Here is a 101,572-nt window from a genome sequence, read left to right as displayed (position 1 = left end):
TTTGATAGACCCTGCATGAAGCATGCCTGCACATCCTCCGTGAGTTCAGTTTGGCAGTTTGGAGGAGACCTGGAGAAGTTGGAAGCAAATGTTATCCATGCAAACCAGAAGATTATAATAATGCGGTTCTGCTGCATTGCACTGGTGACAAAGCATTTGAGCAGTGCCAGCCCGTGAAGCCGTTGCCTCAGGACTGCAGGCTCCAGATAACTGGGAGAGGTGGCAGATCCATCTGCTGCACATGTCAGCCACCTCCTCCTCTGCACACGCACCCTTATCTGCACACCCACCACTGCTTCCTCCCTTGAGTATCCATTGCAGTTGGCAGGTGGTTGTGGTGGCTGGTGCACAGCAAAGGAGGAGGTGGCGGCTGTGAGGGGGCACATTTTCCTCCAGCAGCAACAGCTTGTCCTGTATTCCAATCTTACAAGCATCGCTGGCAAAATACTGTTCCAGAAGATGGTGCCATTGCTCCTACTATGAAAAATAGAATTTCATCTCACTGAGGGAATTCCCTTCCTCAGTGACAACTCTGCATGGAGACGCTCCCTCACATGGCTTTCTATGTCTTTTACTTTGCCGTATATTGTTGGGCAGGCATGGAGGAGGAGCCTGGGTACTGTGGGACTCAAGGACCCCAAATTTGTTAGGCCACTCCATCCCCTGTGCCAATCTAATTAAGAGCCAAACAAATGCAAGTTGTGGGATACTGCTGGTTACTCCTGGGGTCTCTTAAAGATATCGCTCCACTTTTCAGAGAATGCAAGTAGCCATAAAGCAACAGAGTCTGTGTGGAGTTGGGTCTCTGCATTACTGCTTCTCTCCCACTCGAGTACAGTCGTTTAAAATATATTCCTTATCTGCGATGGTGCTTGCATGGAAGAATGGGGCAATAATCAATCACTTGGGATTGACTTCGTTCTCCGACTGTTTCAGCTAAGTACATAGCAACCACTCTGTTAGCTGTGCAATATAGAACCACAACCCATTACTCAATCTTGCTTTGTGGCTGGGGCTGGAAGGAATACTCCTAAGTATTCAGGGTCATTTGAACATGTTTTAAAAACGAGGCAGGTAATATATAGAGTGCATATGTTAAGTGACTGTGCAGCTTAAGTGACTTTTCATACATTCACCAATCTATCCATTTGTCTGTCTGGCTCCAGGCGAGTTTAGTCTATAATCTGAGGTGACATTTGCAAGCTTCTCTTTGCAACCAGCAGGAAGAAAACCCTGTTAAAAAGTCCTTTAGAGACATACAGGATTTCAGAAGCACTTGAGACTGGGACAGTTCAAGGCTGCCAACCTAGCCTGCTTAATTGTCTCTGAATATCTTTGGCCTTTCATTCTTGTCTGACGATCATAGGGCGTAAGCATTGTGGTGTTTTTCCAGGAGCTAGTGCTGTAAACTGATCCTTGCAATTTGGTTTTACAGTGACTGTTCACATAAAAGTAAGTGCTTCCTCTCAATTGTCCAGGCAACTGGGTCATGTGAAGCAGACAAGGCAGTTTCATTAGGCAGCAGCAGATGGCCAGCTGGAAATGTTTAAGGGTAAGCCAGCCTCCTTGATATCTATGAATTGCCTTTCTAATAATGGCTTTGTGTGTGCATGCATTTTAATAGATTTATATTTTGGTTTTTAAAACCACACAAGTGGGGGACAGTGATCACATTTGATTTCTGGCATGTTTGTGAAGATTAAATACGCACTGTTTCAGAAATTAAAGCAAAGATTCCCCTTCTTTCTATTGTTTTGTTGAGTACAGTTAGGGAGACTGGAAATACAAGCAACTGTCATCTCAGTGACATTTGACTTTAAACACCCACCTAGTTTAAGGGAAGTTTATTTCAACAAAAGCTGCATGGCCGGAAAGATCTGCGGCACTAACACACTAACACCACAGTCATTGAACAGCGCCACTTGCTTCTGTACTGTAAAAGGAAGGAAGTTCCACTTCTCAGGCCTGTAATATCACGAAAGGAAGGGGCGGAGGTGAGTCTAAAATAATTCATGTCAGGAAGTTTAATACAGTACACAGCAAGAGATCAGCCCTGCAGGCATTCCAAAACAAGATGCTGACAAGCCCTTTCCAGGTAAGTTACAATTTCATTCAAGAGAAGCAACAAGGACTCATGTGGCACATTAAAGACCAACAGATCTACTATGGCATAAATTTTGTAAACTGCAGCCCAATTCCTCAGAGTCATGAAATGTTCTGCTAGGTTCCAGGAGACTAACACAGCTTCCCCCTGGAAACGATTCAACAAAAGGGGATGCAACACAGAAATAAGACTCAACATGCACCTACATCACTTTTGGGGGGTTTTTTGAAACCAGTTAAGGTATTTGCCAGGTTACAAAGCAGCACCAGCTGTCACAAGAAGTCTGTTTTTTTGCAACATAGATCAAATGCCACACACACACACAAAGAGAACAAAAAACCTTTAAACCCTGTCTCCGAATCTCTGGCTAGGAAATACATTTTTTATGTCAGTAGGGTTTTTTTTTCCTGCTAAGTGTATTCTCAGTCATTTAAACTTTTTCAAGGCATATTTCCTGTATTTTTATTGTTGCTGTGTGTGTGTGTGTGTGTGTGTGTGTGTGTGTGTGTAAAATATATAATTGTGTTGTGCTTTTAAGTAGTTGTTAATTGCCCCAAGTGGTGCATAGACACCAGAAGGGTGGCACAGAGCTCTTAAACAATATATACAATAATTAAAAAGGTGTGGCAGGCATTGCTGGTTTGCAAAAAGCTGGTTTGTTCTGTGGCTCTGAATTATGAAGGATGCCTGATTCTGTCAGGAAGATGATGAAGTAGATTCTTTATTCATCCTGATACCTCCAAACTCCAGTGTGAAAGAGAAGAGTTTAAGCCCAACTGGGTCAATGTTGCTGGTGAGCACGCAGTGTGCACATGGGACTCAAGCAGGATTTTGCATGATGTGGTGTTGATTTGTCACTGGGCTGCACTTCCTTGATTGTCAAGACGTTTTTAAAAAACAAGCACATTTGATATCATTTGCTCTTATGCTGCCCCTCGTTCTGACTGTTGTTCTTGCCAGTCTCTACATTATGTTCATGATTTAGTGATGAAAATCGCCTCACTTCTTACCTCCGCTGTGCTTGACTTGACAGCTGCCTCCTTTGAAACAAACTTCCCCACCCATGCTTTGTACCTAATTCAGTTTACTGAAGGTGCACTCAGTGATATAACCGATAAGAGGGTGCAAATGCGTATTTGCAGAAAAGATTTTCCAGGTCTCTGACGCAAATTCACAGCAACCCGTGTGCAGTTTTTGCCATGGCTTGTCAAACAATCCTGAGCCTTCTTTCAATTTTAACAAATGCTACATTACTCTATGCTATAGACTTGATCTGGTTAGAGATATTCCGCTGAATAACTGAGCACAGGACATAATGGCTTCCTCAACCGCATCAGATGGCTGGATGAACACAATGCGCGGGGGGGGGGGGTGTTGTCAGGCCTCTCAGCTCCCCTAGGCAGAATTTGGTGAAGGGTTGGGGTGGAGCTAGTGAGCAGAGTTGTTTCTGAAGGCGCATAAAAAGTAAAGGCAGCAGTGTTGGTCCATGTGGGGGGGAGCGGAACCATGCATGTAGCCAAGGGGGGCAGGAGGGCAGCTGCCTCCCATCAAGTAAAACAATAGAAATACTTAACTGACCAATCACTTCTGTTCTGCCCCCCAACAAAAGTCCTGCCCCCCCAAAAAAACTTGGCTATGCTCATGAGGGGAACCCTCCAAAATCCACAGCTGAGCAGTACCTTTATTAAAGCAAACTGTCATGAAATAGTGGTATGTGGAGATGAGGACAAAGGAAAGAAGGAAGGAGTGCTTTTCCAAAAAAAACCAAAAACAACCCACCTCAAATTTCCTGCTTTGTGCATGACTTTGCTTGCTGTTCTGGAGAACTTGAAGACATGTCACCATTTGAGGCATTTTGGTTGGTCCTTATAAAGGTCCTTGCCTATTTGTAGATTTTACAGCTCCTTTTGGTGGGTCTGAGGGCACAGCCCAATGAGTTTTGGTGAGCCTTGGAGGAGCATATTTGGGCAGCACTTTGAAGAATCCAGCACAAAAGGTGCATATTTACCATAAATGTACATCTGTTTTTAAACACTGCTATAAAGCGGGGTGGGGAGGGGGACAGCCTTGTCCCCTCCTTTCCTAACAAATGGCCTCAAGCTGGTTGACAGGAGCTGGGGGGGCGGAGGGGGGGAAGAGCACAAAATACTTACTGTGCCAGTTCTTTGTGGTTGCTTGGCAACTAATTCAGACGTTTGTTTTTCTGTTATATTGCTCACCTTTTGGATTATGTACGTAGGTAATTGGATCTCTTCACCACCATCTCCTCATTTATAACTTGACCTTGCTGGTTTTGCTGACATGACTCACAGGAAAGTCAATTTATGAATAGGCAGCGTTGAGGAAACTTTGAACTACAAGGTTACCCCATGTAGAACCAAGAGCCACCAAGCTGGAACAGGTACCTGGGACATTACTCAGACCTACCCTAATCCTGTAGCAATGTCAAAGAGACAGTGCCAGAAGCTCTGCAGGAAGAGAGAAATAGAATTTTTAAAACCGCTTTCTTGGATTTCCTCACCACCACCTAAGCTTCATACTGTGGCACACCTCCTCCATCTCTGAGTAGTGCAAGATTTCAGGGGTTCCAGACTCAAGGTTTGTGTTGCCTTTTGGGAGGCACAGCAGAAACTGGGGTGTCTTTATGAAACATGGTTTATTTACACATTTCTCCCATAGCCACAGCCTTGGACTCTAGCAGAAATCAGCTGTGGCTTGCTCTCTGCCTTTCCAGCCTGCAGCTTTTTCTTCGAGGTCACATCACAGGGAAACTCTGTGCTCCAGCCCTGGCTTTGTCCTTCTAACTATCTAAGAGCTGAAAGGGAGCTCCCACCCATTTGCAGTCTGGCACAGAACCCACCCTCCTTTGTTGTCTTAATGGCTCGTCACCCAGGCAATTACATCAACACAGGAGGCTAGCCTATTTGAAGAGTGGTCTGGCATCTCTGAACTCATAACAATAGATATAGATGCCTGACTGGCTTTAGCTAGAAACTGGACATTGCAAAGACTTGGCAAGAATCCTTCAGGTACCCCTTAAATGCCTTTTTATGCCGATGGGCCTAGAGCTGGTTAATCTTTCTTGATGAGCCAGTCATTTTAATCATTATTTTGTACTATTTCCATGGCACATTATGATTTATTGCACATGTATATATTGTTGTGTACCAGCTTGGTATTTTATGAGTTGGCACTGTATAATAATTTTTGTAAATACATGTAAATACATAAATAGAAAAGGCTAGAATGACTACCCAGACCCAAACTTCTGGTTCCCAATTGAATGCTGTCTGTTACAAGGTGAAGAGGATAAAAAAATTAACTGCCCTAGGTCCTTAGAGGACACTTTGAGCCTGATAGGTATGTGAGGATTTCCTGCAGTCAGAGAGTAAAGACAGGCACAACCAAGGCAAAGTTTAAAGCAAAGTAGTGGAGACACCTGGCCTTTATTTGCAAAAAAAAACCAAGCAAAACTGCTATAGCAGGGGGGCAAGACCCTGAACAAAAGGAGCCCCCAACTTTTATTAGTTCAAGTTTTACATATTCACACCTCTAAGGTTACATCATTAAAGGTAAAGGGACCCCTGACCATTAGGTCCAGTCGTGGCCGACTCTGGGGTTGCTGCGCTCATCTCGCTTTATTGGCCAAGGGAGCCGGCGTACAGCTTCCAGGTCATGTGGCCAGCATGACTAAGCTGCTTCTGGCGAACTAGAGCAGTGCACGGAAACACCGTTTACCTTCCCGCTGGAGCAGTACCTATTTATCTACTTGCACTTTGACGTGCTTTTGAACTGCTAGGTTGGCAGGAGCAGGGGCCGAGCAATGGGAGTTCTCCCCGTCGGGGGGATTCGAACTGCCGACCTTCTGATCGGCAATTCCTAGACTCTGTGGTTTAGACCACAGAGTACCACAGACCATTGTGAACAAGCAAAATCTCTTTGCCCTAGGCTAGCCTTGTGTGCTGCTTTACAGAGGACAACCTTCAGTTCTGTAGGGCTGTCAGACAACAGTCATCTACTGGAAGGGCTGCCTAGTGACTCCAATGCTAAACAAAGATAAGAGCAGGAGTCTTGAAACTGTTTATCAATGGTTAACACCTAATGAGCAGACTGAGAAACCATGGGCAAGTCACTTGTTCACAGACTTGCAAACCTGCCACTTTTCATTTGTGATACTGTATATAGTGTGCATACTCTCTTCTTCTGTGGTCTTTCTAGTCTGGCCTGGCCCTGGTACCATCTGCAAACCTAGCTGTGCCGTGCCACTGAGCTGCAGCCTTTCCCCAAAGCATTGTAAAAGAAAAAAGAGTAGTGAGCTATAAAACTAGTCCACGAGAATGGGTTTGATCTAGAAAGCTTTGTTACCTCTGTCCCAAAACACATTCTGGTGGAAAGTTGTGCAGCCCTTGGAGTTACAAAGAATGCTTGTCAGCCGGAATAGAAATCTCAACCCAGAACAAGAATCTGCTTTAGAGCAGATTCCCAGCGTAAGCAGATTGAGAGAATAAATAGAGTTTACTCATTATGCTACAGGGCTCTACTACCGCTCATGACATTTCTGATTCCCTCGCTTTCACTCATTCATCTCAAGAATGGAAGTTGTGACTCACATTCTCAACCAGCCCACATTTGCTTTCCATGCTGCCGCTTCTTCTTTCCGGTGAGATAACAAGAACTGTATTTGTTCCCAAACATTTTGTAAAGGAATCTCTGGAGGCGGGTAGGGAGCGATCCTTCCCTGGAAATGCACCTTGGATAACCATGAAATTGCACAGAGCATATGAGAAAAGAGCTGCCTTTGGTGCTCAGGAGAGGTGTCAGATCAGAATGCAAGAGGCAGTCGGAGTGCTATGGCTTTGTGGCAGAGGCCCAGGGGCCTCACTCCGCAGAATGCGTAGGAGGGTCCTCAAAACAAGGTACACAGCAGACTGGCTCATCACACTTGGAAGAAAGTTATGTAATACACATTACCATGGGGGGGGGGAGACCGTTTAAGAAAAACAAAACACATTAGCATCTAAAGAGTCTCCTCCTATTACGTCCAGAGTCTACACACACCGCTGATTTAAAGCGCCCCCAAAGAATCCTGGGAATTGTAGTTAAGGATGTTGGGAATTGTAGATCTGTGAGTGGTGTACTAAAGTTCCCAGGATTCTCTGGGGTGGGGCCTTAAATACATACCATATATCTAAAGTTCATTTACAGCAGACTCTGTCCCTGACCCCCATTGGCCTAGCCTGAACCCCCCAGCTTGCATAAATCAGAGTGGCAGCTGTCCACATGGAAGAGAATTAGGCAACCCATTGGAGTAATTTTATAGGAGGGGATCTAGGAGTGATTTGGAGTTTTAAAATGATTTATTCCTTGCACAATGTTAGTGTTTCTATGCTAAATTTCATATACACATATATGCTGTTTTTTTAAACAATATACGCAGTATTAATTTTGGAAATGCAAGTGTGGGGAGAAGCAGTTTCTTCTTGCTTTAGACCAGCTTATCATTTGTCTCTTGGTGAAGGATCTCCTTCCCCATATTTTTTGTGGTCTTGAGGGCAGGCCAGGAAAGTAGCAACGGCGGTCTCTTTAAATCTTTGCTTTCGGATGTGCTCCCCCACCTTTTCAACCCTGCTGTGAGCAAAAGGGCTTCCTCCCAGCACACACAGAGCATGGCTGCCTCCACAGAGGAGGGTGGTAGCAGGAGTCCTGGGGACAGCGCAGGCAGGCAGCCAGTGGGTGGCTCAGGCTGGGCTAATCACTCAGGAAGGAGTGGAGTCTGGAGGAAACAGAAACAGATGCTTGACTGAACAAAAATGGCGAGAGAGGGAGATGGATAAATAAGAGAAAGAGTAAACAAGTGCTGGACAGGTGAACTGAGTCCTATTCACCCATGCACCTGCCACTATATAAATATTACAAAAAGTGGCCAGCTCCCTTTGTGGTGGTTCCGGTCCTGCTTAGATTGCCATTTCCAGAGGGGGATTCTCTTCAGCCCTGTGGAGCTTTCCGCGTGGGGTTCCTCAGGGTTTGATTTTATCCCTCATGCTGTTTAACATCAGCATGAAACCACAGAGTGAGATTATCCAGAGTTTTGGAGTATCTGGTCAGCAATATGCTGATGACACACAGCTCTACTTCTCCTTTACATCTGCAAGTGTGGCTAGTGGATGTGCTGGACTGTTGTCTTGCCTCAGTAACGGACTGGATGAGAGCCAACAAACTGAAGCTCAGATGATGATGATGATTTATATACCACCCTATACCCAGAGGTCTCAGGGAGGTTCACCTAAAAGGATCACAGTATATAAAATTAAAATAAAAGCAATAACCCAATAATACCCCCCCCAAAAAAGAGCCACATTTAAAAGGGTATGGGATGTTGATCAGGTCAACCAAAGGCCTGGTTAAAAAGGAACGTTATTGCCTGGGGCCAAAAGGTGTATAGTGAAGGCACCAGGTGAACTTCTCTGGGGAGAGCATTCCACAGACAGGGAGTCACTGCAGAGAAGGCCCGTTCTTGTGTTGCCACCTTCTGGACCTCTTGAGGAGACGGCACATGAAGGAGTGCCTCAGAAGATGATATCAGGATCCAGGTAGGTTCATATGGAAAGAGGTGGTCCTTGAGGTATTGTGGTCCTGAGCCATTTAAGGCTTTATAGGTCAAAACCAGCAATTTGAATTGGGCCTGGAAACTAAGCCAGTGCAGTTGGACCAGGATCAGTGTAATATGCTCAAACCGTCTTGCTCCAGTGAGCAACCTGGCTGCTGAATTCTGCACCAGCTGAAGTTTTTGAACCATCTTTAGAGGCAGCCCTACATATAACGCATCACAGTTATCTAACTTTGAGGTTTCCAGATAAGACAGAGGCTCTGTTAGTGGGTGGTTCCCTAGACCACATGGCTGGGAGGCTGCCTGCTCTTGATGGGGTTACACTCCCTCTGAAGGAGTAGCATGGAGGTGCCACTGGATCCATTGCTGTCACTTGAGGTTCTGAGGCATCTGATCAAGACCTGTATTTTAAAATGAGCTTAAAAGATATATTTGCAGATGCTTGTGTGTTTCATGCCAGGCATAAAGCAGCTGGCTGGGTGTTTTGGCAGTTGTTTGTCTTCCTGCTCAGAGGCCCCTCTGATTTATAGCAGTAGCAGGAGACACGTTTCTCAAAGTTGTAAAAGGAAATTACAGGCTGGGAGCAAAGGTCATACTGACCATACAAATTACAGAATACAATCAAGCTGCAAAAACACAATTAAGAGTTGGTAAATAGCGAGATTTATTGTATAACAGAAAATAATACTAGGTGCCTCCCATTAGACTTGAGCCATATTTTCATAAGGTTAAAGGGCAAGAGCTAATGGGAACAGCAGCTGGCTGGGGAAAGGGAGTTGTAAATTGAAGAGGTTTGAAGCTGTTTTGAAACTGTTTTTACTTTGCAAAGGCCTTTTCTTCTAAAAAGCTATATATGTTAATGTATGAAATTTATTGGCTAAATGTAATTATGCAAAGGATTTAGAAAGTAAGAAATGTTAGATTCATATGTTAGATTCTTATTTCATTGATGGTGTGTGAGAAGGTGAACCCAAGATCTCTGTTATCATGAGCCATCTGTTTTAGCCATCTGTGTTGGAGTGAAGGGGTAATAGGGCAATAGGGCAAAAGGTGAAATGTTAATTAAGGTGCCTTGTTGAGGCAAATGTAAGATATATGGCTACTTGTCTGTCATTTATGGATAGAAGGAAATATAGCTCTTTGTCTCCCATAAAAGGTAATAGGAAATGGGTGTATCTTTTATGATTGGTTCTAGCAAACAGCCAATAGGAATTTCAACCAGGCTGATTGGACAGAGGTAGCCAAAGGAGGAGCAAGGGGGCTGGGCTGAGGAAATATAAGTGCTGGCCATCAGGGCTGGAGTGGGCAGAGCTTTTGGTAACCATATACCACTGTGCCTATCATTTATTTGTCTGACAAATAAATTATTATTTTAATTTCACTATTGCTGCATTGAACATTTCATTCCAGCTAAGCGTTAACCAGAAGCAGGGTGCTACAGTTCAAGTAGCTTTGCTGGCATGGAGTGCCTTCCATCAGCTTCAGCTAGTGGTCCAGCTGTGCCCCCATCTGGACAGGGATAGCCTGTTGTCGACACTCTTGTAACCTCCGTGTTAGATTATTGCAATGTGTTTTACTTGGGGCTACCTCTGAAGTTGGTTCAGAACATGGGCGTAGCCAGGATTTATGGGGAGGGGGCAAAACCAAGCTATCTGCAACTCTATTGGTCAGTTAGTAAAGTATTTATTGATTGATTTGATTTTAGAAGGAAGCTTCCTCCTCCCCCCCCCACCTACGCCCATGGTTCAAAAACTTCACCTGGTGCAGAATTCAGTGGCCAGCTTGCTCACTAGGGCAAGAGAATCCTGGTGTGACTGCACTGGCTGCTAATCAGTCTCCCAGCCCAATTCAAAGTGCTGATTTTGGCCTAGTAAAGGTAAAGGTAAAGGTACCCCTGACAGTTAAGTCCAGTCGCGAATGACTCTGGGGTTGCGGCACTCATCTCGCTTTACAGGCCGAGGGAGCCGGCATTTGTGGCATGTGGCCAGCATGACTGACCTATGAAGCTTTAAATGGCTCAGGACTGCAATATCTCAAGGATTGCCTCTCCCCGTATGAATTTTTCTTTATCCACTTTCTTCATGTCACGCATAATTTTATAATATTATATCCTGTCATCTCTTTCTCACCTTTTATATAAAGGTCCCAAATGCTGCAACCTTTTCTCCACTTTGGGATTTTTTTCTATTGGAAATTGGGGGCACAGGTGATCAGTGTCTTTTCATCATCTTTTCCCTGGAAGAATCTGTCAGTGATCCAAAAAATATGCCTTGAGGGCTATCTGTGTACATTTAAAGCACACACACCCTTCCTGGGAATCCTAGGAAATGTGGCTTACCCATCACAAAGTTACAAGTCCCAGCATCCTTAACAAGCTTCCTGGGAATCCTAGGAAATGTAGCTTAGCCCTCACAAAGTTACAAGTCCCAGCATCCTTAACACACCCAATAACAAGAATTATTGGGTGTGTGCACACTTTAAATGTATGGTGTGTACACAGACCTAGTTTGTAACCCATGTTCCTCAATACCTGCTGAATAGGTATGGACAACGCACCTAACAAAACTCCCAGAGATCTGATCGCTCAGCTCAGATCTCACTACCTCATTGCCTTTGGAGTTTTGATAGCTCTTTAAGTGACCTGCAAGCTGCATGTTGCAGAAGGGACCATCTCTCCATTCCTGTTGCAATAATTCACCCACAAGGCAAACCATTCCCATCCTACACTTATGTCTTCCAAATGTCGGTTTTGTCCATGTTTATGGAGGATGGAATTTTATGCCCACTCACCTGGGAGTAAGGACACTTTCAGACAGTTGCTATTTTCTGTTGGGATTCAACTGCAAATTCGCGTTGCACAATTGATGTTGATTTGGTGTTCTTACACAACAAGCCTGCTTTCCCCACCCACCCAGAATCAGACTTTTTGCAAACAGGGAAGCAATGCACAGCAAAATGTAGGACAGCACTTGCTTGCCACAACTTGCTTGTTTAATATCCCTGCAAATGAATCAGAATGAGTGCTCAATAAGCTGGATTGGCCAGAATCTCACACAATTCGGTGGGGATTACTTCTTCTGAGTAGGTATGCGTAAGATCATGTTCTTCTAAATACACAAGTGCAGGCTGCAGATGTTTATCCTGCTCTGGGTTTCAGTGTCTTGAGAGTTGCTTCCTCCAATTCTTTCTGTATTTGCTTTCCTTTCTTCAATGTACAACAAAGGCCTTATTGACTGGCTCTGCCTTGGGCCAATGGGGAGGCTTCTGACCACACATCTATTCACTGATTTGTCATGGATAGTCTCTGCTGAAACTGCCGGGAAGTGGTTAAGCAATAAAAGCTAAGTGGAAAGAGCATTAGCTGTGCTGACTCCGTAGTATAAATAATATATGGAGAGAGCTCTATAGGTGTATAATGTTTCTGAGACAAACATTCGCTTTCTCCGCAGGCATTTCCCCTCGTATTATCTGCCTAAGACTGGGGCAAAGAGCCACCTGATGTGGAGAAGAGAGCAAATGATGAGAGAATCTTGAAAATACCTGGGTCCTTGCCAGCTGCCAGTGGAAAGGATGGTTGTGGAAGTCTGGTTGCATCACTCGGCTCTTGGAAGACCATTCTGAATCCTGTGCTTTGCTTGGCTAGGATGGTGCCTTTCTCTTTAGCCAACCTATCTGGGAGACTTTGAAGACTGGGGTCCTTCACAATACATCACTTCTCAATGGAGCATGACTTTCAGGTTCCTTCTTTTGCTGCTGTCACTTCCAGCCACACCCATGAAAGGAACCCACTGGATGAAGACATAGAGAGGTGCACTCTGCCCTGCTGGGACGGGACAAAGGTCTGTGAAAAGGTAGGCTTAGCAGTGCTTGGGCGATGCTAGTTTGCATCTCATTTTGGTGCTAAATGGAAACACTAACGTCTGATTGCCAAATGGACTGAGCAGGAAGTGGTTAGGTAAGAGCAGCACTGATTTTGCTTTTGGGCTGGGAGATCATATTAAAGAAAGGAGAGCTTGCCTTGTGTGGCTGTTGGCTGCACAGGGAATAGTATTGTGGGCAGATGTGCAGCCCAGTCCTGTGCTTTTTCTACTTTGAAGCAGAGTCATTGAATTCAGTGGGACTTCCTCCCGACTTGAAAGGTGGTGTAGAGTTACAATTTTAAACCTCTCTAGCATCACTTTAAAAGGTGAGGTGCAGATATTAGGCCAATCAGAATTAATTGATATTTTTGGGTGTTTTATGGCTGCTTTATTAGTATTTTGTTGACATTATCCAGATATTTTGTACTCTGCCTTGTTACATATTTATAAATGTGCAGATTATCAATTTATAGAAAAAATAAAATGAAAATATTCTACCACATACTTCGTTTGTAGTCTAACCTATTTTGCTTTCATTCCCTTCTGTTTATTTTCTTTACAGGGGGTTTCCCAGTGTCAGCCACATACTAGTTCAGGTAGATATTTATAAAGAGAGTTGGGTAAAAGAACCTTAAACTTACATTGTTTCAGGGTTACTATATATGGCAATGTGAAATTCTGCATTTTATCTGATCCATCCACTGCAGTTATTATGTTTGCAGATGATATAACCATAATGGGTCTAATTACAGGTGGAGATGAATCAGCGTATAGGGAAGAGGTTCAAAAAGTCTCCACATGTTGCCTAGAGAACAACTTGCACCTAAATATCAGCAAGACAAAAGAGATGGTGTTGGACTTTTGGAGGAAGAAAGAGGAACTAGCCCGTTGTATATCAGGGCTGTGTGTGTGGAGAGAGTCTCTTCCTTTAAATTCCTGGGAGTTTACCTTAGTGAAGACCTCACTTGGAAAATCAATACAACCCAGGTGGTTAGGAAGGCCCAACAGAGACTCCATTTCTTCAGGGTCTTGCAAAAGAACAATGTCAAACAAAAAATGATGATCTCCTTCTACCGGGCCACAATAGAAAGTGTCCTTTCATACTGTATAACAGTGTGGTATGCTGGTTTGACAGCCATGGACAGGAAGTCCCTACGGAGGGTGGTCCTCAGAGTTCGCTAGATGACATCGTGGGAGACCGCTGCCTCAGGAGAGCGAGGAAAATTCTTAGAGACGACTCACACCCTGGCCAGCACTTCTTTAATCTCCTACCTTTGGGCAGGAGATACAGACGTATAGTCAGCCGCACCAACAGGTTAAAGAACAATTTGGGCTGTTGGGCTGCTGAATGGAAATAATAATAATAATAATAATAATAATAATAATAATAATAATAATAATAATAATTAATAAATAATAAATGATTTTAATTTATACCCCGCCCTCCCCAGCCAAGACCGGGTTCAGGGCAGCTAACAACCAATAATAAAAACAAGCTGATTAAAATACAATTTAAAAAAGATTTTTTTTAAAAAAAAAATTAAATTAAAATAGTGGTGTAATTGACTTCCAACAAGCAGACAGAGCATGAACAACACTGAGTGTATGGGGGGGGGGGCTTGTTTAATTTCACTGCACACAGATGGTGTAGTGACAATAAAGGTCTATTCTTATTCTTCTTCTTATTATTATTATTAATTAGAAGAAAAGAACACAGATCTCAGCCTTTCTACTCAGATCTTCATTACCGCCCCCCAGGTAACAGCGTGAGGACCCAGGGCCTGTGGAGTTGCCAGCCTCTGGGAAGGAGCCCTCATATCCAGGGTTCCAGTTGCCATGCGGTTCTTCTTAAGGCGTTCACTTGCTGCAGCTATTTCCCTGCTGGTGTTCCTGCTCCTCGTAAGTCTGTCTCCTTGGACCCAAGAGGACTCTGAGACGGTGAGTATAGCATAAACCACATGTTCTGGGCAGAATAAAAGGAAACTGATACCCAACAGGCCTTGCTACTCCCATCCTGTTGTTCTGCGGTTTGGCTAGAAGCCAGGGATTCTGTCGAGACATTTCTGCAAATGTCTATCCCTGCCTCCGGGTCTGGTCTTGACCGGAAGGATACTGGAATCAGCAAGGGATACCCACATGACCTGAAGGTGCTGCTGTGCAATGCCAGGTCAATGATCCATAAAACCATTGTGATCCATGACTTGATCGTGGATGGAGGACTTGACCTGGCATGTGTAACAGAGACTTGGTTGGATGAAGCAGATGGGCCTGTCCTAGCTGCTGCTTGTCCTTCAGGTTTCTCTTACACACAGCAACCCAGGCCTAGCGGGCGGGGTGGGGGGGTTGCAGTGATTTTTAGGAAGTCATTAGTTTGCACCAGGTGTCCTATTGGGAAGATCCAGTTCTCTGAGTGCATGTTCTGGAGGTTGGGCAATAGGGGCAGTACAGGATTCCTTTTGGTATACCAACCTCCCTGCTGCACCAAGGATTCCCTGTCTGAGCTGCTTCAGGTCATGGTGGATGTTCTCCTGGAGATACCTAGTTTGGTTGTCCTAGGAGATTTTAACATCCACGCTGACATGACCTTACAAGAGGCTGCTAGGGACTTCGTGGAAAGCGTGGCCTCCATGGGGCTGTCCCTGAATAAGTCTGGCCCAACGCATAGCCGCGGACATGCCTTAGACCAGGCGTTCACCTCTATGGATGTTGGTGATCTGACATGAAGTAAAAGCGAAACTAAAGAAATGCCATGGTCAGATCACTTCCTGGTGCAACTGGACTTCCTCTCTGCAGGGAGGTGGGACTGATTCGGATGGTCTGCCCCCGCCACTTAATGGATCCAAACGGTTTCCAAAGAGTAGTAGGGGATGTTTTATCCCATGCTGATGGCCTTTCAGCTGATTCCCTGGTGGCTCGCTGGAATGTGGAGTTAACCAGGGCTATTGACTGTTTGGCTCCGAAGCGCCCTCTCCGATTGCATGGAGCCTGGACAGCTCCATGGTTTGCCACGAATCTGAGGGCAATGAAACAATCACTGAGATGGCTAGAGCACCAGTGGCTGATAACTCATTCTGAATCTGACTGGACACGGGTTAGAGCTCAATGTGGAGCCTACCAAGTGGCGATAGCGACGGTGAAGAAGACCTTATTGCATCTACGGATACCCAGCTCTACCTCTCTTTCAAATCAGAACCAGTGAAGGCGGTGAAGGTCCTGTGTGTCTGGAGGCAGTTGGACGATGGATGGCAGCTAACAGATTGAGGTTGAATCCTGACAAGATAGAAATACTGTTTTGGGGGGACAGGAGGCAGGCAGGTGTGGAGGACTCCCTGGTCCTAAATGGGGTAACTGTGCCCCTGAAGGACCAGGTGCACAGCTGTCCATGGAGGCGCAGGTCAATTCTGTGACCAGGGCAGCTGTTTACCAGCTCCATCTGATACGCACGCTGAAACCCTATCTGCCCACGGACTGTCTCACCAGAGTGGTGCATGCTCTGGTTATCTCTCGCTTGGACTACTGCAATGTGCTCTATGTGGGGCTACCTTTGAAGGTGACCCGGAAATTACAATTAATCCAGAATGTGGCTGCTGAGACTACATAACTCCAGTCTTGAAAAACCTGTATTGGCTCCCAGTACATTTCCAAGCACAAATCAAAGTGTTGGTGCTGACCTTTAAAGCCCTAAATGGCCTTAGTCCAGTATCTGAAGGAGCATCTCCACCTCCATCGTTCTACCTGGACGATCCAGCGCCGAGGGCCTTCTGGCGGTTCCCTCACTGCAAGAAGCCAAGTTACAGGGAACCAGGCAGAGGGCCTTCTCGGTAGTGACACCTGCCCTGTGGAACGCCCTCCCACCAGATGTCAAAGAGAACAACAATCAGACTTTTAGAAGACATCTGAAGGCAGCCCTGTTTAGGGAAGCTTAATATTTTGTTGGAAGCCACCAAGAGTGGCTGGAGAAGCCCAGCCAGAAGGGCAGGGTATAAATAAATTATTACTACTACTACTACTACTACTACTACTACTACTACTATTACTAGCCATCCCCTTTCTGCTTCCAAACTGATAGGCACTCACCTACCCGCTATTTTGAGCAGTGATTGTGGTAACATTGGGAGTTGCCAAGAACCTACCTTGCTTGTTGTCCCCATATCTAGAGATGCAGAGCCCATTGTGTTGGCCCACAGATGTGCTCTGGAACATATACTTTATTCTAAGTGTTGTTGTCCTGTTTTTTCACAGAGGGAAGTACGACAGTGGGCCCAGGATGTGGGGCTACAGCAATTGCACACTGACTGGAACCAACGTAGCCTCCAAAAGCTAGGGAATGCCACCAACTTCCCGAACATCTCTTATCGCTATCTTGCTGGCATCCCCCCACCCCAGAAAAGTGAGTACGGCACACCTCCCAAAAGGCAGATCAAAACTTCAGAGGTGCACAGCAGGCAATGGGTCCATTTTAGAAGTCCATGTTTGCATAGAATAAATTTGCATTTCAGGCTGTCGCAAGAGAATGTGGACTGTGCACACACAGATCTGTCACATCAGCACCATGCCTTTTATGTATTCTTGTACCACTTTAACAGTCATGGCTCTCACCCAAAGAATCCTGGGAACTGCAGGCCTTTGTGGTCAGTGCCCTTAACAGACTACAGCTCCCAGGAGTCTTTGGAGGAAGTCATGACAGCTAAAATGCTATAAGAGTGCTTTAAATTTACGGTGCGGGTGTGATCAGAGAGAACTGGGAATGTGGGATGCCTTTGTGGGCTCACTACTAGGATCTCATCTTTTGCTAAACGCAGACTTCTGCAGTAGAACCATGTTTCTGCCTTTAATTCTAGGGCAAGGGTCAGCAAACTTTTTCAGCAGGGGGCTGGCCCACTGTCCCTCAGACCTTGTGGGGGGCCAGACTATATTTTGGAAAAAAAATATGAATGAATTCCTATGCCCCACAAATAACCCAGAGATGCATTTTAAATAAAAGTACACATTCTACTCACGTAAAAACACACTGATTCCCGGACCGTCTGCAGGCCGGATTTAGAAGGTGATTGGGCCTTAGTTTGCCTTTGTTGCTGTTTAGTCATTTAGTCATGTCCGACTCTTCGTGACCCCATGGACCAGAGCATGCCAGGCACTCCTGTCTTCCACTGCCTCCTGCAGTTTGGTCAGACTCATGTTCTTAGCTTCGATAACACTGCCCAACCATCTCGTCCTCTGCCGTCCCCTTCTCCTTGTGCCCTCCGTCTTTCCCAACATCAGGGTCTTTTCCAGGGAGTCTTCTCTTCTCATGAGGTGGCCAAAGTATTGGAGCCTCAGCTTCAGGATCTGTCCTTCCAGTGAGCACTCAGGGCTGATCTCCTTCAGAATGGATAAGTTTGATCTTCTTGCAGTCCATGGGATTCTCTAGAGTCTCCTCCAGCGCCATAATTCAAAAGCATCAATTCTCCAGTGATCAGCCTTCTTTATGGTCCAGCTCTCACTTCCATACATCACTACTGGGAAAACCATAGCTTGAACTATACGGATCTTTGTCAGCAAGGTGATGTAAAAGTTGGGTTTTCTGTCCATTTCTGGCCTTACACTGCCACCCAGTGGGGAAATAGAGCTGGAAGCTTACAGTGTACAGGAACGCATAGCTTTCCTCCACTATTGTGCTTGCTATCAGGGAAAGAAGGAAAGGGGCAACTGCCCCTTCTGTCCATTTGCTCATTATCTGTACCTCCAAGGCAACAGGTGAGTATGTGGTTGATGCATCTCATAAGAACAGAAGGCAAGCCTCATGGATCAGGCCTGTTCCCATCTAGAACATCATCCTGTTCTCACAGTGGCTGACCTGTGGGAAACCTGTAAATTGAACCTGGGTGTATCAGCACTCTGCCCACCTGCAATTCACAGCAACTGGTATTCAGAGGCATAGTGGCTCAGACAATGGAAAATCTTCCTTTCCATCCAAAAAACATGTTTTGCTCACTTGCCTTCCTTGTCCACTGTACCCAGGAGGCCACTGGGTTCCTATAGTACCACAGATGTGGGGAAGGAAAAGGAGGGAGAGGCAGTGGAAAGGAGTATGAGGCACTGCAGCTATATCCTCTCCCACTGCCTCAGTGTGGGAGGATCTCTGGCTTCCAATGCACCAAAAATAGGTGTGCATGGGCCCAAACAACAACACCTTCATGTCCTCTTTGTGTGCACGCACATTCAGGGCAACCTATGCCCTGCATAGATGCATGATGGTCCCTCACCTCCCTTCTCAGAAAATGGAAATGCTCACCTGTGCTTTTGCTGTCACTTCATTTGGGGGTGATTTTTCCTATGTTTTCTGATTTGATGCTGGGACAGGTACAGAAACATTCGTGCTGCTGTACCACAGGTAATATTCACAGGGGTGTTTATTTTTTTAAGAGAGCAAAGGAGCATATATGTCACATTCTTTTCACTTTTGCTCAGATTGGCCAGATCTTCCAGGCAACCTGGTTTCAAAACTTGTAATTGTCATGTTTCCTAAAACATTCAGATTTTTTAAATCCCATTGGCACTCAACAATGTTGTTGTGAACCCAAGCCACAGACCCCGAGCTAGAGGAAAGCCTATTGGGGTTCGTGAAAAGCAGGAGTTCCAAGAAGAGTCTTAACCACCAGAGTGCAGAGTTCTGATGCTTTATTGAAGATAGGTATAGGCTTACAGCAAAGCAGCCTGCCTGTTCCCCTTGCCCTGGCTCAAAGCCTTCTGTGGGACGGACTCTACAGCAAGGAGACAGCTTGTCCGCACCCAAGCAAAGATATATACAGTATTTATACAGCAGGGCAGTCTGTGTCAGCCACCTGACCAAGTTGCAGGTATCCAATACCCAAAACATGATAGGTAGTTCTTCTTCTGGGCTCTGAGCCCAACATCCCAGTTCCCACTGATAAGGGTACCATCAAAGCAAACCAATTAGGATATCAAATCAGGCATGTGTAAACATATATGAGCTCATAGCCATAGCAACTACCAATTAATTGTAGGCCTATCTTGAGTGCCAAGATGATGCAAGCACAGCTTCCAGAGCCATTCACCTTTGGTACAACACAACCATTTTATGGGTCAAAAGTGCACACTATCACTTTCTTGCTGCTGGTGAATAGGACTTGTGCAACAAACTTGTCTATGTTAGCCAGGACCTATCTAAATTTGAAATTTAGGATTTCAGAACATTCTGAAATTAACAGAAGAATCTATCTCCAGGCAAGTTACATAAAAGCCAGCTGAAGATGTAGAGCACAAAGGTTTTGATCTGGGCCGATCCTTTCATACACAAAGATGGTCATTTGTTGGCCTGATCCAGACGCATGTTGAGTAGGCAGAGTTTGAAATCCAAACTCATAAAGCTAACAGGGTGGGAGAAATTATCCCCACAGACATGCAACCCTTTAATGGTTGAGTTTATTTTTAATATACTAAACTGACCTAGAATTCTTCATATATTCCAAGTCCGTTTTGTCAACTTAGCAAAAAATTATGGTCAGAAATGTCCTGAGATGACATTTTAGCAGAAATTGAATAACTCTGCATCAAACAGTAACAACACTGTGCCTTGCCTTTTCTGTTCTGCAACTCTAAACAACAGTTTTGCTAAATGTTGGTCTGACATTAGCTAGAGATTTTTCCAGAATAAAATCCTGGATTCACAAATGCATGCTAAAGCACTTTCATTTGTCTGTCTTGAATTTACTGCCAGCCTCTTTGATTTAGCGATGTTCTTGCGGATTTGTGTAGATGCAAGGAACTGCTTTTCCCATTGATTGGAAACAATATGCCTGTTATACTCTGCTGCCAGCCTGCCTTGCATTCATGAGGTGTCTCCCCTTTGGCTCCTGATTTCAGAGTTTCTGACTGTGGGGCTGTGTTCTGTCAAGCGGAAACGAGAGAACTACCTTCTGGAAACCCTGCAGTCTATCTTTCAACAATCAACGCGTGAAGAGCTGAGAGAGGTGGTGGTGGTGGTCCACTTAGCTGATTCAGACCAGGAGTGGAATTCTCAAGCACTGGAGAAAATTGCCAAGAGGTTTGCTCCGCAAGTCTTGCTGGGCCGCCTGCTGGTCATCCATGCTCCTTCTGAATACTACCCTCCCTTGGAAGGCCTGAAACGGAATTTCAATGATGCCGAAGACCGTGTGCGATTCAGATCGAAGCAGAATGTGGATTACGCCTACCTCATGAACTTTGCAGCCAACCTCTCCACCTACTTTCTCATGATTGAGGATGACGTCCGTTGTTCCAAGTCCTTCTCCACGGCCATCAGGAAGTCTGTGGCATCTCGGGAAGGCTCCCCCTGGGTCACCCTCGAGTTCTCCAAGCTTGGCTACATTGGCAAGCTTTACCACTCCAGCGACCTGCCCCGTCTCGCTCAGTTCCTTCTGCTTTTTTACCAAGAGATGCCCTGTGACTGGCTTTTTGTGCATTTCCGCCTCCTTCTTACTCAGAAGGACGCGATCCGTTTCAAGCCATCCCTATTCCAGCACATTGGCCACTACTCTTCCTTCCAGGGCACAGTAAACAAGCTGAAGGATGAAGACTTTGAAGAGGACCTCTCCACACACCCTGACAACCCCCCTGCAGATATGATTACAGATATTAAGACGTTTGAGAATTACCTTCCCAGCAAGGCTTACAGCAACATGGAAGACTACTTCTGGGGCAAGGACCCCTCTGCTGGGAATTCATTCACAATTGTTTTTAAGCAAGCTACCCAAATCTTCCGCATCCAGATCCTCACAGGCTCCAAACAGCGCCCAGGAGACTATCTCCGGGCGGGGATTGTGGAGTTGGGCACCCAGAAGGGCCGGGGTGGCTTGCGCTGTACTAGCTACACCCCAATTGGACACTTTGAGCATGGAAGCTTTGACAAGCAAGGCCTGGAGGGCAGGACTGCCTCTGCCCCCGACTGTGTGCGCATAACAGTGACTACGACTCAGAGTGAATGGCTGATCATAAGCAGCATTAGCATCTGGACGAAGGCTGGTCCCTGAACTGGATGACAATTTTAGTTCAAGCGCTCTCATGACAATCTTGTGATACTAAGGGTGGTAGACTGGTGGGGTTTTAATTTAGCCGAAGCCAGTAATTAAACATCCTACACCAAATCTGTAATTCAACAGAGGGAAGGTTAGCCTCCAAGCACAAAGAAGCACTTGGAACACAGGATGGAACAGAGATTTTTTTTGCCTTAGGAACTTAGATGTTCAGGTGGCTATCAACCTGATGGACAGTACTAGAGCTAGAGAACTGGTGGACAGTGTCCATCCTCCACTCTTTTGCCTCCCTAATGCACAGATGTGATTGCAAAATCACAGCTCACTTCCTTCCCAGGGAGAGCAGCTATGGGTGGCAGTAAGCCAAGAAAAGTCCTGTGAAGTGGTTTCTCTATTTCATCCTCCAGTTATGTTAACATTTCTATGTGCGGCTACACACTTTTTAAAAAATGGAATGTCAATGGGATCATGAATATGAACATGGACACAAGCTAGGCCAATCTGGTGACACAGAGAACTTAAGGAGAGAATAGCACTGTTTGGGTGCAGTTGAAAATACTGTATTATTGGTGAATGCAAAGATTTGTAACTACCATAGCAGCTTATTATGACCAAGAATGCAAACTCTGATGATGATGATGATAATAATAATAATAGTAATAGTAATAATTTATTACTTATACCCCACCCATCTGACTGGGTTGCTGCAGCCATGCTGGGTGGCTTCCAATAGAATATAAAAAACATAATGAAACATCAAGCATCAAAAACTTCCTGAAACAGATGTTACCTTCAGATGTCTTCTGAAAGTCATGTAGTTGTTTATCTCTTTGACATCTGATGGGAGGGCGTTCCACAGGGTGGATGTCACTACCGAGAAAGCCCTCTGCCTGGTTCCCTGTAACCTCACTTCTCTCAGTGAGTGGGAAAACGCTTATGGAGATGGCAGTATTGAGTCAGTAGCTCATGTGCTTCTAGCTTGCACTCTTCACGAAGATTTTAGGAGTGAGGTTCCTACTATCCATACCAGGTCGCTCAACCATTGCTACTGTGTCCGTCCTTCTAGCAGATCAAGACAATCAGGTGACAGCAAAAACTGCCAGGTTTTTACTAGGGGCAATCAGAATAAGATCTATTATTTGATTATTAACGTAAACTTCCAGAATGTATTTTGTATAGTTAAGTTTGTCTTTTACTTTATTTCTACGGCTACTGGCTGATGCAAATAAAGATTATTCTGATTCTGATTCTGGCATCTGATACAATGTACTAGGGTAAAAAATGTAGCACAGCAACCCCATAAATGACAGTGCAACAAGACAGTAGCAGTGAGTGGTATCGTACTTCTCATCAAAATGACTTGAAGCACATTTTTGCAAAAATTTTGTCTCTAAAGATTTTCCCCCTAAACAGCCATGTTTGTTCACCTGCGTTATCCTTGCTGCATTTGAGATTTCCCATTATTTAGCCAGATAGGCTCTATTGTTCAGCGGGGTAACTAGATTTAACTTTTTTACTTTTATCATATTGTCTGCCTTTTAATTCATCTACTCAACTAGTGCTCAAAATGCAGTCCTGAACTAAGCCACTACCAGTTTTGATCAACATGGAATAGTATGTCAATGTACCTTAAATCTATGTCATTGTACTGTAAATCTGAGAAACCCCTTCCCACAAAGGACATGTGGCACTTCAGTCTCATATATCTAAAAAAACTCTTGGTGATCAGGAGACTTTCCTTTGGAGGAACATATGTTAATGGCACAGAAAGACTGCTACATTTTTAGAATGCATGGGACCTGAAACAAAAAGTTCAAGTATGGCGTGTTCCTGCTCAATGCCAACCAGCCAATCCTGCCCTATTCTAGGGAGCTCCATTCCATCCCCCCTTCCAGATTTCCATTCCCATTCCCCTCAAACATCACTCAGCATTGTGTGGCCTTTGGGCACCATTTTGGAACTCCCTGTACACAAAGTTGTTTGTACTTCTGCACACCCAAAACCTCCTGCTACCTCTCTTGGGCACGAATGGAACCACACCCAGTGATCTTTGCTATTTGTATCTATGAGGGTTGAGCAGATATCAACTCTGGAATGCAAAAGCCCCATCCCTGGGCTAATGGAAGGTCTTTCTGTGTGAAGTAACAAACAGTTTCACAGAATCATAAAATTGTAGAGTTGGAAGGGACCAGGAGGGTCATCTGATTCAACCCCTGCAAGGCAGGAATCTTTTGCCCAATGTGGGGCATGAACCCACAACTCTGACATTAAGAGAATCATGCTCAACCAACTGAGCAAAACAAGGAGGCAGAGAATTAGCAAAGAACCTAAGAGTATTTTGGGGTGCAGTGTGCCTCTCTCTGAGGATCCGATGTAGGACAGTGGACTATGAATGCAGTGGTGCTTGTATCCATCTATGTTCTACTACGTCAATGTTTTTGTGAATAAACCAAATATTCAAAAATGCTGTAAGTATCCAGTGTTCCTTCAGGAGCTTACTCTCACTTAGGGAAGTTGTAATTGGGAGGTATAGTCCAATAATGTATTGAGGACATTAGTGCTCTATGCCAAACTCGTGCCACCTACTTCCATATCAGCCATTTTCTGTGGATTAGCCACACTTTGTTCACTCACTTCTATGAGGCATTAGCATGACATTGTGCTCAAAAACATCCCTCTCCCTTGTTTTCCCTGTTCAGTTTTCTCCAGAGCTCATAAAAGCCAACATTTTCAACACTACGGAACAACTGCAGGATTTTCTCAGGTGCAGGCAATCCATTGCATAGCTATTCTGTAGGTTGGGGGCTAGTTATGGGCCTATATGGATTGCTCTTGCCTGATCTGTGTCATCTCTTTAGAAATCCGCTCTTACCATTTTTACCATTCCCTTTCCAAAGACTAGTTTATCTGAAAGGTATGAAGACTTATCTGGGACTAGAGTATGACAATATTGCTTGCCCCTCTTGCCATGCCAAAGGGCAGGCTGGTGAGTGAGATCCACACAAGGTTTCCTCCCAATGCTGGAGCCACAAAGTGTGTGTGGGGGTGTGTGATGCCAATTCCCTCCCCAGCCCCCAAATTTGTATCTCTGCACTTGCTGAGAGCCAAAACAAACCTCTAATTGACTTGGCTTCTGAAGCCTTTCACCTTATACATTCAAGTTCTTCATTCACATAATTAGGTCAAAGACAAATGACATTTATAAATAACCACATTTAATGGAAAAGCACGGTCAGTAACGAGGAACACTGAACAATGCTGAATGTCTGGAATAGCAGGAGTATTTCAGCTTGTTCAATTCTCCACATTTATAGACACCTGCAAACAGATTTTAATTTAGGCAAAAGTAATCATCATTGATCCAGTTAAGAAGACTGTGGATGTAATATATTATCAATTCATATCTGGATGCGGAAAGTCCATTCAAAGTGTTAAAGAGATATTCAGGCTGTGCAAGTGTTGAATACGTTTTGGGGGTAATAGATTTACTCTGAATACTTCTCTTGTTTGAGAAGTAGACCCTACAACGTGCAAATTACACCATAAAATGATCAACATTCCACTCTTACATTAATATGTGAATTACATACAAGATCTAACTGTAAAGGATGCAAAATGGCCACTCAAACTTGAGTGTCCTGTAGCCCAGGACAACTCTGGAGAAAGCAAACTGAAGTCCTTAGGTACTCTGCAAAGAAATGGTAGAGTTTTTATGAACTATCTTCAGTAGTTCTGCTATGAATATATCCCTTTGAGTGCTTATGTTGGACCACTGTATTAAGAAAAATAATTACCACCTCTCACACCTGTCTGTGCATTAAAGATAGTAAGGAGGAGGAAGAAAATAAATACTCCCTATTCACTTCTGTCCCTAATTCCAATTGTATAGTATAAAACTGAAAGCAGACAGCAGACAGCCTCATTTGCCCTGATACTAGTCCACTCTTGTGGAAGACATCAGATCTTGGGCTAGGCAGCTCTGTTGCATTATGACTGTTCTTTTCCTTAAAATTGGCACCAGTGTGATAAATGCTACACTGTAAAGGCCACAGATTCCTTTCTTTCTGTAATACATTGCTTGATCCTCTTACCACAAGGCTTAATTAGAGAGTTTTTCAAGCACCTCATATCCACTTTGCAATAATAGAATCCTACTATTCATAATTATCTTTTAAATATTGTGAAAAGTACAGAAAACCAAGGTGCACACATCCAACGAAAAGTCTTCAAATAACGTTGCAATTTGCTCATTCATAAAGGATGACAATTTGTTGAACCGCACAAAACAGGAGGATACACAAAATCATTGATACTGCCTATAGTCCCCAAATGGAGAGGGCTGCAACTGAGATGGGTCTTCTGTAAACTGAGGGCCTGCATTTGAAACACAAAACAAACATTAAGTATTCAATGCTCTGCAGCATGTTAACAGTGGGTATGTCTTCAGATCAAGCATTTATAATTTACTCTACAATTGTTTTAAGTACCTACTAGTAGACCAAACATAAACTGCAAACACAGACTGAGATTAATCTGTTTCATACCCAGTGCTGTGCGATAGGAGATTTTGAGTATGAAAAGGGGCATGGATTAGCTCCTCAGCACTGTAAAATAACACTGGAGCTGACGGAAAGGAAGCCAGGCCATAGAGCCCACAAGGTATCTAGAGGATCTACGGCACAGGCTCTATGGCTGGAAACAGGAAGAGGGAAGATCAGACAGGGGCAGCAGGATCAAATATGAGTTTAGTGCAGCAATGAAGCAGAGGAAAACGACCCCTAAAACTTCTGAGTGGGAGGGTAAGCAAGCAGAAGATATTTTATGTTGAGCTTGGCTGCTGCACCAGCAGCAGCACGTATGGCAGTAATGGTAGCAATGGGGAACTGGCAGGCCACACAGCAGGAGGGGTACATGCAACTTACTGGTTGCTCACATATGCCCTATCAGCTAATAGTAAGGACCCTGAAGGTGGGAATTCCGGTCAGGAGGATATAGTGCAGGAGGTTAGTGGAGAAATAGGGCACTTTCAGCTACAAGCTGTATATTCCAGTGGGAAGTTAAATGCACATGGACATTTGCAAGTCGCCAAGGAAACATTCACAGTCCTGATGAAGCAGGTAAGACTCAATGAAATCAACTGGACTACTCCTGGGTAAATCTGCATACTTGGGCAATTTAGGCTATTCGTCATACATATCTTTCCAAAGCATCTTTGCTGCTTTGGCTAAACAGATCCCATAGGCACTACACATGGCATTGAGGGCATCTTCCCGTCAATTGTAAGCACAACCACTTATCCCACTGTATCCTCGTGAAAGCCTAGGATAAAACCTGAAAAGTGTTTCTTTCTGACAATTTCTGTTGATAATACAAGCTTTAGTGTAAATCATTAAAAGTTTAATGGTGTGAAATGCTGCATAAAGGCAACCACCTCACTGAGAATTAATCCATATATGGTTCAAGAACTATTCTTAATAGTTGGTTTATATCAGTTTGCATTTCCCAATTCTGTGAAGATATCAAAATATTAATCTTATGGATTAATCCATAAGCCATAAGAAAGCTCATCTTGTCACACTCCTACTCTCCCAGATTCCTCAATATTATACCATCTTAATTTCCCTAACAAACCATTTGGTTTAAAGATCTTTATGTACTTTAGAATACCCTTCCCTCAGATAAACAGAAGTCAAATGGCTAAAAAGCGTAAAGTCTCAAGGAATCATGACTAACATCTTGTGTTGCATCCCAAGCTGTGATAGGCATCTTACCATTTGGAAACTGTGTAGACGCAAACCTCGTTAATAGGATACCAGCTCCTTCAATTAAAGCCAGAAGAATTCCTCCCATAGCTGCAGACCCAACCATGGCAACTGGCCCATCTGAAAAGAGGTAGAATATGAAAAAGGTTGCTTTTAAAAATATTTTATTATGGTACAGCAGATTATTTCACAAACACTATTGGAAATGTCAGCTATGTGTTATGTGCGCATCTTTGCTAGGAGAATAATTGAGCTAATACAGGAAAGAAATAGCAGTACGGATTGTTTACCAAATAAAAGGCATTCAATGATTCTATTCTTGAGTGAATTTACAACTCAATTTTTTCCCCTCTCAATGCTAAAATTGTCGAAGTTCCTATCCTAGCAATATTGATGCAATCATGTGTTCATTATAAATTCTTACTTTTATAAACAATACAACCCTTACCGCGGAAAGAATGGTCAAGCACATATGTGCACATAAGACTGTCTAACATTTTTTTAAAGTGACATTAAAATATTTTCAATGAAATATTTCCAATAAACATTCACTCCAAACTGGTGTTCTTACTTCTTGCAGCTAATATAGCTCCGGTTAAGGCACCACTAGTGATGGAATTCCAAGGATCCTCTTTTCCTCTTGCTTTCACCATACTGCAGTCAATCATGGAGAAGAGACCACCCCACACAGCAAAGCTACCTATTTGAAGGGGAAAGATACCTGGGTTCAGAACTGGCGAAAACAGTACTTAACAACAGTTTCCTTATTTGGGTTTCTGGATATTAGTTTCATGTTCCCAGCAAAGGAAATGGTTACTGTAGATATTCCGCTTCAAGCCCACAACAGAAGCAAAGGCAAATTCATGACAAAATCTGCCAATAATTATTCAGGAAGCTGACAATACACAAATGTCTTCATAAGTATAATTCCTAAAAAGGTAAAGGACCCCTGACTGGGGTTGCGGCACTCATCTCGCTTTACTGGCTGAGGGAGCCAACGTTTGTCCATAGACATATAGCCAGCATGACTAAGCTGCTTCTGGCGAAACCAGAGCAGAATACAGAAACACCGTTTACCTTCCCGTTGGAGTGGTAGCTATTTATCTACTTGCACTTTGATGTGCTTTCGAACTGCTAGGTTGGCAGGAGCAGGGACCAAACAACAGGAGCTCACCCCGTTGCGCGGATTCGAACTGCCAACCTTCTGACCGGCAAGCCCAAGGCTCAGTGGTTTACACCACAGCGCCACCCGCGTCCCATAATTTCTATCATGTTAACTAAAAATCCCGAAATAACAATAAAGTCTCTCACTATCCAGATTCTCCTTTCCTAACAGACTCTATTCACTGCACTCTACAGTTGAATCTACTGGCCGCCACCAGTCGTTTCTCATCAACAGTTCAAAGCTCTGGAGCACTATATTCTGTGCAAGTCCTCAATCCGCTTAGCAATATTAATAAAACACAATTAGTATCTTAAAAACCAGGCACTTCAAAACGAAATCAGTTGAAACAAGACAACTGTTTTATTTGGCTGCCTGCCCAGTGGCAGGAGAACAGGAGCAAATGCCTGATGTTGGCTGTGCTTGCACATTGCGCTAAACCACAGTTTAGAGTGACATTCATGAGTTACACTGAGAAGTTGATTTTTAAAAACAAACAAACATAAGAAAAGGCACCCTGCTCATTTTCAGAAAAGCACCAAGTAGATATTTTGGTCAGGGCCACAATCCCACACAGATCCCTAAAATGTGTGCAGGTGCCACTGATTTCCATAGATTCTACGTACACTTACCAGTGCACATTAGATTCTTTCATTTTAAAATATGGAAGCATAACCCTGAACAAGTCTCATCTGCACTTTTCCAGACCGTGCAACAGTACATATTACTAAGTACCTCATAAAGTTGGAGAGAAAGCTATGTAAAGCCCAAGATAGGCTTACAGAGCTAAAACTGGTATTGGATATGGGTTGTGTTAAAAAAAGGGGGGGGGGAAATGTTAAGAGGTAGCAGTGAGGGGAAACATAGAAAGCAGAAAACAACATAGTCCATAAGAAACCAGTTGTATAATTCAACACACGTGTTCTTGGAATAGAAATGTTTCATCATCCCATTCATTTAAGAACATTTATGTACTGAAGGGAAGGGAAGTGAAAACTGTTACCAATATCCCTTTAAAAACAGAACAGAAAAAGAGATTGTGTAAATAGTGCAACTACCTCCCAACTGTGGTGCTCTGGTTTTAATAGCTGTCACACTACCACGCAACCGATAATTTACACCCTGAAACAGATAAAAGAAAGAAATTGGAACAATTTCAATAGTTGAAGCTCTTCACATGCTGAATTTAGGATGCATTTAGCCTGAAAACAACACACTTCATATTTTGTTTGCTGCAAGTTGCATGTTTTGTCAGTTATCTTGTTTCTGTATAGCACCTCACAGAAAAAAGGGATTAAAAAAAAACAAAAAACATAAAGAACTGTTTTTATTTGCACATTGGTTTCATCTTCTGAGCTAAGCTCAAGAGGTTCTAAGCATCTAATTTTCTTTCTCATTGAAGGCCCTTCTATGCCTGATTCTGCCACGTCCTGAAATAGACCTTGATAGAGTTGTCTCCATTTAAAAAAAATATGTGCATTAATTTTCACTGTCACTAAAAAAAATATCATCATAAACCTTACCCACAAGAAATCATTTCAACTCACCACTGGGGAATTTCTGAATCCTTTGACAGCTTGAAAGATGCCACCGCCGATGGCTCCCATTGTGAAAGCACCACCGCAGTCGTCCACTATTCTCCAAGGGCTAAATGAAAGAACACATACATTCATGTGCTCAGTCTCGCAAACATCACATCATAGTAAAACAAACAAATGGATCACTTTATTATTTTATAACCTTATTCACTAAACCTAAAAAGATTATCTACCTAAAAGATTGTCTCACCTCTTACATATTCAAGAGATCACTGCGCTCTGCAGGAGAGGGCCTACTGCAGATTACATCTCATCAAGGCATCTGTTCTGTATAATGTCATAATTGGCCATTTCGTGTGGCAGCACCCACCATTTACAATACTTTCCCATTACATATCAGGCAGGCGCTGTCTCTATTGTCTTTTTGGCACCTACTGAAGACTCTTCTTTTTCCACAATCCTTTTAAGTGGAGATCCCCGCCCCCCTCGAGGGTCTGGTATCTGTTTTAAACGTTGATGTTATTATTGCTAATTGCTTTATGTTTCATAGGAAGTTATTCATAAATGGAAATAAATGAAGGACATACGGCATTGTAAAAGTATAACAACCATTTCCCATTAACTATATACTCAAAATCTCTCCTCCGTTTTTTGCCATTGCAGAAAATTATTGGGTCTGGAACACTTAAGCTTTAAACTATACTTCAGAGGTCATCAACCAGCTTGGACTCATCTGTAAACTAGAGAAGCTGCTGTGGGCACCACACACAACGAAGCAGACACATGTATTATATTGGCTATAATTTCAACCCCAAGGTGGTTGTCACCAATGGAGGCAAAAGCTCAAAAAAGGCTCAATATGGAGGCCAAGTGGCCAAAATATTGGGAGATTCTAGAGCAAGGAGGAGACAAATTGAAATTGCAGAGTTTTGAGAAATTAAAAGATAGAGTGCGAGATTGGCTTCATTATTACCAAATAAGAGAGGTATATAATTTAGATAAAAAAATTGGCTTCCAGGTGGAAAAATCAAAGTTGGAAACAGAATTGTTAGAACCCAATACTAAGATACTTTCAAGAATGTATAACTTGCTGTTAAAATGGTATACTCAGGATGAAACGGCAAGATCTGCTATGATTAAATGGGCACAAGATGTTGGACATAACATTATGTTTGCTGACTGGGAACAGTTATGGACCACAGGTATGAAATTTACGGCATGTAATGCCTTAAGAGAGAATATTATGAAAATGATATACAGGTGGTACATGACCCCAGTCAAGCTTGCAAAAATTTATCATTTGCCCGACAATAAATACTGGAAATGTAAAGAAACAGAAGGTACATTCTTTCACCTTTGGTGGACGTGTCCAAGGATTAAGGCGTTCTGGGAGATGATATATAATGAAATGAAAAAGGTATTTAAATATACCTTCCTGAAGAAACCAGAGGCCTTTCTCCTGAGCATGGTCGGCCAATTGGTGCCAAAGAAGGATAGAACTTTCTTTATGTATGCAACAACAGCAGCAAGACTACTCATCGCGAAGTATTGGAAGACCCAGGAGCTACCCACACTGGAAGAATGGCAGATGAAAGTGATGGACTACATGGAATTGGCAGAAATGACTGGCAGAATCCGTGACCAGGGAGAAGAGTCGGTGGAAGAAGACTGGAAGAAATTTAAAGACTACCTGCAGAAGCACTGTAAAATTAAGGAATGTTAAAATGACGTTTGATTGGAAAGAAGGGGTATTGGTAAAAAGACTTTTAAGAAAATGTAAGTGGGGATTGATAAAGGATAAATGCTAGAGGGTAAGGATTTGCTGAATTTAATATTTGAACTGGAATACAAAATGGGAGGTGTGAGGAGGTCAAGAAACTAGTGAATGAAGTATAAGAGATGAAAATATTAATTTATTCTTTGTTCTGTTTTTTTGTTTTTCTTTTCTCTTCTTTTTTTTCTTTCTTTCTCTTGCTAATGGTTTGTTACTGTGTACTTTTTATATGTTTTGTTTTTGTATGCTTTTACTTTTGAAATTTTTCTTATGTTCAAATTTTGAATTTTTTTATTGTTTATGAAACTTTAATAAATATTATTATTATAATATATATATATATATATATATGCTTTCGTAGATTTTCACGGGTACAGGAATGTAGGTTTTGGTGTCTTCGGGTGTCTTCCCGTGTAAGAGTTGGGGTGTCTAGGCGACGTTTCGACGAGGTCTCACTCGTCATCTTCATGAAGATGACGAGTGAGACCTCGTCGAAACGTCGCCTAGACACCCCAACTCTTACACGGGAAGACACCCGAAGACACCAAAACCTACATTCCTGTACCCGTGAAAATCTACGAAAGCAAATATCTCACCTCTACGGGGAGGAAACCTTCCTGAAGATGACGAGTGAGACCTCGTCGAAACGTCGCCTAGACACCCCAACTCTTACACGGGAAGACACCCGAAGACACCAAAACATATATATATATATATATATGCATGCTATAATTTCAGGACTATTTTTCCCCAAGAGGGGGGAAACCTGTGGATGCCAGGGAAGGTCTTTGAAGGTGATGTCTGTCTGCGCACCCTGTGTCTCTCCAATTCTCCATCCACTATGGTCCCGCCCCCCATTCATTAACACAGGTCAAAACTGATGACTTGCAGAGGTTTCCCTTCTTACATTGCTCCAAGCACTTCAATTGTCCCCCTTCCACTCTCCCCTCCAATACTAGGCCAAAGGCTGCATGCGCCTCTTGAATGATTTACAAATGCAAGCCATCTTCCCACCCCAACCCATGTACAATGAATCTAGCAACCTCATCCATAAAGTGCTGGCAAGGTGTTCACTGATCCCACTGTTCTGCAGCATTATATTTTTTGTTTGCATAGTCCTACAATGTTTTTAATCTTAGAAAGCAAAAGTGTACACTCAGCATCTCTTAAACCAACCCGCTTTTAAGTGTAACCTGAGCATGTGCCATGTTGCTGAAGAATACACATCATGCACTGGTGGTATCAGTCCAGCAATTTCCTACAAAGCCTCAGCAAATTGGAAGCAATATGGGTGAAGGACGCACGAGAAACTGGCCAGTATTGTCCCCATGGAGCTGCAGAGCACCTTCTCTTATAGCCAGTTATAGCCATGTAAATCCAAGTTGCCACATGGGAGATTAAAAGGGCACTCCGAGGAGCTTCCAGTTTAGCAAAAAGACGCCCTCCTTTCTGCAATTGCGTTCCGCCAAAGGACAAAATGGACCTGCCCATTTTGCCTAGGCACAGGGAGCTTCAGCCCATCCCGCGTCTCTGGGATCCTTTGGGATCGGGTACTTCATCCACCCGCAAAGGAGCTGGCCAACGCAGAAGCAAGGCGCTCCCCGCCGCCCCGGCCAAGAGAGGCTTCCCCAGCCCCTGCAAACGGTCAGGCGGCGGCGGCGGCGGCTGACCCACTCGCGGCTCCCCAAGGTCACTTGCCCGCCGCCGGTCCCGAAGAAAAGGAGGCTAAGCGGGTCTGCCAGTCCTGCCTGCTAAGGACCAACCCCGCCGCCCCTCCGTCCCGCTCTTCGTCTCTCCCGGGAGAAGCGGGAGGCGGAAATGCGGCTCCTCACCAAGGCTCGCGCGCGTACTCCTCCATCTTGGCTCCCGGCTTCCGTACCTATCTCGCTCGCTCAGCCGGCTGCCGGCATGCGAGTCACGTGGGGCCCCGCGCCTCCGCTTCCCCGCGAGACTCCTCTGAGCACGGCCATTGGTTGTCCGGCTTCCAGGAGCCGCGCCAATAGGAATGAGGAGAAGGGAGGAAAGAGAGCGACGCACTGTAGAATGATACGTACTGTTAATATTTGGTGAAGGACGCCGGCGGGGGGGGGGGGGGACGGTCATGATTCTGGCAAGTGTGATGTCGCTCACGTTTGTGGTACACCAAGAGAGGAACTTTCTGTACTTTGCAGAGTGGGATACTAGTTCGGTTTGAGAGCAAGAGTGCCAATTATATCTGCGAAAGAGCGTGACTCTACATTTATATCTCTATGTTTACAAACGAGGAGCGCCTCCTGCAGAGACGGCAAACACGGAGGCTATTTTGAAATTTCGCCATAGAACTAGAAATAGGATAGATGTGTTCTTCCTTGGTTTCCAACTCGCTTTTCCAAAGCAAAAGACAGACGGTAGAGATGCTGCGGCAGAACAACTCTGAGTCAATGTCGGCAGTTTTTTATGGGGAGTTCATTTCAAAAATATTCAAAAAGCAGCAAATGATGTTTTGGCATCGGAAAGGCTAACGCATTTATTATGGCATCAACCTTCCTGGATTACAGCCCATTTCATCAGATGCAGGAAGAGTTATGCTGAGTATCTGGCGCCCAAATAAATGGGGGCGGGTTAGTGTAGAAAGTGAGGTGGTGCGGGAGGAGGGAGCGAAGGAAGAACAGCACAAACAGGAGTAATTACGTGGCAATTCACGAAACAGTTGAGTGAAAAAGCAGTGTTAAAACAAAGCAAAACGAAAACAAAAATACTTTTAGATCCAAACCAGGTATCCTCAAATGATCATAAAAAGCTGTGGTTGGAGTCCAGTGGGTTTCTGTTTTTCAGACGAAAAAATAAAATAACAATAATAGAAACAAAAATAACAAAAGCCGCCAGCAGATGGGGCACATAGTTTGTAATGCTTCTGGGCTTGTCCACACAGGAATTTAATGAGTGTTTGCAGCTGTTTGCTTTTCCGTTTAATTTGTGTAGCCTACATGACATTACCTCAAGCAACACCAGTGTTGATGCTTTGCTCCGAAAAATTCAGGATTACTCAAAACAGGGATAATCTGATAAGGAGGGGGAAATCAGGCTCTAAACTGTTCTACTATGGATTGCAGGCTATTTGTTTTGGTGTTTTGAGTTGGTGGTTTAGTTGTCACTTTCTGCTACTCCCCTTTCTGTGCCCACTCAATCCTTTCATTTATTTTCCTGCTTTGTTCATAACTATCTCCAGTATGCTCCTGAATGGAGGATTTTTATTTTTTATTCCTCTGATTTGCACAAAACCAGAAAACTGCACAAGCAAATCACAAAGTTCTACACCAAAAATATTGAGCAGCAATCTGAAAGTGAGTGCTGAGAATTTACAGTTAATTTCTTTTTCACTGGTCAGGAGCTTAGCTTTTTGATGCCTAAGATTTGCAGTAAAACTGGAAAACTGCAAAAGCAAATTTACCAGAAGGGAGAAGTAAGCAGAACTCCATGAGCACTGGATGGGAGAGGCTGAACCAAGAGTTCAGGAACCATAGCTGGCTGCTGGTTTGGACCCAAGCTTGCTGAAACTATGAGAGGAGCAAGGAGAGACACTCTTGTGGTGTAATTTTGTGTGCCTGCTCCATTGAAGGCTTCAGGTGTAAATATGAGTAAAATAACCATATTTCTTAAAAACACTAGTCTTGGTGCCTCATTCCAAATGAACACAAGCCCTGGTTAAGTGCCAAGACCCCTGGAATTTTGGCAGAGATTGGGATGGACTGTAACAATATTTTCCCATTCCTGAAAGGGGACTTTTTCCTTCACTAGAGGTTTTTAAACAGGGGACCTTTACCTGTGATTCTTGCACTGCAGGGCCTTGAGCTAGATGACCCCTGGGGTCTCTTCTCGCTCTACAGTTCTATGATTTTATAATTTCTTTGTAAATCTAAATAACAAATGTAATGAGCCAGATTCAACTACCAGGTCCCAAGAGCCTCAGAATGCAGAAACAGATTGGATGGATGATCTGCAGTTGTGATTGGTGTAGGAGGACAGTGGCATTAACCTAACCTCCCATCTCCTGCATCACTGAAGCTTACTGGTGGCGAAAGGGGCCAAGCAGTGCAAGGTCAGTACAGTAAAAACACACCAGTGGTTCCAGACTGATTCTACTGGTGTGTCAGCACCACACCAGTCTTGTCACTGTCTTGCCCCTCTTCCTACTGGTATCCTGCACCGATGCCTGTGACAGGAGGTCTGGTAAGTGCCACCGCCCCACTCCCTTGACCACTACTGCAGATCATCCAAACCATTTCTGTGTTCTGAGGCAGTAGGAGAAGATGCAACTGTCACACCTTCATTGTCCACCCTCTCCTCTTGCTTGCTGTAGTAGCAAAGTAGGACTCAAGTTTTGTGCCACAGCAGAAGGCAATACAAGAAGACAGGCAAAGGAAACTCTGGGGAAATGGGTCAGGAAGGGGACCTTTTGCTTTTAAATGGGGTATGAGGAACCTGTGGCCATCCAGATGTTGTTGGACTCCAAATTCTATCAACCCCACCCAGCATGGCCAAAGGTCAGAGATGATGGGACCTGCAGTCTTAACAAGATCAGGAGGGCCACAAGTTCCCCATCCCTGATTTAAAGGCATAGGCACCTTAGGTTAGTTTAAGACCCGGCAACCTGCAGGGTAGGAGAGATGCACCATTTAATTTGCTCTTCATCTCACCAGATCAGAAAACCATATCAAAATACGTTTGACAATGTGAATTAAACCATGTTCAAAGGAAGACTGAATGATCTGATTTGTATTTTCACATGCACATAGTGACAATGAGCTAGAAATGTGTAATCTAATATTACACCCCTAATCTGCATGCTTGGGTGGAGTATGTGTCTGCTTTGCAGTGCTTTGAAAGTGTGCCATACCATACATAGCACAGAAATGGCTGTCATTTTCTACAGAGGAAACTGCCTTATACTGTATCCATCAGTCCTCCTAACTTAGCATCCATGGACAGGCAGCAGCTCTCCAGGATTTTAGACCTACTGGTAGGTCCCACCCAGCCCTACCTGGAGATGCCAGATTGAAGGAGGAAATGCTTGCATGCAAAGCAGAGGCTCTTCTACCGACCTATGGCCCTCCCCCAATTGTTTGTTTGGTTCATAGAAGCACATTGTGTTGCATAACATTCCAAAGAAAGACCCAGATGCTCATATACTATAAAGAGCAGAGCATGTGTCATTCTTTTTAAAATGGAAACATTTAGTGAAAATGAAAGCCACAAGCATGTCCTGGATCTCCTACATTCTCTTGCAAATTGACTTAATTAAAAGGATGCTAAGTGCCAACAATGCTTTGTGAATAAATGTGATGTTGAAGTAGAGGGTGTCCTGCAAAGAGTTCTGATACTTTTCATGCAGCGTTTGTTTAATCTCTTGTTTGGGGGTGGGGATTTTTTCTTCTTCTTTTTCTTTTTTACATGTTTTCTTTCCCATTTAAAAAGCTAAATGTGCAGGACTAAATTTGGTCATGCAGCACTTGAAGATTCCCTGGAATGTCCTCAGGTTTCAAACTCCTCTGATAGACACCAGCTCCGCCTCCTGCCATGTCTGATTGGCCTATCTGAACCAGGCCGCACCGCTTTGACTCTCATTGGCCAGCTGTTCTTCAACTGCATATCCATTATACTCAAGGCTGTGGGGAAGTCACAGCTGCTTTCATGTAACATCTCAACACCTCCAAAGTAAGAGAAAGAAGAACCTGGCTTCACTGGACTGTTTCCCCTGAAAGCCTATTAATTTGGCACTTTTCAATATATAGACATACTGCGCTTCATCTGCAAGCTACCAAAATGTCTAGGGTAGCAAGATTCCGAAGTCAAGTCAGTGAGGATCCAGATATTGACAACTTATTGTCTACGCTCTCTGCTGAGGAGGTGGAAGAGCTAGAAAAAGAGCTGGATGCCTCTGATACAGATGCAAACATTCCTGTGGGGTTGCGGCAGAGAGACCAAACTGACAAGCAACCAAGTGGCAAATACAATCGAGAGGCAATGCTCAATTATTGTGAGAAGGAGAGCAAGAAAATTCTTCAGAGGGAACAATCAATGGATGTAAGTTGTTGCTCTTACTGAGTGTTGGGAAAAGGAGTATTTGTGCAATTTGGGGGGTGGGGAGGCAGGAACAGGACTTATGTGTTATGAAAACCACTTAAGGGTCACTAGCAAATCTATGAGTCAATAGCTGAGGACTGTCCCTCCTAGAGAATAGTAATGAGCATGGCAAGATGCAGCAGAATTAATACAATTTTAAGTGTTAGCTCTTCCAAAAGGGGATAATCAAGACACCCAGCAGGGAACATCAAGGTGTCAGTGTTTTACTGCTAACTGCTACCTCTATTATTAATATTATTTCATTGTATTAGTTTGTGCCTCACACATAAAGAGTCTCCAAGTGGCTTCAGAATTTTTAAAGCATAACATAAACTCAGCAAGGAAAGAACAATGCATCACAATAAAAGGCATACAATAAGCTATAAAACAAATCCAATAGAACAGCAGCAAAACATTCAGAAACATACACATGCCGTCAATAGATAGCAATAATCCATCTAATGCCTGGGAGAAGGGGTGAGTTTTAACTTGGTGCCAAAAGGATGCTTATGATTGTGTCGGGAATCTTGTTGCCTTCCACTCTCGCAAATATGTCCCCAAGAGTTATGAAATATAAGTCACTGTCACAATACAGTATCTTTGTTTCTGCCATTTGGACTCTGCCGCTCTGTGTCCTCCAGCCCAGCAGGGGGCAGGAACTTATAAGGGTCAGGAGGCCATTCTGTCTCAGGCCTGACTGGGGTTCCTTACCAAAGGCTGTGATACTGACCTTGGGAACCTAGCCTTTCTTCCTCAATAGTTGTACCAGCTGTGCCTGAGAGCAGAAACTGAGGCAATGGCACACGAGTACTTTCTGGGGTGGAGCATGTTATGGTCAGGATGACACAAGCCCCAAGTTGGCGGAGGTGGCAGGTTCTCATGCATCTGTGCCCAGCACTGCTACCCTCCATCCCTACCACTGCTGTGCCTCATCCTGGTCCTGGCAAATGACAGCATCAACACAGCAGGGTGGGGGCAGTGCAGTTGCAGCGACACTCAATTTCATACACACTAAAATGGTAAATAAATGGGATAAAACAGCAAAATGAGAAGGGAAAGCAAGGCCATGGAGGAGTTTGACAGCAAGAGGAAGAAATCTGAGAACAGACAGGAAGCCAGGGTAGGAATAAAAACTGGTGTAAAATAAATGATCTACCTTCATTATTCTTGATGTATTTTATAAAATTAGATAATATTGTGTGCATAGCAGTAGCCTTTGCAAGCTGCCCAGTTCTATATTCTGATAGGATGCCTCCTGCTGCTGCTGCTGCTGCTGCTTTGATGCTGGAATTTGACTTGGGGCAGCATAGGCCACTGAGCAAGAAAAGCTGGAGAAAGGAGATGTGTTTATTATCAGTGGTGATTTGCTTCACAAAATCAGAGCCACAGTAATGTTGACTTCACACAACTAAAAAGTTGCAATATTTTGTCTTGGAGGGGTTGCTACCAGTCTGTGCAGGGGTTGTCCGTGTGTTTTTTTTTAAAAAATAATTGCATAGCAGGCAGAAATTCAACAGGTTAAGTAATTCCCATAATTGAACCTCCATGCTTAGAGAAGCGGGACCTGTTCTATTTCTGTCTGCCATGGAGCTGGAAAAAAGTGGCTTGATCTCTCCCCACTGCACACACACTGATCACTTTTGCAGAACTAAGTGTTCACTACACAAGGGTGTGGTTGTGGGGACTCAAAAGAATTCAGTTACTCGCAAGGGAAGGGGGGAATTGTAAGAGCTTTCAGGAGCATAGGCTTATCTTTAACATTAACATCAGCAGTCCTGCGAAATTCTGTTTGTAATTTGGGACACAATACTGCGTTGAAACATGCTTTTTCTGTTTAAAAGCAACAACAGAAAAACTTGCGAAATGTAACAGACAGCTTAGAGGGGATTAATAAAAAAACCATGTTCAGTCACTTGGTCTCTGTTGAATTTGTTTTAAGACAACAGGGAGCAATCCTCCCCGCAGATCTTCAGTGCCCATGAGGGATAGGTATTATAGCTTGAATTAATCAACTGACTGGCAGTGACTGTACAGGCAGGAGTCTTTCCCAGCCCTTCCTGGAGAACCCAGGCATTGGTTGGCATCCATCTGTCTCGGAAGACAATAGAGGAGTGTGCTTTCGGAGGTGAAGTAAAACTGTTTGAAGGTTGCAGCGCCTGCTGTGGCTGTAGAGACTGATGGGGGAAAGACTTGCTTTGTTGCAGCTGGGGCAGAAGAAGGCATTTGGTTGTGCTGTTGCAGATGCACCATGGCATTTCTTCTCTCTGCGCTCCATGCAGCAGTCATTCCTCCTAGGCTGGGCTTTTGCATGCAAAGAATGGATGTCCTCTTCCACTGAACTTGGACCCTGTGTTCGTGCATGCCAATAAAGTTGGCAATAGTTAATTGATTTTGAGTGTCGAAATATATAAAATGTGTTTTTCTTTGCATTGGCTGTTCTGTTTGGAAACTAAAACATGTAATGTGTATGAAACTAGCACCAAGAAAAATGTGGCTTTTAAAGTGCAGGTTCTGTATTTGTTTGTATTTAGACTGCTAGGCTATTTGGTCCAGCCTAGGGGCTTGGAGCATGTAACTGGGAATGCATGCCTGTTTTTCTGCTCCAGGATGAGCTGAACAAAGGCCAGAACAACAACAACAAAACTGTGGTTTTTCAACGAACAGTCATTCTTGACAGTTCATTTTTCAGTCTCGCCCTAGATCAACAGGAAGTATTCTGAACTGCAAAGCTGATGAAAACCAGTGAGACAAATAGAAAACATAGCAGCTTGTGGATGGGGCCTTGCATGGCTTGTGACCCACCAGACTCAATCTAGCCCACCAGCCATCCTTGTCAGCCAGGTGCTTGATAAATCCCCTGTGTGTTTTCAGTCCCAGGAAGCAGCAACAAGTTCATTGAGCCACTGGGACTGTGGGCTGATTGGCTGTCTTTTGGTGAGTCACAGGCTCTTTCATGCATGCATAGTTCATGCCTCCTTTATAGCTCCAGTCCTGCAAATAATTATGCAGTGTTTCTCTTTATTTCTTTGGTTTCCCACTAGATAAAGTTAAGCACACTATGTATGCAGCACGATTCTTTGTAAGCATCCAGTTTAAGGGAATCTGCATAAACAATGAGTTTAACTAGAGCATGCAGGATGATTTAAAAAAAACCTCCATAATAGGAAGTAGAAAGTTGAAGACACTGTTAACCCTTATTATTATTTGTGGCTCAGGGTTGACTTGAATGCTATGGAGAAAATACATCTCTCCTAGAGAGTGTTTCTTTAGCAGAGGAGCTTCATGAACACTGTACTGCCAAGTTGTGTGCTGCGAAGAGTGCACAAGCAGTTCAATCCTATTTAAAGCTCCCATCATTGTAGCCAAACATTTCCTTCCACCCAGTTGCTAAAGCAGCTGTGCCATCCTTTGCCAGGCAAACAGGGCAGGTGGACAGCTCTGTCCCACTTGCCTCTCCTTAAAACTACGCATGACATTAGGAGATTTGTGATGGTAAGGAACTAGGAGGAGCCTGTTGGAGGAGGCAAGTAACCCATTTAGTCCAGCATCACTATTCCCACACTGGCCACCCAGACACCTGTGGGAAACCCATGAGCAGAACCAGGCACAGTCAGAACCAGTCTCCCCCACTCTTCCATGGGTTCCAGTATCTGGTATTCAGAAGCATTACTACCTCTGACGATGAAGGCAGAGCACAGTAATCATTTATCAATAATTATACATTAAGGAGGCCTTAACCTCCACAACTTGTCCAATCTACTTTTAAAGTATCCAAGTTGGTGGCCATCAGTTCTTCCTGTGGTTGTGAGTTCCACAGTTGATGCACTGAGTAATGAAGTACTTTCCTTTATCTGCCCTGAATTCTCCAGCGTTCAGCTCCATGGAAATTATCAATCTCATGTTTCTTTGTTTGTAGTGAAATTCATCATTCAGATTGGGGTGTGTGTGTGGAAATTTGATCACAGCCACAGCACTAACAATGTCTTGAAAGAACTCTGGAAGGGACTCCCTCGGAAGGTGGTGGACTCCCCTTCCTTGGAGATTTTTAAGCAGAGATCGGATAGCTTTAATTGAGATCCCTGCATTGCAGCGGATTGGAGTAGATGATCCTCAGGGTCCTTTCCAACTCTACAATTCTATAATTTTCCTACAGGCCATTTTTGTGATCACTATCATACACATACACCCAGCTGGTTTCCCATTGGTCAGTGTCTCTCTGTGTGTACATGCACACACACACAAACACACACACACACTTGTGCACAGGGAACTTCCTTACTAGCACCAACTTGGGTTGGTGCCAAGATTGTGAGGATGCTATCAGCTCTCATGAGTGCGTTCAAAATGTTTCTTATTCTACCTGCCCACGACCTGGTCAAAAATCAAACACACATAGGACAGAAGAGCCTTTTTAGATCAGATCAAATGTCTATCTGATCCAATATCCTGTTTCTCACAGTGACTAGTCCAGAGATGGAGAACCTGTGGCCCTCCAGATGTTGCTGAACTAACTTCCATGCTGGCTGAGCCTGACGGAAGTCTCAACAACATCTGGAGGACCACAGGTTCCCCATACTTAGTCAGCTTAGATGCTTCTAGGAACATCAATGCAATAGCCTTCCCCTCGTGTTTTCCTATCTGAATGCTGAGGTTCCATTTAACTTTTATTGCTAATGGCTATTGACAAGACTACCATGAATTTGCCTCCATGCCTTTTTAAAGCTCCTGAACCACAGAGACGTCCCCCTAGGATCAATGCTGTAGTGTCAATGGTTGGTGCTACCCCAGTGTTACTTTATCATATGTGCACCATGATGCCATCATGGGAAGTCATAAGCTTTGCTCTGTGATTGTCTGTTGCTGTGAAGCAAGAACATAGGATTGGTTTCAACATTGTTCTGGACTTAAGAGCCAGCTGTAGAGAATCAGTTAATGTAAAGCAACCAAAGTCCAAGGAATAAATACTTACAATATAGTGAAAGTAACAAGGGAGTTAGAAGAGCCAGCGGAAAGGCATTAAAAAGTGCCAATTGTAGCTACTCTTTGTTTAGCGGATTTTTGTTACTTCAGGTGATCAACCTCCCTGCCTGTTTATTGCTCCATGGTTTGTCTTTGATGAAATCAGTTTCATGTGTAGCCCTACAAAAAGTACAGTGGTACCTCGGGTTACATATGCTTCAGGTTACATATGCTTCAGGTTACAGACTCCACTAACCCAGAAATAGTGCTTCAGGTTAAGAACTTTGCTTCAGGATGAGAACAGAAATCGTGCTCTGGCGGCACAGCAGCAGCTGGAGGCCCCATTAGCTAAAGTGGTGCTTCAGGTTAAGAACAGATTCAGGTTAAGTACGGACCTCTGGAACGAATTAAGTTCTTAACCCGAGGTACCACTGTACTTATTATTTCATTGAGGTTTTGTTCATAGTAATAATACTGATTAAAATAAGCTGCTCAGGGGGTTAGGTAATACAGTATAAGAAGGGCTCCTTTCAAAACTTCAACTATTCAGCAAGTTATTTAAGGTATGACAGCTAAATTTTGCTGAAGCTTAACCAGGTAAGTGTAAAATGTAAAGCTTTTGAAGTAAGAGAGAAATTGGGGGTTGCATCCAATGTCAATGCTACTCAAAGCAGACCCATTATACAACTAACTTTGTTCCATTAAATTCACTGGATCTACTCTGAGTGGGACAATCAGTACACATTAAAAAAAAAAAAAATCTGGCTCAAGGGCGCTCCCACCTCTGGTGTTTGGAGTCATCAGGTGCATACAATGTAAGCTGCCATCCATATGTAAGCTGTAGTTTCTTGAGAAATACTGCTGGTTGGTGCCCTTTCTCTCAAACTTCCATCCAATTTGAAAATGTAAGCCACATTCACTTCTCAGTTCACCTGAGGTGTGCACATTTGAGGTAGCCATTGTGTATGCACAGATGACAGCTCTCGTGCAGATGACAGCTTTGTGAATAGGAGTTCGGGGTTTTGTGTGCAGCGAAACCAAACAGATAATGTGCATTGGGTGAAAGTGTCCTAACCCCCTCTCCAGTGTGTACAGCAATGGACAAATGCAACTTGAAACGCAGTGAAAGGAAACAACCTCATTGCATTTTAGGCCACTAATGCATACATAGCCTTAGCTGGATACAGCCCCTACTAAGGTCCCCATGTGGACAGCACATGTGTGCCTTCATGGTACCTTCAATAATATAACGCCATATAAATGTGTACTGAATCATCACATGGAGGATGGGGACAGGATCACACCTGATGCTCCCCACCCCAATATCCTCATATAGATTATCAAAGCTAGAGGTCAGTGAAGCATTATTTGTTATTTTTAACAATGTTCCCTCCTCGCCCCCCCAAAAAAGTTTGTTCCTAAGAAATGATATGGTGTGCCTTTGGATCATATGGTTTTGTTCCTTTTTTCTTTGGAGTCCAAGGGTAAGGTTAAATGCCACCAAATAAACTGGTCATTTGGATTTGTTTTATTGCTCTTAAAAGCCTGGGAACCTCACCTTAAGATATCCTTTGCCAGAGGACACCTGCAGCCTATTAAGAAAAGAATGCATGTTATGTTAAAAAACAACAACAACAAACCTAACCTTACGATATGGCACAATCGGATTTCCAAGTTTTTGCCTTCTAAAATCCATTTAATAACAGCATCTGAAAGAAAGCAAATTTCCAAGTAGCATACCCAGTTTCACTGGATTTACTTCCATTGTAGTGCAAAGTTCTGCAAAGAGTAGATTTCATGGAATAGTTATTTCATGGACCAAGCTAAAGAAAGGCCCCAAATGCACATTTTTAAAATATTGAACGGCATCTTCAAAGAGTTACCAACTTGCTTAATTTGAAGTATGCACTACAGAGCTAAACTGTAGAAGACAAAGAACTTATGCTGGTGGTCAAGCTGCCTGGTAAATCTGCCCCTTTAGATCATGTTGCAGTAATAAGATCTTGCCTAGCTGACTCTCTTCTCTTTCCATCCCCGGAGAGAAAGAAAAAATACCCTGTCCAATCCCTTCCTCCTCCTTGGGCTTGTTAGTAATAGGGGGATTAACACTCCTGAAACCCCAGATCCCAGCAGCAGCGGGGCTGAAACCAGGGCCAAATTTCTTATGACATGAAGATCTCTCACAGGCTGAGAAGATCATCATCCGAATGCAGTCTTGTTGTGCTCCTCTGGTTCTTCCATAAGTAGAGTAGGGACTTTAGCATTCTCTTGTTTCAACCAAACCCTTTTGAATAGTTGGAACTTTCTAAGTTCTGTTAGTTTGGAATTTTCTCAAGGCTGAAATTAATTCTGGGTCACTTCAATCTAGTCACAGCTGAGATTCTACTGTCACTATTTGGCATGTTGCTATCATCTCCCCCCACCCTTCGCTCCACCCAAGGTATGCAGCACCTCCCATCTCCCCTGGGTTATACAAGAATAACATGTGAATCAGCCTTTGTTAATGCTGTGATTCTGTCATGATCATCTGAGACACTGGACTTTATTTTGAGCAGGGATGGGCAACCTGTGGCCCTCCAGCTGTTTGCTTGTTTGTTTATATATTTATTGTATTCATATCTTGCCTTTCTCCCAAATTGGAGTTCAAGGTGCCTCACAGCATTTTAAAACACCATTATAAAATACATAGTACTATAGTACAAACAAACTAGTTAAAAACAATAGAGTGGTACCTTGGTTCTCAAACTTAATCCGTTCCGGGAGTCCTCTCGACTCCTGAAACCATTCAGAAACCAAGGCACAGCTTCCGATTGGCTCCAGGAGCTTCCTGCACTCAATTGGAAGCCGTGTCGGACAGTCGGCTTCTGAAAAACGTTTGCAAACCAGAACACTTACTTCCGGGTTTGCAGTGTTCGGAGCTGATTTGTTCAGGAGCCAAGCCATTTGAGTACCACTGTAGTTGAAATATATTGAAACACATGTAACATTATAGTTTGCCTATAGCTGGAACACATGTAACATTATAGTTGTTCTATAGTTTGTAATAACATGAAGATCTCTCACACACTGAGATCATCATCCCATTTCTCTTGACTGGAGACCCACAGATTCCCCATTGGTTTTTCTTACCTCATGGAAATGCAATATGTCAAACCATAGAGCTTTTAGTCCTGTGCCCAGTGGTTTGTTCTCCATGGCTGATTAAGTGAATGAATACAATAATGAAACAGATGTAGAAGACCAGAGTGAAGGCTTGGTTGAAGGCCTGCTTAGCAGGTGACAGTGCTCAGGCTGAGACTCAAAGCATCCTTAGAGCTGAGGGGTGGTCCATAGAGCTGCCCAGTTCATGGCTACTTCCTTTTCTCTTAGCCCATGCAAATCCCTGCTTGTGGCAATGCATTTGCCCGAAGCAGATATTGCCTCATTGATTTGCCAGGAGCAGAGCCTCCAGTTATGCTGCAATAAACTTTCTCTAAATGCTCTGCTTGTAATTTCCCCAAAGGCATCTTACTAGTGCTGTTGGTGACAGAGTGTGAGATTAAGTGGAGGTTTGATCTGATCCATCAAGGCAGTTCTTGCATATTCAGTGTTGCATGCCAACAATTGACAGGCCTTTGGGTGGTATTTATAATGTGCCTATTACATTTTTATCACACCCTGCAAGGCAATGCACCTACAAGGAGCCCAGGGCTTCTTGTCCCTGCATGTACAGTTCCTTCTTGTCCCTGCTTGTATCCAGGGCCGACTTAAGCATATCCAGCGCCGTGGTGCAGAATGGGTGTGGGGCGACATTCTTGGCACCCCTCCCCCTCCCCATCCTCCCCGCGGGCTTCCTTAGCAGTCCCGCTACTGCCGCAGGGTGGGCAGGAGGGAGAAGGGTGCCACATAGCTTTGCGCACCGCCGCCACTGCCTCCTTTCCCAGGCAGGAAGCGAGAGGTCGTGGCTGGCCGTAGGAAGAGTACTAGCATGCCCTCGCAGCTGTTCCCAGTTGGTCCCAGACACCCGCTGCTGGGCGCAACTGATGGGCGGGTGCCATGGTGCAGGGCACCACTAAACCTAATGGGTACGACAGTCCTGCTTGTATCCTCACAACAAATCTGGATGGTAGGTTAAGCCAAGATATAATGATGGACCAACAGCAAGTTTCGTGGCTGGGAAGGGATTCGAGCTGACAGCTCCCCCAACCTAGTCCAACATGCTAAGAACCATACCACATGTGAGAGGCAGCTTCTGCTTGTGGCAGATGAGTTCATTGCAAGCAGGGAGATGCCCTAGGTGGGAATAAAGCTCTTCCGCAACTCAGGATAGCCACATGCTTTGCCTCTATCTTCAAGTAACCAAAGTCTATGTGATAAGTGCACATAGGGCCATAGTTTAGTGGTGGAACAACTGCTTTCCATACAGAAGATCCCAAGTCCCATTCCTGGCATCTCCATGTAGGGCTGGGAGACACTCCTTGTCTGAAACCATGAAGAGACACTGCTAGTCAGTTTGACAATCCAACGGACCAATGGTCTAACGTAGTAGAAACCAGCTTCCTGTGTTCCTCTGTTTGCCTCATGTTTCCACCTCCATGCTGGGTGTCAGTCTGCAGCCTTTTCTTCTGTGTAGGTATATGAGTTGAAGGGACCCCATATATTATTGTGATGTTTTCAGATGGTGTTTGGTTAACAAGGCAAAATATTGAAGGGCTGAGAGATACTTCACTGTAAACTGACTAATCTGGAGTTTACGACTTTGCTGCTATCTAAAATATGCACCTTTGATCAGACCAGACATCCACAAACCAATACCTGCCAGCTGTGCTGGAGATTGCTAACCCAATGTCCATTCCTCCTAGACAGCTTTACCTACTCTGCTCCTTTGAGCTGGCGGAGGAACGGGGGTGGTTTTGCATCTGCTTAACCTTGTATGGTAAATACCAATCATTTTCCTGGAATGAGAAAAAAAAGACAGAAGCCAGGTCCATGAGGTTCATTTGGAATTTATCAGGGATGGGAAAGTAGCAGGCATTTATGATCTTGGTTCTCTACTGAATCTCAGAAGAGCAAGTTATATTTGGAACTACTTTGACTACATAATAAGAGGTCTTCTTTTTCTCTGATGGTTAGGACAACCATAAGTAACCAGGAAGCTGTTTATAAACAACCTAAAATAGAAATGAGCATCTCTATGACTTCTTCATACTCAAAGAGCCAAATGCACACAGCTCAGGGGGCATCAATTAACCTTATTGGTAGCGAAAGGAGTGCTATTATAATTGTGTTTATTCATCACTAACTACATAAAATGTTTCAAAGCCTTTTCACTGTGAAAACATCAAGGGTAGTTTGTCTGTGGATAAACACCAACTCCCTCGGCCTGAAGCAAGATGAGCACCACACTCCACAGTTGACTTTGACTGGACTTAATCATCCAGGGGTCATTTACCTTTACCTTTTACCTTACCTAGTTATCAATGAAGTTTTACTCAGAACAGACCCATTAAAATTAAAGCACATTAAGTCTGTTACTTCTCTGGGTCTACTACTTCATTTCATAACATCTGCAGAATACAAAACTTAAAACATCAAAAAGATAAAACTCACCCAGCAATGTTATAAAAAGACAAATCTACCCCAACCCACTAAAGGAGAAACATGATAAAATTATTTAGTAAAAGAGCTTATCCTGCAGTAAAAGGTGAATTGTGCCATACCCTATTAAAAGACTGGTCCAGACTAGAGTAACATACCATATGATCCCAGTTAAGAACTGAATGCTACAGTAAACAAGAATGTATTTGCCTGGTGTCTAAAAGTTGATGATGATGGTGCCAGGGACATCTCTCTAGAGATGAATCCTGACCCTACTCACGCCCCAATTTTAGCAAAGCATCTCTCTAGGAAAGGACCATAACAACTCTCAGATCTGCAAAGAAGATCATGGCCCAAAATCATGGTTGTGTAGCATCTACACCAGAGCTTTCCAAACTGTGTGTCATGACACGTTAGTGTGTTGGCTGCAGTGTGTAGGTGTGTTGCACAAACACCCCCCGTGCTCCTCCCAGGGCTGGAAAGGGGTTAGTTTAATCTCAGTAAAACTGAATTACTGTGTTGCGAAGTGATGCACGTCTAAAAAGTGCGTCACCAACATGAAAAGTTCGAAAAGCACTGTTCTAATTATTTCCTCTAATAGCAAACTTCAGGCATATAGCCCAAACTGGAGAAACAAAAGGAAAATATTTGATTAGAAGCAGGACCTAAACAGCCTTTCTCTGTGGAACCAGTGAACATAAGAATTTACAAAAGTAGTTAAGTAATTCTCTAATACTTGTTACAATCCAGAAAAATAAGCCCAGAGTGGTACCCGAAGGCATATTCTGTTGTGTGTGACCAGGGTCAGAATGAGGAACAGAGTTAACCTCTGTGACATCTCCGGCTGATGCTGATGTGGCAGCCAATGTCAATTCACCATTCCCAGAGTCACACTATGTCCAGCCAGAAAGTCCAAAAACATGAGTCAGCTGGAGCCTGTGAATTGCTTTGTTTGGGTGGGGGGGGGGAGAAGGACCATAAAAGGAAACTTCTCAACGAAAAAGGACAATTGAGGTTAGTGGTAGCGTATAGGAAATCTGGAAGGGGTTTATCAGTTCCTTGTCCAATAAGTTGTTGCTTATAAAGCCTACATAGGAGTTCATGCAGAAGGAGAAGAAAGTGCAAGTAATTCATGCCAAGGCCAAAAATCTTGATTTCCCATGGTGGTGACTGACTGGGAATGAGACCTAGGGGTCATAGTGGCCACCCCAATAAAGATGCCAACCTGGTAAAGCTTCAGAAGTCATGCTTCTGAATCAATGGCTACCAGCCACAGTGGCATTGTTCTGCCTTCACTGTGGGAGGCAGTATGCTTGGAGGATACCAGTTGGTGGAAACCACAATTGTCCCTGCGCTTGGGTCCTGCCTGAGGGTTTCCCTATGAGAGAAGGATGCTGGACTGAAGGGGCCTTTGGCCTGGCCCAGCAGGATCTTCTTGTGCTCCTAGTGACAGGTGTCTGCCCCAGGTTTAGTTGTTTTGTTAGCTCTCTCACAATATCCATTGTCTGCAAAGTCATTCAGGCAGAGAACGAGCAAGTTACAGTATTTGAATAGGGGTAAACAGCTGGATTCAGAGAGAGCACAAAAACCAGCAGGCGAATTTTGCACCTGACGAAATGATGAAGACATCAAGTTGATCATCCTCAAGTTTGTTTTGGGGCAACAATGTTATTTAGCCATATTCTTTTTTTCACACCGTCTGAACGGTTCACACTGAAAGGTAATTGAATATCAGTTGACATTTGAGGAACTGTTGACACCTTCAAGTTGAGAGATGCAGTTGGCACTGCATAAGCTGTTGCTAACTGCATAATCTTTCTGCAGCTTGGCACCACCAACTCATCTATGATGGGAGTGTATTGATCTGAATGCTATAGTTTAGCTGGATGCTGCACAACTGAAATGTTTCTTCATGGAAATAGGCTTTTGGGTGTTACGGAGCTAGTTCTGTGGTCAACATTATCCACAGTCATGTTTCTGAATGCATCTCTTCTCAGACAAGAAGAATAAGTTGCACTTTCTTGTTAGCAATGTTCATAAATAGCATTAGAGAGATCTGTTGTGATTGTGAGTAGTCATATAAAATACAGTGGTACCTCAGGTTACATACGCTTCAGGTTACATACGCTTCAGATTACAGACTCCGCTAACCCAGAAATAGTGCTTCAGGTTAAGAACTTTGCTTCAGGATGAGAACAGAAATTGTGCTCCGGTGGCACGGCGGCAGCAGGAGGCCCCATTAGCTAAAGTGGTGCTTCAGGTTGAGAACAGTTTCAGGTTAAGTACGGACCTCTGGAACAAATTAAGTACTTAACCTGAGGTACCACTGTACATAGACCAAGATGAGTTATGGAATTAGTTTTCATGACTAGATACACTTTGCCTCCTTGGAGTCCTCCTGTAATGAACATCCTCAGATACTGTGTGTCATGCCCCTTTTTCATTTGGTGTTTCATTTTCTGCTATGCCATGTGGTGTGTGACTGGCTTACTTCCTTGGATTATTTAGATTGTTTTACTGAATTATTCCTCACAAATCCTTTTCTTTAGAAAAAAAATATCCTGCAGCTAATGAAGTTTTCCATCTCTGTCTATGCTGATAAAATGCCTGTTGAGTTTTGGTCTTACAGCTGTTAAAAGCAAATCTTTTCCTTTGTAAAAGACTTATTTTTATTTGCTCGCTCTTTTGGGGGGGGCGAAACTCACATTTTTAATAGCAACTGGAAATATTTGTTAAAAATATTTAACAAAGGAAATAGAATAGAATCTCAAACTGGGTGCAGTCCTAAGCATAGTGCATTAGTGTCAGATTTATACTGGACTGTCCACACATCATTCTGCTTTATTAGTTGTTCTGTGATGCTTTGCCAATGTCACCATATTGTTGCAGTTGAGAGGGACACTCTTGCACCATAATGCAACAAAGAGGGACAACGAACTCACTCTGGAACACTTGTGGTATGAAACGTTCCAGGGATTCAGAAAGAAGCTATGGTACACATGCACTGACTGGAAACAAAGTACCGTATTTTTCGCTCTATAACACGCACCCGACCATAACACGCACATAGTTTTTAGAGGAGGAAAATCCATAGGCATGCCACCCGTAGGCATTCCCTCCATAACACGCACAGACATTTCCCCTTACTTTTTAGGAGGAAAAAAGTGAGTGTTATGGTGCAAAAAATACGGTAGTAGTCTGCCCCAAAACTTGCAGATGCAAACGGTATTGAAAGCAACATCCCATATAACCACCTCCATACCATCATGAGCACAAATCATTGTGAATAAAAAGATGTCCAGAGGGACCTTTCTTCTTGTTTAGGATTGGTGCCGGCCTTGTGTCTGCATTGCAGAGAAGGTTGGGATAGATATTATTATTATCAATACATAATTAGAGGGTTAATGTGGAATACAGAGATGCTTGTTGGGGGATGTTTATATGCGACAGCATACATTTTTTCCTTGGGTGCTCTTATAAATCCTCTGATTATAAAAAGGTAAAGGTAAAGGGTCCAGTCATGGCCAACTCTGGTGTTGCGGCGCTCATTTCACTTTATTGGCCGAGGGAGCCGCCGTACAGCTTCCGGATCATGTGGCCAGCATAACTAAGCTGCTTCTTTTTTTAAAAAAATATATATTTATTAAAGTTTCCAATTTTTTACAAAAAAAACCAACATAAAAATATTAAAAACACTTAAATTTCACAACTTATTTTCTTGTAGCTTATTTCCCCGACCTCCTCATACCTCCACTTCTTGTATACCCAGTTCGAGTTGTTTATACAGCAAATCCTTATCTCAACATCTTAAATTATTGTAGCTTTAAATTATTGCTTACAAAAAGAAAGTCGTTTTATCATAATTACAGCTTGAAACCACTTAATTTCAATCCAGCATCATTCAACATTCCCATAACTGAGCTGCTTCTGGCGAAGCAGAGCAGCGCACAAAAATGCCGTTTACCTTCCTGCCAGAGCGGTGCCTATTCGAGCTGCTAAGTTGGCAGGAGCAGGAGGGACCGAGCAACGGGAGCTCACCCCGTCGCAGGGATTCGAACCGCCAACCTTCCGATCGGCAAGTCCTAGGCTCTGTGGTTTAACCCACAGCGCCATCCACGTCCCTCCTCTGATTATAGTCCTTTGATAAATGACTAGTCTGGATCAGGTCAGTTCAAGGTATGTTCACATTACTCCACATCAGTGCATTCCCACTTCTAGTTTTTGCAGCAACTTTCACATGACGATCGATATCGATCCCATAGTTCCCTCTGCAAAGGTGTTTTGGCTTGGAGAAGTGGAAGAATCATAGAGTTGGAAGTGACCGTGAGGGCCATCTAGTCCAACCCCCTGCGATGCAGGAATCCCACCCACAGCCATCCCTGGGTGGGCTCGAACCACCAGCATTCTGCTTAATAGCCAGATGCGCTGACCTATGGTACCAGTAGGTAATAAGTAGCAGGTGATGTGGTAGAGGGTGCATGCCTCTTGCTCAAAGGGTTCCACGCAACCCAACACAACTGTGGGCTGTATCTGAGGAAACCATTTTGAGCTCCCCACTTTCAAACGTTCGCCCTGTGCCTACTTCAGATCCCAGTTGTAAGCCAAGCAACAATGTGGAAAGCCCAATTTAAGACAGGAATGAAGACCAGGAAGGAGATCAGATTCATGCTTTCCAGACATATGTTTAATGTGCACACGCCCATTCCAGAAATAGTAATGCTTTTGGGAGGGAGGAAATCCCTACCCAACCATCCCTGTGCAGGCACTTCTCAGAGTAAAGGAATCATTGGCAAGATTTGAAGCCTGCCATAGTTACCCCTAGGAGTTATTTCCTGTCCCATGTGGGCCGAGCTGGCGGCTCCTGGGATTCTGGGTTTCCTGACCTTCAGAATTTTGCCAAGGTCATGTCTTTTCAGGCTACAGCTTAGGCTGTGTACACATTACCATTTATTCTGGCTCCCACATGCTCCCACCACTGGTGTTTAAAGTTGAGTACCCATGACCTTGGCCACAATCCATATAGTTGTAGTTTCTAGAGGAATGCTCCTAATGGTTTGTGGCTTCAATCTGATTTGAACATGCAAGACATGCTTAAGCTGTGTTCAGACACTTGTGCAGACGATGGCTTCCTTGAATAGGAGTGCAGAGGGTATTGGGGCACATGGAAACAAATAGGGTAATGTACATCGAGTGAAAGACCCTCCCTCTCTGGTGTGTACAGCAAGTGCAAATGCAACTTGAAATGCAGCCAGAGGGAACATCCTCACTGCATTTTAAGCCACTTAATGTATAAACCCTTTATTGGACTGTGTACACACACACACACACACACACACACACTTTTTTTTTTTTTTACTCTGCATCCATTATGCTCCAGCTGCTAGTTTGGGAAGCAATGTACACACAGTGTTAGCCACAATCCTGCATCTATACTATCCTGCATCTATCCTGTCACTCCTTATGAAATACTGCATATTTATATGTTCTTCCTCAAACCAGCATTAATCCGAATTGAGAGAAAGAACTACCTAGCTGTGTTTTAAGCTGGCCCTGCGTCCACAGCCTTGATTTAAGGATAATTGCTTGAGGGTTATTGAGGACTGTTTTAGCGTAGTACTGTCTTCCACTGGATGCTTAATGTAAATAATCTTTTCTTCTCGGTGACCAATCTAGATTTGCTGCTAGGGGTTGCACTCGTACTTACATAGTCGTTGCTACTGACTCTCTGCAAGGCTGAAGAGCAGAGATGTCGCTTAGTAAGTATTGGCTGTTAACAACCCTCGAACCCAAGTGTGCCTTTCACATCCCTTGCCAAACACCTGCCAAGCTCTGCAGCTCAGTTAAGTCACTCTGTTGGTACCTGCTGAATAATACCCCTTGCACACAGCCACCCCTGGGCACCAGTCCAGGAGGCTAGCTGCACTAGGGAGAGGACCAAGGAGGGATCATTAGTGCCTCAATGCCCAGATTCCAAACAAGAAGTTCCCAAGTCTCCTTTTCCTTTTAAGGAAACATCTGAGTGGGGCTGCGGAACAGTAATTGCCAGCAAGCAGCAGCAATGCTCATTTTAGTATGTTTAGGAGGAACTTGAAGCGCTTTAGTTTGTCAAAACATTTGTGATTAATCGGCGCAAGCAACAGGCTGGTTCTTTTTAAAGAAAGGCCAGGGTCAGAGCATAATAAGTTCGTGCCAATCGCTGCAAGGCATGGTGACTAGGGAGACATTTTGTCCACTCATGGGATGGTATAAGAGGGTAGGTCAGAGGTGGGGCTGCGAGTGAATTGCATAGCCTCCAGCGTTTCTCCGATGAAAATAGGGGCGTCCTTTTCAGCGACGACAACAACAATTGTATTAATTTATACCCCACCTATCTGACTGGGTTGCCCCAGCCACTCTGGGTGGGTTCCAACTTATATAAAAACATAATAAATTACTGTTTAATCTACTGTCAAAGCTACCAATATAGGTTCTTGCCTCTTGTCCCTCTCTGCTTTTTCACTTAGGTTAATTCCTTTGTTTTAAAAAATGCCAATTTCCTTTCTTCTTTTTAAATTTAAAAATATTTGTAAAGGCTAGCAAGAGAAAGGGCTGTTGTTGCATTTCTAGGTGGCATGGGGCTATAGGCTGCCTTTCTGACCCAGCAGCAAACCATGTCTGAGGGTTTGGTCCACTTGTTTGCATTCCAGTCCTGGAAGGGCAGCTCTAGACACTGGACTCAAACGAGTCTCGTAATCTCTTAACTAAATACAGAGATCCTTGCTTTTTCAAAAGGGAGTCTGTTTATGGCCATAATGTAAATAATGTCTTAAGGCAAATTTGTTTTAACTATGTGCTGGGTTGTTGTTTTTCCATATTTCTTAGACCAAAGACTGCCTTTTCTATGTGGGAATGTTCTGGGGTGCAGGAGAGGATATATTGACTAATTATATCCTTATCCAACTTGTGCTAACAAGTTCCCAAAATATCAGCAGAGTTTATACACATTCCCCTTTAAGTACACAACGGTAACGTGTGCACAGGTTCGCTAGAACCTCTATAATAATTACTCTGGTAATTTCCCCTTTGTTCCCTCTTAAAATACAAGACACAACACAGTCTTTATAAAAGTATAAAAGAGTTTACTCACGATCTGTTCACAATATGATCCCAGACGGCAGACAGGCTTAAAAAGGTAAAATACACTTAGAATCTATCTTATAGGAAGATAGGCCTCTCCTCTCTTGGCTGAGAGCCAAGAGGGCATCCTGCTTCTTCGAAAGGTGATGGCAGAGAGAGAGAGATGGCTGCCTGCCCTGTGCTTTTGTCATTACCTGCACAGGTGAGGCCACACCCACCTCTGGTCACATGTGGAGGAAGTCCGTCCCCAGGAAGTTTACCTGCTTATGGACAGACATCCCTCCCCATGTTGTAACATGTACACTCTAGGAATGTTGTCATTGACTGCTCCTGTGTTTACATCCCACATACCCCTTCTCAGGCAATACAACATATACTAAACATAAACAACTTTATTCAACCACCCAGAGTCCCAGCTTGACACGTAGATTCTGGAAACTCTCTCTTGGTAGGGGTTTCGTCAGGATGTCAGCAGTCATCTCTTGGGTGCTGCAGTAGGATAGTTCCACAAGTCCATCCTGGATCATCTGGCGTATGTAGTGGTATTTAACCCCAATGTGTTTTGTTCTGGCCAGGAACTTCTCACTCTGTGTCAGCTTCAGGCAACTTTGATTGTCCTCTAGCAAGCTGACAGGCCCTTTTCTCACCAACCCAAAGTCCTTTATGAGTTGATCAAGCCAGGCGATCTCTCTGCAGGCTTCTGTTGCTGCAACGTATTCTGATTCTGTGGAAGATAATGCTACACAGCTCTGTTTATAACTGCCCCATGCAACAGGTCCATCCCCAAACATAAAAACATGACCACTTGTTGATTTATAATCAGCATTATCCCCAGCCCAATCAGCATCAGTGTACCCAACCAACTTAGGGTCTCTGACGGCTGGTAACCTTAATTTACAATTCATGGTACCCTTCAAATATCGCACCACCCTCTTTACACCTGCCCAATCATGCTCAGTGGGAGAATTCACTTTTCTGCTAAGAATCCCCACAGCATTAGCTAAGTCAGGTCTACATGTGGTAACTAAATACAAAAGTTTACCAATCGCCGACCTGTAGTCATTGTTATCTGGCAACTGCTTCGAATCCTGCTGATTCTTCAGGAAGTCAGTAGCCATCGGTGTAGCAACTGGATGTGCGTCTTGCATCTGCATGTGCTCAATTAGCTCGTGGATCTTCTGTCTTTGGCTGAGAAGAAATGAGCCGTCCTCTTCTCTTTCCACCTGGATCCCGAGGTAGTACTGGACATCTCCTAGCTCCTTGACCTCCACCTCCTTGCTAAGGTGTTTTACTATCTGTGTATAGTCTTTCTCATTTGCTGTGGCAATAATCAGGTCATCAACAAATGCTAGGATATATGAGAATTGTCCATTATTTGACTTACTGTACAAGCACTTGTCAGCATCGCCTTGCTTGTACCCAAGTTGCGTCAACATTTTATGCAACTTCTGGTTCCAGGCTCTGGCAGCCTGTTTAAGTCCATAAAGTCCTTTCTGCAGTTTGCACACTAGATGTGCCTCATGTGGTTTTACAAAACCTTTGGGCTGTTTCATGTAAATTTCCTCTGAAATCTGCCCATGTAGAAAAGCGGTAGCAATGTCTATGTGTTTCACTCTCATTTTCTTGGAGGCTGCAATGCTTAAAAGCATTCTTACGCTGCTGTACCTCACAGTTGGTGCAAAAACTTCATCATAGTCTTCACCAAAACGCCGTGAAAATCCCTGTGCCACAAGTCTAGCTTTGTAGCGCTGCACTTCTCCTTCTGACCCCTTCTTAACCTTGAAAACCCATTTACTGCCAATGGCCTTCTTACCGGGAGGCAGCTCAGTGAGTGTCCAGGTCTTGTTCTGATGCAGTGCATCCATCTCCTCCTGCGCGGCCTTCCTCCAGAGACTGGCTTCTGCAGCTGGCATCTCCTGTATCTCTTCCCAAGTGGAAGGTTCCTGTGGAAACGCCGACCCTGCAAAGTAGGACAGCCGTGATGGTGGGACACCTCTGTTGGTTCTGGACGAGCGCCTGACCTCTGGTTCTGCAACCGCATCAGCTTCCTCATCCTCCTCCAACGCAGGCATGTCCCCATCTGAGTCCTCATCTTCATCTCTGGTGCCGCCAGGGTTCTGGTCCTCTGCGTCTTCTAGTGCGTCGCCTGTAGGGGGCGCTGTAACACTCGAAGGCAGATAATTAATTTGTGGGGTCTCAAAAGGGAAATATACAAACTCTTGAGTCCTTTCTGACTCATCTGAAGAATCCACAACAGTGTTCTTAGTGTCTACTTTTCCATATTCATCAACATAAACTGCATGGTATGCATTTGTCTTACCAGTTTGTAAGTCCATAATTCTGTATCCTTTGCCTCCAGAAGCATATCCCACAAGGATACCTGCTTTTGCCCTGGAGTCAAGCTTGTGTCTGTGTTCCTTGGGCACGTGGAAGTAACACGGACTTCCAAACACACGTATGTGCGACAGATTGGGAGCTTTCCCATGCCAAAGTTCAAATGGTGTGCGCTCTGCACCTTTAGTTGGCAGTCTATTCTGCAAATAGACCGACGTGTATACTCCTTCGGCCCACAGCTTTTGTGGCAAACGTGCATCCTTTAGCATGCACCTTGTCATGTCCATAATGGACCTAAACTTTCTCTCAGCTATGGCATTCTGCTGTGGTGTGTAAGGAATTGTGGTTACGTGTGCAATTCCTTCCTTGGCCAGGAGAGCCTGCATTTCATTTGAGCAGTACTCACCTCCATTGTCACTCATTAACACAGCTGGAGCTCTCTGGAATTTGTTCTTGACCATGGCAATGTATTCCTGGAGCTTGCCCACTGTCTCACTCTTCTCTTTGAGGAAATATACAACACAAAATCTTGAAAAGTCATCCAGAAATATTAAAATATATCTATTCTTTCCCAGTGAGGGAACATTCATGGGTCCACATATATCAGTGTGCACTATGTCAAGCACTTTGTTGCTTCTTTGCTCTGCACAACGCGGAAATGAAGGTTTTACAGCCTTCTCAGTAATACAGCTTATGCACTTTGCTGGAGCTTTGTTGCTCTGCTTTACCTGCAAACCTCTTACAAGATTTCTTTTCTGTAGATCCAGAATGACGCTGGCGTCCCTGTGTCCTAGCCTTCTGTGCCATAGGTCCAGATCTGCTTCATCCTTCTGGCTGGAATGTGCCACTTTTGCAGACTGGTTCTCTGAAAGATCAAGCTCATATACACCATTTATTAGCTTTGCTTGAGCAAACACTTTGCCATTTCTAGTCACTTTACATTCTCCATTTCCAAATGTGACCTGGAAACCTTTCTTGTCCAAAGTGGACACGCTGATTAAATTGCAGCTCAGCTCTGGAACGTACAAAACTCTAGAGATTGTGTTCTCAATGCATTCATTGTTTATATTGCATTTCAGACTCATGGAACCTGCACCTTTTGCTTTAACAATGTTGCCATCTGCAATCTCAATTTCAGGTCCTTCTTCATCATTTATTTCGTTAATCTCATTAAAACAGTCCTTTTTATATGAAAAATGCGAACTGGCACCTGAATCTAAAATCCATTTATTACGTTTATTTTCACGATTCTGGACAGCTAAATTCCTTTCTTGCAGTAACCATGTGCATTCACATTTCCCCTTCTTTTCCCCTTTTGGCTGAAAGGGGTGGGGTTTCTTGGCTTTAGGAGCTCTGCAGTTCTTTGCAATGTGTCCTTCTTTGTTACAATTAAAGCAAATCACTTTCTTAGGCATCTCTTTGGACTTTGTACATTGCCTAGATGCATAACTGCTGTCCTTGCTTCTAGCATTTCTCACTGGAGATTCAGCTCTATCTCTGCATTCTTCTTTTAAATAACCAATCAAGTCTTTAAAAGTCAGACCTTGTCTATGAGCCATCAAACTTACAAATGCGCTAAAACGTGGTCCAAGTGATGATAACAAAAATGCTATCTTTGTATCCTCATCAAAAGCTTTGGGAGTCAGATCAATTCTTTGTATAATCTCAGTAAACTTGTTGATGTGCTCTGTGAATTCCTCTTTTGAATTCATCCTCAATCTGGTTAATTTACACACCAAGTTTCTGAAGCTGTTTATGCTAGATTCTCCATACACGCGCTCAATATCTCTTAAGATTTGAGATGCATCATCTGTACTATTTATTAATGATAGCTGCTCATCACGAAGTCCACTCAAAATTATGTGTCTAGCTTCACTGTTCATGCGTTTCCAAGCACTTATCTTGGCTAAATCTCCCTCTGACGATCCTGTAGGCTGAGGCTTTAAAGCTTCCAAAATATGCTTATAATCTAAACATGCTATCAAGCGCTGCTTCCAGTGCATGAAATTGTACTTATTCAGGACAGGCATTCCTAGCTTTGCATCACTATCAAAAGCTGCTCTAGCCATCTTAAAATCCAAAATTTGAAAATTCTTCAAAATTTCAAAATTTCTCAAAATTTTAAAATCAAAATCTCAAAAATCTCAAAATACAAAACAATTCTTCACTGCCTTGGGTCACTGTGAACTCTGAGGGAAGGGGGGGGTTGCTTAATCCCCACTGCACAATGAAACAAAGGACCATGTGCTTACCAGGAAGTTAACTCAGAAAAATACTACTCAACTCAAAATCACAATCCAATGCAATCCTTCAAAAATACGCAGAAATATGCAATACTGGGCCCATAACCCTTTGTGGGAATGTTCTGGGGTGCAGGAGAGGATATATTGACTAATTATATCCTTATCCAACTTGTGCTAACAAGTTCCCAAAATATCAGCAGAGTTTATACACATTCCCCTTTAAGTACGCAACGGTAACGTGTGCACAGGTTCGCTAGAACCTCTATAATAATTACTCTGGTAATTTCCCCTTTGTTCCCTCTTAAAATACAAGACACAACACAGTCTTTATAAAAGTATAAAAGAGTTTACTCACGATCTGTTCACAATATGATCCCAGACGGCAGACAGGCTTAAAAAGGTAAAATACACTTAGAATCTATCTTATAGGAAGATAGGCCTCTCCTCTCTTGGCTGAGAGCCAAGAGGGCATCCTGCTTCTTCGAAAGGTGATGGCAGAGAGAGAGAGATGGCTGCCTGCCCTGTGCTTTTGTCATTACCTGCACAGGTGAGGCCACACCCACCTCTGGTCACATGTGGAGGAAGTCCGTCCCCAGGAAGTTTACCTGCTTATGGACAGACATCCCTCCCCATGTTGTAACATGTACACTCTAGGAATGTTGTCATTGACTGCTCCTGTGTTTACATCCCACATTCTATAGATGTCCTTTAGCTAGAGGGCATGTTGAAGCTGGATATGCAGATTCTAGAAAGTTTGGGTCCTAGCCATGCCAGAAATGAAATCCGTGTAAGCCAAAGAGATTCAGATGTAGGATTTTGGCTCATAAGGGACAGCAAGACCTGATGTTTATAGAAATGCTCATTGAGATCCAAAGGGCAAGTTCATTATGTGGAAGGTTTGGCATGAGCTGATCATGGATCCACGTCAGAGTCAAATGAGTGTTAATAAGACATTCCTGTCTTAAAATGCATCTAGGTTATTCTTCTTCTCAATTCTAATTAAAGCAGATTTGGGGAGGAAATGGATAAGCTCTCCTTAACCGCTGTCATTTTCTCCTATTAAATATGACAAACATAGCCTCCAGGAGTAAACTGCATTTTTGCTGCATCGTCAGCATGCTTTTGTCTCAACAAACATTTCTTTCTGCATTTCTCCCCCTGCTCTAGGAAGAGAAAGCAGCAGAGAGGAAGAAAGATGTGAAGATTGATGAAGAAAAACGAAAGGAAACCCATGGTAGAGATCTGAAAAGAAGCAAATCTTCTGATCTCGGAAAAGAAGGGAAAAAAGAAGAAAATATCCAGAAAGCTAATCAGAAAGGAAAGGATGAACTGGACACTACTAAGAACACTGGGCCAGTCAATGAAGAGAAGAAGGAGGGAAAGAAGTTACCCAAAGACAAATACAAAGCCATCTCAGTGGACAACAATGAAATTAAAGGAAGGTGGGAAGAAAAGGGGCTGGCAGCCAAGATCAAAGCAGTTGAGGAAAAAAGGAAAGAAGAAAAGGCAACAGAGCTGAAGAGGGGGACTGAAAAGGACAAAAAGACGGGGGATAAAAAAGAACCCGAAAAAACAGGAGCAAAGGGCTCAGCTTTAAAGTCAGGCTTAGACAGAAAGGCAGAAGACAAAAAGGAACCTGAAAAAACTGGAGAAAAAGGTTCTGCTTTAAAGTCAGGCTTAGACAGAAAGGGAGAAGATAAAAAGGAATCTGAAAAAACAGGAGAAAAGGGTTCCACTTTAAAGTCAGGCTTAGACAGAAAGGGAGACGATAAAAAGGAATCTGAAAAAACAGGAGAAAAGGGTTCCACTTTAAAGTCAGGCTTAGACAGGCGGAGAGAAGACAAAAAGGAATCGGAAAGAAATGGAGAGAAAAGTCCAGCTTTAAAGCAAGGATCAAATGTTGGCAGTTATGCAAAATCCCCAACAGATAGCAAAGGAAACTCCGAGGGGAAAACCTCAGTGTCAGGGCAAGAGAAAGGGACAACAGAGGCTCCTGAGAGCAGCCCCTCTAACCTGGCAGACGGCTCTTCCAGCCAGGGCACGGAAGAGGAAGCCACCAGCATCTTTGATGAGCCCTTGGAGAAAGTGAAGAATAACGACCCAGAGATGATAGAGATCAATGTCAATAACTCTGACTGCATCAACAACGAGATCCTGGTGCGCTTTGCCGAGGCCTTGGAATTCAACACCGTTGCCAAGGTCTTTGCCCTGGCCAACACACGGGCAGATGACCATGTTGCTTTTGCCATTGCCATCATGCTGAAGGCCAACAAGACGCTGACCAGCATCAACCTGGATTCCAATCACATCACGGGCAAAGGGATCCTGGCCATCTTCCGTGCTCTGCTGCAGAACAACACTCTGACCGAGCTCCGCTTTCACAACCAGAGGCATATCTGCGGAGGGAAGACGGAGATGGAGATAGCCACACTGCTGAAGGAGAACACCACCCTTCTGAAGCTGGGCTACCACTTTGAGCTGGCAGGACCCCGGATGACCGTGACCAACCTGCTGAGCCGCAACATGGACAAGCAGCGGCAGAAGCGCCTGCAAGAGCAGAAGCAGGCTCAGGGAAAAGGGGAGAAGAAGGACTTGCTGGAGGTGCCAAAGGCAGGAGGCCTGCCAGCTGCTTCTTCACCTAAGGCCTCCCCAAAGCCATCCCCCAAAACGTCCCCTAAAGTTTCCCCTAAGAAAGCTGGAGCCCCCGAAGCACCACCTCCACCTCCTCTGGCTCCTCCTCTGGCTCCTCTCCTGGCTCCTCCCCTGATCAATGAAAACTTACGGTTGTCACTCTCTCCGGCATCTCAGAGGAAGATGGTAGAAAAAGCTCTCCCTCCGCAAGAGAAGAACTCCAGAGACCAGCTTCTGGCAGCCATTCGTTCCACCAATGTCAAACAGCTGAAGAAGGCAAGCAAAGGGCAAATGTGGGAAGCATCCTGGGGTGAAGTCCTTGCTGGGTTCATTGAAGCTACACTCTTAATAATGCTATCTAGGATTAGTGCTACATACACACACTCCCCCTGGCCCATCCCAATCTCCTGTGTCTGATAAAAGGCATATTTTCCATCACTTGCATTCTAAAAAAGTACAGAGTGTTGCTGAGAACTGCCCAAGGAGTACGAAGCCCAGAATGGCTCATTACTGTTAAATAGCATGTGCATTTATTTATTAATAGTATTTGTAGGCCACAAAGCAGCTCACAACTTATTATATTATTCTAGAAGCTGCCCAGAGTGGCTGGCAAAACCTAGCCAGATGGGCGGGGTATCAATAATAATTATTATTAAAGATAAAGCCATTAAAAACTCAATAACAATTGAACAAGTCAGAGTTAACAGTGTTGTGCTATGTAAAAATGCTTCTCACAGAGATGAATAAACACCTTAAAGCTAAGACAGCTTAAAAGGCCTGGGAAAATTAAAAGGTACCAAAATGGCAACAAAATAAAAGGAAATGAGCCTCTCTGGGGTCCTTGCAAGGATGATAGCTGGATTATCAGGTTCACACTGGGAGCTGATTTCATTGAATAATTTAAAGGAAGGAAGAGGGGAAGAGGTGAGAACTGGAAACAAACATGATCCCCTTTTGATACATGAAACGTTTCTTGCATTGATGTAAAATCCACAAAATATGTACACACATATGACAGTTTTGTGACATCTATGCATCTGCTCAGCTTTCCAGTATGTGAACTCAAGGCTAAATAGATACTTTCATACTTCACCATTGATGCACTACACACTTCCTACATTGCTTCCTAGTTCAGACGACACGCCAAACCATGGTAAAGGAAGCTTAATTATACCTTGCCATGTTTGAACACCATTGTTTGCAATTGACAAAAGAAACAGAATGATAAATTACTGAATTGACAAACCAGACTTTGTGCAAACAAGGGTTGAATTGACAAGCTATAGTTACCGTGGTAGTTCTGTCTTCAGAGACTGCTGTGCAGTTGAGATAAGAGTGACATTGTGGATCTTAGGTGCTTAGAGAATGGAAAATGAAAGCAGACAAATACTTCTTAACCATGGTTTGCTGTACATTTGGAAGCTCAGACCATGGTTTGGGATGTTCAAATCAGATCTGGTATGATGCCTGAACTGAGTCATTGTACAAAATATGTAAACTAAAATATGAGGAACCACATGTATCTACTTTGCCAGTCTTATGCATGTTGTGATGCTCATTCACCAATAGGCTTCTTAAAACATTTCCAGGACATATTTAATTTTTAAAACCCTAACTGATCATGAACCTGGGTTCCCAAATGACCACCTGCACTCACATGGACTTCCTGGTTATTAAGATAATCCCTGAAAATAAGAGGTGCCCCCCCACGGTGCCCCACCAAACAGGGATCCGAACTATCAGGTGGTGGCTCCCTTTGTTTTGAATGCTTTCCTGGTGAATATTACCTTGAACCAAGTTTCATGTTCTTTGTATGGGAAAATCAATTATTTACCTTGGCCTTGTGGAGGTTTTATTATAACATTCTAAAACAGTTTAATAATGTTTTAGACCATCATGCCCTGTTAACACTATGTTTTTTTCTGCTATGATGCTATATATACTTTCAAAAAATACTACATTGGTTTAGTTATGCTCTGGGAGTTTTAACTGAAGAGCAGCTTATAATATCTCTGACCACTAACCAACCAAATCAATATTAATAATAATAATAATAATAATAATAATAATAATAATAATAATAATAATAAATTTATTATTTCTACCCTGCCCATCTGCCTGGGTTTCCCCAGCCACTCTGGGCGGCTTCCAACAGAAGGTTAAAAATACATTAAAACATCAATCATTAAAAACTTTCCTAAACAGGACTGCATTCTGATGTCTTTTAAATGTCATATAGTTATTTATTTCTTTGACATCTTATGGGAGGGCATTCCACAGGGCAGGTACCACTACCGAGAAGGCCCTCTGCCTGGTTCCCTGTAACCTGGCTTCTCGCAGTGAGGGAACCGCCAGAAGTCCCTCGGCGCTGGAAGTCCTCAGTGTTCGGGCTGAACGATGGGGGTGGAGATGCTCCTTCAGATATACTGGACCGAGGCTGTTTAGGGCTTTAAAGGTGAGCACCAACACTTTCAGTTGTGCTCAGAAACATACTGGGAGCATATCCATGGCATAGACCTCAGAGACTGTGTTCTTAAATATATGTTGTAAATGCTTGTAGATCCATGCAGGAAAAAACACAGACAGAAAAATAAAATGAATAGCTCTTCATATGTGAAGCAAGATTCGCATAGATGCAATTAACAGGCACATTTTTGTAATGGAAACAGCAGATGTGGTGTGCATGGGGAGCAGTACTAGGATTGCTGGTCTGGATGAAAATTGCTCCCCCATCCTGCAAGCTGCTATTTTCATCACTGATAGCTTCCTTTGGTTTTAGATCTTGCATTAACAAGCACACCTTTTATCTTGGCAGGTGGAGGTTCCCAAGATACTGCAATAGGGAGCAGAATCCAGATTTCCCTGGAAGGATGAGATTGCCAAGGCTGAATCACTATGTTTGTCTCTCAGGTGACTGTTTACATGAGAAGGACTCAGCAGGAGCAGGAAGCTGCCTTGCTCCAGTCCCAAATGAGCAGTGTTCTGTACTGGGTTGAACTGAATTGGATAAAAGGATTGAATGAGCTGCCAAGGAGACGTTGTGTCAGGAAGAAGCAATATTTATTTTTAGAGCTTTTCAACCACGAAACATTTTTTTTCCCGTGAGAGGAGAGGTCTGCAGACGCTCAGAGTGTTATGTAACTGGGTTAATTGTCCAATCCCCCGCCTCTTTTCGGAGTTTTGAAATAAAAGTGGGAAGTATTGAAGAAGCCTATATTTTCAGCATCCCTGCTTATCTTAAGACAGCACGGCAATCACTTGCCACTAGAAATATATACAAGAGTTAAGCCACACTGGAGTAGCAGCACAGAAGAAGAAAACTGCCAGGCTCATCTTCAGCACAAAATGACTCCAAAATTGTGTGTGTTTGCGTGCACACACACAAAGCAGCAGCATGTTCTTGCCATTTGCTGCTAAATCTAACTGGTAGCACCAATGTCACTCTACCTGGAATATTATGAAGCAGAAGGTTGGAGGAGAAATCACTGGGCCAAATCTAATTTCCTAATGTCTCTGTGATCTCAAGGATTCCATTTCTCTGATAGATGATCATGCAAAGGCTGGGTTTGTTCCCTGAAGAAGCATGAAAAGCATTGCACGTTTCTGTGTTTTGAATGTGTGTGTATGTAAATGGCTTCTCACCGTACTGCAATCAAACCTTTAAGCACACGCGTGGGCAATGGCTCTGAAAGGATTACGGATTGTGCTGCCGTGATGGGGGGAGCTACATGGTGCTTGAACCTCTGACATAAGCAGCATCTTCCAAACTACTATTGTGATGCCTAATCTTAAGAGGCCTGATGGGAGGGAAGGAGCATATTATGGTTGGCCATGCAATGGAGGTGTTGGCAAACGCAAGTAGTGGCTGTTATGTGTACAAGGGCGGGGGGGGGGATCTTGAAAGCTTGCATTGGGAAACCTTCATTCAGAATCTCCAGTGCTCAGGGCACACTGTGACAACTTCTCATTCATATATTTCTGGCACTTGGGCTGTGTCATGATAGTCAAGATCAGGCTTCCTCAACCTCGGTCCTCCAGATGTTTTTGGCCTACAACTCCCATGATCCCTAGCTAGCAGGACCAGTGGTCAGGGATGATGGGAATTGTAGTCTCAAAACATCTGGAGGACCGAGGTTGAAGAAGCCTGGTCAAGATGACAGTAACCTAGCAGAGAGTACAGAACTCCTGCTTCACTCCTTTGCTACAGAAACAGCATAAGGCTTGTTTTTGGGACCAGAAGGTTTCTGTGCCAATTCAGAACTTTTCAATATAGTTCAACATCTGCTCATTTGAAGAGAAAGAGGTACTCCCAAGGGAGTAGCATTTGTGGCCTGTTGACCAGTGTCTCCTGAACTATGGTCAACAAGCCATAGCATGTGGGCTGTGAAGATACTATGTCCTCCAACCAACCTATGTGTCAGATTCAGCTTCCGTGTCTTGTCTCTTCTCTTTGCAGGCAAGTGAAGTCCAGCTCATACATTACCTTTGCAGCATGGTAGCTGCCCAATGCTCTCCTGCGGTTGCTTCCCATTATGCACTGGTAACATGTGGAGGTTCTGCATTTCCACAGATAGCCTGGAATGCAGGAGTATTTCCCATGCCAGCAACAGCAGTTCCAGTGGAGGGGCACTGCCCATGTATGTAATTCAGACTCCCTGTGTAGTGTGCAGGAACATCCATATGCTGCTGATGGGCATTTGGGTCAACCACATGGAAGCACTTTTGAAGTAGCAAGTGTGCCACAAAGAGAATGTATGGAGGGGGCCTGCAAGAAGAAGAGTAACCAATGGCATCATCTTTCTTCCTTACTCCTGCATGGAGTGAGTGATGGATAATAGTGGTATACCAGTTCAGCTACAAGGATGTTGCCCAGTTCAGTTCCTTGCAGCTTAACTAGTTTGTGGCTCAGCCTGTACATAAAGAAAGAAAGATTATATCTATGCATTTGTATGGCTGTAAGAGTTTAATATATATACAGATGGATATATATCTTAATAGATTTCCTCTCTAAGGAGCAGAGTTTTATTTCTCACACAAACTGCCAAAGCTTGTCTGCACTGAGATGGTGCCAAGTGATGCAGGAGCAAGTGACTGGGAAGTGATTTGCTTACTGGTCTGTTTAAATCAGTTTCCAGATCAGGAAACTCATTCATGGTTCCTCTGCGGTAGGAGAGAAACCAGCAAGATTTCTCACCCAGGAACAGGTAGTATAGAACACTCTCCCCCGCAAGCTGCACATGTGTTCATCCTTCCATGAAGGACAAGTGGAACTCCTGTTAACGTGTCTATGGAGATCCTCGCAACACAAAAAGGCTTTCCCTGCCTCTTCTCTTATCCAGCTGAGCATGCAAACTCTGCAGTTAGAGGGGTCCTAATAAGTGAGGGTAAAATACAGGAGGGGGTTTATGTAGCACTTGAAAGAGAACTGTTCTTTGTGGGTTTTAGTTTTTTTTTAATCAGTCTTTGGAGAGGGAATCTGTGCTTGCTTACTGAAAAAGAAAGCAGTATTGGATTTAGATCTGTAGCACATTTTGGACAAATGTTGGAGGAGAGAGAAATAACAAGAGACAAATCGCTTGAGCAGGTGATCTCGGGTGCAGAAGCTGCTGCAGTTTTCAGTTCCAACTCATGAGTGTAAATCTTATTTGAAATATGTACAAAATCACCCACACTTTCATTAATAAAGCTCACAAAATGCTGCTGATGGCGAGTAGTGGAAAATTCTGAGGCTGTGGGCAGTGAATACCTTTAGACTTATGCAAGTACGTGCAGATTTGGACAGCTTTGTAGGTGTGTCAACTGGCATCTGGCATCAGAATCATGTTTCAAATACCCTATGAACTCATTTATTACTGTTACCCACTTGACATGTGAGCAACTGAGGTTAAGAAGCAATGGTTTTCTTGCAATTGTAGTTGGTCTGATCACAGAGTCCAGAATTTTTGTTTCGGGTCCGGCTCAAAATAGGTGATAAAATAAGTGGATACTGTAATTGGTTCCTTTTCTCTGTTCTTTTTAAAAACTAACCAGAGCATGTCAGGAACTTGCAGAAATCCACAGCTGGGATAGGACATTTCTCTTTGTGTACAAACACAAGAAGCCCACCATGCAGCCTGAGTGTGTTGGGCACTGGGCCAGAGAGGAGCTTCTCCCTCCTGTTGCTGCCAATTCAGAGGGTTGCCTGCCAGCTCTGTGCAGAAGTCAATCACTGCTGACGAGGGTCTGGCTGACTCCAAAGGCAGCTGAACTGCTCCTCAAGAGTCCAGAGAAATGTCTATATTTGGGCATTTTGCATAGACTAGCCCAAGCAAAACTTCATTCCTTTGCTCTTCCTAATAGTGGGAAGCCTTCCAACTGCCCAGAGCGGCCAAGAAGAGGAGAGAAAACAAGGCTTAGTTCACAAGGACCTCTTCCTTCGTTACCAAGCTACACTCACAGCAGCACTGCGGTCCTCCCTCATCTGGTGCTTTTTCCACCTGTGGTTCTCCTGTCATTGCCACCAGGTTCTTTGCCATCAGCACACAGCTGTCCTCAGTCATAAGAGCACCCGGCAGGCTCTGCTATCCTATCACAGATGCCCCTTGACTTCTGTAAGTCAGTGCCACATTGCAAACAGTCCCACAGGTGGCAGATGAAAATAGAAAAGAAGGGCAAGTGATGTGAAAGCAAAGGAGGAGATTTACTTTCATGCTATTGGGTTGCATGACCCGCCTAAAATGACCGGCTGATGAAGTCACAAAGACTTCATTTCCCACCCACCTAGAAAGCAATCCCCCCCCCTGCAAATCCTCAGTATGGGTCTGAATTTCATTGTGTCCCACAAATTCTCCCATTTCTCCCACACTGCTACAGTGATATCCAAGACCAAAATGTTGTCTGTTATTGTCCCAGCCAATGAGGTGAAGTTGGAGAAAATGCCACAATATTAGAAACAGATTCAGTGCACACCACCAGCCATATACTGAGGTTTTTCAATAAACATAAAGTGGAAGACTGAGATCTCGGTGGCATGAGGAATTTGCAAGTAAGCAAGGCTTAAACACTCGTATGGGGTGTTCCTATTTGCAGACCCAGGCTTTATTTTTTCATACAGTTTCGTAAATGAAATTGCTTATATTTCTATTATATCAGTGAGTTTACACTGTTTTGCATACAAAGCAACCATGAAAAATTGTGACTAATGTTGAGAAAGGTAGTGGAGGAAAAGAGGGCTGCCTAATTGATTATTTGTGGGGCGGACTTTTCGGTCTGTGCAAGCCAAATAACTTGTGCCATAGCATTTGTTTCTGCAATCTGCACAGAACTTGGGAACTTAATAAATGAAGATGTTTACACTTAAAACAGTTTTACATGAGCATCTATGAGGGAGCCATTCCAGCAGTGACTCAGGGCCAGATAACAATGTCTCGGGCTATGGGAAACCATAAATGCTAATTGCTTGAGTGGCGCAGTCCCTGAATAGAGCAACTGTAGTCACTTAAAGAGGAATTTCTGTGCTCTTCCCTTCCCTCTAATATTAAAAATGGCATCATTGAGATGAGGACAATTCTCTACCCTTGGTGGTCTCTCTCTGCACTGTAATGCATAAAATGAGGCTGTTTGGGGTCATAGCACCATCACTTCCCCTTGGCCACTCAGAGCTGTGGAACTTCTGCTTTCCACTGAAAATAATGAAAAAATGGATGGCCTGTCTTTCCTCAGTAAACACACTGGATTTCTCCACCTAATGCTGGAAGGTGTACCGGGGGACTTTAGCACCCTTTGTTATTTATGGCACTGATTTATGCTGTCCCAGGACTACTAGAGGGATTTCCAAAGGATTCGCCATGTTGGTTTGTTGCAGCAGAAATAACAAAGGTACCTTAAAGACAAAAAAAAAGTTATTACGGCATAAGCTTTCATGAACCGCAGCCCACATCATCAGATGCAGGGCAAGTGGTCCTCAGTTGTTGGGTATATACACACACACACAAAGGTAGGAGTTAAATGGCAACTGAATTTTAAAAGTACAGTCTGTGACAATTCAGTTAGATAACAAATGTATGCAAAATGACCCTTCCCAGTAGAAATGATTGGAGATGGACTATCATCTTAGCAGTGCTGTAGCGTGGGGGGTACATGGGGGGCCAGCCGCACCGGGTGCAACATCTGGGGGTTAGGGTTAGGGGGCACAAATCCACGGGTTAGGGGGCGCAAATTACTTGCCTTGCCCCGGGTGCTGACAACCCACGCTACGCCACTGCATCTTAGCATTGCTGAGTAATTTAATACTTTAAGTGAGGCAGAAAACCACGATCTCTATTCAGACCCAGAACAGAATTGAATGTTTTGATAATTTAATTTGGAAAAGAGATCCTGTTCTTTGGTTTGATCAGTGACAATCTCTTCTGCCCCTTTTCTGGGTGGATATCTGCAAGTTCCCTGGGATGCAAAATATAGCTTGGAAGTGGGAAGATTGATCATGAAAACAGTAGGAGGAAAGGAGTTATCATTTCACCACTGTCCCAGTCCACACACATGCACAATTTTTAAATTTTAAAAAGAATGAGGATTATTGGATCATGGATCTCCCAATGTCTCAGGAGCTCAACATGACATAACCATGGTCTTCTCATCTCTGATGCCCAATCACTGATTCAAAAAAACATTGGGCAGAAACCTGCATTCCAGGAAGCCTTCTGTCCTCCCAAGTGAAGCCCCCCCCCATGTGCATCCAAAATCTGTTTCATAGAATCATAGAGTTGAAAGGAACCACAAGGGTCATCTAGTCCAACCCCCTGAAATGCAGAATATTTTGCCCAACATGGGGCTTGAACCCATGACCCTCAGATGAAGAGTCTCATGTTCTACTAACTGAGCTATCCCAATCCTCCAGACCAAATTTTGAGGGCACACAGAGGGCTGCAGGGAGAGGAAAGGAACATGTGCTTAGCCAGGATTTTTGTTAGGGGGAAAAACTTCAGATTTGTATTATCAATACAACCCCCTTGACTACGCCCATGGAGAGGAAGGTGAAGTTCAATGGGGCTAGCGCACTGTTTAATCAGTTATCACTTCTTTTCTTTTTCTCCAGAATTGATTAAAATGTGAAGGGTTACCAGCGCTTTCTGAGTGAATATTGTCTGCCAAATTCCAGACAAATAGGTGCATTTGTTTTTTCTGCTGGACACCTTTTAAGTAGGGGTGGGGTTTGTTTGTTTTTTGCAGGGGGCAGTAAAAATGGAATCATCTGTAAAGGGGCCTGCTTTTTATTGGGAAGAGGTCAGAAATAAAGAAATATATGGGAATTCTTGTTCAGCTTCATTTCCACATTCCCCTCCTGGTGAAAGGATCAGTAGAAAGATCAGGGTCCTTAGATCCCACTTTCATTAGAGCACCAGTAGTAGTAACCATTATCACAAGTTGTGGAACACAACACTTAGGGGAAAAACACAGGTGGCAGGGGCAGAGCAATGGATTTTAATCAAGGCTGGACACTGTCTTACTCCAGTGTTTGTTCATCTTGAATAACTATCATCAACCCCGGCACTTTGATTTCACCAATCAGCATGCACTGAAAGGATGGAGAAATAGTCTGGGACTTCAGTTTCCACTTGGGTGATGCAGCCCTGCCCTCAAGTGGTGGGATTCTTGCCTCACATGCTCAAGGAAAGGCACATTGCTATTGGTTGAAGGGTTGTGGTTTTGTTTTTTTAAAAAAACGGTTTGCAGAGGTATTTTGTTTTTAATATTTTGGGATTCAATCCAGGCACAATTAAGGACTTTCAAGTCCCATTAAGCACATGTTTAACTGTGCGAATGATGGGAATTTATTGAACCAAGTGATAGCCCTAATACACGTAATGTACGACGATGGAAATCCTGAACCAACCTGCTCCTGGCTAGAGCTGATGGGAAGTGAAACCCAAAACAGTGGCGACTGCAGGGCACCAGGTAACCTAAAGCGGAAGGAAATTCATCTCCACGCACCAGACAAGCGGGATTCCCTAGTCAACAAAAGTTTATGTCACAATATATTGATTAGTCTTTAAGATGGGATTCTGGGCCTTTTGCTACACGTGTGACGTGCAAGAGGAATTACAGCAGGTAGCACCTTTCACATCACTGCCTCTCCGTGAAAAGCATCACCTGTTGAACCTCTGCCCGCCATGTGGGATAATTTCTGCCGGGTGGAAGAGCGGGGATTCCACATGGATCAGCTTTAGCCGTGCAGGGGGGCAGGGCCGGGGTCCAGCTCCTTTAAAGGCACACACGCGCAAAAACACGCGCACACCGATTCCCACGCCGCCCATTTCCTTTCTCTGCGCCAAGTGCCTCCGCCAGGGGGCGAGAGAGGGGTTGGCCCGGCGCAGCCAGCAGTAGACAAAAGACTCTTGCGCTCTCGCTCTCTCTCCGCGCCGCCTCCCGCGCGTTTGGCCCACCGGCGGCGGAGAGCGATGTGTCTGGGGCGTGCGCGCCGCCGGGCGGAGGCCGCGCGATGGCCGGGCGCCGCGGGCTGCTGAAGCGCAAGCCCAACTTCACGCTGCAGGAGATCGACGTACTGATGAGCGAGGTGCTCCGCTACGAGCAGCTGCTGTTCGGCGCCGCCACAGTCAACGCCTACGAGAAGCAGAAGATCTGGTGGCGCATCACCCACAAGATCAACGCGGCCGGGCGCAACCAACGCGACATCGGCGAGGTCAAGAACCGCTGGCGGGGACTGCGGCGCCGCGCCAACGACAAGATCGCCCGGCACCGCCTCCTGCAGCGCCAGGCGCAGGCCGGGGCGCGACCCCGCCTCGCCCACCTCTCCGGTAGTGGCGGTAGCAGCAGCAGCGAGCCCCACAGCTCACCGGAGCTCGGCCCCGAGTGGGCCTCGCCCGGCGTGCGCCCCTCGGATGCGCCGCCGTCGCCTGCCGCTATGGAGGTTGTGGCTCTTCAGGGTGAGTGTTCTCCGCCCACAACCAAAGGTGGGCGAACCCTCAGGCGCAGGGACCCAATGCGGCCTCTCCATTTGGCCCGCGGGATGCCATTCGGCCCGCGGGATGCTCTGGTTTAGCACCGCCCCCTCCGTAAGCCACGCCCCTCGCGGACCCTGTCACGACTTCTCATATGGCTTTCTGGAATGTGTGTCCTTTGGGGTGACAAACACCTTTTGCTTGCCTGAATGGATGTATGAGTGTGTGCATGTGGTGCGCTTTTAAAGCACATGGCTTCCCCCCAAAAGAATCCTGGGAACTATAGTTTCCCACCCACAAACCTCACATTCCCAGTACCCTCAGCAGACTAGAGTTCTGAGGATTCTTTGGGGACTTGTGTGTGTGTGTGTGTGTGTGTGCGCGCGCGTGTGTGTGTGTGTGTGTAAACCTCTGGATTTCATCTCTAGAATGTAGCTTTCCACTCAAACTAGAAATCACAGCCACCACTGACATGTTGCTCCTTAGAAGGTTGGCCCACAAAGCTTCCCCACTTCTGAACTAACCAGTGACCCTTTTCATCCACCCAGCAGTGGCACCAGAAATAAATGTTTCTAGGTAGGAGGCACAGATGGGGCAAAGTATATTTCTAGATGGGCAAGTTGTAACCCACAGGTTAAGATCACTGAAAGAAAATTAACAGCATATATTGATGACAGGAGTCCAGCAATGGGAGCGGGGCTTGTTTGGAGGGTGATTGCCCTGCCCCCTTGCCCCTCTCTGGCACCATCCATGCAGCAGCCTCATGGAAGTTGAGGCATCGCTCTAGCAGCACTTACCGGTAGCTCCGTTTGGGCTAGCATACTCACAGCATGCCCGTAAGGCACATGTATCCAATGCACATTTAAAGCACGTGACTTCCCTCAAAGAATGCTAGGAGCTGTAGTTTAAGGGCACTGTGAATTTTAACTCTGGGAGGAGGAAAACTACAATTCCCAGGAATCTTTGGGGGCAGGAACCATGTGTTTTAAATGTATGGTGTGGAATTGCCTCTGGAAGGGTTTAAAACAGCGATGGGGAGCTGGCAGGCGTCCACACATTGAATTACAGTTCCCATCATCCCTCACCAATGACATTGCTGGCTAAGGCTGGTAGGAATTGGGCATACAGGCACCTGACCACTGATATAAAAAGTCACCTGGGGTGTATTTGTTGGACCAGCAAAACAAGATTTTGGTATAGCTAAGAAACACGAGCCTCCACTTAGCGGTGAGAAGTATTTCGATAATAGGTTTACAGTTGCTGAAATTAGAGAAGCAAATATATTTTGCCATGTATCCATTTGTCCAATAAAAATCAATCCAAAATCTCTTTAGTAGTTCCATTATTGCACACCCAACATAAATTTGTTATTGCTGCTTGCAGACACTGTGGGGAGGCGTGTGAAATCAAAGCCCTATCAAAGGGCTAAGCTGCACTGGGAATAACACATTTAAATACCTCTGCTTACACAAAGGCTACCAAACTGGAGGCATTTGGGGAAACAGAACCATAATTAACTAGCAAGTTGTTATCACATTTGCCACTAATATGTGTGTATATATACATATATATATACTCTTACTGCTGGAGTGTGAACTCTGGAAGCCTCATTGCACTTTATAGTAATGTGATGTTGGGCGAAGGCAATTATTTTCCAAACAGAGGCCACATCCACACCCTGATTTAAAGCGGTACCATGCCGCTATAATCAGTCATGGCTTCCCCCAGAGAATCCTGGGAAACGTCATTTGTTAAGGGATGTTGAGATTTGTTAGGAGATGCCTATTCCCCTCACAAAATTATAATTCCAATAATACCCTGGGAAGAGGACTTGATTGTTTAGCCACCCTGCCAACTGCAGCACCCTTAACAAACTACACTTCTCAGAATTCTTTGGTGTGTCTAAAGCGGCACCGTAGCACTTTAAATGTATGGTGCAAATATGGCCAGCATTTGCTTTCATAGCCTGCTCTCTCAGCTTTCTGTTCATTTGCACCACCACCGCCTCTGCCTTGATGTATTTCCTGTTCTTTTGCCCTCTTGGCCTTCAGGCTAGGTTCATTTTTATCAAAATCACTATTTTTAACAGCATGGATTGTCTTTGAAGTGCTGACATTGCCATGCATATCACATGACAAGATAGGAAGAAGTTGCACTAATGATGCAATGTAGTAGAGAGTGGCATCCTGATAGTGTGGGGAGGTATTTCTTCACAGCAACAAAGGATGAGGGAAGTTAGATACAGCAAGACAAGAGCCTTTTAGACTGAGGGGGAAAGCATTTCTTCCTATGGCTATGTACACATATTTTTGTCAAACTATTTTTACAGGTTGTTGACATAGTGGAAAGCTTGCGTTGTTTTTTTCAGAGGTAAAAATGGCCCAAGGGCATGCATACAATTAGAAATCCCTCTTTCAAGCTGCCTTTGACTGCCTAATAAAAAAGCCTATTATATGGACCAATGGTCTAACTGAGGAGATTTCACCCCTCCCATATCCAAGAATCTGCTGATGTTCTCTGCTGATTCTCCAGAGTGGAGGGGGCGGTTTCTGCTCTCTACTTATTCCGCTCCAGCCTCACATCAAAGAGAGGGGGAGAGACTGAGTGTTAGAGAGAGATCGTGTGTATAGATAAGATTGCTGCTAAGAGCAGCTGCAGACACTCAGTGCAGTTCAGCATTTCCGCTTAGACTCCATTTAGCTCTGTACATAGTTGTGTATTATAGTTGTAGATAGAATAAAAGAAGATATTCTACAGAGCTGCTCTCCGAGTCGTCTATGCTCTGCTATACTCTGCTATACTCTGCTGTGCAATGACTGTCTTCTTGTTGAAGTGACTCCGGTGCTCACAACTCTAAGCTGTGAGTCCACAGCACTTTGACCTGTTCCTGTGCAGAAGGTGGTCTGCTACCCAGCTTGCCTAGCCCAGTCGGGGCTGAAGTGTATGAGTCCAGTTGGTGGCACTGGCTCAAGGGCGATGCTGACACTAACGTGGTATAAGGCATCTTCTTATACTCCATCTTGCAGTGCATATTTTTCTTTTCCACTTTCTTGTCTCCCTGTACCAAAACATTTCTGTATGATGCCCTTTGATATAGGCTCTTGGGACAACTTGAAGTTGGCTTTTTCTCTCTCTCTCTCTCTCTTTTAACTGCTGTTTGGATGTCAGGAAGGGCCTGAAAGGGCTCGTGATTCTAGCTGGCTGCTACTTTGAGTTAACCTGATCTGTCCTCTCTGCTCTGGGCAGGTGTGAAGGAGGAGCCAGTGAAGGAAGAACCAGTAGATGTGAAGTCAGAGCCATCCCACTCCCTTCCCACTAAGGCCATCCACCAGCATGGGAGCCAGGGGGCTAAGACGCAGCTGCTCAGGAGCTCTGCCCATGCCCCCAATGATCCGTGTGAGGGCTGGAGGAGAAGCCCCTCAAATTCCTCACAGACTGAGCTCTCAGAGGCCCTGGGTTCGGATTATGCAAGCATCACATTTGACCACGAGTCACCACCACCTGGGCACCTAGGCGACATAGGAGATATGGTTGCTCCTGAGACTGTGCCGATTCAGGAAGGGCTGTCAGAAAGCAGCCGCCTGAGCCTAGCAGAGAGGCGGATTGTCCAGTCAAATGAGCAGCTGGCACAGGAGGTGCGTGCCTTCCGGCAGGAATATACTGAGAGCCACAGGGAGACGGCCTCCATCTTGCACAGCATTGCTGAAGCCCTGAGTGGCGTCTGCAGCAGCCTGTCCGAGATCCGGGACCTCTACCTCCGCCAGCAGGTGGTACCCAAGCAATGAGGGATCCACCGGCAGAAGATGCCAAGCACCTCTGGGTGCAAATGCCCTTTCGCGGAAAGGTGCCAGCTACTCCAGAAGTGACTAATATGGGGAAGAATTTATTCAGCTATTGCAGAGTTACAGGTTTGTTTGTTTTCAGGATAGGTTTTCCTTTGGATTCTCCTTCCATTCCCAGCTCAATAAAACTGTGAAATTGATATCTCTGCTTAAGAATCAGCTACCAAGCAGGGCATGTCTGTGGTATTGGTGGACCATCTAGCTAAACAGTAGTTTGTGCACTGCGTCACCCTGCTTCTGTCTCCACTGAAAACCCAGAGTCCTTTTTCTAAGGGGTGAACAACCCTGATTTTTCTACCTCCATTTTACTTACTTGGTCTTATTGCTCCAACTGCCCCTCCACACTGCTCTTTTTCCCCCTCTGCCTATCACAGTTACCAGCAGAAGGGTCTTGGTTTGCCCTGCTGAAAATCACCAAGAGCTGAAACTTGTTGTGGAGTCCACTTATGGTTGCCCTGGGGGCAAGAACAGTGCCCACTACAGCAGAATGGTTGATTGTTGATCAAGATGGCAATCCTCTAGCATACATACAGTACTGAGCTTATAGCCTCAGGCTGAAGTGGCAGTGGCAGGAATACAGAGATCCAGTTAGATTCCTATGGCTGGGTAAGATGCCATTCAGAGGCAGAAGAAAGATTTCTCATGACAAATTTGGTCCAAAATTAAAACATCTGTTAAGTGGTTGTACAATCATACCTTGGGTTACAGATGCTTCAGGTTGCGTGTTTTCGGGTTGTGCACCGTGCCGAACCCGGAAGTACCAGAATGGGTTACTTCCAGGTTTTGGCATATGCGCAGAAGCGCTAAATCATGACCTGCGCATGTGCAAACACGGCGATGTTCGCAACCCGAGTGTCCACTGTACTTGCAAATGAAGTCAGTTACATGGGGGAAATGTGTGCCCATTTGAAACGGAATGCTTCAAGGAGAGAGAAAGAGAAAGCTCTGAGGCTCAAGGAGGAAAGCAAACCTGTACCTCCATGATGGGGAACATGAGTGCCTTCACCTATTGTTGGACTGTCAACGCCCATCAGCCCAACTGGGGAGAGGGATGAGTTGCAGTCCAGTAACATCCGAAGGTCTACAGGTTTCTCAAACTGTGCTGTAATTAAAACATGGGGCTGCAGTTCAGGGAAACGCTGTAGGGATATTTTTGTACACCAAGAGCACTGTTCCAAATTCAAGCCTGTGTTACCATGGCAGCCAAGCTTTAGTTAGCTATTTTATATCAGCGGGGCTACTTTGGCCTATATCTTCCCCCCAGCTTGCTTGATAATTTACACTTTAGAAGTGGGAGAAGCTTACCTTTGCAGCTGTTTGTAAACATTATTACTCTGATTGTCAGAGTGGCCTGTGAGTGCACACCTCAATGCAGAATCACACCGACTCACTTTCCTTCCTTTCTCCAACATACTCGTATTTTCCCCATATCAAGCTCTTAATCCTTCCGAAAGTGAGAAAAGCGCTCTTAAGTGTTGTTATTCTCCCAGAATCACCTTCAGGTTTATGTACCACCCTGTATGTCTCACAGAGAGGAAGAACACACACGTAAAACAGTTGCTTTATCAGTATTTACAAGTTTAATCCACATTTTAGCCAACGTTTTGTGATGCCAACACTTGTCATTCTGACTATAACATGAGCTCCCAGAAAATAGCAGGGCCATGCCCCCCACACAGTGGGAACAAGGCTTGACCTAGGGTAGGGGTGGGGAACCTGGGGTCCTCCAGATAATCCTTTCCCAACTTTGGATTCCCAGCTGGTTGGACTACAATTCCCATCATTCCTGACCATTGGCTGATGGGAGTTGTAGTCCAGCAACATTTGGGGACCCAAGGTGGGAGCAGGCTGTTCTAGATGTTGCTAGACTACTGCTTCCATCATCCCTGCCTATTAGCCATGTTAGCTGGTGTTGATGGGAGTCCAGCAGTGGGGGGCGGGGCGCACAGGTTATTTATTTAAGCTATTTCTATACTGTGCCATACTTCAAATAAATATTTGCGAGGTTCTCCACCCTAGAGACAGAGGTCTGAGCTCTCTCTTGAGATGTACTCCCAGACAACGTTCTCGGCAGCCCAGCTCCATAAGACAGCAACACACCATGTAAAGTTGTGCTCTGGTCTTGCAGTAAAGATCACATGCATGGTGCATTTTCCCTCTTTACAATGGGCCCATTGGCCTCATCTGTTCCTAAGAGCCATGAGCTCAAGGGGAACTGCTTCACTGCTGTGACATCAACATTTTCCTTTTTGCACACAATGACTGCCTTTGTACCCTGACTGGTATATTGTGCCTTTGTTCCACACTCCTGCCTTGCTCTCTGTGCCATGATTCTACTCCAGAGAATTAAAATGTAAGAGTCGGTTTCCAACACACTTCGCTCCAAAGGTTGGCGTCAATGCATCCGGAGAGGGACATCACCCTGGACCTTGCATCCTCATCTCCACAGACCGAAGGTTGCTATCGTTTGAGAGGAAGGGCTGGTTTAAGCCTGCAGGAGCAGATTGGTGAGCTGCTCAGCCAAGACAAAGAGCCATGCAGCCAGAATACGGGCAAAGCTGCAGGGAGCACCAATAACCTCCTGGGGGAAATGTGAAATAATGGCTACGCTGCAAAGAACCTCATTTAAAGTAGATGCTCTAACCTCCACCCACCCCTCAAAGGCCACAGACAAAGCTGAAGTGGAAAGGGTTTGGGTAAGGGATGCTGGACAAGTACCCAGCTTAGCTATTTGTAAAAAAAGGAGGGACACTGGGTGAGTAAATTTAATGATGTATAACAGCCACATGTGATATCAGGTATTTGCATATCCTCCCACCCCCCTTTTCCAAAGTTTCAAGACTTCCTTAAGAGACAAAACTTCAACCTGGGGCCATGAACAGCAGGCGTAATGGATCCTTGTGCTTTGTCAGGGAACAGGGTGGACCGAAGTCCTTATGTGAGATACAGACTGTTGCACTTTGCTCTCCGTTGCCACCTTGAGACAGTCGCCTCCTCCCTTCCCATCGAAGAGGCTCAGCTGCACGGTCGATGGAACAGTGAAGTGACACGTGTGGCATTTGTGGTGGTCTTAACGCATGCTCTTTCCTGAGCCCAGGTGGAAGGCAAGGAGGGCTAGCAGCTTCCCCACAGTGACACAGGCAGGAATTGCAAGAATTGGGGGTGGCGGGTGCGCAGGCAAAGACGTAGAGAGTCACGATGCCTCCTACCATGCAGAGCAAAAGGTAACTAGTAGGGACACTGGCAATTGCTGAAGCTTGGGCTGGAGTTTCAGTGCAGCGGGAAACCCAATACAGGTTCTGTGGAAATGGCAGACCCAGAGAGAAAGGGCTCCTTTGGATAGTCTCTGCAAGGTCCTCCTCAGGTGCTGGGCTGTGACGGCTGTGGTGGGATGTAGGGTGGGGGAGCTGCAGCAGAAAGAGAGGAGCAATCAGGATGTGGCTAGAGGCACTGAAGGTTAAAGTGAGACTAGCCTCAGAGGGAGGGGTGGATGTGAAAGTCATCCCTCAGCAGTTGCATGCTGCACAGTGCACAAGGATAAGGGAGGTGTTATCCCCCCCCCCATCTCATGAACATCCAGAAGAAGCTCTCGGGCCACATTCACACCACAGATTTAAAGCACTATGATACCATTTTAAAGAGTCATGGCTCTCCCTAAAGAATATTGGGAGTTGAAGTGTGCTGAGAGTTATGAGAAGACCCAGATTCTGCCTCCAGAGCTACAACTCCCAGAGCTCTCTGTGAAGAGGAATTTATCGTTAAACCACCCAGGTAGCAGTGATGGCTAGTACGCCCATTGGGACTGGTAAGACAGAAGGCAGAGAGGCCAACAACACATGGAGCCAGAGCAAAGTACCTTGGAAGTTGAACGGAATCCGTTTCAGAAGTCCGTTTGACTTCCAAAATGTTCGGAAACCAAAGCGTGGCCTCTGATTGGCTGCAGAAAGTTCCTGCAGCTAATCAGAAGTTGTGGAAGCCCCATCGGACATTCAGATTCACTTGCGGGTTTGCGGCGTTTGGGAGCCAAAACTTTCGAGAACTAAGCTGTTCGAAAACCAAGGTACTACTGTAGAGCCAACTAATTTGAGTTTCCCACCTCCCCATCCTCCTCCCTGCTGAGTTGGCAATGGCTGAAATGCAGCCTACTCTACAGATGTAGGAGTCAATAGCAACCCTGATACCTGGAAGGAGACAGTGCCACCCCCTGGAATGAATGTAAGTTAAGAAGGCAGGCAGAGGCTGGCCAATGTTGGTAGAAGAGTTCACCATTCGCCCTGTTGGACCATCTTCCACTTCCCGGTAGTAACCTCTGTTCTGGAGATGTTGGTCTAGAACAGGGTGGCTAATCTCAGAAACCTGCAGAAGTTTCTGGACCGCAATTCCAGTGCTCCCTGAGTATTGTCCATGGTAGCTGGGGGAGATGGGAATTTATGTCTAACAAAACCTGAAGGTTCCCAACACCAGCCCCCTTCTTTCCCCATTTGGTGGCTGAATGAAATGTAACACTTCAATTCCTAAGGCAGGTTCTCTATACAGAAGGAGAGGATAAGACAAAGCTTTAACTAAGGCCCACATGTCTTCAAGTCTGATTTCCCCCTCCTTTCTTACCTGCAGGGTTGTAGTATGGTGGCCCAGGTGGGTATAGAGGATACTGTGCAGCTGGTGCTGTGGGAGGATAGGAAACAACTGGTGTATAGCCAGGATGATATGGTGCTGGCCCAGCTTTGGGATCCATAGGGTAAGGCCCTGGAGGCTGGGCAGGGTAGCCAGAAAGTGGGATCTCTTGACCTGGGACAAAGGAAACAGACTCTGTGAGTATATGCTGGGCTGATGAGTCTACAAGGAAAACCTGTGATGCTCTAGATGTGGTTGGACTGCAGCTCCCTTCAACCCTTCACATTTGGCATGCTGATTAGTGCCGATGGGACTTTGGAATCCAACATGTGAAAAGCCACAGATTCACCTCCATGCCTTCCCTAACTTGCTTTCCCTGCCCCCTCTAAACTGCCCCTCTAAGCCCCAGACATTGTAACTTTTCCTCTTAGGGGAGGTGTTCTAGCCTCTGGTCTTTTGGGAGTCTGGTCCTGCAACTTTTTGAGATGTCCTGTATTGTTTCTTAAGTGCACAGATCAGCACTGTGCACAGTATTCTTAGGGTGGTCTCACCATGGAGTTGTATTAAGGCATTACGATATCAGCAGGCTTGTTTTCAAACCCTTTCCTAAGCTTTCCTAACATGAAATTTACTACTACTACTACTACTACTACTACTACTACTACTATTATTATAAAAGTGGCATACTGAGCCAATGAGCTTTCCTGGTCAGTCACTTGCCGGCTGAGACCATATTGGTGTAAACATGAATGTAGGATGTTCATCATTTTACACACATTTTGGAGTTATTTGTTTTGGGGGACAAAAGCGATCCCATTTAATCCCCAGAGCTTCATTTGCTGTTGTTTATGCTTTCACATAAGCTTTTCAGGAAAAGACCCTGATGTTGGGAAAGATTGAGGGCACAAGGAGAAGGGGACAACAGAGATGGTTGGACAGTGTTCTCGAAGTTACCAACATGAGTCTGACCAAATTGCAGGAGGCAGTGGAAGACAGGAGTGCCTTGCATGCTCTGGTCCATGGGGTCATGAAGAGTCGGACACGACTAAATGACTAAACAACAAGCATGCTTTCATAGTCCACACATGCAAAGAAAACCACAGCTAAGTGCCCCAATCTAGTAATGCGTAGGTCTACTCTTACAGGTCAGTTGTCTTGATAAATATCCTTGCAGAAGAGGCTATATAGCATATTTAACTGGGCAACAAACACAGTATGCTATAGATAGATTAACATCTCCAAGACAGAAAACATCAAGGCCTAAGCCAAATGTTCTGTAAAGCCTGCCTTGCTGGATCTGACCAAAGTTCCATTTACTCTAACACTCTCTGTCTTCCACAGTAGCTAGTCAAATGCCACAGGAAAGATTCCCCATTGGAACACATCTGCACTATAGAAGTCCCATTGCAAATATGAATGCATTTTATAGAAAATGGGCTGATCCCCAGCTGAAACCCTCTCTGCATGTTATATGCTGCATTATGAGACATGAATATATCGTTATGCAGAACAGGTTTAAAACCAAAGAAAATTTGATTTGTTTTTGCTTTGCATGACCTTGCACATCCAATTGCTGCCTTAAGAAAAATAAAAATCATAAAACATTGATATTATCAGACCTGCAGCTTACCAGAACACTTCCATCAAAGCATATAAACAGTATCTGCATAAGAATTTGCAGATTGTGGAGATTCATATCATCTCTAATCCTGAGCTACTTGTGAGAAAGAAGGTCATGGCCCACATCACCAGGACTTCTCCTACCTTGATAGGGTGTCTGAAGGTGATGCCGTCGCTGGTACAAGTAGCAGCAGGAGCACAGGAAGCAGCAGACAATTGTGGCAACAATAGCCACAAAGAGAATCACAGCTGAAGCGATGCCAGCAATGGTTTTGGGGCTATAGGATACAGACAGAGGTGATAAATGAGCTGTGCATACAATAGCATCTGATACCAAACCAGACACCAGAGATTCCAGAAGTAGACTTGATTGAGGTAGAAATAAATGGGTTTTTCTTAATAATAACAAATAAATGTGTTGCCAATATAGATGAGCCAAGTGACAGATTACTTTTAGCTGTACGTAAAAAAACCACCCTCTACCCCATACCTATAATTACATGATTAAGAATAACAGTTTCATGAATTACCGTATTTTTCGCCCTATAGGACGCACTTTTTCCCCTCCAAAAATGAAGGGGAAATCTGGGTGCGTCCTATGGGGCGAATGCAGGCTTTTGCTGAAGCTTGGAGAGCGAGAGGGGTCAGTGTGCACCGACCCCTCTCGCTCTCCAGGCTTCAGGAACACATCCGCAGCCTAGGCAGCCCTGCGCGAGGTCCCGCAGGGATGTCTAGGCTGCGGATAGCAGCCTGCCGCCCAGCGCGAGGGGCGCCCTGAAGCAGAGCGCCCCCCGCGCCCGGCAGACATCCGCAGCGTGGGGAGCCTTGCAGGAGTTCCCCGCAAGGCTCCCCACGCTGCGGATAGCAGCCTGCCACCCGGCGGGCGGGGCGCCCTGATGCAGAGCACCCCTTGCGCCGGGCAGACATGGGCCAGCCCCACAAGCTCGGGGGACAGCAGGGAGGTGCAGCGCCGCCATCCCGCTGTTCCTCGACCTGGTTCGGTTTCCCCGACCTGCTTTTGGGGGGGAAATAAAGGAAAATATTTTTTCCTTTATTCCCCCCCCCAAAAAAAACTAGGTGTGTCCTATGGGACGGAGCGTCCTATGGGACGAAAAATACGGTAGTCTGCATTGAATGTGTGGTCAAATGCTTCCTCTTCTAGCTATTAGCTACCCTGATTGTGAGGTAAATGGAATAAATAGTTAACTCACCAGGGCATCAACAGGAAGCCTTGATAAGCTAACTGGAAACTGATGAGGGCAGAGTGGAAACCTACTGGATCCACCAACCTTTGGGGCAGACAATTTTAATATACCATATGTGTGTAGAGAGACTATAGAAACTATGGCAGGAGTGGAGAACATTTTATAGTCAAAAGGTTGCAATCCTTCCTGGGCACCCTTTGGAGGGAGCAGGGCACATGCCATTGATGGACAGGGGTAGAGACAAAAGTGGGTGGGGTCAGAGGCTAAAAATGGGTGGAGCAACCTTTGTATAGTAGGCTGCACTCCAGCCGCACAAATGTCAGAAGTTGCTCACACAGCTCTCCATCTTCTAGCCAGGCAATCCAGAGGTAATACCAGAATTCAAGGATATGTTCCAGCTAGGCAGGAGTACCTAAGGAGGACATGGAGCAGACCTGAGGGCCAGACAGAGAGGCCTGGAGGGCCACATTCAGCCCTTGGGCTTGAGGTTTTCCAACCCTGGAGTAGGAGATCCCATGAGGTTCACCTTCACTAAGGATTGATCTTACCTATAATATCCATGAATTCTAACTGAGGTATGAGCTCTGTACTTTATGCTCAAATCAGTGAGGTGTGTGGATCACACTGTGTGTATACATGCATGTGTCTGCAGTAGGGATGTGAAAAGACAGTGTTTTTCATTCTGCCTTGTATTCCCAACATGCAGAACTGTTTCCATTCTGCTGCATCTCACCTTCTGCCAAAAACAATGTTATTCATCTCGCTGTCCATTGTAGCGAATTTATGTAACTTACATCATTTATGTAATTAATTAAGTAAATTATGCCATTACCTTGTCACTGCATTACTCCACCCCGATCATTTCAATGCAAAGAGATGCAATGCAAATAGGGGGAGGGATGTAATTAATTGCGTATCGTTTGAGGATGGAAAGCAGCAGCAAGAAATTACAATCATGTTCACTGGATGGATGTCTATTTTGGACATGGTGCAAATAAATGAACGTTGGCAAATCCCACTCCCATTTCTGTTTTGTCAGAATTTTCCAATATCCCTTAGGGTCCATCTCCATGGTGAAAGCCATTCCCAGCTGCACAGCAGGAATTTTGATTATAAAAACCACTCAGAGGAAATTATTCCCCTGCCCCCACACAGCCACTATTATGATCTGATCAAATTTGCAACCCCTCCATGGCTGCATATCAGGAACAAAAAGGAGTGGGGGATAATAATAAGTCAGCTCACTTCTTTCTTCCTCAGCTCCATCTGGTTTAGCCTTTTCAAGTACTGAAGCACAACCTTGACCCTTTCTTCCTCTCTCTCTTTTTCTCCCAGTCCCTCCCTTTCTTGGCACACATCTTGCCTGTTCTTACCCAAATGCTATGCAGTGCTTTTGTTGCCGTTCAGTGAGGAGTTTCCTGAGGTCAATGCAGCAGTAACGCTGATAGCAGTCACCACAGCAGAAGGAGGGAAAGTGGCAGTCGAAGCCGGGATGCCATGAGCCATTTCGGTCCATGTACCACTTGCAGTCCTCATCGGCTGAGACTGTGAGAAGGTTAAATAAGTCATTCGTTAGTCTTTACCTGCCTCTGAGCATGTGCAGAGTACATTTCCCTCACCACTTGTCAACTGCAGCCTGTCTGCTTCCCTACCCACATGCTTAAAATAAATGACAGTGATGCCATATAACAGCACAACTTTATCACTGCTAGCATTCATACCGGGGGGGGGGCCATCTATTTTCTTCCACCACTGGAATACAGCCTAAGGAGCGAACTAGAATGCAATCCAATAATACAAGATGCAGTCTTTGTCATCTAGCTATTCCCTGCTCAAGATCCACTTTTACAAGGACCAGGATATCAGGATATACTGCACATCTTCCTCTAAATGCAATATAAATTTCCTGCATGAATGCATACAAATGGAAAAGTAAATCGCAATTCCATATGACAATTCTATGTTCTTTCTCTGCGATTGCTTCCAGAGGTGGACAATTTAGCAGCACCCAAAACACTGCTGCTCGAAGTAGAACAGCAAATCTGTTTCCAAACTTCTAACACTCTTCAGCCAAGGGGACACTCTGCTTTTCCACAGCCCAAATGTTGGAGTGGGGCCATTTTCATTGGGGACATTATGTGTGAAGGAAGGATTAAATACTCCCCATTCACTGCACTGCCAATCATGATTGCCTCTCCAGCATAGAAATGGAGGGGTTAATGTGATAGTGTTTATTCCTAGAGAGATGGAACAGTTGACAGAGAAGAAAATGACTAGGGCAATCTATTCAGGCCATAACTGGCCAAAATAGCCACCCAGCAGGTCATCTACACGTGGGGAAATTATGCACCTATTCTATAGAGCTTTTAAAAGTTGGATTTTAGGACTGCTGGGAGGGAAACAAACCAGAAACTGAACAGACAGAATATGAGATAGGGGTGTTTTGTTCACTGTGCAGATGCCTTCATTAAAATAAAATTAAGAAGTGACTAAAGCAGGCTATTTCACAGTAAATTCCCTACCAAAGTAAGAACAGCTGGGTCACATTAAGTGAGACAGCAACACTTTCGAATTCTATGTGGCTAAAGAATTCCCATAAATAGAACTGGTGTGCAACATAATAGCTACCATCAAGGGGACTTTAACCAAAAACTTCCATTTCCACTGAAGGGAGCTAGTAAAGATATAGCAGGCCAAGATAAAATGCACTTGAAAGTTTCTACTGAAGCCCTCTATTTAAATGGACAAGGGAGTATTGACACCCTCTATACATCGGCTGGGACTCCTAAAATAGCTAATGCTTAATCTTCATTCAGTTTCTAATCCAATCAAAGCAACACTGTATCACCTATCAAGTAATCAAGAGTCCTAATGCCAGTAGTGTCCTTTGCAATAAATGCACTAAACCTCACATGAACTCCTCTCCTTTGTAAACCAGGTAAAGGCAATAGTCTTTATTTCACACTGGAGGGGAGCCCCATCTGATGAAGCATGTTGGGCCCAGTGGCAAAGCTTCAAAGTGACAAGTGAGGTGGGAAGCTGGGCAAGGAGACCAGGGCAGGCTATTCTCTCCAACCTGCTATTCTCTCTGTAACAAATCCCAAGCTCCAAAACAAATTAGCATAACAAACCATAATATCAGAGATGAAGCAAGGATGTCAGAAGTATGACTGTCTGCCTGCTGGAAAGACATTGTAGGTGCTCAGTGCAATGAGCTCCTGGCCTCCAGGTAACAAGTTTGTTGTTCTAGAGCAGGGATGTCCAACCTGTAGATCGTGATCTACCGGTAGACCACCAGGGTGCTCCAGGTAGATCGTGGGACGATAGGAAGTGATCACTGAGAAACAGCTTTGGCCTCTCCCCCCCCCCAAAAAAGCTGAACAACCCTTGGCAAATCTCCCCCCATTTAGTTGCCACCTTTGTAGATCACTGCCAGTTTTTTTATACTGGCAGTAGGATCACAGTCTCTTGGGAGTTGGACATGCCTGTTCTAGAGTAAACATCTCCCAATGGGGATATGTAAGCTTTTGGCACACTTTCGCCCTCTTCACTTTTTCAAGTCCTACTTCAATTCCCTTCTCCTTTTCCCTCGGAAGCAGAAACAATTAACCAGACAGCCTCCAATTCCCTATGTAGATACATGTCCTGAGCAAGAGAAGTAACAGATCACTGGGACCATCCAATAAAGCCAAATGTTGGAAGGACAGACACAGCACATAGTTAAAGGGCACACTGTTGAAAGGTGTTGTGATGGCCACCAGTCTGGATGGTTTTAAAAGGAGATAAGACAAATTCATGCAGACAAGTCTATGGCAATGCTCGCTAGCCATTATGGATATCAGAAGAAGTGTGCTTTGGCATACCAGTTGCTGAGCATTGCAAGTGGGGGGAAAGAGTGCTGTGGGCTAGATGGGGCCTTGGCCTGATCCAGCAGGCTCTTCTTTTATTCTTTTCATGGGCTGTATTAACTCATTGTCACCCCTTATCTGCAGTTGAACAAAATGTAGGACAAAACTACTTTTCCTGTTGTCCAGACAACATGGTGCACATGTAGCCATTCTGCTTTTGTAATAAATAGACGAGGGGGCAGGTGCTGAAGTCACATGCATGTCCTTCCTTCTTGGAAATGTAGATGAGCATGCATATATAAAGCCTCTCGCAGGCGAGAAAAATCAGGCACACATAGATCATATTACATCAGACCTGGCCGTGTGTCAGGGCAGCAGGGGAACAGGAAACTGAAACTCCTCCGCTCTTTGAGACATGTAGACTGGGCAGCTGCTGTGGTTTTATATTGCTACCTAGAGTATCATGTTTTGGAAGTTCATACTCACGCTCCAAGTCCCCTTCTCTTCCAAATGTAATCTCCACATATGGAACATGATCGGCTGCCTTGGAATGGATGGAAATGATGCATGCCCTGCTCTATACACATAGTGCTGCTTTGATTCATGAAACCTGTCTTATCCAGCCAGGTCCAGCTCCTTACTCAGGAATCCCACCCTCCTGTCACTCTGCCTGTGACCTTTGGGCCATAGCAACCGCCATAAGCTCTCAAATCTTTTAGGAAGCTGTATCGATGCACTAGGTGCATAGAGCACGCAGGGTCTGCTTGTATTTTAGCAGTGAGGAAACTATCTAGTACTTTTGGGCGATGATGGGGCAAATCGGCAAATCCATCCAGTTCAAGATAATTTCAATGCCATCATAATGACCTGCACTTAAACCATAAGTTATTTTAATACATTTTGTTTTCAAACTATGCTGAACTTCTGAAGAAACTGTCATAACCATCTGTCGTACACAAGCTATTTTATTTACTTATAATATTTTGTTCTTTCACCAAGTAGCTCCAAATGATGTGCATGATTCTTATGACCACCACTATATTCTCACAACAATCCTGTGAGACAGGTTAAGTTACATCACACACTGAGCTTCATGCCCAAGTGGAGCTCTGAACCAGCCCTTGTCCAAAACACCAACCACTAACACAGCATTATTTTTTTTGACAAATTTTAGTCCCTTCAACATCTGCAATTCTAAAAGCAGCCCCTCCCCACCATGCAAGCAATTCCCTTACAGAGAAGGTGTATTTTCACCATGCCACACAATCTAGAATTGTGTTTGTAATCCCTGGCAGTAAATACAAAATTAAGGCAAATCTCAAAAGTAATGATCTGATGATTACTCAATAAATACGATTCCCATACAGTAACTTCTGTCTTTGTACTTTTGTCTTTCCAGGCTGTGATGCTTTATGGTTTGCAGTGGTGTAGCGTGGGGGGTGCAGGGGGGGCCGGCCGCACCGGGCGCAATATCTGGGGGTTAGGGTTAGGGGGCGCAAATCCACGGGTTAGGGGGCGCAAATTACTTGCCTTGCCCCGGGTGCTGACAACCCACGCTACGCCACTGATGGTTTGCATTTTTTATTCTTTGTTTTCTACCTTTTTGTTATGTTTGCACTTTTCTCTTTGTAATGAATCAATAAAATATATATACATTTTAATAAATACATTGACTTCCCTTTATCTTGAGTGTGCTCAGTGTCCCCCAGTCCATGGAAACTGCGTTTATTATTTACGAACATATTTTGCATTTCTATTATTACTGTTGTTGTTGTCATTGTTGTTATTTTATTAACTGCCCTTCATCCTAAGGCACCCAATTAGCACTACCCTCTCAGTCAACAATAAATGTTAAAATCATTTTAAAAAACCAGAACCCTAAAAGTTAAACAGAAATAAACCTGCACTACAAAATTAAACAATTACATAAAACCAGGTGCAGCAAAACATATATGAAAACAACAGAGTTAAAAATACCAAAAATCTTTAAGTAATCTCAAAATGTCTAGGGGAAAATAAAACAAAATTGACAAACATGACCTAGATGCCACACAAGATTCGAGGGTGTTTCACAATTGGGATGCCATTGCTGCAAAGGCCCTTCCTCTGACAGTCCCCACTGTCCCATCCACAATACAGACCGACTGAGAAACATTAGCTAGAAGTTGCATGGCTTTGTGGGTTAAGAAAGTTGAAAAACAGCCACGAGACCACAAAACTACAGGGCTGACAGACACCTAAAGGTCATAGCCACCTGGTCCAAAAAAAGGAATGGAAATATACTGGGTCTCAGGAAAGACAATCTCATCAAGGGCCCATATTTGCTGTGCTCACTCACTGAGCCAGGACTAGCAGCCAGGATAGGCAAAACAGTGGTACCTCAGGTTAAGTACTTAATTCGTTCTTGAGGTCCGTTCTTAAGCTGAAACTGTTCTTAACCTGAAGCACCAATTTAGCTAATGGGGCCTCCTGCTGCCGCCGCACCACCGGAGCCCGATTTCTGTTCTTATCCTGAAGCAAAGTTCTTAACCTGAAGCACTATTTCTGGGTTAGCGGAGTCTGTAACCTGAAGCGTATGTAATCTGAAGCGTATGTAACCCGACGTACCACTGTATATAAGTTTTTTTATTTTATTTTATTTTATTTTATTTTATTTTATTTTATTTTATTTTATTTTATTTTATTGTAGGAGGACCAGCTGCACCTCCCTTTCTCTGCAGACCACAGCATCACTCTTTCCCCTGGCACTGGAAGCCCAGAAAAGAGAAAAGGGTGTGCATAGCCACCATTAACACTCTCATATTACTTCTGCTATAGGGTTTGAGCCATGCAGTAGGAATAGCTCTGCAGTGACAGGATGGAAAGGTAGAAAAGCAAGCTAATACAAGCGTAGCCTTCTAACATGTAAGCTATCCATCTGTAGGAAGATTTGGACACCGGAAAGGAATTTCTTCAGTGTCTTCCAACCAGAAATCTGAATCGTATACCTCCCTGGCTATTTCAATATGATCTTAGAGACGCTCGTACAACAGACTTGTTTTTGGCTAGATAGTCGATTTACTGAGTTTAATCACTCTTTAGTGTTTTGTGCAGAGATATTGCCAAGCATGGAAAAAGCACTCTTGCAACAGAGCTTGAATAATTAACGTTTCTGGCACCAACTCCTTTAGTGCAGTAAAAACATCTCTTCCTTATACAAAACTGGAAAAAAGGAAAAACCACTCTCCTAGTATTATCGGGGTCATAAGCAACACAGATCCAAGACAGAAACAAATGTCTATAGAAAGATAAGTGTAGGTATGGACATTTTTAACAGAAACATCTAGCCAGATCCACTCAGAAGTTTTTTTAGAATGAAAAGGTCTTCACCAACCACCCAAAGACTAAGATCCAATCAACTTGATAAAAAATTCTGCTTCTATAGCTTGCAGATCACAAGTGCACAGAATGTGGGGGTGGAAGTAGAAATCTCAGTATGGAAGTTGCCCCATGTTGGCTCTGAAGCAATACCTCACAGTACTGTAACTTGGTCATTAAAATGGTACCACAGATGGTACCACAGAGAGCACCACCAAGATGTACAATTGGAACTCACATTAAACCTAATACAGTGGTACCTCGGGTTACGAACTTAATTCATTCCAGAGGTCCGTTCTTAACCTGAAACCATTCTTAACCTGAGGTGTGCTTTTGCTAATGGGGCCTCCCGTTGCCGCTGCACCGCGATTTCTGTTCTCATCCTGGGGCCAAGTTCACAACCCAAGGTACTACTACCGGGTTAGTGGAGTCTGTAACCCCAAGTGTTTGTAACCCGAGGTACCACTGTACTGAGGTAATGAGCAAGGGACCCTGGCAATCATTATATGATTGGCAGGTGGATGGATAGATAAATTCAACCTTGTAACATGCAGAAAATAACATATGTTGATAAACCAGAGAGAGGAGCTGAGGGATGTCTGGGGGGGAGGGGGGAGGGGGAAAATAGGGGGGATTTAAGGATAATATGTTTTTTGAAAAAATGTTATGTTGAAATTACTAATAAAAAATATTAAAAGAAAAAAAGAAGATAAATTTAACCAAACTCATGACAGTGGCAACCTTCTTAAGGCAATTCAGCACTTGACCTCTTACAAGGCTTCTGTCATGAGCCATGATCTCAAATATCATATTTCTGCTCAGTCTCCCCCTTAGAAGCATAGACTGGTAGAGTTGGGAGGAATCACAAGGGTCATCTAGTCCAACTCCCTGCAATGCAGGGATCTCTTGCCCGTTGTGGGACTTGAACCACAACACTGAGATTAAAAGTTTCGTGCTCTGCCAACAGATATCTGCCTTCTTCCATGCCTCCCCCCATGCTTTATTTTTCCTCCCTTGCTGTCAGGATTTCCCTCCCTTTAAGGGTTCCCAGACTTCATTCTCCCAGCTTCCACCACCATCATCACCAGCAATTTGTCATTCAGTCTTTCACATTTAGCTAGCTACAAAAGAATCCACTCTTGCTACTGTAAGTAGATTCATTTCCTCTGCTGTCTCCACCATGGGATTATCTTGTCTTCCTTAGATTAATATTTGTCTGATATACATCTTCATCTGATTATCCTCAATTAAAGCATTTAGCTCTGAAGCCACCAACTCCCTCTCTCCCTCCCCACGCACACACCAACAGCAAGTGAGTCCATCCTTGATCCTCTAAGAAGGTGACAAGGAGCAGCTCAGCTGCAAGAACATAGGCATCATTTAATGACTAGAAGTCTCTTATCTTCCAGATAGTTTTGGACAACACAAAGCATCTGTTTTTCAAGAATTCCAAATTTTTGTTCTGATTCTTCCTTCTCTTTCAATTCTATTGGTGTTGCTACAGATAATGAGGGGGGGGGGAAATAAACCGATATCAAAACAAAACAGAAAACCCAGACAACTGATCTGTAGAAAGGACTCTATGAATTGCAAACAGATACGCTGTATGTACTTTTGTTATCCAAGAAAATCTTTTAATAAAAGTATTTTTTGTTAAAAACGGGAAACCCACACAATTGGCATGCATTGTACATATAATTCCAGAGGCTGAGTTCTTTAACCAGCTTTTAAATGTATCTGACGGGGGGGGGGTCTCAAATCTATAACTTCTATGCAGTATTTCAAATAGTTATTTAGTAAGGAAAAGATGGAACAGCTACTTTTGAAATCTGTGGGATAGTAGGATAGTGAATAGAAGAAGAATGTTTGCTTTAGCAAAAACACAGTTCTAATGAAAGATTAGGGATGTGGGTGGTGCTGTGGGTTAAACCACAGAGCCTAGGACTTGCCGATCAGAAGGTCGGCGGCTCGAATCCCCAAGATGGGATGAGCTCCCGTTGCTCGGTCCCTGCTCCTGCCAACCTAGCAGTTCGAAAGCACGTCAAAGTGCAAGTAGATAAATAGGTACCACTCTGGTGGGAAGGTAAACAGCGTTTCTGTGTGCTGCTCTGGTTCACCAGAAGCAGCCTAGTCCTGCTGGCCACATGACCCAGAAGCTGTACGCCAGCTCCCTCGGCCAACAAAGCGAGATGAGCGCCGCAACCCCAGAGTCGGCCACGACTGGACCTAACGGTCAGGGGTCCCTTTACCTTTTAATGAAAGATTACACTGAGCCCACTTAAGGCTCCTGCTTTTGTGTGCTGGTGACAGGGGTGATGTGTTTCTCCTCTGGGGGGGGCTGCTTCCTCCTCTGGTCTTTTTATCAGTAAGTAAGCCCCTGCTGCCCAAGCTGCTTTTCTACCCAAGAAAGGAAAGAAATATAGGTATCACAGATGATAAAAAGCAGTCAAGAGAGTAATTCTGAACAGTAAAATGGCCATGGTTAAAGAGACTCTTCTACTCTTGATCACAGCCTTCCATGGCTGATTTGATTTTTAAAGGAAGAAGCTATCACTGATCCAGAGACCGACCCTCCAGATGTTGCTGGACTACAATTCCCATCATTCCTGGCAGCCAGATATGGTTGGAGTTGATGGGAGTTGGAGTCCAACAACAACTGGAGGATCATAGGCTCTCCTTCCTGTCTGGCCTACACCCCCACCTGCATACTCCTTTTGCTCTATAAATTAGGTTTTCACCCCCTCCTTTTTGTGCAATGAGGAGAGCCCCTGGTTTTAAACTGATTGGTCTGCCACCATTATGCATAGTTTGAGCCTCAGTTACTTAGATTTGTGTCTCACATTTTCTCCTGCCACACTGACTTGCTCTTGCCAGAACCTTTCCTTGATTTTTTTTTAAATTAAAAAAAAAAACATCTCTTTGCAGCTGTATTTTGTGTTGGGAATTGCAGCATAACTTCTGTGTGTGTTTTTAATTGTCGCAAATTGAAAACTGCTTTGAAAACTTCTTTTAATCTCAAGCGTGGGGCAGAGACTGTGGGTGGAGCTCAATTCAATGTAGCACTAATAAAGGAAGCAAGGTTTACTTACACAGTGGGACATTTCCCCCTGCACACCCCTAAATCTGTTCTGGGATTTCCGCCCCCCCCCCCAACCCTCCAGAGAAGATATAAGGGGCAGAGGAGATAGGGAAGGAGGGAAATCCTACTGCATGAGCAGAGCTCTCATTCCATGCATGCAATGCTTCCATTGAATTCCACCCTATATCTAGATCTAAGGCAGAGTCATCTGACTTGCGATAGATCTTAGATTACTCCTCCACTGAACAAAACTACTGCCACAGACCAAACACAACAGACTGTTACAGAGAGAGCCCCTAACACTCCATCTGCCAAAGCACTGGAGAGGTTTTTCTGCCCAATAAGCACTGCGGCTTCAAGAATACAGGATTTTTCTTCTCCTCAGTAGGAAAACAGGACAAATGAATATTGGGGTGCAAGAAAAATAAGTTTTCTTCTGTCTCTAGGAACTGTTATGGAAGTAAATAAAGAAGCTGGGTAGAAGTCAGTGTCTGAAATCAGCAGGGAAATTGTAACTTACTAGTAAGTCAGTTTGGTGGTTGGATGCTAAAAAAAAAAAGGTAAAGGACCCCTGGATGGTTAAGTCCAGTCAAAGGCAACTGTGGGGTGCAGTGCTCATCTCGCTTCAGGCCAACGGAGCCAGCGTTTGTCCACAGACAGCTTTCCGGGTCATGTGGCCAGTGTGACTAAACTGCTACTGGCGCAATGGAACACAGTGACGGAAACCAGAGCGCACGGAAAAGTCATTTACCTTTCTGCCACAGAGGTACCTATTTATCTACTTGCACTAGTGTGCCTTCCAACTGCTAGGTTGGTCGAAGCTGGGACAGAGCAACAGGAGCTCACCCCGTCGCACGGATTCAAACCGCTGATCTTCTGATTGGCAAGCCCAAGAGACTCAGTGGTTTAGACCACTGAGTCCAGTGGTTTGGACTAGGACCCAGGAGATCAGGGTTCAAATCTCCATTTATGAGGCTCACTGGGGGACCTTGGGCCAGAGTTGTTGTGAGGTCGAAATGGGGAGGGGGAGAACCATGTATGGCACTCTTAATTCCCTGGAGGAGAGTTGGGATATACCGTAAATGTAACAAACAAGTAATAACTCTAATGGGTATGTTAAGGGATAAGTAATCTATATTAAGTTAATCTGAGACAGCAGTCTGGGACAACACTCTGAGGAGAGACTATTTTTCAGGATTGAGGAATCAATTCTGTATCTCTCTCTTGTAAATATCATTGCTGGCATTTACTTCGTTAATCACAGGCCCATCGTAGTTATCAGCACTATTTTGGAAATGGCACCCCACAAGAGAGACAGAGTTTATAGATTCCATACAGATACTGTTTTCATAAAACATGCAGAAATATGTTTGAGGCTCTCTAGTACTTCTTGTTCCATATAGCAATAGTTGTTACCATAGGATAAAATGTGTAAAAGAAACAACAAGTGCATTCCTGCCAATACAGGCTTTCCATTTGCTTTAGATTTAAGGAAAAGCAACTACAAGCAAATTATTGGAGGGGCCTTAGTTCAGTGACAGAGCACACAACTGGTACATAGAAAGCCTCATCAACCCCTGGCACCTCCAGTTAAGGAGAAATACTTCTGCCTTAAAACAGCGGAGAGCTGCAGCCAGTCAGAATAGACAGTATTGGGGTCATAGGAGCCAATTCCTAGGGGTCATGGGGGCTTCAGCCCCCACAATAAAATATTTTAGGGGGCCAAGTCCCTGCAAAGTTGATGGGCATTCCCATTCAAATAGTGTGTCTGCATGGCATCATTTGATCAAGAGCCTAGGACTTGCGATCAGAAGGTCGGTGGTTCGTGGTACATGACCCCAGTCAAACTTGCAAAAATTTATCATCTGCCCAGTAACAAATGTTGGAAATGTAATGAGACTGAAGGTACCTTCTACCACCTTTGGTGGACCTGCCCGAGGGTAAAGGCCTACTGGGAAATGATCTATAATGAAATTAAAAAGGTCCTTAAATGGACATTTTTGAAAAAGCCAGAGGCATTTCTCCTGGGCATGGTGGGCCAATTGGTGTCAGGGAAGGACAAAACATTTTTCATGTATGCTACCACAGCGGCAAGAATCCTTCTGGCAAAGTATTGGAAGACGCAGCAGCTACCCACTCTGGAAGAATGGCAAGCGAAGGTGATTGAGTATATGGGAATGGCAGAGATGACCAGCAGAATCCGTGACCAGGGGAGAGAGACGGTGGAAGAAGACTGGAAGAAATTCAAAAAATACCTTAAAGACTGTTGTAAAATTGATGATGGCTGAGATGTCATGGTTATAAGAAATAGAGCTTTGCAGCGGTAAATCATAACTTTAAAGGATGCATAATGAAAATGACTGAATTAATTGAATGAAGGGTTGCTGAGAAAGGGTTAACATAAGGATGCAGAAAAAGGGAGGTATGGGGAAGTCCGGGAAAGAAGGTTTAGGAAAATAAGTTTAAGTAATTATATATGTTTATTCGTTTGTATGTTTTGTATGCTTTTGTTTTGTTTGCGTTTTATTATATGTCTGGAAAATTAATAAAAATTATCATTAAAAAAAAAAACAGAAGGTCGGTGGTTCGAATCCCTGCGACGGGGTGAGCTCCCGTTGCTCAGTCCCTGCTCCTGCCAACCTAGCAGTTCGAAAGCACGTCAAAGTGCAAGTAGATAAATAGGTACCACTCCGGCGGGAAGGTAAACGGCGTTTCCGTGCGCTGCTCTTGTTCGCCAGAAGCGGCTTAGTCATGCTGGCCACATGACCCGGAAGCTGTACGCCGGCTCCCTCGGCCAATAAAGCGAGATGAGCGCCGCAACCCCAGAGTCATCCGCGACTGGACCTAACGGTCAGGGGTCCCTTTACCTTTACCTTACCTGGGCCCCCACAATATTTTATTCAAGTTGGCACCCCTGGTTGGGGTAGATGGCCCAATGCTCTGAATAAGGCAGCTTCATATGGTCACAGAGGTGCCTAATGTGAAAATGCTCAGTGTTTCAAGCGTACAAAAGTACGCTTAGTATGTTTCACTCCCAGTTCTTCCATAACATCTAACATGTTAGCTTTTCATAAGCTTTCAGTGTGTGAGTGTATTAAAATATGCGGTCCCCCACTTCTACCTTCTGAAGTGGTATATTCTTATGTGGTAAGTAGCACTGGGAAGGGCCACAGCTCAGCAGTTCAGAGTCTGATTTGCAAGCAGAAGGCCGCAGGTTCAATCTCTAGCATCTCCAAATAGGGCTGAGAGACGCCCCCCCCCCAAGTCTGAAACTAGGAGAGTTGCTGCCAGTCAGTGTAGACAATACTGAGCCAGATGAACCAGTGGTCTGACTCAGTATATGGCTGTTTCCTGTGTCATAATTTTTTTCCTGAGTATTTGAATCAGCTCTGCAAACCTCAAACTGCAAAGCAACAATCTGAATAGTCAATTAAAAGAGCACTAGCAATTACACTTTGGCTCTTTCTATAGTATAGTCAGATAACCCCACTTTTTGGGGAAATAGAAAGGAATTATTGAGAGAGTCAGACAGCAGCATGCTCAGTTGCCAGGGATAAGTTACTGCATGCACTCAAGCCAATGCACAAATCCACATTTCTAAAAAAAGAAAGGCATAGTTATTTTTGAAACTCACACTGAATAAGACATTTAATTCTCTTGGTCCCCTCTAATTACAGGTTCAACATCCTTCCTTAGCCACAGACAAAAATTACCCACAAAGAACTCTATGGGGACGTGGCAGGAAATGGAAACAAGGGTTCACCAGGTAAGCGTTGGTATGTGCCTTTTCAGTGGCTTCCAAAGGTGCCCAAGATGCAGCAACAGAACGCATGGATTGGTGGCAGTGATCACAATACCTACAAAGTGCAAATACCATTGAAAGTTTTCCCCTGCACAAACTCCACAGAGATAAATGCTCACATTCTTGCACGGCTCCCATTCACTTCAATGGAGCACACTCAGAAATTTTCAATATTTAGTATGGCAAGTTTCTTATATTTGACTCTTTTCTGGCTCCTAAAACCAATCCATGAATTCTACTTGTTTACTTGGGAAGATTATATACCACTTAATAATAAAAAAAGGATTGTAATTCAGTGGTAGAGCATTTGCTGTGCATGAAGACACTGCCTGGTTCAATCCCAGACATCTCCAGGTAGGCCTGGGAATATCTGAAGTCCTGGAGATCCACAGTGTGGATGATACTGGGCAAGATGGACCAATGTTCTGGCTTGGTAGAATGTAGCTTCTTAATATATCTAAAAGTGGTTTAAGATCCTCATTTTTAAAAAAATAATAATACAGTAATAATGAAAATTACTAATTGAGGGAATACATAGTTTTAAGCCAAAACTCTAAGAAGACTTAGTAGATTCCTGTTGGGTTTGTTTCTAGGCAATCCATATGGTCAAGGACCAGTTTGGGCGTGATACTCTCCATAGGGTGTCTGCCTCCATAGGAACAAATCTGGCCTTGCTAGCTAGGGGTGATGGGAGTTGTAGTTCAACAGCATCTGGGGACCTACAGGTTGAGAAATGTTGTGTGTAACCAATTCCAGTTTTAACTACCTGCACTTTCAAAAAGCGCTTCCTCTCTCGATCCACTTTCTCGCCACACCATGAATAATCCATACACACCTCTGGTTAGCTTCAATCTAAGACGTAACTCCCAAGGCAGAAAACCTTGAGAAATATATGGAGTGGGGGCAGCCCTCAATTCACAAGCAAGCAGCAGCAAAGGGCCCACAGGCAGAGCCACCACGCGAGGATCCGCTTCTTCCCAACTAATGGGAGCTGTGTGAGGGGCCCCGGGGCATTTTGCACATGCTCAGAGGCGTGGCTTCTCAGGTTGAAAAAAACAATCTGGGGAACAACTTGCCCCGGGTTCGAATTCCGGGGAAGAAACAGATCTCTCTCCCCCCCCCAGCTTTTCCTCCCAGCAGAGGCGCGCCCAGACCCGTGACCCATATTTCCAAGGGGCGCCAGGACAAGGCAGGGCTGTTGGCTCCACAGGTCGGGCCCGAAGCAGGCGCGCCCCCCAGCGCCCCTATTGTTCTCCTGGGGCGGGAGAAAGAGAAAGGCACCTCGGGCGGGGCAGCGTGTAGCCTTGGGGCGGCCCATCCTCCTGCCCCCCTCCCCACCTCGCCCAGGCCCCCCTTGCCTTCCCTTCCCCTCGCTTCTCTCGCCTCCACCGCCTCACCGGAGGTTGCAGCAGCCAGACTGCAGAGCACCATCGCCGCCAGGCCCCAGGCTCCCATCGCGGCAGCTCCCGACGGCTCAGACCAGCTCGGCGCGCCCCAGAGCGACGCTGCGGGAGAGGGCGGGAGCCGAGAAACCGGATCCGGGGGGGGGGCGGGAGGCGACGCCTCCTCCTCCTCTTCTCCCGGGAAGGGCGGAGATCCTCACCCCACCCCACTGGCAAGCACGACGGCCGGCCTTGGGGAGCCTGACGGGAGGCTGCTCCGCGGTGCTTCCCCTCGGTGCGTCTCCTTGGCGCCGCTGATGGCGGGGGGCGAGATCGGGGAGGGAAAGGAGGACTAGTCTACACGGCAGCGAAAGGGTGGAAATCGATGGCGAGAGGTTGGAAACCGGAGGGCTTTTCGAGCCCCACGTTTTGCTAGGGATGCGAGAGAAGAGAGCCGCGGAGGGCGGGAAGGATGCCCCCCCCCCGCTGCAGAATTTAGACCTACTGCGATTTTTGCGCGTCGTGCGTTTAGTTGGGCGTTTCGTGGCGACGTGCAATAGCACCATCAAACACCATACAAAACTAACACAATTACGGGCGAGTCCAGTCAACATGCTGAACATTTCCATAGCTGCCAGCATCATCAGCGGGCAAGGGCTGTGTTGAACAAGGGAGCGTTTAAACGTGCGCCGAAATTGTATCCACGCATCATTTTCTAAGTGCTTGCAGACTGTTTAATTCTCTGTTCTAGGACCTTTCTTGGTATCAACGTCAAGCTAACCAGTTGGTAGTTGCTTGGTCGTCGTCCCTTCTTCTTCTTCTTTTGGAAGATAGGGACATTTGCCTGCCTTCAGCCCACAGGAACCCCAAAGAATTCTCAAGAATATAGACGGAGCCTCTAAAATTGCATGTGCAAGTTCCTTTAGTATCCCTAGGAGCAGTTCATCAGGCCCTGGAGATATGAATTCATTTACAGTAGCTAGGTGTTCTCTTATCACCTCTTGGGCTGCAGCTCCCCTTATGAATAATTTATTCTATCATCACCAGGTTGTTGGGCACTGTTTTCTTTTCGGGCAAAGCAAAGGCAGAGGCAAAGTAGGTTT

General features: G+C 44.5%; 5 protein-coding genes across 6 annotated transcripts; 3 read left to right on the top strand and 2 right to left on the bottom strand.

Annotated features, from left to right (window-relative positions):
- The first annotated feature begins 12,437 nt into the window (after positions 1-12,437).
- LOC308587272 (alpha-1,6-mannosyl-glycoprotein 4-beta-N-acetylglucosaminyltransferase-like) lies at positions 12,438-24,051 on the top strand. 2 transcript variants are annotated; one of them, XM_081194744.1, is made up of 4 exons: positions 12,438-12,562; positions 14,330-14,509; positions 16,814-16,961; positions 20,438-24,051. In XM_081194744.1, exons 2-4 carry the CDS (start codon positions 14,408-14,410, stop codon positions 21,580-21,582), a joined length of 1,395 nt encoding a protein of 464 aa, XP_081050870.1. In that variant the 5' UTR covers positions 12,438-12,562; positions 14,330-14,407; the 3' UTR covers positions 21,583-24,051. The 2 variants fall into 2 exon arrangements, with proteins under 2 accessions (XP_081050870.1, XP_081050871.1); XM_081194745.1 differs by lacking the exon at positions 12,438-12,562 and having other exon boundaries at positions 14,329-14,509.
- A 727-nt stretch (positions 24,052-24,778) lies between these two features.
- On the bottom strand, positions 24,779-33,806 carry TIMM17A (translocase of inner mitochondrial membrane 17A). The gene is made up of 6 exons (XM_081194808.1): positions 33,654-33,806; positions 30,057-30,156; positions 29,568-29,631; positions 27,919-28,047; positions 27,357-27,467; positions 24,779-25,959 (listed from the first exon to the last, which is right to left on the bottom strand). The coding sequence occupies exons 1-6, from the start codon at positions 33,677-33,679 to the stop codon at positions 25,889-25,891; spliced, it is 501 nt and encodes a 166-aa protein (XP_081050934.1). The 5' UTR covers positions 33,680-33,806; the 3' UTR covers positions 24,779-25,888.
- Positions 33,807-37,442: 3,636 nt separating this feature from the next.
- Positions 37,443-68,487, top strand: LMOD1 (leiomodin 1). The gene is made up of 3 exons (XM_081194710.1): positions 37,443-37,884; positions 61,320-63,059; positions 65,599-68,487. Exons 1-3 carry the CDS (start codon positions 37,624-37,626, stop codon positions 65,623-65,625), a joined length of 2,028 nt encoding a protein of 675 aa, XP_081050836.1. The 5' UTR covers positions 37,443-37,623; the 3' UTR covers positions 65,626-68,487.
- Positions 68,488-71,031: 2,544 nt separating this feature from the next.
- LOC308587507 (uncharacterized protein) lies at positions 71,032-77,702 on the top strand. The gene is made up of 2 exons (XM_081195160.1): positions 71,032-73,705; positions 76,967-77,702. The coding sequence occupies exons 1-2, from the start codon at positions 73,261-73,263 to the stop codon at positions 77,503-77,505; spliced, it is 984 nt and encodes a 327-aa protein (XP_081051286.1). The 5' UTR covers positions 71,032-73,260; the 3' UTR covers positions 77,506-77,702.
- Positions 77,703-79,119: 1,417 nt separating this feature from the next.
- SHISA4 (shisa family member 4) lies at positions 79,120-100,691 on the bottom strand. The gene is made up of 5 exons (XM_081195114.1): positions 100,485-100,691; positions 86,375-86,546; positions 83,941-84,074; positions 82,171-82,350; positions 79,120-80,969 (listed from the first exon to the last, which is right to left on the bottom strand). The coding sequence occupies exons 1-5, from the start codon at positions 100,540-100,542 to the stop codon at positions 80,923-80,925; spliced, it is 591 nt and encodes a 196-aa protein (XP_081051240.1). The 5' UTR covers positions 100,543-100,691; the 3' UTR covers positions 79,120-80,922.
- Positions 100,692-101,572: the final 881 nt, after the last annotated feature.

Source organism: Podarcis bocagei, assembly GCF_964188305.1.
Source record: "Podarcis bocagei genome assembly, chromosome: 5".
NCBI lineage: Eukaryota > Metazoa > Chordata > Lepidosauria > Squamata > Lacertidae > Podarcis > Podarcis bocagei.
This window is presented reverse-complemented; position numbering and strand designations above follow the sequence as displayed.

Bases quoted from the DNA above. Each gene is read 5' to 3' on its own strand.
- LOC308587272 (XM_081194744.1), top strand. From the start codon at position 14,408: ATGCGGTTCTTCTTAAGGCGTTCACTTGCTGCAGCTATTTCCCTGCTG. The intron at 14,510-16,813 runs GTGAGTATAGCA...GTTTTTTCACAG, and splicing joins CCCAAGAGGACTCTGAGACG to AGGGAAGTACGACAGTGGGC. The intron at 16,962-20,437 runs GTGAGTACGGCA...TCCTGATTTCAG, and splicing joins CATCCCCCCACCCCAGAAAA to AGTTTCTGACTGTGGGGCTG.
- TIMM17A (XM_081194808.1), bottom strand. From the start codon at position 33,679: ATGGAGGAGTACGCGCGCGAGCCTTG. The intron at 30,157-33,653 runs GTGAGGAGCCGC...TCTTTCATTTAG, and splicing joins GAGTACGCGCGCGAGCCTTG to CCCTTGGAGAATAGTGGACG. The intron at 27,468-27,918 runs GTAAGAACACCA...ACCTCTTTTCAG, and splicing joins AGCTATATTAGCTGCAAGAA to ATGGGCCAGTTGCCATGGTT.
- LMOD1 (XM_081194710.1), top strand. From the start codon at position 37,624: ATGTCTAGGGTAGCAAGATTCCGAAGTCAAGTCAGTGAGGATCCAGAT. The intron at 37,885-61,319 runs GTAAGTTGTTGC...CCCCTGCTCTAG, and splicing joins AGAGGGAACAATCAATGGAT to GAAGAGAAAGCAGCAGAGAG. The intron at 63,060-65,598 runs GCAAGCAAAGGG...TTATCTTGGCAG, and splicing joins ATGTCAAACAGCTGAAGAAG to GTGGAGGTTCCCAAGATACT.
- LOC308587507 (XM_081195160.1), top strand. From the start codon at position 73,261: ATGGCCGGGCGCCGCGGGCTGCTGAAGCGCAAGCCCAACTTCACGCTG. The intron at 73,706-76,966 runs GTGAGTGTTCTC...TGCTCTGGGCAG, and splicing joins GGAGGTTGTGGCTCTTCAGG to GTGTGAAGGAGGAGCCAGTG.
- SHISA4 (XM_081195114.1), bottom strand. From the start codon at position 100,542: ATGGGAGCCTGGGGCCTGGCGGCGATGGTGCTCTGCAGTCTGGCTGCT. The intron at 86,547-100,484 runs GTGAGGCGGTGG...ACCTTCTCACAG, and splicing joins TCTGGCTGCTGCAACCTCCG to TCTCAGCCGATGAGGACTGC. The intron at 82,351-83,940 runs GTAGGAGAAGTC...CCTTTGTCCCAG, and splicing joins CCTTCAGACACCCTATCAAG to GTCAAGAGATCCCACTTTCT.